We start from the raw sequence: 142,385 nt of genomic DNA on the forward strand, positions 1-142,385 counted from the left end.
GGCTTGCCTCTTGGAAGAAGGGGAAGACATCTCGGCGACCTCACAGCTTATCCAGAGATAAGTATGTTAGCAGAAGCTGCTGCACTTGGCTTGCAAGAAGCCACAAAATCAGAAGGGATCCACTGGTGGATGCAGGGCCTGGAATCTAGTATGGGAGAACCAGATTCCCCGGGAACAGACGCCAAGGTCTTGGATATTCTCTTCAAATGGGATCTCTGAAGGAGAAGAGAGCAGAAACAAAGTGGGCAGCCAGGTTCCCCACCATGCCTCCCAGCCCCAGACGGCCTCATGGACAGCACCCGTGTATGAGTGCCTGGCTGGGCCTTTGGAGGCCACCAAGAGGGCCGTGGTTGTTCACAGCAATGCTGCAGGCAGCTGGAAACCTGCGGGGGCTCAGCTTCTCTGAGGAGCATCACCGGTGAATCGCCGCAGCTCCTCTAGGGAGCCCGGGAGGCGGCAGTGCAGTTGGAAGCTTAGCGCTTGCCAATCCATGCAGCTCGCAGGGTGGACAGGGCAGGTGCTGGAACTGCAAGCGCGGGTGTGAACTTCTGCAGCTGGGACACAGAACTGCTGGTGGGAGTCACCCTTCCCTGGTTTGTGCTGCTTTCTCTGAGCAGGCTCTGTGTCCCTCCCCGAGGCGCCCTGACTTCTGTAGTGTGGGAGCCGTTCTTTCCTCCCTGTGTGACAAGGTGTGTGATTTGCTCAGCCCACCTCTCAAAGGAAGTCAAAGGAAGCTGAGCTGCAGCCCCAATCTGACCCCAAAGAGATGCCATGGGCTTCACCACACCCAGGTTTACCCAGCAATCCTGCACTTTATCCCAGGGCCAACCCAGAGACTCTGCAAGAAGCCCGCCATCCCACCGCCTGTCCTTGCTGCTGGTAGCTGGGATTAGGGCCCCAAGAGTTTGTTAGCAGGCAAAGTAAACAGCAACCCACAGTTGGAAAGTGGTGCCTGTCGTCTGTGGGCTCCACATGAATATTCTCGTCTGTGGAGTAGGGCACTTTGTGTTTTTTTTTTTTTTTTAAGATTTTATTTATTTATTTGAGAGGTAGAGTTACAGACAGTCAGAGGGAGAGACAGAGAGAGAAAGGCCTTCCATCTCCTGGTTAATACCCAAATGACCGCAGCAGCCGGAGCTGTGCCCATCTGAAGCCAGGAACCAGGAGCTTCTTCTGGGTCTCTCAGGTGGGTGCAGGGGACTAAGTGCTTTGGTCATCTCCCATTGCTTTCCCAGGCCTTAGCAGAGAGCTGGATCGGAAAAGGAACAGCCGGGACCCATATGGCACACCAGCTCCGTAGGCAGAGGATTAACTTACTATGCTACAGCACCAGGCACCCTTAGTGTGTTTTTAGGATACGTCAGCCTAGGCTCAGCCACCTGATTTGAAGGAGACTGGAAGGTAAATACCTCTGCAGTTAGGAGGTCACAAGGAGGGGCAGGCGGTGTGGTGCTGCCACCTGGGGTGTCCACATTCTGTATCAGAGGGCCTGGTTTGAATCCTAGCTGCTCCGCACTTCTGATTCAGCTTCCTACTAGTGCACCTAGGAGGCAACAGATGATGGCCCAAGTGCTGGGGTTTCCACCACCTGCGTGGTAGCTCCTGGCTGTTGTGGGTATTTGGGGAGTGAACCAGCAGATGGCAAATCTTGGTCTCTCCCTCTGTCTGTGTTACCCTACCTTTCAAATACAGCACTAAAATAAATGTCACAGGATCTGTCAGCAGCTCTACTGTGTGTCTTGTGGGAAGTGCCTCTGCCATGAGAAGAGACACTGACAGAAGCCTGGCGACTTTGGGGCCTGAGAGCTGTCGCTGCGTGCCTGCCCGGAGCGCCCCATTCCCTGAGCTGGCTGAAGCATGGTCTCTGCCGCTCGCATCCGAGAGTGCCCAGTGGACACCGCGCTCCTCCTCCATGCCCCTCGTCTGCTGGCCCCACAGGCTGGGAACGGGGATCTTCAGTGAGGACAGACTGGAGCTCCCCGCACTTTTTAGTTCCCCGCATTTTCCATGATCCAGAATGGTATTTGTTTACCTGTTTACTTTTTAAAAAAGATTTATTTTATTTATTTGAAAGGCAGAGTTATATATATAGAGAGAAGGAGAGACAGAGAAACAGAGGTCTTCCATCTGCTGGATCACTCCCCAAATGGCTACAACAGCTGGGGCTGGACCAGGCTGAAGCCAGGAGCCAGAAGCTTCATCCAGGTCTCCCATGTGGGTGCAGGGGGGCCCAGGGACTTGGGTCATCTTCTGCTTTCCCAGGCACATTAGGATGGAGCAGGATCAGAAGTGGAGCAGCTAGAACTTGAACCGGCCTCCATGTGGGATGTCAGCACTGCAGGCAGCAACCTAACACATTATGCCACAGCACCAGCCCCTACCTGTTTACTTTTATCACCCCTTTGGAAGACCCCCCAGGAAAATGATAGTGTTCTATTCTGTCTTCTTCCTGATGCCTGGAACATACCAAGTGTTCACAAGGCATTGAATGAAGAAATGAATGTACAAGAAGACAGGTCCCAAAGACCCCCTACAAAGTCACATTTGCAACCAAGCTTCCTGGTGCCCACCCCAAGTCTGGGATGTTTGATGATTGTCCAAGGTGTCTGCAGCTTGGGGCATGAGGATGTGTTGGGTGCAAAGCTGCGTGCACAACCAGTGGCTCAGAGACTGCAGCTGAAGAGCCAGGGCCTGGGTGTTGGGAGGAGATGTTCAATGCAGATTTACAAAGGTTTCAGAAAAGACCAGGGAACTGAAAGGCAGCTGTAATTAGAAAGTGTGGGCATTTGAAGCTTCCTGGAGGTCGGAAGGGCTAGGCTGGTGGGCTGGGAGGCTGGGCAGGAAGTGGGCACGTTGGAGGTCCTGCAGTTCAGGACTGACATAATTGGACCAAGAGCTACAGCTAGTTGCCATGGAAACAGCCAATGGGAGGGCCCGCATATATGGCAAGGAGTCAAGGTTTCAAAAGAAGGGGCTAAAAATGCTGCCTTTGTTCCCTCTTTGAGCGAGTGGCCATCAAATCCCTGCGGGGGTGATGCAGCTTGGGGACAGAGCCAGCCACTGCTGGCCATTGTGGCTGAGCAGGAGCCACGTGAGGGCCCAGGGGACTGGCTGGGGCTGGGGCATGAGAAGCTAAATATGTCATTCCATGTAGCTGTTTTGCTTCCCTGTAGAGAGTGGTAGCCAAAGACTTGGCTTTCAGAGCCCGAGAATCCAGGGTTCAGATCACCCTGGCACCCTGGTCACCTTAGCAGCCAGGTGACCCAAGGAGAGACCAAGAGGGGCCACTCATACCTGCTTTTCAGGGCAGTGTAGAGACGAGAAAAGTGATGCAGCTCGCACATTCCCTTAGTGAGTGGTAGATGCTGTTGTCATTATGTTGTCAAATGACAGCATCTTCTCCAAAGGGCTGTTGGCTTCTGGGGAGTAAGAGCTAGGTTTTGTTTCTTTGAATAACAAAAAGACAGCCAACAGAGACTGGAAAACTGCAAGAGCTGATGAGTTAGACTAACACAGCAGGGCTTACAAAGCAAACCTTCTTAAGGAAGCCTGGAGAGCTGTGTACGCTCAGAGAATCTTTCTCCTTTGTTCTTCTGCCCAGTTCGTGGGCCTGGACAGGATACAAAGCTGAGACCATGCCTCCTCTCTCCTTCCACCACAGGAGGGGGAAAACAGAGGCGGACACCCTGAAGCGAATGCTTCCTTTGACTTTTAAGTGAGGAAGTGAGGTGGTGGGGAAGGCCAGAGCAGATGCTTTGCTTTGAGATGGGGATAGGCCAGAGGCAGACAGATCAAGGGCACAGCTGTAGACTGGCCACCACCTCTGTCCCCAGCCTGGAGTGCAAGTGCTGCAAGATGCACACATCCTCTTTGGTCCTTGCATGGTCATCTGTTGCTATGGCAACTCGATGGGCTCTCGGGTGGGCGAAGGAGGCAGCAGCTCTTTCCTTTAGCTGTGGAAGTCAAGGCAGAAGATTAACTCTGTGCTAAGTAAAGAGTTCAACAAATTCTATGGAAAAAAAAAAAAAAAAAACAACCAAGCTGTTCCTCAACAGTCAAAATAAGGGCTGTTGAAAGTCATTGCATCTTGAAGGTAATTTCACTTCTTTTTTCTTTTTCTTTTTTTTTTTTTATTGAGAAACTTAATTAACTTTAAAGTAGAACCCAAAAATGATACATCTTTGCGAGCACTTAGACATAACTATAACTTATGAGATATAAGATTATCTTCCACTTAATACACTAAAACAAAGTAAATCTTTGGGAACAAATTTTACTATTAACTCTCATAATACAACTATTTGGGGACAGAGGTCCTGCATGGGAAGTTAATGCACAGTGACTCCTGTTGTTAATTTAACAATTAATACTCTCACGTATGATGTCAGTGATCACCCGAGGCTCTTGACATGAGCTACCCAGGCTGTGGAAGCCTTCTGAACCCATAGTTATATTAAAGCCAGCAATCGGAGGAAAGAGGAGCCTGGTCTGCAGGAGATGCGGCCTCCTCAGCCAGTCCTGTGTCCTCTCCATTCTCTGCGCCCATCCTTGTTGACAATACGGAGGGCACTGTGTTCATTGTTCTGTGTTTGCATTATCCTGTGGCGCTGCAGGCCTTTTTTTGCTCAAGGACACTGACATCAGTTTTTGATCACCAGGTGCAAGGACAAAATCACAGTGTTGTCTAACATATGATGTTCCTGCCTAGTAGAAACCCTGGAACTTTGTTGTAGAGAGCAAACACGTTTTTAAAAAGAGATTGGTTAATTAATTAATTAATTAATTTGAAAGGCAGAAATTCAGAGATCTTCCATGTACTGGTTTGGTCTCCAAATGTCTGTGATAGTCAGGCTGGACCAGGCCAAGGCCAGAAGCCAGGAACTCTATCTGGGTCTCTCAAGTGGGTGGCAGGGGCCCAAGCCCTTGGACCATCTCTACTGCCTTCCAGACACATTAGCAGGGAGCTGGATCGGAAGTCAATCCAGGCACTCCAATAGGAATGCCAGTGCCCCAAGCAGGTCTTAACAGCTGAAACTGCTATGCCACAGGCTCACCCCAAGTCACTGTCTTGATTGGATTAAGTTTACACCCTGCTAGTACCCTATTAGTGTAAGATGCTGGTGGCTATCTCCTAAAACTTAAATTGTGTGTACTTGTGGTAGTCAGGTTTTTATAATATACATAACTATAGTGAAGTAGCTGGAGGAAGGCTAACTTTATGAACAAGAAAAGTTTATTTGTCTCACTGGACCCCACTGGTTCAGCTTCTGGTGACAACGTTCTTGCTGGCAGAGTCGCAAGGTGGCACGGAGCATCACGTGGCAAGAGACAGGGCGTGGGCATGGCTGCATGTGTCTAGGTTGCTCTGATGAAGCTGCGAGAATTCAGCCACAGGGGTCCACCCAAATGACCCCCTCTGCTCCCATCACCTCCTAGAAGCCCCACCTCTCACGCCATCCCTGGGCCCTAGCACTGCTGAGTTCAGGAGGCTGAATACACATTGGCTCAGGGAACTCCTCTTCCCTGTTTCACAGACAGGGTTTTACTTGTTGCTAGTTTCCACATACAGCACTGTGGGTAATAAAATATTAGCAACCACATAGGTGCCCATCAAGAGGAAAGTCCCGAAACAATTACAGAGCATCATACAGTGGCATAATGGGTGGTTGTGGGGAGCAACTCGGACCTAGACTAAGTTACTGGAATTAAGACTTATTCTATGCATCTGCTCTCCCACAATATGGCGCTGAGAAGGGAGAAACAGCTTCTACACAGCTGCCTCCAGTTCAACCAAGAAACTGTAGGACCTGCTCCTGATTGGAGGAGAGCAGCGTACTCGGCGTGTGGGTAGCAGAGTTGGGATTGGCGGAAGAGGACTATAAAGGAGGAGAGAGACAACATGCACCAGGAACATCTAAGGGGAACATCTGAAGGAACACCTGTGCAGCCCCCGAAAGAGCCGGCCGGCGGTGTGCCGCTCCCCTGCGGAAGTGGGGAAAGTGGCCAGGGGGAACCGCCCTTCCACGGAGGTGGAAGGGACGGCAGCCAACCCGGGAAGAACCAGCAGCAAACCCGGGGAGGGCCGAGCAGACCAAAGAACAGCGCAGGGTCCTGTGTCGTTCCTCCACGAAGACGGGGAGCGACAGGTGGTGATTAGCAAGAAGGGGAAAAGACCAATAAAGAACGGGAAACGAGCAAAGCAAGTTCTAGAGCACATGGAGTATGAGGAGGATCCCTGGTGGGAAAGTGGAGCACAGGCAACTTTCCCCACAAAGCAATAGGCTCAAGAACACACTGAACACGGACATGACTACCGTGGAAGCCTCCTGCTATGGGATGGTTGGGGCTCTGGGGACTTACGTGGGCTTTCACACCCACTGTGTTGCTGGACCTTTTTTTTTTTTTCCAGAAGGACTGCATCTGGGTCTTTCCTGTAAAATTAAAGTTATTAAAAAGCTCTAAAAGCAAGCGGTGGCCCTGAGGGACTTACAGAAGTCTGGTGCTGACCGGCCCCTGCCCTGCGGTCCCCGCGGATGCCGGCGCCCGGCTCCCGAGTCGGCCTGAGCAGCTGAAGGCCCAGCTCGGCAGCCCCCCGGCCGACAGCTTCGGTTTACCTGGAACCCAGTCCCTCTTGTGCTTTAGGATACCACGCATAGAGCCTGCCGTGGGTCATAACCGCCACGTGCAGGAAGCAGGGCCTCTAGAGAGCAGGGGAAGGTGGGGGCAGAAAGCAGGCGCAGAGCGTGGCCGCAAGGCTGGGACTTGGGTCTGCGGGGGGCTTCTAAACAGCGCTAGGGGCGCCGCTCCCAGAGAGGTCACGGGGTGGGAGGAGTGCCTGACGGGTACTCCTGCAGCCTGGGAATGTGGAAATGTTTTGTGTTACTACTAATTTAAGTAACTTTTTAAAAATTAAAAAATTGGCCCACCCAGCAGAAGCTATCCGAAAGCGTCTTTTGTAAATGGAGAGACTCGGGGTTCGGGGAAGGACTTGGGGGTTGCTGCTGGGGTGCCGTCGTGTCAGTTTCTCCTCACCCGCGTGGGAGTGCCCTTGCGGTGACTCGGAGGTCATCTCAGTGCTGGGGCCCAGCACCCCCACTGGCATCTCACCCCTTCTTTTCCTTTCGGGATTTTTCGGATAACGGAGCACTCGTTTATGATGACTTTACGCTGAGGTCGGTTCCTTCCACGGGACTGATACCTCCAAAAGTAGCTAGGACAGCTTCCCGTTGTTGCCTGCTTAGGAAACGCCACGTTATATGGCCTGGCACTCCTGTTGCTTTATGGATGAGCCATGACCTACGTAAACATACACGAATGAATAAATACACCCTGCTGTTTGATGAATGGAGCCCATTCTAATGTCACTTTCCAGTTCATGTACTGTGCATCACCCTCCTTTAGCAGAGCACACTGTATATGTACACTGTGCATACACACATTTTCACAGGTAAGTGCTCTCCACAGAGTACTAAAGATGATGGGACGCTCTTGAAGGATTTTATTGATTATTGTTAATAGTACCCCTACCTTTTTTTTTTTTTTTTTTTGACAGGCAGAGTGGACAGTGAGAGAGAGAGAGAGAGACAGAGAGAAAGGTCTTCCTTTGCTGTTGGTTCACCCTCCAATGGCTGCCGCAGCCGGTGCATTGCGCTGATCCGAAGGCAGGAGCCAGGTACTTATCCTGGTCTCCCATGGGGTGCTGGGCCCAAGCACTTGGGCCATCCTCCACTGCACTCCCGGGCCACAGCAGAGAGCTGGCCTGGAAGAGGGGCAACCGGGACAGAATCCGGCGTCCCGACCGGGACTAGAACCCGGTGTGCCGGCGCCGCAAGGCGGAGGATTAGCCTATTGAGCCGCGGCGCCAGCCCGCCCCTACCTTTTTTAAAAGTATTTTTTAATCTATTTGAAATGCAGAGAGAGGAGAGAGAGAGAGAGAGAGAGAGAGAGAGAGAGAGAGACATGGACTGAGACACAGAGACAAAGACATAGGCAGAGATCTTCCATCACTGATTCACTCTCCAAATGCCTACAACAGCCAGGGCTGGGCCATGCTGAAGCCAAGATCACGGAACTCTATCCAGGTCTCCCATGTAGGTGGCAGGGGCCCAAGTACTTAAGCCATCCCTTGCTGCCTCCCAAGGTGTGCATCAGCAGGAAGCTGAGTCTGAAGCAGAGCAGGGACTTCAGCCTGAGCACTCTGATAGGGGATCTAGGTGTCAAAAGCATCTTAGCTGCTGGCCCAAACAGCTGCCTCCCTTTAACAAGGGAGTGATTGGATCGGGTCTGCATTATTAATCGCTCTCTGGATGAGCAGGGAAGGGATGGGAGGTTGCTGCAGCGGCCCAGGCTGAGGCGATGGTGCTGATGATGAGCAGGGTGGGTTTAGTGGGATAGTACAAGTGCTTTGAAACTTGTCAAACGTGCTGCCTGTGCGCTCCAGCCCAGGCAGAGGTGACAGCTGGGAGCAGGAGGACAGGGCCGTGCCACAGCTGCCCCAGTGCTGCAGGCTGCATGAATGGAGGGGGAAACCGGAGCTGCTGGGGACTGCAGACCTCTAATGTGTCAGTGGCAAGGGAGCTCGTTGCAAGTGGCTGGAGGTGCGGGCAGAATTTCAGACGCGAGGGCGGGGCTGTCCCCTTGTGGTTTATTTCAGCCCAAACGCAGTGTTCTTCAGAAGTCCTTGGCATTCAGCCTCATGGCAAGGTCTGTGGAGCCGCCGCCGAGCTGTGCGCAGGTGGCACCCTCCGCCCCCGGTCCTGACTCCCCCCTCACCGCCCACCAGCAGCTTCTCCCCTCCCGCTGTGGGCCGCGGTTTCTGCCTCTGTGAGATGATGATTTTCATCCCTCTTGTGGAATTCGGTATGAACAAGCAAGTGATCACATTCTGTCCTTGTTGCATGGGAAGCAACAGTCTCATAAAACAACGAGGGAGGGAGGCTGAGTGAGCAAGAGAGACCCTCTGGCCCAATGAGGACGGTGTGTAGAGGAGGACTCTTGAATAGACTGCAATCCCAAGGAGGATTTCACTTGAACAAAGGGTTCTGGGGCTAAAACAGTTGGATAACCGCTCTTACAGGGCAGTCCTCCCAAATTCAGACACCCAACTGCCTCATCCAGTGTGTATGGCAGACATCACTAATCCATCAGTGGTTATTTCCTGCCAAACCTCAATAAAGCCTCAGCATGATTTGTAACACAATACATCCAGCAGTCAGTTCCACAGGGCGTGCGAGATGAAACCAATTTTCTACCCTTCTGACTTTTCATTGTAGGATGATCTCATGTGTTCAGTTGAATTACAGACGATAGCTGCTCTTAAACTTCAATCAGTGAAGTTCATTTGAAGTCTTTGGCTTCATAAACTTGTTTTACTAACATATATGTTAGAAAATACAATCAGTTGCTGTTTTTTTTTTAAAGATTTATTTATTTGAAAGAGTGAGAGAGAGTGAGAGAGAGGGAGGAACTATCTGCTGGTTCACTCCCCAAATGGCTGCAACAGCCAGATCTGGGGTAGGCTGAAGCCAGGAGCCTGGGTCTCCTACATGAGTGGTGGGGGCACAAGCACTTGGACCATTATCTGCTGTCTTCCCAGGTGCATTAGCAGGAAGCTGGATTGGAATCCAAGCAGCTAGGACTTGGAACTGGCACCCTGATATGGGATGCCAGCATTGCAAGTGGTGGCTGAACCCCCTGTGCCACACTGCCAGCCCTGGGATCGATCGCTTTTGATCAGTGACAAACGGTTTACCACCTGCATCACTGCCTTGCTCTCCTTGCACACGCACAGATCACCCTCACCTTTTGTCATTAAAAATTTTAACTGACACATAACAATTGTATACGTTTTTGGGGATGCCCTGTGATGCTTCAATGCATGCACGTGCTCACCCTTGAATCTCAGCTCAGCCGCCGCTGCTTACTTCCCTCGTGAAGCTGAGTTTTCTTCTGAATTTTTACAGCACTCCCGCTGCTTTGCTCATGGCTGTACCACCCTGCACTGTCATGCTGTTTCTATAAATGCTTTATGTTTCTGAAGGGTAGCAGAATGTTACCCCGAAATATGCCCCTTTATGTAAGGGTTATTTTGAGCTCAAGGCGATTGAGAAGAAGTAGGTCTAAGAACAGCGCTCCCCCTCCTGTGTGCTGTGGTTGGAATGTCTGTCCCCTCCAAAACTCATGTTGTCATTTGATTGCCGTTGTCACAGGGCCGGGAGGTGAGGGCTCTGAGCGATCACGTGACGAGAGCTCCACTCCCTTGCGTGCGACTGGTGCTGTTATAAAGGATGAGTCTCGCTCCCTCTTCCCCTCTTGCACCTTCTGCTGTCCTGCAGACGAAAGGCTTTCTGTTCCTTTAAATTGCTGGTCTGTAGTGATCTGTTAGAGCATCGCGGAAGGGACTGAGACACCCTGTTTGCCTAAAAGCAGGATTTGGATTTGTGGTTTTTGTTTTTGTTTTTGGCAGGCAGAGTGAACAGTAAGAGAGAGAGACAGAGAGAAAGGTCTTCCTTTTCCATTGGTTCACCCCCAGTGGCCACTGCAGCTGGCGCACCGCGCTGATTCAAAGCCAGGAGCCAGGTGCCTTCCTTCTGGGCTCCCATGGGGTGCAGGGCCCAAGCACTTGGGCCATCCTCCACTGCACTCCTGGGCCACAGCAGAGAGCTGGACTGGGAGAGGAGCAACCGGGACAGAATCCGGCGCCCCAACTGGGACTAGAACCCAGTGTGCCAGCGCCGCAGGCAGAGGATTAGCCTAGTGAGCCGCGGTGCCGGCCAGGACTTGGATTTGTAAAGGTGTGGTCCCTCCCTTCTTTACCAGGATAGACAGAAGTTAGCCCCCAGGCATGACGCTAGACTCTTACTCTCTGCTGATGCCTGAACAGTGCCTCATGTCGCCTGGGCGCCCGTTCAGTCCAGGTGAATGAGTGGCGTGAATGGATGGGGGTGTGGTCGTTTTAGAACATACTGCAGTCCGGAAAGACTTCACTCGTGTTTGTCTCTCATGAGGTTAAGATCTGGCCATTTTGGAAACCAGCTGGACAATGGCCTATTTCTATGGAAACCTGCACAGTTAAGAGTTGGGAAGGGGGTAATGTGATTGAAATATCACTTTCCCCTTCAGATATGAATTTATTTGCTCTTTGCAGATATATGTGGCCCTTAAGATAAAAACATTCTCCCTAGGTTTTTGTTTTTGTTTTTGTTTTTTTTTTTTAATTTGACAGATATATATATAGAGAAAGACAGAGAGAGACAGAGAGGACAGAGAGAGAGGTCTTCCATCTGCTGGTTCACTCCCCAGATGGTTGCAACGGCCGGCGCTGTGCCAATCTGAAGCCAGGAGCCAGGTGCTTATTCCTGGTCTCCCATGCAGGTGCAGGGGCCGAAGGGGCCATCTTCTACTGCTATTCCAGGCCATAGCAGAGAGCTGGATCGGAAGAGGAGCAGCCAGGACTAGAACCGGTGCCCATAAGGGATGCCAGTGCTTCAGGCCAGGGTGTTAACCTGCTGCGCCACAGCACCGGCCCCTAAACTTACTTTTATTATCAAAATAACTCCCAAAGCTTGGCTCTTTGCCCTGTGTTTGACACATGAAGATTTTTGTCTTCCAGTGTCATCCTGCCAAGAGAACTATTGTTGAAATTTAAATTTTTCTTTTCAATGAGAAATTGTTAGATAGCTTGCAATCAAGCAGGATTGTTCAATGATTTGATAGTTTGCTGTACTGCTTCTTGTGCATTGGCAGACGGAGTAACCCACAGTCATGGCCATGTAATGACTTTCCTGATATTCAGAAAAATTTTGACATCAGAGAGGCAGCTATTCAAGCCGGGCATTTGGAGTCCACTCTCTGGCACATAGCAGGTACTCACGCGAGCTCCAAATTCTTGCACTGAGCCACCCAACAAATATTGATTCAATGCCGACACTCCACCTGAGATTACTGAGGTTAAATTCAGGTTCTGAGAACATTACTTGTGTTATCTCTCGGAGTCCAGTGAGCTAACCAACGTGGGCATGCTGTAGTTTCTTGTCTGGCTTAGCCCTGCCAAATGGCTCGATTAAAGCAATACAACCAAAGAGGGCTTGATCTCCCTGGATCATTTCTAATCGACAGGGGCTCAGTTCTGTGCTAAAAATGCCTGGGTAGGGATTTTATTGGGCCCTTTGCCTATTTAAACCAATATATAACCATTAACGAGTTAATCCAAATAGGCCCTCAGGGAAGCCAGGCAGAGCCATTATCTCTGGATTACTGGAAGCCAGGTGGCTTTTTCAAGGCTGCTGAGTGAGATCAGAGCTGGTTCCCAATTAGCTGGAGCCCAGCCATTCTCTGCCAGGATTGGTCATTGTCCCTCTCCCCAGGCACTTGAACATCTGTCTTTATTTTTCTGACATAAGAGGAGCCCCGTTTCACTGCCCTGCAACCCTGCTCACTGCTGACCTCATTCCCACCATCCTCTCTTCTCAAACAGCTGCCCCAAAAACTCAGGTGGAAGTGCGGGCCCTCTGACATGAAGCCTGATGGCCTGATAGTTCAGAAATGATCCCAAAATTGCACGCAGACCTCAGCAGTCAGGATACTTGGGTTCAAATGCTTAGCAGCCATGGGATGCTGGGCATATCACTTCATGGCTTACGAACCTTCCCTGTATGATGGCGGTGTTAATACTTAGCTGATGTGGGCTACATAGGCAGGAAGTTAGGTTAGCATTGTTGCACTGGAAGTCATTAGTCTCCTTGTGTAATTCTATCCTCTTGCTTGTCAGTCAAAACTCCCCCTTTTCTGGGATGCATCTGCTTCAACCAGGACCTATGAAGAAGATGCCATTGGGAATATGGGTACAGAGCTTCACATGGTACTCATGGTGGCCTGTAATTCCCCGATAGCTCATGCCTAGAGAGGTGCCACCCCCAACTGGCAGGGGCTGTCTCTCTCTCTCTCTTCTACTGCAGAGCACGGCTACAGGACTGCAGCTGCCCCCTCTCTCTCCCTTCCCTAACCCCTTCTCTTGGGCAAGTCTTCTGGCCCACTGCCCATTCATGATGGGTTTTCTCTGTGTGGGGTAACCCATGTGCAGGTGCACGTGTTCGCTTTCTGCCCTCTTAGATCGCTTCATCACTTGGTGCACTTTATTTGTGTCAGCACTCAGAATGCGTGTCTGTGCTTGACAAGAGCCTGGAGAAAAAAATTAATCCTCCCACAGCCACATTATTAGCTATGGTGTTGTTGCAGAAGTTAAACAAGAAAACACCTGTAGTCACTTGGCATGATGCTGACACATGATAAGTGTTCAGCGTATGGTGTCTTGCAAATTGCTAAGCAGCCATTACAAATTGCCCCCAGAAGGAAAAATAAGAGGGCAGGAATTATGGCACAGCAGGTTAAGATGCCTCCCTTGTCCCATGTTGGAGTGACTGTTTCGAGGCCCTTCTACTCAGCTTCCTGCTAATGCATCCTGGGAGATAGCGAATGATGCTTCTGGTGCTTTGACCCCTGCCATTCACATGGAAGACCTGGGTGGAATTTTTGGCTCCTGGCTTTGGCCTGGCCCATCCCTGTTTTTTGTGGGCATTGGGGAAGTGAATCAGTGGATGGAGGATCTCTGTCACTCTGCCTTTCAAGTAGTTGAAAATGAATAAATACTTTAAAAAAGAAGAAAACTAATAAAGGAAAAATAAGAGACTTTATAAGCAAGTACATCTGGTCTTTACAACAAAACTCTCCTGAGAACTTTATAGACAAAATGAAAACAGACTCTGTCTGTGAGATGGAGCAGGCGTGACTTGTGTACATGTGTTGCCAAACTTGCAGGACATGTACAAAATATACATATTTCAGGGTACTTCTGCAAGTTCTTGAGAAATGGAATTAAAAGATAAGTTCATTTGGGTGCAAAGAATGTTAAAATTCATGCATAGTTTTTTTCATAATACATGTTTTCCATGCACTTTTTAATGACCCCTTATATTTCTCAGGGAAGCAGTATTATCATATAATTTGTTTACCTGGACACTGCAAATTGAGGAGAAAGTGAACACACCGTGGAGAAATGCGTTATTAGCTTTGGGAGAATGAGCTGGAGGGCAGCTGACCCACCAGTATTTTGCCATTTATCTTTTCTTCCTGATGCTTTATGGGCTCGCTATGAAACCAGTCTAATGACCTTCCTACCAAGCCTGAATGATCTGCTGATAGAGCTGGAGTTTCTGTGGGCCCTCTATGTGTGTGTGTGTGTGTGTGTGTCTAATTTCATTTTGGGAATAAAGGAAGTACAAAGACATTAGCTCCAAGTCCACCAAAGAAAGAACTCTGTCATTGCCATTTGGCAGCGAATGTGCTTTTGCTGTGCACACTGTGAAAGACAACGCTGATTAATCCTGCACATTGATCTGAGCCCAAGAGCAGGCGCACCATGATGCCGACTGCATCAGGCAAGAGCACTGCTATGTGATCAGTGCAGACTTGGGCCTGCTGCGATGTGTGTTGATGCACCATCAACCAGGACTCAGCCAGGAAATACTGACCTTCATGTCCACTGTGGTAACCACCAGCCACACGTGGGACACTTGAGATCTGGTTAGTCCACATTGAAATATGCAGTAAGTAGGGGCCAGCGCTGTGGTGTAGCGGGTTAAAGCCCTGGCCTGAAGCTCTGGCATTCCATATGGGTGCCGGTTCTACTCCTGGTTCCTCCTCTTCTGATCCAGCTCTCTGCTATGGCCTGGGATAGCAGTAGAAGATAGCCCAAGTCCTTGGGCCCCTGTACCTATCTTGGAGACCTGGAAGAAGCTCCTGGTTCCTGGCTTTGGATTGGCACAGCGCCGGCCATTGTGGCCATCTGGGGAATGAATCAGTGGATGGAAGACCTCTTTCTCTGTCTCTACCTCTCTCGGTAACTCTGTCTTTCAAATAAATAAAATCAATCTTTTTTTTTTTTTTTTAAAAGAGATATGCTGTAAGTATAAAAGACAGACTGCATTTTAAAGATAGTATGCAAAAAATATAAAATATTTCATACTTGTGTTGAGCACATTTAATAATATTATGGATACGCTGGATCAAATAAAATGTATAATTAGATTTAACCTCAATTGTTTGTGCCTCTTTAATAGGTATGTTAGAAAATTTAAAAGAACACCTGGCTTGCCTTGTAAATTAGTTTGCAGAATCTGAGGCCCTGGGTTACGCCTCAGATCACAGGGCTTCCCCTTTCCAGGTGATTGCCTTTGTCTTGATCCCAGCGTGGAGGGGCCTCCTGCTTGCCATGGTGCTGTTTTCTGACCTGAAGTTGGACACAGAACTCAAGCCCGTCATTCAGCGTGCTTCCCTGGGAACCTGGCCTGGGAGATGGAGACTGGAGCTGTCACGTGTGAACTGGAGGGCTCCAGGTGTCCGTGGTTTTCTGCCCCAAGCATCGGAAGAGCAGATGGACTTCATCCACAAAGGGGTAAATAAGAACAAAGACAAGGCCAGATACGAATGCGGGTTTCCCTGCACACGCCTCCCTCTCTGTGCTTGCACAGGCAAGCCCTTGCTGATGTCAGGGAGACGATTCCTCCGGAACACCAGACTCACCGTTATTTTAGGGCCTTTGGTTCGACTCTGTGTGCAATGCTCTACCTCCATGTCTTCATAGACTTGGTCTTGGTTTATGAATCAAGTTTTCTAAAAGTTGTTTTATTTATTATTACAAGTTTATTACTTGAAAGGCAGAAAGAGAGAGAGAGAGAGAGAGAGAGAGATCTTCCATCGCTTGGTTTACCCTCCAAATGGCTGAGGCTGGGCCAGACTGAAGCCCCCAGCCAGGAGCTGCATCTGGGTCTCCGGTGTGGGTGACAGGGATGCAAATGCTTGAGCTATCATGTGCTGCTTCCCGAGGTGTGCAGTAGCAGGAAGCTGGTTTGGAAAGAGAGGTGGGACTTGATCCTAGGCTCTCTTATATGGCATGTGGACGTCCAAGCAGTGGTTGAACATGGAAAGACAGAATTTCTTCAGTGCCACTGCCATAGAGGAGAGGGTTCAGTGGCATCCAGGCTCAATTCCACCGAAACAAATGCTGGTGCTGGTAGACGCTCAAGCAGATGTTCTCAAGGCCATTAAGGAGGTTGGTCTGCCTGATTCAGCTTTCTGGGTTTGTGAACTGGCATGTACATGGAGGAAAAATAAATCCCTCCTCTCCTTGGGCAGGAGGTAGTTTTGCACATTGGAGCAAGGGATTTACCAGAATTAGGGTATTACCCTCAATCAGGAGCTAGGGATACAGAACTATCTCCTTGGATGTTTGCATTTCAAAAACATGGCTCCCATATCCTTGAGGTGACATTTCTAGGTGACAGAAGATTTACATCTGCTAGGGACAGGGAAAGGATCCGTAATTGCAAGCTTTGATACAGTCAGCACTCTAAGAAAAGCAAGGTAAGTGGCCTACAGCCAGGTCTTCGTTGGAACAAACTAAATTCTTTTGGCGATGTTGTGCTTTCTCGGGCAGGCATTTGAAAGGATGGGTTTATTCTAGGGACGCAGTCCTGGGCCAGCAGCAGTCATGCTAGGGTGTGGCCAGTTCTCTTCGTGTGGCAGAGGAAGGACGGGGAGTGATGATGGGTGTTGGACATTCGTGTGTGCCAAGGTTCTCAAACATCACCACGTCTGAGAAGCCTCCCTGGTATGACCCACACAAGGAGCTCCTGTGTCTCTATCACATCATCTTTTGTTTTCACGACAATGTCTTATTTACTCACTCATTTGCTGCTATCTCATCCTGCCATATGAGCAGGAGCATGGTCTGTCTGGTTCCCTGCTATAGTGCCTGCCCTTGGAACAGTGCCTGGCATGTCGTATGCGTTCAGTGTACATTTCTTAGGGTGGTGTTTATATATCAGACTTGCCCTGTGCTTCTTCATGCTGGGCATTATTCTAAGACTTTGACAAATGGGTGACTAAAGTTTCCAATTTCTTATTACACTCTGTGCTCTGACAGATTTTCAATTCCAAATTCCCTTTTACGAGGAAGAACATTGGAACTCATCAACAAATTCCTGTTAAGCTATGCCTGTGTTCCAGGCACTGCACTAAATGTTTGATAAACATGATCTCAAGTGAATTCTCACAGCAGCCTCTTACGTGGGGCTGCATAAAACTGAATCCTGACAGCAGTGGCTTAACCCACTATGGGTTGTCTTGGGCATGCAACAAGAACTGGCCCAGGATTTTTATGCCGTTCTTATGAAGCTGTCAAGGACCTGGTTTCTTCTGCTTTCGCCCTCTGTCATTCTTAGCTCTTGTATGCATGCTTACAAAGACGTCTGCTGTCACTCCTGGGCTGATTTTTGTTCTTAAGGCAGTTTCCAAGGAAGAGTGAGGAGCAAAGAGCATGTATCAGCCATATGCCTTCCTTCTGATTAGGGATACAGCGATTTTCTTGGAAGCCCCCTACAATATGTAATAATACTGCTTACATATTTATTATTTTTGTTAAAGGTTTATTTATTTGAAAGCCAGAGTTACACAGAGAGAGGAGAGGCAGAGAGAGGGAGCGAGAAATCTTCTATGCGATGGTTCACTGCCCAATTGGCCTCAATGGCCGGAGCTGCGCCGATCTGAAGCCAGAAGCCAGGAGCTTCTTCTGGGTCTCCCACATGGGTGCAGGGGCCCAAGGACTTGGGCCATCTTCTACTGCTTTCTCAGGCCATAGCAGAGAGCTGGATGGGAAGTGGAGCAGCTGGAACTAGAACCGGCACCCATATGGGATGCTGGCGCTTCAGGTCAGGGTGTTAACCCGCTGCGCCACAGCACTGGCCCCACATATTTTTTTTGAAGATTTATTTATTTACTTGAAAGTCAGAGTTACCCAGAGACAGAAGGAGAATCAGAGAGAGAGAGAGGTCTTCAATCTGCTGGTTCACTCCCCAGTTGGCCGCAACAGCCGGAGCTGTGCTGATCTGAAGCCAGGAGCTTCCTCCAGGTCTCCCACATGGGTGCAGGGGCCCAGGCACTTGGGCCATCTTCTACTGCTTTCCCAGGCCATAGCAGAGAGCTGGATCAGAAGAGGAGCAGCAGGATCTTGAACTGGCACCCATATGGGATGCCGGCACTGTAGGCGGGGGCCCCTGCTTACATCTAATTGATCAATCACGTGGCCAGTCCTAGCCACAAGGAAGTCTGGGAGGTGAAGTTTTAAATGGGCACATTGTGGCTCTGCATAAGAATCTAAGCTGGGGCCAGCATTGTGCCCTGGCGCGTAAAGCCACTGCCTGTGACGCCGGCATCCTATACGGGTGCCAGCTGAAGTCCCGGGCGCTCCACTTCTAGTTGAGCTCCCTGCTAAGGAGCCTGGGAAAGCAACAGAAGAGAGTCCAAGTTCTTGAGCCCCAGCACCCACGTGGAACACCTGGAAGAAGCTTGTGGCTCCTGGCTTTGGCCTGGCAGAGCCCTGGATATTGTGGCCATTTGGGGAGTGAACCAGTGGGAAGAAGACCTCTTTACCTCTCTGTTTTATATCAATAAAATAATTTTTTTTAAAAGAATCCAAGCTATGTTGGTAAAGAAAAAAGAAAGAAGACACTTCGTGTAAGGAACCCGCTGGATTGTTTTCGCATGCGGAGCCCTAAAGATGAGCCGGCCTGCAGACACTGCAGGACTTTCATGGGTCTGGGGCAACTGGAAATGCCAACAGGTCTGAAGGTTGTGTAGGAGTCAGGTGATTGGATGGGGAGAAAAGCATTTTATTTTTGCAGGGAAGGGACCAAGGCTACAACCGGGAAAGTGCCGATGTGGAGTGGAAAAGCGGAGCTGTGGAAGTGCAGTTCAGATGCCAGACTGTCTGATTCCAAAGCTCACTGGTCTGGGCTTCCATGGGCCTTCCGTGTAGTCAGCAGTGATTTTCTAGGCTCAGACGAACCATCAGCACCCGAGAGCTTTTCACAGTAATAACTCCCACCGCTGACCGAGCACTTGGCTGTGGGCACTTTTCTTTATATACATGATCTCATTTTGGGAAATGGCTTTTAAAAATTTTTTTTTGGATTTATTTATTTATTTATTTATTTGAAAGTCAGAATTACATAGAGAGAGAAGGAGAGGCAGAGAGAGACACACACACACAGAGGTCTTCTATCCGCTAGTTCATTCCCCAATAGGCTGCAACAGTTGGAACTGCACTGATCTGAAGCCAGGAACCAGGAGCTTCTTCCAGGTCTCCCACGTGGGTACAGGGGCCCAAGGACTTAGGCCATCTTTCCCAGGCCATAGCAGAGAGCTGGATTGAAAGTGGAGCAGCCAGGACTCAAACCGGTGTCCCAATGGGATGCTGGCATTGCAGGCAGCAGCTTAACCCACTATGCCACAGTGCCAGCCCCAAGGGAAATGGCTTTTTTATAAAAGTCATTGTGTTCCTAAGGATTTTTCACACACACACACACACACACACACACAAATAGAAGAAGGAAAAGAGCAAAGAAACACCTTAAAACCACCAGTAATTCCATCCTCAGAGAAACCCAAGGCTAGCATTTTGGTAAACAGAATTTTTTTTCAAACATTCTCTTGGAAATATTTAAAATATGTAAGTGGAGTCGGTCTGTGTGCTTTTTTCTGTAGACACAAATTGTCCTTGTTAATCATCCCCACAGCCCTGTTGGGTAGACGCCATCATCTCCAGGTTGGGTGCTATGCCTTGGCTAACAAGTAGTCCAAAGAGGTGAGTTTCAATTTTGCCAAAACTGGCCACTCCCATTCCTTCCAGAACAAACTCTGACAAAGTGAAGGTCTCTGTGCTTGGGGAATTTGAAAAATATGTGTAAAGTAAGATGGCTCTGCTGTCAAGGCCCTTTGGTGATAGGCCAGCGTGGCTCACCCAATGAACTCAGCAGCTACAGAGAAGGACTACCACCAATACATTAAGGCATTGCGAGCACATCTTTTGGAGGATACTGTTAGTCTGAAGTCCCTGTGTGAAGCCGTGCCGCTAGGCCATAGGAACGTGGTCATAGGAACGTCTCGCAGCTTCCACTCTAGGCTCTTGCCTCCATGTGAGATAAAATTCAAAGCAGAGGCATCAGTAAAGTGCAATAATGAGAGCAGGAGCAGGATTCACTTACAGAGAGAGAATGGGTATCATTTCGGGCATGAGTGTGGGCAACCCCTCAAGGAGGTCCTCACCATGAGAGGCCCAGAGAGCACAAGAGGGCTGCCCACAGAAGAGCATGAGAGAAGGCCAGAAAGGGAGGCTGGAATAGGGAAGGGCTCCACTGTCCAAGGGTCCCTTTTGTGAGGTGGAGGCGGTGCCTTAACTGAACATTTAAAGGGTGGAGTTTGGGTGAAGTTTGGTGTGCTATGAAGGCCTCTGGGACTTTCATGGTGTCTCCACATGGCACGTGCTTATGATGGCAGCTTCTCCTTCCTGGTGTGGGGGGAGAGTCGGGTGCATCCTGGGAAAGGGGCGTATCTGATTGACAGGTAAGGGGGTGGAGTTAATGTGAGGGGTAGGGACAGAAACTGGAAAAAATCTTCCAGGTCATTTTTATCTGACTTCCTCCATATTCTGGACCCTGTAGCAGTGTGACCAAGTCTCCCTGGACTATCAGTGTTTATCCTTTGTGGATCAAGTGAGTGATCACTCAGGTGCATTGCAAATGACTTTCATTCTGCCACATCCCCGTCTTTGGGTCCTGCTGATTCCTTGCCTCCTCTGTAGTTGTATTGGTCAGATGTTCTGGACCACCCTGAGTAATTTCTGCAGCTAATGAATCAAAGAGGGGTCCCTCTTCCCTTATTGATGCACAGAATTCCATTTGGGTCAGTAGGCCCACTGAAGTTTCCTTATTTAAAAAATGTATTTATTTATTTGAAGGGCAGAAAGATACCGATCTTCCATCTATTGGCTCACTCCCCAAAAGTGGGGCTGGGCCAGAAATCTTCTGCTAGTGCAATCTTCCCAAGTGCATTAGCAGAAGTGGAGCAGCTGGGGCCGGCACTGTGGCGTAGCGGGTAAAGCCATCACCTGCAGTCCTGGCATCCTATATGGGTGCCGGTTCGAGTCTGGCTGCTCCACTTCTGATCCAACTCTCTGCTATGGCCTGGGAAAGCAGTAGAAGATGGCCTAAGTCCTTGGGCCCCTGCACCCACATGGGAGACTCAGAAGAAGCTCCTGGTTCCTGGCTTTGGATTGGCCCAACTCTGGCCATTGTGGTCATCGGGGGGCGAGGGGAAGGAACCAGCAGATGGACGACTTCTCTCTTCTCTCTCTCTCTCTCTCTCTCTCTCTCTCTCTCTCTCTCTCTCTCTCTCTCCCCACCTCAGCCTCTCTGTAACTCTGCTTTTCAAATAAATAAATCTTTAAAAAAAAAAAAAAGAAAGAAAGAAAGAAGTGGAGCAGCTGGACTGATTGGGATGCTATTGCTGTAAGTGGTGGTTTAATCCACTGTGCTGCAATTCTGCCACCCCCGACGAAATCTTTAAAAGATGTTTCACCATTAACAGAGTACTAATTAAATCAATGAAGGCACAACCATATCTTCGAAAACTGTGTGAATGAATTAACGAAGTAGATCAGGATAGAGCATCAGGCCATATTATTTAGTAAAAAAGAAAGCTGTGATGCAGGGCGTGTTTCCCCTTTCCTCACTTTTGAGCAAAACTGCAAAAAGAATATACGTATACCTATGCTTCTTCTGGAAAAATCCATTAAAAACTCTCTGAAGTCATTGTTATCATTAGGAAGCACAGGAATAGAAGGGCTCACGTGCCATCTTGTACTTTCCTGTTTAAAATTTCTAATCTAGGGCTGGGTATTTCAGCCTTGCGGGTAAGATGCCTGCATCACATAGATTGGTAACTGAGTTCAATCCTTGGTTCCAGCTCCTCATTCCAGCTTCCTGCTGAATTCACCCTGGGAGGCAGCAGGAATGGTTCAAGTAATTGAGTTCCTGCCACCCATGTGGAAGACCTGAATTGAGTTCCCAACTCTTGGCCTCAGCCTGGTCCAGTCCTGACCATTGTGGGTATTTGGGGAGTGAACCAGTGGATGGGAGCACTTGCTGTCTCTGTCTCTCTCTGACTCTCTGTCTCTCTCTCTCTCTCTCCACTCCCTTTCTACTCCTCAAGCAAATAACTAAGATGTAAAAGTAAAATACCAGTTCTACTCTTATGTTTACATGTATTAATATTGTTTTGGTCTGAGCTCCTGTACTAGACTTTAACGGACCAGATTAACGCCAAAATGGAGTCACCCATGCTAAGGTTTCACATTACCAAGTGAAAACTAAGTTGTTACCCAATCTTTGGAGGAAGTGAGAAGGAGATGACAGCTAAGTTTCTTAAATGGGCAGGATAATGAAGTTCCTCTGCCTTAGTCTGTATAAAAAGTGACCTGAGGTGGCCTCATGTTAAGCAATCAGTTATTTTCCTGTTGTTCTGTCTCCCTGTCCCTGCTTTCCAAGAAATGTGACTTTGAACCTGCTTCCTGGTCTTTGCTTCTACCCTTTCAGCCTACTTCCTCTGCTCTGCCTGCATTGATTATTTTTTCTTTTTTTAAAAATTTATTTATTTATTTGAGAAGCAGAGTTACAGACAGAGACCTGGATTGAGTTCTGGGCTCCTTGGCTCTGGGCCAGGCCCAGCCCCAGATATTGCAGATGTCTTGAGTAATGAAACATGGGATGAAGGCCGGCGCTGTGGCTCACTAGGCTAATCCTCCGCCTTGCGGCGCCGGCACACCAGGTTCTAGTCCCGGTTGGGGCGCCGGATTCTGTCCCGGTTGCCCCTCTTCCAGGCCAGCTCTCTGCTGTGGCCAGGGAGTGCAGTGGAGGATGGCCCAGGTGCTTGGGCCCTGCACCCCATGGGAGACCAGGAAAAGCACCTGGCTCCTGGCTCCTGCCACCGGATCGCGCGGTGCGCCAGCCGCAGCGCGCCGGCTGCGGCGGCCATTGGAGGGTGAACCAACGGCAAAGGAAGACCTTTCTCTCTGTCTCTCTCTCACTGTCCACTCTGCCTGTCAAAAAATAAAATAAAATAAAATAAAATAAAATAAAATAAAAAACATGGGATGGAAGATCTTTCTCTGCCTTTTGAGTAAAAAATTTCAAAATAAGATGTCTTTCAGAGAGATTCTCTTCCCCCTTGAAAGAGCAAGGGGCCTGCTCACCACATAGGCTTTTGTTGTTAGACAAAGAGAGACAAGAGACAGCACCGTCTGCACAGGGCTCCCCATGATACAAGCACGGGAGCTGCAGCTTCACTGAGCCTGGGGTGGAGGCAGACTTCTTTCCTGTTACTGTAATGAAGCAGGCAGGACTGCCAGATGGAGCGGGTGAAGTCCCGTTGGCGGTGGCTGGAGCCGTGTGTGGAAAAGAGCATGGAGGCCGTTTCAGGCTCCATTGGGATTGGTGAGTCTTGGCTGCCTTGCACGTGACAGCGGGAAGTGAAGGATCTGTGGATTTCCCTCTTTTGGAGAGCAAGCTTAGTGTGGCTGGCCGTTGCTAAGGTTCAAGGTCTCCCAAGTCCCTTCTGGTCTCCCCTGCCCCAGCATGCCACCCATCAACAGTGAGGTCCCCGTGGCATTCCAGAACCCCACTGGGGAGCAGAGTCTGATGGAAACCAGAGACCAGGAAACCTCATGGTGCCTGACACTGGCCATGAACATGAGTCACAACGGAAACGTAAGTCACAGTTCTGTGTGCTCTGAGTGAAAATCACAGCAATTCCATCAGAATAAGAGCGAAAAACAGAGGAAAACTGGGTACCAACTAATCAGACAGGTCACCACCACCCGTTCAGAGGTGGCCCTGCCACTGCTGCCCGCCCTGCATCTCCCCACCCCAACATTGCGCTCCTGAGACTAGGAAGGGCACAGAGCTAGGGCACTGTGTCCTGCTGCCAGGCACATCACGTGGTCTCTGTGAGGTGTCACGGAGGGCCCCTCTAAGGTGCTGACACTTGAACTGATTACGAAGCGACACAAAGGAGCCAGCACAGACAGCGCCCAAAGCACCCGTCCAGGCAGGATGAGTCTGTCCTGGCACTCTAGGATCTTTTAGGCCCCTCTAGAACGGTGTCACCTCTGGGCTGGCGTGCCCACTGCGGCCAACCTGACAAGAGGCCAGGAGGCCTCCTCCTGAGAGGGGTCTTGTGGTCTCCCTGCTCCATCTGCAGGGGGCTCACAGAGCACGTGGCTGTCTGGCCCAAAGGGCTCTTCCTGCACTGAGGCCAGCTCTTGCTGCCTGCATCACTCACTGGCCTGGGGGCCTAAAATAGCAGCATTGAGCTGTCTGCTCACTGTGGGTCTCCCAGGGCTACAGTGAGACAACCCTGAGGGCCCACGGTGTCTCAGCAGGAGGCAAGAAGCAGCCCTCTACCACCACCTTTGGCACTTAAGCAAATCATTTCGATCAGTGTTAAAGATTTTTTTTTTTTGCATTTGTTTCTCAGTCCAAAGCGGAAAGAAATTACACTCTCTTTCCAAACTGCAGATGGCAGATGTGAACAGCTACTATCGTTTGGTTTTCTATCATTGATACCACCCATGCCTTCCCCACAATCGTAAATACAATCTCCCAACTATGCCTGCCTTGGAAAAACTGTGACTTGGGACACTATCTTGTCCTTCAGAGATGGGTGGGGCTGAGGCAGGGGGACGAGTATGCGGTAGGATGGGAAGGCAGGATGAGACAAAGGCTAGAAGAATCCCATTCAGGGGGCGGGTCGTGGCTAGGTGGGGTAATGCTGCTGGGGATGCAGCATCCCCCGTCGGAGCGCCTGGAACCCACTCCTGCCTCCACTTCTGAGCCAGCTTCTTGCTGGTGCTCACCCTGGAAGGCAGCAGATGGCGGCTCAGACACTTGGGTCCTGCCACCTACGTGGGAGGCCCAGCTGAAGTTCCTGGCTTCTGGTTTTTGGCTGGCCTACCCTGGCAGTTGTGGGCATTTGGAGATTGAATCAGTCAGTGGAAGCACTCTCTCTCTCTCTCTCTCTCTTTTTCAAAAAAAATAAAAAATAAAAAAAATAAAAACAAACAAACAAACAAACAAAAAAACCAAAAACAAACAAACCTATTCTGGACACACCTTTTCTTGTTCTTCTGTTTAATAAGTGTGTATTTGGCCAGCGCCGCAGCTCACTAGGCTAATCCTCCGCCTTGTGGCGCCGGCACACTGGGTTCTAGTCCTGGTCGGGGTGCCGGATTCTGTCCCAGTTGCTCCTCTTCCAGTCTAGCTCTCTGTTGTGGCCAGGGAGTGCAGTGGAGGATGGCCCAAATCATTGGGCCCTGCACCCCATGGGAGACCAGGAGAAGGACCAGGCTCCTGGCTTTGGATCAGCGCGGTGCAACGGCCGCAGTGCGCCGGCCGCAGCGGCCACTGTGGGGTGAACCAATGGAAAAGGAAGACCTTTCTCTCTGTCTCTCTCTCTCACTGTCCACTCTGCCTGTCAATAAATAAATAAATAAAAATAACTGTGTATTCATGGTGGGCCCAGCACCCTGTCACAAACAAGATGCCATCCTTGTTCTCAAGAACTTTGAGTCTAGTGGGGGACTAGTGTCCGCTAGCAAAGTACACCTGTCTTGGGTTTTGCTTCTTTGCTTTCATGGAGCATTCTCTGTAGCCAGCTCCTTTAATGGCCAGATGCAGGGGCAAAGCATATTAGATATTTAAGCTAGTTAATAAGTCAGCCCCCTGGAGGCCTGCTCTGGCTCCCAGTCCCAGCTACTTGCTCATGGAGACACTGGGAGTCACACATTGTGTGAACCTGTTTACCTGAGACATCCTGAACAGGCAGATCTGCAGCGGCAGAAAGCTGATGAGTGGTTGTCAGGGGCTGGAGGAGTGCAGTGTGGCTTCCCTTCCAAGTGTGAAGATGTTCTAGGACTAGACAGAGACGTGGTTACCCAACGGGATGAAGGTGACAAATGCCCATGAGCTGTACACTTTCATGTTTAGGACTCTTACCTCAAGTTAAGTGTGGATGTGTGCTGTGCTACGGGTGAACTTGGAAAGCCTGCCACGTGAAAGAATCCAGATACAGTAGGCCACATGTTGTTGATTCCATTTCTGAAAGGTACAGAATAGGCAGATCTATAGAGACAGAATGTAGATTGGTGATAGTCAGCGGCTGGAAGGGTTGGGGCAGTGGGGGCGGAGGGAGTGACTGCTGATGGCTACAGGCTGCCTTCCTGGGCTGATGGAAATGGGGAATGTTCTATCACAGAACAAAGTTTCCACAAATTTGGTTTGAAAGACTTAAGTGACTTTTATTTATTATTTATTTTTATTTTTATTTATTTGAAAGGTGGAGGGATAGAGAGAGAGTGAGAGGAAGAGCTCCCCAAATGCCCTTTAAGGTCAGGGCTGGGCCAGGCCAAATCCATCAGCAGCCCAGATCTCCTAGGTGTGTGGCAGGATCCCAATTCCTTGAGCCAGCAGCACTGCCTCCCAAGGTGTCCCTTCTTTAATGGTTCTAAAACTGACCATAGCAAAGCCTGCATGTACTAAAAGTCATGTCTTAAATGAATTACATAATGAGAATTATGTCAATAAAGCTGGTATTAAAAAGGACATGTGTGAATGAAAACTTCTTAAAAATTGCAACATTTCAGGGGTAGTTAGGGCAGCTTAGTATCTGTAGCCTGAAGAACTCTATTTTAGTTTACCTTATTGTATATTGAGGGTTTTATTACCTGAGTTTTCTAAAAAATAGGACTCCAGGGACTGGTGTGTGGCTTAACAGGTAATGCTGCCACCTACAATGCTGACATCCCATATGGGAGCCAGTTCACGTTCCAGCTGTTCCATTTCCAATCCAGCCCTGCTAATGGCCTAGGACAATCAGTGGAAGGTGGCCCAAGTGTTTGGGTCCCTGTCACCCACGTGGGAGACCTGGAAGAAGCTCCTGACTCCTGGCTTCAGTCTGACCCAGCCCTGGCCTTTGTGGCCACTTAGAAAGTGGACCAGCAGATAGAAGATCTCACTCTCTCTGTGTCTGCCTCTTTCTCTATAACTCTGACTTTCAAATAAATATGTAACTATATTTAATGGAAATTATTAAAAGGATTATTTGAATGGCAGAGTCACAGAGAGAGAGGAGGGACAGAGATCCCGCATTAGTGGGCTCACTCCCCAAATGGCCACAACAGCTAGGGCTGCGCTAGGCCAAACCCAGAGACAAGAACTTCATCCAGGTCTCCCACAGGGATAAAGGGGTCCAAGGACTTCTACTACTGCTTTCCCAGCTTCATTAGCAGGGAGCTGGACCTGAAGTGGAGGATGCAGGTCTCGAACCAACTGAGGTGCCTGAGGAAGCAGAAGATGGCCCAGGTGCTTGGACCCTTGTACCTATGTGGAAGAAAGAGAAGGAGCTCCTGGCTCCTGACTTTGGCCTGGCCCAGCCCTAACTGTTGTGGCTATTTGAGGAGTGAACCAGCAGACAGAAGATCTCTTTCTGTCTCTCCCTCTCTGTAACCCCACCTGTCAAATAAACTAAATACATATTTTTTAAAAAGAAAAAAGATGGAAAGGGGGTTGAGCAGTACATGATCAGTTTGTGTGTGGGCCTCTGGCTGGTCCACGCTGCCAGTGGCCTTCCCTTGAGTGCTCAGCAATCGGGGCCGACATGCTTCTTTTGTGATGGCTAAGGTGGGGTCCCGTCTAGCTGGGGTCCGTGGATAGACCGGGTATCCCCTTATATGATCACCACGGAGATGCTAACTCTAGGGGTGCTCTGAGTCTTTGTGAGTCTTGGCTCAGGCCCTACTCTTGTGCCACTCTCTTGATGTGATGAACTAATGATTAGCAGTTGTCATAGGGAAAGTAGGAACTGCAAACTGAGGCAAAAATACTGGAGTCTGATGAAGTCTACATCAGAGGCAGTAAGGGTCGGGATTGACTTCATCTCCCCATGTCTGTCTCTCTCTGCCTCTCGAGTTATTTTTAGAAGTTGGGTTATGATCATATTCCTTCTCCCAAATACACTGCAATCTGATCAGATGCACCCATTTGTAAAAGAAAACCATCAAAGTCCAAGAAGGAAATACAGGTAAGTGTTTCTGTGATCTTGGGAGCAAGGAAGATCTTGAAATGAAGCCAGAAATGAGAGGGAGCAGTGGCGGCAGGCATGTGGCACAGTGGGTCAAGCCGCTGCTCTCCTTGCACACTTCTCATATCAGAGAGTGAGCTCTGGCTGCTCGAAGCTTCCAGTCCAGCTGGATGCACCTAGGAGGCAGCAGGTGATGGCCCAGGTGCCTGGGTTCTGCTATCTGTGTGGGAGACCCCTGTGGAGTTCCTGGCTCCTGTCTTCAGCCTGGCTCAGCCTTGGCTGTTGTGAGCATTTAGGGAGTGAACCACATCACCATCTGTCTCCCCCTCTCTGTATCTCTCTGCCTTCTAAATAAAATACCATATCTTTTATTTTAAAAAGAGAAAGATACATTTTATCACATTTTTTAAAATGCAAAAAAATACTAATAAAGACAAAATGGGTAAATTGTGAAGACTATTTGCAATAAATAAAGGGTAATATCCCCATTACATAAAAAATGCTTACAGATTAAAAAATCATAAAAAGATATAAATGTTTTAATAAAAACAGGCAATTCATAGGATAACAAATGGAAATATACAAATACATGTGTGTACATCAGATTAGCAAAGATTTTTGTTTTTTTTTGTGAATAGCCAGAGCAGGTAAGATGCCTGCATCCCACATTGGAGTGTCTTGGTTTGACTCCCAAATCTGGCTCCTGATTCTAGCACCCTGGGGGACAGCAGGTGGTCACTCAAGTGGTTGGATTCCTTCTACTCGTGTGGGAAACCTGCATAGAGTTCCATGGGGAGTACTCTCCTGGCTTTGAGGATATCTGGGGAGTGACCCAGAAGATGAGAGTATGCTCACTCTCTCTGCCTCTCAAATAAATAAATAATTAAAAAAAAATAGGGGCCGGCGCCATGGCGCAGTAGGTTAATCCTTCGCCTGTGTGCCGGCATCCTCCTCTTCCAATCCAGCTCTCTGCTATGGCCTGGGAAAGCAGTAGAAGATGGCCCAAGTTCTTGGGCCCTTGCACCTGCATGGGAGACCAGGAAGAAACACCTTGCTCCTGGCTTCAGCTTGACATAGCTCCGGCAGTTGTGGCCATTTGGGGAGTGAACCAACGGAAGGAAGACCTTTCTTTCTGCATCTTCCTCTCACTGTCTGTAACTCTAACTCTCAAATAAATAACTAAAATCTTTTAAAAAAAGTTTTATATAAATAAATAAAAACAATTGCCAGTGCCCAACATCGCTAAATGTATTGAAAAATGAGTACTTGTGTGTCCCATTGGTAGAAGTATTAATCAGTACAACCAATCTGGCATTTAGCAAAGTATAACAATAATCTAAAAAAGTGTTACTCCTAAGAAAAAAGTAATTTCACTTCTAGATATCTATTTTAAAGAATTATAATCACAGGTGGACAAAAAATTTACATACAAGTATAAGGATGGTTACCTTAGCTCTATTTACAATAAAAAATTGTAAAATAACCAACAATAAGAGATGTTAAATTATTGTACATCTACAAGAATAGTATTTAAATTGTCATTCAAAGTATATTCCTTTTTTAAATATTTATTTGAAAGGCAGAGTTTCAAAAAGAGATGGAGAGATAGAGAAGGAGAGAGAGACAGAATCTTCCATCCACTGGTTCTCTCCCCAAATGGCCACAATAGCCAGGGCTGTGCCAGGCCAAAGCCAGGAGCCAGGATCTCCATTTGAGTTTCCCACCTGGGTGGCAAGGGGCCCACACACTTGGACCATCATCTGCTGCCTCCTCAGGTGCATTAGCAAGGAGCTGGATTGGAGGTGGAGCAGCTGGGACCAGTGCTGATATAGGATGCCTGTGTCGCAGGTAGCAACTTCATGCCGGCCCCAGGAGTATATTTCTTAACTACTGAAAAATGATGATAATATATTGTTAAGAAGTGAAAAAAGTGAGGTACAATACAAACAAAGCATTGTGCATGTATGTACATATGCATGAAAAGTGTCTAGAGTTGAAATGCTTACTAATTGTTCTGCAGTAAGTATCAAGTACTTGCAGGCCATTGCCATCTCCTATGGAGACAGAGTCCAGATCAGGAAAAGCACCCCCTTCCAGCTGGGGTGCAGCCCACGCCAGGGTGAAAGGTTTGACAGAGGTGTTCAAGCTGGGATTGCTTTCTTGTTTGCCTCTTTGGTGGGTGCCTTCACACGCAATCAGCATGCACCACAATTCATGATGGCCCTAAAACTTGTCTAATGGAAATCATTTAAAATGAAAGGGTAAAGGAAACGTGGCCTTGGGCCGACGCTGTGGCATAGTGTGTAAGGCCGCCACCTGCAGAGCCGGCATCCCATATGGGTGCTGGTTCAAGTCCCGGCTGCTTCACTACTGATCCAGCTCTCTGCTATGGCCTGGGAAAGCAGTAGAAGATGGCCCAGCTCCTTGGGTCCCTGCACCCATGTGGGAGACCCGGAGGAGGCTCTGGCTCCTGGCTTTGGATCAGCTCAGCTCCAGTCATTGTGGCCATTTGGGAAGTGAATGAACCAGCGGATGGAGGATCTCTTTCTCTCTCTCTCTCTCTCTCTCTCTAACTCTGGCTTTCAAATGAATAAGTAAAATCTTAAAACAAAAATAATGTGGCCTCATAAAGCATCTGCTCTGGGCAGACTGCCCTCTCTTCTGGACTTCTGAGAGGAAGGCAGACCCTCGAGCCGCATCGGCTCTTGTTTATTTTCCCACTCTGAAGCATGTCATCAGCTAAAATGCCCCCCCCCCCCCGCAGTGGCATCTTTCCCAGCTACTTCAGCACACATGGCTATTTCTTTTTTCCCAACTCCCATTGAACTTGGTCAGAAATACACAGATGGAGGGGGGAAGATGGCTGGGTTGGTTATATACCAGGCTACTTCATGAGGTTTGTGGAAAAATGGAATTTAAAGTTAAATTTATTTTGGTGCAAAAAACATTTTGAGATCCATGCAAAGTTTTCCCATAATATGAATTTTCATATGAATTTCTTGAGGTGCCCTCTTGTTTTACCTGCCAACGACAGACCCTTGCGAAGGGCTACTTAGAACACTGTGTTGAGGAAGATTTTTTTTTTTTTTGACAGGCAGAGTGGACAGTGAGAGAGAGAGAAACAGAGCAGAGAAAGGTCTTCCTTTTTCTGTTGGTTCACCCCCCAATGGCCGCTGCGGCCGGCGCACCGCGCTGATCCAATGGCAGGAGCCAGGTGCTTCTCCTGGTCTCCCATGTGGTGCAGGGCCTAAGCACCTGGGCCATCCTCCACTGCACTCCCTGGCCACAGCAGAGAGCTGGACTGGAAGAGGAGCAACCGGGACAGAATCCGGTGCCCCGACAGGGACTAGAACCCAGTGTGCCGGCGCCACAGGTGGATGATTAGCCTATTGAGCCACGGCGCTGGCCAAGGAAGATTCTTAGCTGCACCTGACCTCTGTGGGAGTGTGGTGACCGACTACGTGTTGTGGGCACAGGAATCGGGCGTGAATCACACACACTGTCCATGGCTGGTGTGGGCGTTCACGTATCGTACGTTCCGTGCCATTACAAGCACCTGCAGTCCAGGCTGCACCTCTTACACGTCCTCCTCTTCTTCCTGATAGGCGTTTACGTTCTTACTGATGTTGTATTCCCTCAGGATCCACTGCAATAGTAGGATAAGCAAAGTGCTATGACTTTTTGAAAATGGTACTTTTTTGATGCCGGTGCTGTGGGGCAGTGGGTTAAAGCCCTGGCCTGAAGTGCTGGCATTCCTTGTGGGCGCTGTTTCCAGTCCTGGCTGCTCCTCTTCTGATCCAGCACTCTGTCTCTACCTCTCTCTGTAACTCTTTCAAATAAATAAAATAAATCTAAAAAAGTCCTTTTTTAAAATAATACTTATTTATTTAAAATTTATTTATTTGAAAGTCAGAATTACAGAGAGAGGAGAGAGAGATATCTTCCATCTGCTTGTTTACTCCTGAAATGGTTGCAATGGCCAGAGCTGGACCAGTATGAAGCCAGGAGCCAGGAGCTTCCTAAGGGTCTCGCACATGGATGCAGGGACCCCAAGCACTTGGGCCATCTTCTACTGCCTTCCCAGGTGCATTAGCAGAGAGCTGTATCTGTTTTCCCAGGTGTATTAGCAAGGAACCGGACTGGAAGTGGACCAGTTGGGACTCAAGTCAGCACCTATAAGGGATGTCGGCACTGCAGATGGCAGCTTAACCCGCTGTTCCACAGAACCGGACCTGAAAACAGTACTTTTTGAGGTCAGCGCTGTGGCGCAGTGGATTAAGCCAGTGTTTGTGACACCAGCTTCCCGTACTGGAGCACCAGCTCGGTCCCTGCTGCTCTGCTTCCCCTCCAGCTCCCTGCTAATGCACCTGAGAAAGCAGAGGATGATGGCCCAAGTTCTGGGGCCCTGGCACCCTTGTGGGAGACCCGAATGGACTTCCTGGCTCCTGGCTTCAGCTTGTCCTAGTTCTGGCCTTTGCAGCCATTTGAGGAGTGAACCGGTGGATCGAAGATTACTGTTTCTCTGTCTCCGTCTCTCCCTCTCTCTCTGTCCCTGTGCCTTTCAAATACATAAATATTTAGAAAGGAAAGAAGGAAGGAAGGGAGAAAAGGAGGGGAGGAGGGAGAGAGAGAGGGAGGGAGGGAGTGAGAAAATACTCCTTTTCTTTCTTTTCTTTTTTTTTTGACAGGCAGAGTGGACAGTGAGAGAGAGAGAGAGAAAGGTCTTCCTTTTTCTGTTGGTTCACCCTCCAATGGCCGCTGCGGCTGGCGTGCTGCGGCCGGCGCACCGCACTGATCCAATGGCAGGAGCCAGGTGCTTCTCCTGGTCTCCCATGGGGTGCAGGGCCGAAGCACTTGGGCCATCCTCCACTGCACTCCCTGGCCACAGCAGAGAGCTGGCCTGGAAGAGGGGCAACCGGGACAGAATCCGGTGCCCCGACCAGGACTAGAACCCGGTGTGCCGGCGCCACAAGGCAGAGGATTAGCCTAGTGAGCTGCGGCGCTGGCCGAAAATATTCCTTTTCAAGAGCACAGTAGTTCCCAGGAAGAGAAAATATCCCTAGAGTGACCTCTGGTTTTCTGCAGAGGGCGAGGAGGGAGGCAGAGAGCCGTTACGCTGGGTACAGGCACATCTTCACCTGTTCACCTCAAGCTGTACTCCCTGCACTTGGGCAGAAAATGGAACTTTTTCAACCAAGAAAGCTGCCTGTACAGTAAGAATTAGACTTATCTAATTATTGTCTAACATGACCTAATATTTATGTATGTATTGAGTGATCGAATGTGCGAATAAAAGAAAAGAACCTCAAATACCTCTAACAACACAAGGTGTCCCATGGAGCTCAAGCGTGGTGTGGGCTGGCAGGGAGCCAGCGATGGAGCGTTTGTATTCAGACCGACCGCTGACTGCCGGTTATCAGGGCTCGGGAAGCAGCTGGGAGGCGCTCCTAGGGCAGAACAAGGCTGTTCCCCTTCTCCCCAGTCCTGCTGGCTCCTTTGAAGCTCAGTGGCTTGCATGAGCCTGGCTCCCGGCCTGTTTCTGCAGTGCCTCTCATCTCGGCACACCAGGAGTTACCCATGGAAGACCCCCCCGCAGCGTGGCTGGAAAATCCGTGTCACCAGAGCTTCTCTGGAGGGGCCTCCCTTGCCCTCGCCGCGGTTCCGAGGCTGCAGGAAGCACGCGCCGCGGCTGGCCTGGCAGGGCGCAGGGCGTGTGGCACACCTTGTCCTGTGACCTTGCTCTTCAGGAGGTAAAGGGCCGGGCTGAAGCCCCACACCCTTCTCCTTCAAGCCGCTGTTTGACGGAAAGCAATTTTGCCAGTGTTCAGATCAAACATCTTTTCCTGGCCAGCAAGAGCCGCATTTCCCTGTCCCCAAGGAGGCATTCCGGAGTGCAGGCCGGAGGAGGAAATGTGTGGGCGGCCACTGGGCTGGGAGGGCAGGGCTGCTCCCCGGCGGAGGCTGTGATCTGGAAGGGAGAAGGGAGTGACATTTTTAGGTCACAAGTCTCTGGTGGGGGAACCTCGGACAGATCTATTTTTGGATGCGTTCTCTGACACCCGCAAAGAACTCAAAGGTAAACAAGCACCTGGCAGGTATCCTGAGTGGGGTAGAGTGGTTAAGAATCGGGGAGCAGCTGCCTGTCCCGCAGGTACAAAGCTGGACTTCATGGGTCGGCTGCAGAGAGAGCACAGTGCCTGCTTCATTTTTAAGTCATAGCTTGGCGGCAGGATGGCAGCACACCTGGGAGGGCACAAATCCTCAAATCAGAAAAGGCTAGGTCACAGGCTGGCACAGAACTGGGGGGCCACAGTGACGCGTGTTAACCCAAAGCCGCTTCCTGGCTGTGTTTGTAACCTAACGTAACCTCATGTCTCAGCTCCTCGTGTTGAGATGGAGACTCAAACTCCATGATTTCTAAAGTCCTTGTAGCCTCCTCTATACACATCCCCTGGCCCTGACACACACACACACACAAGATAATTACCCTCTCTATGACCTGTTCCATCATCCGTGGAATGAGGTGGAAATACTCTACGTCACGTGTTACTGCGAGTGAGGGAGAAGATGACATGTGTAAATTGCTAGGCCCAGTTCCTGGCGTGAACGTGCCCAGCGCGTGTTATTAAAGCAGTACTCTTGGGGGGCAGTGCCTTCATAAATAGCTTTGTCAGGGCACTGGGCAGGGAAAAAAACGTGCTGTAGGACGTTTACGGTGACATCCCTCAGTGGTGTCCAGGCTGAACTGTACACGTGTGTAGGGACCACGTTTGCTCAGGGGTGATGCTGGCTCACCAAAGGAGAGACAAGGAAAGGGCACTTGGTACATCCAGAACCTCCGTTCAGCCACAGGGCAGGTGTCCCATTGTACCATTTAAAGTTGAAGTCTTAGCTTTTCTGTTCTACTCTGGCATAATCAACTCAGTCCAGGCCTCGTGTGCAGGTGCTGTGCCACCAGGTACCGCCGCCCTGGGTACTGCTCTCTCAGTGGAGGACTTCAACATGGGAAGGTGCCAGTCTGTACCTCTCTCGGGGGGCTGTAGTTCTGAAGCTGTAGCCAGGAAGGACAGTCCCGGCTCAGGGCTGATGTTAGAGAGTTCTTGAATCTTTTGGCTGGGATTTCAACCCTACTTAGAAAAACAAAGGAAGCATGCTCTGGTACCCATGTGATCTTACTTAGAGCCAGAGATCTCTCTTCTAGTTTTCCCGAGGCTTCCTGAAATCACCGGGGCAGAGTTCCCGGAAGGCTGGCAGGAGCCAGCACAGATGCCCACAGGGCACGGCTGAGTTCAAGGCACCATCAGCTGCTCCAGCAGGGGCCCCTACGGGTAGCTTAGCTTTTCTTCTGGGTCTAATTAGCATATATCGCTTCTCCCCAGACACTGCAAAGGCGGTGTGGATCTTCTGCTTCAGCGTTTCCCGGGTGTAATCATGTTTCTCATGATGCTCCCTGAACACACGGGGAGAACTACCTTCGTGGGAAACATGAGAACCCCGCATTCACCTTAAGACTCAGTCTGGGGGCTTGGACGGGTCAGGCACCTGCCCGCCTCCCCTGGCTCTTCTTTCAAGGCAGTTATTTGATACAACATCGCGTGCAAAGGTGAGGGTGAGAGTCTCAGCTTCCTTGTGGAGGGATGCTTTGCTGTTCCTCACTCCCTGGCCACCCACAGTGCTTCACAGGGGAAGGGAAATAGTTTCCCTGGTGGACAGAAACACACAGGTTCTGTAAAGAGGCTGATGTGAGGTGTATCCGGGGCAGAATACGAGAGACCCAGGCGCAGGAGACACAAGCCCAGGCCCACTTGTGGTTTCGCACATCTTTCTCTTCCTGGCTCAGAGCACAGGACGCACTTGCCCATGGAGATTTCCTTCATGGCTGTAACTTGTGCTCTGTTTTCATCCTGTGTCTGCTCTTTCTCAAAATAATCAGCTCAACATCATCCTTGTGGGAATGAGGTGTGTTTCAGGGTGGCATATTCTAGTCTCTTACAACCCCTAAGAATACAGTGATAGCAAGCCAGTTTTCAAAAGACAGATCACTCAAAGATTTTATGGAGTCGCCTCTTATGGCTGTAGAGGTCTTATATCAACCAAACATGGAGCGAGGGATGTCATCTGTGTGGATTTTGATGTAATGGTTATCCTCAGACTGGATCAGTGCACAATTTGCACATTCAACTGTGGCAGCCCACATGGGTCCACTGTGGCATCACCCTTGGGAAGAAGAAATCCCTAAATTTAAAGCATGCATTCTGGTTAGGGAGGAAGGGTTAGTTTTGGCATATTTATAATTGTTAGTGATACCTCTTGGAAGAAATTTCTCTTTTTGTCCTAGTATCATCACTTGCTTTTATTTAGCTCAGGGTCATTATCAGTGATATAACCTATCAGGTCACTACTTTCACTGGATACTAAATTTATGGTGTACTTGTGAGATGTGTAACTTTATTTTTCTGTTAAACTTGTTCCTGGTGTTGTTTTCATTCTACAAGGGCCTACTCGGTGACAGGCTGTGTTCATATGCCGACAAGAGTGAACAAGAACTTAAAAAAAGGGTTGGGGGTGCCAGCGCTGTGGTGCAGCAGGTTAATGCCCTGGCCTGAAGCACCAGCATCCCATATGGGCGCCAGTTCGAGACTTGGCTGCTCCACTTCCTGTCTAGCTCTCTGCTGTGGCCTGGGAAAGCAGTAGAAGATGGCCCAAATACTTGGACTCCTGCACCCGCATGGGAAACCCTGAGGAAGCTCCTGGCTCCTGGCTTCGGATTGGCACAGCTCTGGCCATTGTGAACCGTTGAATGGAAGACCTCTCTCTGCCTCTCCTCTCTCTGTGTAACTCTTTCAAGTAAAATAAATAAATCTTAAAAAAAAAAAAAAAAGAGTGAACAAGAAGACTATGTCTACACCATGGCATTACCCTTGATTTGTTTTTTCATTCTCATCCACTTCCAATTTCTGATTTCTTGCTATACCTATGCGCTTAAATCCTTTCTGGATCAAGACAGTGTATGAAATAAATACATGTATTACCTAAGAATAGAGTACAAAATACATGAAGCAACTCCAACACAGCTGAAGGTACAAGCAGAAAATTGAACAAAAAGAGTTGGATCCCTCGACAACTCACTTTGAATAAAACCAGATAACTGGGCAGGAGGTTAATAGGAAGTGGAAGATTTAAACCACACTATAAACAGGCAAGGCCTAATAATGATCTCTGGAACACCCCACCCATTAACAGTAGAAGATACATTGTTTTGGGAGCTGGATAGGAAGAGGAGCAGCCTGGGAAAGCAGTGGCACATGGCCCAAGTCCTTGGGCCCCTGCACCCGCATGGGAGATCCAGAGGAAGCTCCTGGCTCCTGGCTGTGGATCAGCCCAGCTCTGGCTGTTGCGGCCATTTGGGGAGTGAGACAGTGGATGGAAGACCTCTGCCTCTCTCTCTCTGTAACTCTGCTTCTCAAATAAATAAATCAATATTTAAAAAAAATAAAATAAATTTATTTTCTGCTCTTCTAGAAGATGTCAAGTCCACTATCAAGGTGTTAGCATCTGGCAAGGCCCTTCTCTTTACTGTGTCATCTCTAGGCAGAAGGTGAGCAAGAAGAAGCCAAATTCACTGTTTGAAAATATTTATTTCATTTATTTGAAAGGCAGAGAGAGAGAGAGAGAGAGAGAGAGAGAGAGAAAGAGGTCTCCCATCTACTGGTTTACTCCTCAGTTGCCCACAGCAGCCAGAGTTGGGCCAGGCCAAAGCCAAAAGTCCAGAACTCAACATGGGTCTTCCTCATCAGTGGCAGGAGAGCAAGTACTTGAGTCTGCTGCCTCCAAGGGTGCATTAGGAGGACGCTAGATTTGGGAGAACTGGGAGTCAAATCCAGGCACTCTGAGAATGGACGTGGGTATCGTAAGCAGCATCCGAACCACTCACCAAATGCCTGCCCCCACATTCACTTTATTTATTTATTTATTTTTTTACAGGCAGAGTTAGACAACGAGAGAGAGAGAGACAGAGAGAAAGATCTTCCTTTTTCTGTTGGTTCACCCCCAAAATGGCTGCTACAGCCGGGCGCGCTGCACCAATCCAAAGCTAGGAGCCACGTGCTTCCTCCTGGTCTCCCATGCAGGTGCAGGGCCCAAGCACTTGGGCCATCCTCCACTGCCTTCCTGGGCCACAGCAGAGAGCTGGACTGGAAGAGGAGCAACCGGGACAGAATCCGGCGCCCCAACCAGGACTAGAACCCGGTGTGCCGGCGCCGCAAGGCGGAGGATTAGCCTAGTGAGCCGCGGCGCCGGCCGAAATCTTGTATGTTTTAACGTGAAGCCCCCAAAGGCTGGGAATGGCCCTTTTATGTCTTAAGTTTCTCCTCTTGCACCAATAGCACTCATGCTTTGGAATTCAGCAGATCAGAGTTTGCATTTTGGCTCTACCACTGCCTCGCTGAGCCAGTAATATACATTTCCCTGAATCTCTTCATCGGCAAAATGAGTTTATTACAAGGATTAAGGGGATGATAGGGTCCAAGACATCAATAGTAAAGATCAGAGGAAAATTTCTTTCCTTGTAATATGAAGTTATTACCTTTGCCCTTAAGGAAACTCAGAGCATGAAGTGAAAATTAAAAGAAATAATAAGCCAGTAAAAAAATGAAACGACATGGTTCAGTTGGAGCCCTGTAAAGATTAGTCAGGGAAACTCAAGGCCTCAAATGAGATATTAGACTAATGAGGTTTTAAATAAATTTACCAAATACTTCTTGATTACTTTCCAGACTCAGCACTGCCTAGGTCATGTCTCAGATGACCATGAAAGACACAAGACCGCAGTTTCCTGGAGATCTGTATCTAACCTGAGAGAAAAAAAGAGATTCCATAGACATGAGTTATGCTCTTGCTTCTCCATAATGTCTCTCTTCTCTTTCAGGATGGATGATTCAGAGTCAGCAACTCACATAAAAAAGTATTGCACATGGAAAGGATTACTGAAATTCCATGGGGAAATAAGTTGCTAAGTGCAGCAATCTGAAATTAATAACTTTCTCTGTGGAAACTCTCCTGACAACATCTCAAGATGAAGCCAAAGAGTGCAGTTTCTACGGCTGTGGATTATCTTCTGTCTGCTTGGCTTGCACCCGCCATGGATCTAGGAGGCAAAAATTCAGTTTTTCCCTTCATTGCACGGTTTGCTTGCCAACTGGAGGCCTTGTACAGTGGTGACTCAATTCCTCGGTTCTCCAACTTCTCCACCCTTAGAATCAAGGCAGATAATCTCAGCTGATTTATGCAAGGCCCCGGCAAGGGCTCGCGCCTGGTGATGGCCTTCTTGTCAGCACAGGGCAGCACAGGGCACCGGCCAGGGACCATGCTCGTGTCTTTTCTGGTCCTTTTCTTTGAAAAAAAAAAAAAAATGTGGGTTCTTTCAGATGTTTTGTTCATGAAGGCTTCACGCCTTCTAATCCTAATCCTAATCTACCTCCACCATGTCTAATCCTAATCATCACCCAAGGGGCCCACCACTGAACACCCCCGTGGGATCAAGTTTCCACTTGGCACCTCTACCTGCAATTGGGATTACATTCCAAGGCACGACTCCCTGGGGGACACGTGAATATCACATCCAAACCCTTGCAGAAGGTTGTTCCTTGGAGAGAGACATGATTCCTGTGAGAAAGCCCGTTCATTGTGCGGTGATACAAAGAGGTGGGAAAGGAAGCTACCTCTTTTCCACAGGAAGGCACAGGACTGCGGGCCAGGTGTGACAGTGCAGTTGTCCTCCAGTGGCCATCTTCATGAGATTTCTTTTTTTTTTAATTCAAGTTAGGCTTCCCCCCTCTTATATAAGACCACATGGCAGAGATTGTGTTTGTTTGATTCACCAAACCTTATTCCATTTGAAGATTTTTTTTTTCGGGATTAAAAACAACTGAGGGAATGAGTACAGAAGCTTTCCAAGTAAGCAGACTTCACAGCTTGGATGCTGCAGGATTTGTGCACCCTCCCTGTGTATAAATTTGTGAGACTAACATTTTGAAGTAGGGACAAGGATGTAGGCATTTGGATACTGACAAAAGAACTGAAAGTTGAGGAACAGAAGTATCTACAAAGTGTATTGATTACAGTTTGCTCCTATATATGGACAACTCTGCGTGGGTCCGAAATGCAGCTGTGTTTTCCAATATAAAGTTAATTAAACTTGAAAATTAGAAGCTGAGATAATCATCATCCTATTAATACCAACTCCAGACGACCAGCTCAGAAAGGCAATCAAGAAGAAATGCGAATTGCAATAAGCTTCAAAGACTGAGCGTCCCGCCCCCACCTCGGCTGGACATGTGGTTGGAAGCAATTCCAGATGGCTGCCTGGATGGGGCAGAGAGAAACAGATCTGGGATACCGCTACGTAGCTATACTGTGCCGCCTGCTGTAGGAGATCCTCAAAAGATTTAAAACACAAATATTCTTGTCTTCACAAAGCTTATCCTTTGGTTGCAGGACGACAACCTAAGAAACTTGTCTTGCCTTATATCGGTGAAACTCTCATAATTGAATTTCCTATCCTGCAACTCTGCCCGCCTCCCACGAAACAAGCTCTGTCTCTCTCGTGGGGGCCTCTGCACAGGCTTCTACTGCTTAGAAAGCTTCCTATGGCCAAATCCGTCACGTCCTGGCTTCCTCAGCTCTCTGCATCCACAAATGAGGCTGTTGAAACATTAGGGGCTGCGACAAGCCTCATCCCAAGGGGCATTTGAGGTCCAAGGAATTCCGGGGACACACACAAGTACTTTAGGGCACGAGGGCTAGAGGCAGCAAACCGGCGCTGCTGTGTTCCGATAAAACTTTATTTAGGGACGCTGAAATTTGACTGTCACGGTTACGATGACAGATGGGCCTTAGTCCTCGGCCTGGCTTGGGCTGACCGCTCATCTGGGCGGACGGCAGGCAGAGCATCCAGATTCTGCCGCCAGGCCCCGGCTTCTGGGCCTCTGGGCTAGGGAGGACGGGATCGCGCGGCGGCAGCTCAGCGCTCGGCACGCGGTGCGCGCTCCCCGCGGCGCCCTGCCCCGAACTGGTTTTTAGTGGCCCCGATTCCGACGCCGCAGCCTCCGAGGGCAGGCAGCACCGGGCCCCGGGCACCGCGGGGCGGCGGCGAAGGGCGAAGGGCGAGGCCGGGCTGTGCGATCGGGGGGCGGGGCGGCGGCGCAGCGTCGTCGCCGTCGTCTCCGCCTCCTCCCCCGGGGCCGCGTCGGAGCCTCGGCGGCGGCGGCGCTCACAGCCCGAGGAGAGCCTGTAGCCCCGGAGCGGCGGCGGCCATCGAGACCCACCCGAGGCGCGTCCCCCTCGGCCACCCGGAGCTCGCAGGCCGCAGCGCCCGCGCCCCTTCAGTTCACTCGTTCGCTTTCCTGCTCTGCGGCCGGCTGCGCCATGGCGTTGGCGTTGGCGGCGCTGGCGGCGGTGGAGCCGGCCTGCGGCAGCCGGTACCAGCAGGTAAGCCGCGCCCGAGTTCCGCCTCGGACCGCGGGCTCCGGGCTCTGGCCAGGCCGTCCCCGCCGGCCGCTTCAAGGCCTCTCGGTGCCAGCCCGAGGCCCCCACTCGACGCCGGGGCTCGGCAGGCCGCGCTGGGCCTTGGCGGGCGAGACGGGGCCTCGGGCTGGGATTCGAGGTCGCCGCGGGCTGGGCCCGGCCCTCTGCGACCCGGGGCCATGGGAAAAGCAGTGCCGGGCCTCGTTCCCAACGGTTCCCAGGGCGGGGGCTTCCCCGAGTCAGAACCCGCGACCCCTGTGGAGGCATCGCCCCGGGAGCACTCATATTTCCACTTGTGGTTTGATGTCAATGGAAAGAAAGAAAGAAAAAAAGAAAAAAAGCTAGAAGTCGGAAAGGAAACTGGGCGGAGAGAAGAGATAAGAATCGCGGCCGAGTGCGATTACTCAGGGTTTCTGAGCTTCGCCTGGTTGGAAGACAAAACTCAGAAAACGAGGCGAGAGGCACATCCGCAGTTTGCAGTGGGTCTGGAAAAGGCGGTGTGGAGCCGCGGCGGTGCCCCGGGACGTGGAGCCAAGGCGACGGCTGCAGGGCGTGTGCCTGTGTGTATTTTAAATGCTCGGGAGTGACGTTTTGAGAGATTTAATGGCATGGCTGGGGAGGAAATGCACAGGCGATGATTGGCTTATTACCTTGGATATCATTTATAAATTGAGGCCCCAGGGAAAACAAGCAGCTGTCTGTGGCTGAGTTTCCCTTGGAAATTCAGAGAGACCCTCTGTAGGATTGAGAGGTGTTCGTCGAACACATGGTAATTGTGGGGATTGAAACGGGTAGTAACTGGTGTCGATGGGAACCGCAAATAACTGTTTTGTCGGGTTTCAAATGCTTCTGATATAATTTGCATACAATTGTCAGCCCTGCTTTTATGTAATCAAATGGCCTACCTTAGGGGATGTGCGATTTTATGTTTTAGAAATAAGGAAAACCAGTTCGATGACAACAAGCAGATGAACCCCGGTGCAGTTACTGGTTTGTTTTGCTGTCTTCCGGGCCGGGGGTGAGAGTGGGTGTTGTAACTCGCCCCCGCCTCCGGCGCGGACTCCCGAAATGACTGGTTAGAATGTAGCTTCTTGGTTTCATAAACACGACCAGAATTGGTGGCTGTGCAGTCTAATCTTGAGATCTCTTGACATCCTTTTTCGTATGACCTTAGGCAAGACTTGGGGGGAGGGGTCCTTCCTGCTTTAATAAAATGCCGAAGACAGATGTCACTTAACTGTCACCAAGGTGTTTGCAAATCGCACCTGTACCCTCTTGTTTCTGTCCTGACTTGGGCAAGGCAAGCAAGCGGAGGAGCTGCAGGTTTTCTTTGTACTGCCATCTTCTTGAGCTGTTGGGTAACGCTGATACACTGCTAGAATACAAAAAATATGCTGGAGGACCAGAATTATCTGTTTCTTGGTGTAGTATCTGTTAGCTTTTACTTCTGCAGAACTGAGTTGTGTCAGGGATGTGTCATCTTTATTTCATTCATTTAAGAAGTAACCTTCAAAAAAGAATGGAACAATAGTCTTCCTAGAAAAATTGTAAAATACGAAAGCAAAAAAATTGTCCAGACAATAATCTGTCACCTATAGATAACCAAAATTAATATTTTGATGTGTATTCTTGTGGATTTATAGCTTTGTAAATAAACACAGATGTAGAGCAGTATACCTGTCTACAGGTAAGGAAGACTAACATTGATTTAACTGTGCACCAGTCACAGTATTTAGTCGTTTACATTTATTTTTCATTTAATCCTTATGAAGCCCTAGTGACTCAGAGTTTATTCTTGTTGTATAGATGACAAAGTCAAGACTGAAAGAGGCTCAGTAACTTGCTCAAGGTCACAAAGCTGCTAAATGGTGATTATAAAGATATATTTACACTCACCTACTTAAAACACAGGCTCACAGTCCAAATATAGGCGTACACATTAGCAGATACACACACGAGTGTAAGTACTCTCATGCACCCGTACATACATACACAAGCTCCTCTTTGTGCACTGACAGCCAATTTCATGGACTCCTGCACTTCACTGTATCATGTTCTTGTTCTGCAATTCACATATTTGCATATGTGTGTACTCTTGCGCACATGCATGTACAGAGGCACACAATCTAGATGTAAAAATTGGGTTAATATTTTAATATTTTGCAATGTGCTTTTTCACATAATGTGCTATGCATGTATTTATCAAATATTTTTAATGTCCACATGGCATAAAATTGCATGGCCAAACAATAATTTACTCCGTTATGTATTGTTGGTCATTTAAGAGCTTACAGTTTTTTTTACTGACTTTTTTTTTTATACACATCTTCAAGCTATTTCCTTAGTGTAAATTTCTAGATGGGGAAGTGTTTGGTCAGACAACATACATATTTAAAAGGCTTTTGAATTATAGAATGTTGGTGCATTGTCCAGGCAACTTGATAGGAGCATGATACTCTTTGGATGTCACAAAAGGCTATTCTGACTTCTATTTGATCTAGTTAATTAAATTGGGATGATCCTCTAGCCAAGTCAGTGTAATGGAAAACCGTACGATTCATGCATAAATATAAACACAGTTTGCCCTTATGGTCTGTGTACTGGCAGTATAACATGTATAACTTGAATTTAGCATGATTACAGACTATATAGAAAGGCTGGGCTTGTGGGCTGCCGGTGTCATGATCTTTTTTTCCTTTTTGCATTTTGAAACTGAGAATGTGTGTCCTGACATGCAGAAGCACTTGTTTCAGGAAAGTCTAGGTGGGTCCATACCCAGTGTTAGACCGTGCTCGCTCTCTAGGTGTTTGTTCCTGCTCATCCATTATCAGTCCTCTTGGCCTCACCACCATGCGTCTTTGCCTGTGTCATAAATTCTGCCAGTTCATGCCAGGCGTTTTGAGACAGTTGGCTTTGAATGCAGTGTATATGCCATATAGGTGAGGACACTGCCATATAGGTTTAAAAACAAACTGGAATTTTTAGTTTTGGCACAGTGTTTTATTTTGCCTCATTACCATTTGTTACCATCACCAATAATCTTGTATTGCAATCTGATGTTGTAGAGGAGTTTTGGGAATGATACCTTTTTAAGATTATTTTAAAGATTTATTTATTTGAAAGGCAAAATTACAGAGAGAGGGAGGGAGGGAGAGAAGGAGACAGTGGTTTACTTCCCCAATGGCTGCAGCTGCTCCAGCTGAGCCAGTCCTGAGCCAGGAGCCAGGAGCTTCTTCCTGGTTTCCCACATATGTGCAGGGGCCTGAGTACTTGGGCCATCTTCTGTTGCTTTCCTAAGTGCAATAGCAGGGAATTGGATTGGAAATGGAGCAGCCAGGACTCGAACTGGCACCCATATGGGATTCTGGCACTGCAGACAGCGGCTTTACCCCCTGTACCACAGCACCAGCCCCCTGGGGAGTGATAGCTTCTGGATAAGCTCTCTCAGGATTGTGAAGGAACATTTTGATAGATCAGGGAAAGAATTTTATCACTAACAAATGAAGATGAAGTCGTGATGGTGGATGAGGGGATGAATAATGCCTTTGTGGTAATTTTTTTTTTAGCTTCAGAAATCATTAATTATGTCAGGAAATACTGCTTAGAATGTATATCAGGATTTTTATGGTTTTTTGCTGGGTTTATGGCCCATGTGGTCAGTGATCAAAGAAAACTTTTTGAAAAATAATGAGAAGATTGGTAAATCATTTGCAACTTTTTTCTAATTGTAAAACACATAGAATTTACCATGTTAACCATTTGGGTCCAGTGGCATTAAGTGTATTTATGTCGTCATGCAGCCAGTGTATCTGCAGAACTTTTCTGCTTTGCAAAGCTGCACTGTGGGTCACTTAAACAACAACTCCTCATCCCCTCCTGCAGCCCCCGGCAGCTGCCATTCTCCTTTCTTTCTCTATGGATTTGGCTGCTCTGGGTAGCTCTTCAAGTGGAACAAGACATTATTTGTCCTTTGGTAAATAGCTTATTTCATATAGCTTGGTACCCTCAGGGTTTCTCTGTTGTAGCCCGTGCCAGAATTTCCTTCCTTGCTAAAGCTAAATAATATTTCGTGGTAAGGTTCTGCCACATTTTGTTTATTCCTTCATCTGTTGTAGACATTTGGATTTCCTCCACTTTTTGACCGTTGTGCATAATGCTGCTGGGAATATGGGTGAACGAATATCTGTGCAAGTCCTTGCTTTTAATTCTTTTAAGTGTTATACCCAGAAGTAGAATTGCTGGGTCACATAGTAATTTCATTTAAAACACCATCCTGTTTTCCCTAGTGGCTACAGCTAAGGGCACACTGGGGTTCAGTTCCAGTTGCTCCATACCCTCAGCTTTATGTTCGGTTGTGTTGTTTTGTTTTGATAATAACCATCTAATGGATATGAAGTGGATCTCCTTGTGGTATTGACTTGTATTTCCCCAGTGATTAGTGAAATTAAGCATTTTTTTCATGTGCTTACTATCCATTTGTATATCTTCTGTGGAGAAATTTCTGCAGATTCTTTGCTCATTTTGAATTCAGTTTATGTTTCGTTGATGAGTTATAGGAGTAGAATTTTTTTCATACTATTTACATTTTCAACTTTTTGTGGAAATTTTGAAGACATGATAAATAGGGTAGTAGTGTAAAGATAATGCATCCATCCCTTTCTGGTATTTATCAGTGAATGCCCAATCTTACTTAATTGTATCCCTCACCATTATTTTGAAGTAAATCCTATAAATTATTTCATTTATATGTGTTTCTGTATATGACTGAAAACAAAGAATTTATGCTATTTTAAGCAGATACTATCACATGAGGAATATAGCATGAGAGCTCTTTAGTCATCTGATAGGAATACGGAAACAGAACTTGTGAGTGTCAGAAGCTGCTGATCTGTAAATGCCCTTTGTATTTGACCTGCTCTGGTTGGGCCTCCTTACTGGTGTAGCAGTGATGGATTCCTGTCAATCCATTCTTATTTTCTTGCCCAGTCCCACCGATGACCATGAGTTAGGGGAGATTTGTTTGGCTTAGTCATTGTACCTGTTCCCCTGGAAACAGGGCGGTATTTCCTGGTACTTCCAGAAACCAAGGCCCAGTTGAACTGCTGTGGGGAATCCTACTCCAAACTGATGCCACCTTCTGGTTTGCCTGTACATAACTTCAAATTACTCTGTCCTAGAAGTCAGTTATGGTACTTTACATTAAGTTATAAATCCTACCATGAGAACAACTTTGTGTTTTTAAATTTCATTTTCTATTTTTGAAGGTCAGATTTACAGAGAGAGAAGGAGAGACAGAGAGAGAAATCTTCCATCCACTGGTTCATTCCCTAAATGGCTGCAATGGCCAGGACTGGGCCAGGCTGAAACCTGGAGCCAGGAATTTCTTCCAGGTCTCCCATCTTCCGCAGCTTTCCCAGGTGCATTAGCAGGGAGCATCCACATGGGATGCTGGCGTTGAAGGTGGCGAATTTACCTGCTATGCCACAGCATCGGCCCTGGCTTTGTATTTCTTATGAAGAAAAAAGAAAGGAGGACTTGAAGAGAAAGATTCTAGTGACATCCTCTGATTTTTGTTTGTTTGTTTGTTTGTTTTTAGGACATTAAAATAATTACTTTGACTTCCTAGTTTATTTTTTATTATCTTTGAGTAAGTGCAACTGCTTGGTGGAACTGTTCTCATGTAGTAGTAGACAATACCCACTTAGACATCATTTAGTACATTTTGCCGTTACAATTCGGCTGGCTCGTTTTTCTGGATAACATTATTTATATTAAAAAATCCCGAATGCTAGCTTTACTGGTTAAGCTTAAGAACATTTTTGTGTTTAATTAGTTATTTTATTTATTTGAAAGGCAGAGAGTCAGAACTAGAGTCGTAACTTTCTCTAGTTACTCTCTATTTTTTTTTTTATTTTTATTTTTATTTTTTATTTTTTGACAGGCAGAGTGGACAGTGAGAGAGAGAGACAGAGAGAAAGGTCTTCCTTTGCCGTTGGTTCACCCTCCAATGGCCGCCGTGGCCGGCGCGCTGCGGCCGGCGCACCGCGCTGATCCGATGGCAGGAGCCAGGAGCCAGGTGCTTTTCCTGGTCTCCCCTGGGGTGCAGGGCCCAAGCACCTGGGCCATCCTCCACTGCACTCCCTGGCCACAGCAGAGAGCTGGCCTGGAAGAGGGGCAACCGGGACAGAATCCGGCGCCCCAACTGGGACTAGAACCCGGTGTGCCAGCGCCGCTAGGCGGAGGATTAGCCTAGTGAGCCGCGGTGCCGGCCTCTCTAGTTACTCTCTAAACGCCCACAATAGCCTAGGCTGGGCCAAGCCCAAGGCAGAAGCCAGGAACTCATTCCGGGACTCTTAGGTGGGTGGCAGGGATCCAGCATCTTGAGCCATCACCTGCTGCTTTCGAGGGTGTACATAAGCAGGAAGCTGGAATTGGGAGCAGAGCCAGGATTTGAACCCAGGCACTCACTCCATTATGACATGTGAGCATCCCAAGCAGCATCTTTACTGCTAAGCCAAATTCCCACCCTGTTCAGAACAATTCTGGTGAAGCGTTTTCTTATTCACTGTAGTAGTTCCTTTTACATGTTTCCCTCCCAACAGTTTAGGATAATCTTTGACCATTTATCTGACATTGCCTATAAATTAGGATTTTGGAAATACCAGTAAGTGGAGACTTGAATGCTTGAATGCAATTTGGAGGTATTTGAGATTGGGCAGTTTATGAATAAAAATAAAAGGATTTAAGGAGTGGCTTCTGCTATCTAATTTCATGTTATTTATCATTCAGTGCTAAAATGTGGCATACATTTCATGTTATCCAGTAAGGCATCGATACATTCCTCACCTGCTAGTTTCAAAGAGTAAAGGAAACGTAAGTGGGACATGTGTAATTTATACATGTGTAAATTTTTTTAATGTAACCATCTGTCTATATGGAGCTATCCACAAGTTCATACTAACATCTCCAACTCTAATGCTTTACCATGGGGATCAGTCTGGCCTACTTCTTTATCTCTAAATTCCCATTACCATACTGAGAAACCTGTCTTCTTCCATCTCTTCCATCTGGCATTCATTTTCTTAATTCCTCATTTGTTTTTCCTTTTTTTTTTTTTTTTTTTTTTTTTTTTTTTTTTTTGACAGGCAGAGTTAGACAGTGAGAGAGAGCCAGAGAAAGGTCTTTCTTCTGTTGGTTCACCCCCCCCACATGGCTGCTACAGCCAGCGCACTCCGATCCGAAACCAGGAGCCAGGTACTTCCTCCTGGTCTCATGCAGGTGCAGGGCCCAAGCACTTGGGCCATCATCTGCTGCCTTCCTGGGCCACAGCAGAGAGCTGGACTGAAAGAGGAGCAACCGGGACAGAATCCGGCACCCCAACTGGGACTAGAACTCGGGGTGCCGGCGCCACAGGCGGAGGATTAGCCTAGTGTTTGAGAGGCAGACTTATAGAGAGAGGGAGAGACAGAGGGAGACATCTTCCATCTGCTGATTCACTCCCCAAATGGCCACAATGGCCAGAGCTGAACTAATCCAAAGCCAGGTGCTAGGAGGTTCTTTTGGGTCTCCCACGTGGGTGCAGGGGCCCATGCACATGGGCCATCATCCACTGCTTTCCAGGCCATTAGCAGGGAACTAGATCAGAAGTGGAATAGCCAGGACTTGAACCGGTGTCCATGTGGGATGCCAGCACTGCAGGTGGAAGCTTAATCTATTATATCAGATTCCTCATTTCTGTGCTTGGGTAGTGTTATCAGTTGTTAGCCAATACACTTACAGGAAATGGTGTTATCTACTGGAGGACGAGGCGTGTATACAGTTACTTTGGCCTTTAGTCTTACAGACTCTGCTGGTTTCCAGAATTACTTAGGTCAGCACCTTCCTCCTCCACCCTCCTCTTGAGTGGGGCAGTTTCATACATTTATAATAAAGTTGCATTGTTTTGTAACATTCTGCCTACCAACCTGGATCCTTCAGCCAGCTAAATGGATTTTTAAATTTGCACAGTTAAGCTGTACTCTTTGTGCTGTAAAGTTCAGTAGTCTTTGTCAAATGTAGTCTTTTTTTCCCCCTGCTTTCAAAACAATATTTTTTTTTTTTGAAAGGCAGAGTTAGAGAGAGAGAAAGAGAATCTTCTTATCTCCTGGTTCACTCCTTAAATGGCTGCAACAGCCAAGGCTTCCAGTTCTCTCATCTTTTGCTACTTTCCCAGGCTCATTAATAGGGAACTGCATCAAAAGTGGAGCAGCTGGGACTTGAACCCACATGGGATACTGGCATCACAGGCAGCGGCTTTACCTGCTACTCTACAGCGCTGGCCTTAAAACAGTACTTTTGGAGAAAAATGACAGGAATGATTTCCAGATTTTCTATTAATGATTTTACTTGCCATTTAAAAAAATACCTTAAAAATACTTACTGTGCCCTTATAAAATTTAGGTAAAATTTTGTGGACCTAGGATATCAGCCTTAGTATTCTTAGTATTTTAAAGCTTTCATTTTAGGAGCTTTGTATTACAGTATCCAAACTTTTCATATAGTTTTGTATTAATAAGCAGTTTTTGAAGCTTGAGTTCAGTATTTGGGAGGTTCACCCTAGGCCCTAAGTAGGTATGAATTGAGGAACATACAAAGACTTTATTAGGGGCCAATGCTGTGGCGCAGTGGGTTAAAGCCCTGGCCTGAAGCGCCTGCATCCCATATGGGTGCCAATTCTAGTCCTGGCTGCTTCTCTTCCGATCCAGCTTTCTGCTATGGCTTGGGATAGCAGTAGAAGATGGCCCAAGTCCTTGGGCCCCTGCACCCATGTGGGAGACCTTGAAGAAGCTCCTGGCTCCTGGCTTCAGATCGGCGCAGCTCTGGCCATGTGGCCATCTGGGGGAGTGAACCAATGGATGGAAGACCTCTCTCTCTCTCTCTGCCTCTCCTCTCTCTGTGTAACTCTGACTTTCAAATAAATAAAATAAATCTTAAAAAAAGACTTTATTAAAGCATTTTTATCTGTAATAGTTCAGGGATTTACTTATTTATTCGAGGTGCAGGGGATCCTCCGTCTGCAGGTTCACTCTTGAAATGACTGCGACAGTCTGGGCTAGTATAAGTCAAACCCAGGACCAGGAACTCCATCCGGGTCTCCCGTGAGTGGTGGGAGCCCAGATCCTTGGACTGCGATGCTCTGCCTTCCAGGTGTATTAGCAAGAAGCTGGATTGGAAGCACAGAGGAGCCGGAACTTGAAGTAGGCACTCTGTTTTGGTGTGCAGACGTCCCATATGGCAGCTTAACCAATACTGTGTCACAATGCCTGCCCCAAGGCTGGCACTGTGGCATAGAAGGTTAAGCCTTCGCCTGCTGTATCAGCATCCCATATGGGCCCTAGTTCAAATCCTAGCTGCTTCACTTCCAATCCAGCTCCCTACTAATGTGCCTGTGAAAGCTGGCCCAAATACTTCCTTCTTTAAATGCCCATAACCGGCAGGGCTCTGTGTGGACAAAGCCGGGAGCCTGGAACTAATTCTGGGTCTCCCACATGGGTGACGTACCCAGGTGCTTGAGGTAGCATCTGCTGCTTCCTAAGATGCTCGCACATTAGCCTGAAGCTGAATCTGAATCCAAACAGGTGCCTGAACCTAGGGACTGTATGGGATGGGGACCTCACAGCCATTCTGTCAAATACCCATATCACCAAAATAGACTATTTGGGAGCAATTTTTGGTTCACAGCAAGCTCAACAACTTTTTTAAAAGCAAGAAAAGAATTTTTTTTTTACTATTATTATTTATTTAAAAGAGAGGCATTGAGAAAGAGAAAGAAAACACAAAGCCAAAGCCAAGAGCCCAGAACCCAATCTGAGTCTCTGACAGGGTTGGCAGGAAACCATCACTGGCTGCCTATCAGAGTATATATTAGGAAGAAGCTGGATTGGAAGTGCGCCTGGAACTGGAACCCAAGCATTCTGATATGGGATTTGGGCATCCCAAGCCTTGACTTAATTTGCTGTGCCATGATACCTGCAACTCCAAGAAAGTATTTTTAAAAATTGATGTGAGAGGCATAGGAACACAACTCTTATTTACTGATTCACTGCCCCAAATGCCTGCAGTTACCAAGACCGGTCTAAACTGAGAACTGGCAACTCATGGGTTAGAGGAACCCAGTCACTCGAGAGCAGAAGGCAGGTACTCACATAAGAGAAGTGGGCATCTTAACCTGAGTCTCAACCACTAGGTGAAATGCCCATCTCTAGAGTTTTTTTAGCATTTTATTTTTCTTTACTTTGTTTTAAAGATGCATTTACTTATTTGAAAGACAGAGGGACAGAAAGGCAAAGAGAGGCAGATCTTCTGTCCAATAGCTCACTCACTAAATGGTCGCAACAGCCAGGACTTGGACAGGAACTCCAACCCTGTGTCCCATATGGTGGCAGGGGCCCAAGTACTTGGGCCGTCTTTTATTTTTATTTATTTATTTATTTTTACAGGCAGAGTGGACAGTGAGAGAGAGAGACAGAGAGAGAAAGGTCTTCCTTTTACCGTTGGTTCACCCTCCAATGGCTGCTGCAGCCGGCACACTGTGCCGATCTGAAGCCAGGAGCCAGGTATTTATCCTGGTCTCCCATGCGGGTGCAGGGCCCAAGGACTTGGACCATCCTCCACTGCACTCCCACTGCACTCCCTGGCCACAGCAGAGAGCTGGCCTGGAAGAGGGGCAACTGGGACAGAATCCGACACCCCGACCGGGACTAGAACACGGTGTGCTGGCGCCGCAAGCAGAGGATTAGCCTATTGAGCCGCGGCGCCGGCCTTGGGCCATCTTGTATTGCCTTCCCAAGCACATTAACAGGGAGCTGAATCAGAAGCAGAGCAGCTAATAGGCTTGCCAGTCCCTAGCCTTTATGTTGTTTTTTTTTTGTTGTTGTTGTTGTTGTTTTTGTTGTTGTTGTTGTTTTGACAGGCAGAGTGGACAGTGAGAGAGAGACAGACAGAGAAAGGTCTTCCTTTTTTCCATTGGTTCACCCTCCATTGGCCGCTGCGGCCCGGTGGAAGAGGGGCCACCGGGACAGAATCTGGCGCCCCGACCGGGACTAGAACCCGGTGTGCTGGCACCCCAAGGCAGAGGATTAGCCTATTGAGCAGCGGCGCCGGCCCGCCTTTATTTTTAATAAAGAAACTGGCTCAGTTGCTAGTGGTTTTACTCATTGCTATTGGCAGTTACGTTTTTAGGAGTTTAGAAAATCTCAAGTTACTATAGAAGCATAAATGTGATTTGAAGGTTGTCTGTAGCCTTGGGGATCTTGCACATGACTGATAGTTGATAAGAGATTATTTTTAATACTTGTCCCTGTGTAGCTGAATTGTACTTTCAGATATGATATTTTAAAGTGTGCCTAAATGACTTCTGCTCAGTCATGCATGTAATGGTAGGTAGCATTAATTAATGCTCTTAAACACATTGGTCAGATTTCTTTTTAGGTGGCTAAGTTAATAGAGGTGAACACAGTTAAGATCTCACCGAAATGACTAGCTCAGAAGGAGAAAAAAGAAAAATTTTTATGTTGGGAATGAAAGATAATCCTTGGCTATATTATCAGCAACTATTGAAAGGCTAAAATACCTTGTATTAGTCTGTTTCAGATTGGTTTAACATAATCCACATGCAGTTTTAGGTGTAAATTTCACATTTCAATGAAAACATTTAAATGAGAATTTGTAATTATATTGAAAAGGGTCTCAACAATTGTTAGAGTGTATCATTTTTAAAGTTTTCCAATTTTTTAAGATTTATTTCTTTATTTATTTGAAAGACAGAGTCAGAGACAGAACCGATCTTCCATCTAGAGGCCCACTCCCCAGGTGACCTCAGTGGCTCAAGGTGAGCCATTCTAAAGCCAGGAGCTTCATCCAGGTTTCCCGCTTGGATGCAGAGAAGCAAAACCTTAGGTTATCTGCTGCTGCTCTCCCAGGCCCATTAGCAGGGAGCTGAATTGGAAGTGGAGCAGCTAAGACTCAAACCAGCGTCCATATGAGATGCCAGCACCTTACCTGCTATGCCACAGCGCCAACCCCTATTTTCATTTTATTTGAAAGGCAGAGAGAGATTGATCTTACGTTGACTGGTTCATTCCTCAAATGTCTGCAACAGCCAAGGCTGGATCAGGCCAAAGCCAGGGGGCTGGAGCTAAATCATGGTCTCCCATATGGGTGGCAAGAACCAAAGTTCTTTTGAGCCATCACCTGATGTGTGTGTATTTTTAGCAGGATGTTAGTTTGGAAGTGGAGTTTCTAGGACATCACTGCCTGAGTCCCCAGTGGTGACTTAAATGCTGTGCCAGACATCTGCACCTAGAGCATACCATCTAACACCAATTTTGTGTTTCTTTTAGCATATTATTGTAATCATTATTTAGCTATTTGTAGTTAATGCTTTGGTTTAGATTTTTAAAAATCTATCTCAGAGAAAGTCTTAATATATTATGATTTTCAAAACACAGTGGCGTTACAAAATAATATTTAATGATGAAAGAAAATCCAGGGGCCAGCATTGTGATGTTGTGGGTGAAGCTGCTACCTGCGATGCCATACCACATGGGTGACAGTTTGAGTCCCAAACTCTCCTCTTCTGATTCAGCGCTCTGCTAATGGCCTGGGAAAGCAGCCAAGTGCTTGGGCCCCTGCACCCATGTGGGAGACTCGGATGAAATTTGTGGCTCCTGGCTGTTGCGTCCATGTGGGGAGTGAACCAGCAGATGGAAGATCTCTCTCTTTGTCTGTTTCTGTCTCTCCCTCTGTCTCTGTAATGCTTTTAAATAAATACCTTTTAAAAAGAAAGCAAATCCCATCATGTATTAAGTGGGAAATTTTATAAAATAATATATACTCCCTAAGGATTGGAAAGGCATCTGAGAGATGGAATTACGATAGTTTTTATTTTTCTTGTCTATTTTTCTGTATTTGCCACGTGTTTTCCTTATAAACTTAGAAATTTCATATTCAAGAAGAAAACATTTTTAAAATCCCTGTATACTGTTTTTATTATTACTTGTGTTACTCTTACACTTGTCTTGGAATAAGTAGAATACAGCTTTTTATTTCAAAATTTGTATACAGTATTGAGTTTAGCTAAGCATTTAGCTGCCCTTCTGCAGACTCTTCATCTTTTGGGCCCTCTGTAATTTAATTAACAGGGGGAATTTGGGGGCATTCATTGTCTTACTGTGGGTTGTGCCACTGCTTGAGATGCCCACATCCTGGATCAGAGTACATGGACCCAGTCTTTCCTCTACTTCCCATCCAGCTTCCTGCTACTGCACACCCTGGGTTCCTGCCACCCACATAGGAGACCCAGATGGAGTTCCTGATTCCTAACTTCAGTGTGGCCCAGCCTCAGCTATTGCTGGCATTTGGGGAGGGAACCAGCAGATGGAAGATCTGTCTCTCCCTCTCTCTATCACTCTGCCTTACAAACAAACATAAAGAAATGTTTTTAAATAGGCATTAGAGGAGAAAGAGATCTCCTGGTTCCAGAGACTTCTAGGAAAGCTTCTGAGAACTGAAACTTGAGCCTGGCCTCAGAGATTGAGGCAGATGTCAATGGGGGAGACAGGGCCTTGGGGGGAAGGGTGGGCTGTCATGACTGGTATTGTACAAGGAACGTGTTTCAGTTCCCAGCATGCATCATCCTCTCTTACCTGGAAGCTGCCCCTCACTCTGTTCTATCTGGAATGCCCCTTCCTCCTAGCCCTCACTCTTGTTACATCACGCTCCCCACCTTCGGTCCGTTTAGTTTCCTTTGAGCAGAGAGATTCTCCTTGTGTAACACATTTTATCATGTTTGTTTTTATTTCTTATCTAGTTTTTAATCTGTATCAAAGTTATATGTGCATTGTAGATTAGAGTTATACATACATACATCTTACTAGTTTATTACCCACAGCAGCAGCCTCCTGTTCATCTGCCTGCCGCTTAGATCTTTAGACTCTTACACTATTATATTTGTAGCTAAATAACATTTAAAGTGTGCAGCTTCTTGATTTCTCAGATTTCAGCTTTGTCATTGTTTTGTTTGAGAGGCAATTAGAGAGAGAGACAGAAAGAGATCTCGTCCTCCACCAGTTAGTCCCCAAATGCCTGCAACAGCCAGAGCTGGGCCAGGGTGGGGCTGTGCTAAACTGACTGACACTCAACTCAGTCCAGGTTTCGCACAGGGATGACGAGAACCCAGTTACTTCAGCCATCACTGTTGCCTCCCAAGGACTTTATTAGTGGCAAGCTAAAGACAGGAGCTATTTTTATTGTTAGATTTATTGAATTATTTGAAAGGCACTTAGAGAGAGAAAGGTGTTCCAGCCACTGGTTCACTCGCTGAGTAGCTGCAGTGGCCAGGGCTGGGCCAGCCCAAAGCCAGGAGCCTGAAACTCTGTCCCAGTCTCAAATGTGGGTGCCAGGGGCCCAAGCACTTGGATCATCTTCCACTGCTTTCCCAGGTGCCCTAGCAGGGAGCTGGATAAGAAGTGGAGCAACTGGGACTTGAACTGCTGCTCATATGGGTGCTGGTGGTGTTGCAGCTGGGTATCTAACCCAGGTACTCTAATATGGGATGGGACAAAGCCTGCTGTTTAGTTTTCATTCTAGGAGTTTCCTTTCCCAGTCTTTGGTTTTTTTTTTTTTTGTTTGTTTGTTTGTTTGTTTTTGAAAGAGAGAGAAGGAGAGACAGAGAGAGAGATCTTCCATCTGTTGGTTCACTCCCCAAATGGTTGCAATAGCCAGAGGTGAACCAATCGAAGGCAGGAGCCAGAAGCTGCTTTTGGGTTTCCCATGTAGGTGCAGGGGTCCAAATACTTGGGCCATCTCCCACTGCTTTCTTGGACACCTTAGCTGAGAGCTGAATTGGAAGTGGGGCAACCGGGACTTGAACCTGCACCCATATGGGATATTGGCAGTGCAGGCGGTGACTTTACCCACTACTCCATAGCTCCGGCTTCCTTGGCCTTTTTAATTGAAGCCCCTGTCCTTGATTCACATTTTTCTTTCTTGATTGACTGCCTTGTTTTCTTGGAGCGTGTCCTCCAGCAGCTTTTTGAGAACGAATACACAGGAGTTTAAACATTTTAATTGTTTTAGACCTTGCATATCTAAATATCTTATTATTTTGAATTTTCACACTTACTTAGATTTCTGGGTTGGAGATATTTTTCTCAGAATGTTGAAGGGATTTGCACCATTGCCTTCCAGGCTCCAGTGTTGCTATTAGGAAGCCTGAAGCCATTGTAGTATCTGATTCTTTACAGAGTAGGCGTACTTCCCCAGCTCACCCCAGCCCTTTTCCTGTGTCCTGAAATTCTCACTAGGTTGCACCTTGATGTAGATAGATTTTCATCCATTGTGCCAGGCACTCAGTGTGCCCTTCCAGTCTGGACACTCTTGTCCTTCGGTTCTGAGAAAGTTTAAAGTGTACTTATTTGATTTTTCTCTACTTTGATTTTTTTTTTCTTCTCTCTTTGATGATTGGATTTCAAGCCTCTTATACTGATTTTTTTCTAAAGAAATTTCTTTTGCCTTTTCTCATATTTTCTGTCTGATCTACCGTCTATGATATTTTTCTCAGTTTTATCTTCTAATTTTTTATAAACTTTTGTAATTTTTTCGAAGGTTTATGTATTTACTTATTTCAAAGTCAGAATTAGAGAGAGGGAGAGACATATGTTTTATTTTTAAAACCTCAGATTGTGTCCCATTTTAAATATTAGCACACTGTCCTTGTTTTTTAAGTCTGTGTTTTTAACAGATTTGTTTACTTATTTATTTATTTGAAAGGCAGATTTATAAAAGAACGAGGAGATAGAGAGATCTTCCATTAACTAATTTGCTCCCCAAATGGACACAACCACTGAGGCTGGAAAAGGCTGATAGAACTCCATCCAGGTCTCCCATGTGAAGCTGAGTAAGAAGTGGGGGAGCTTAGGGCCGGTACTGTGGTGTAGTGGGTAAAGTCACCATCTGCAGTGCTGGCATCCCATATGGGCGCCGGTTCAAGTCCCGGCTGCTCCACTTCCAATCCAGCTCTCTACTATGCCTGGGAAAACAGTGGAAGATGGCTCAAGTCCTTGGGCCCCTGCACCCATGTGGGAGACTGAGAAGCAGCTGCTGGCTCCTGGCTTCGGATCGGCACAGCTGTGGCCATTGTGACCAATTGGGGTGTGAACTAGCAGATGGAAGACCTCTTTTTCTTTCTCTGCCTCTCCTCTCTCAGTGTAACTCTGACTTCCAAATAAATAGATAAATCTTTTTTTTTTTTTTTTTTTTTTTTTTTTTGACAGGCAGAGTGGACAGAGAGAGAGAGAGAGAGAAAGGTCTTCCTTTTTCCGTTGGTTCACCCTCCAATGGCCGCCGCGGCCGTTGCGCTGTGGCCGGCTCATTGCGCTGATGCGAAGCCAGGAGCCAGGTGCTTCTCCTGGTCTCCCATGGGGTGCAGGGCCCAAGGACTTGGGCCATCCTCCACTGCACTCCCGGGCCACAGCAGAGAGCTGGCCTGGAAGAGGGGCAACCAGGACAGAATCCGGCACCCCGACCGGAACCAGAACCCGGTGTGCTGGCGCCGCAAGGTGGAGGATTAGCCTATTGAGCCACAGCGCCAGCCAATAAATAGATAAATCTTAAAGAAAAAAAAAATGTGGAGCAGCTGGGACTCAAAGCTCATAATCGTTTCTTCCATATTGCTTTTTTTTCTGTTTGCATTGGTCTCCTATGATGTTTTGTGTTAGAAGCAGAAGCTCTCGGGTCATCCTTGCCTGCTCATTAGAATGTGCCATCAAGGAAAGCACTTGGGGAAGCACGATATGTTTGGTGAACCTTCTTCGTTTTTTTTTAAGATTTATTTATTGGGGCCAGCACTGTGGTGTAGTGGGTAAGGCTGCCAGCTGCGGTGCCAGCATCCCGTATGGGTGCTGGTTAGAGTCCTGGCTGCTCTGCTTCTGTTCCAGCTCTCTGCTAATGGACTGGGAAAGCAGCAGTGGATGGTCCAAGTGCTTGGGCCCCTGCACCATGTGGGAGACCAGGAAGAAGCTCCTGGCTTCAGATTGCCCGAACAATTTTGGGAGTGAATTAGCAGATGCAAGATTCTCTCTCTCTCTCCCTCCCACCTTCCCCTCTCTCCCTCCTTCTCTCCTTCCCTCTGCTTCTCTGTAACTCTACCTGTCAAATAAATAAATAAATCTTAAAAAAAAAATACAAGCTTCACCCATGTTATGTATCACATTCACCTGCCTTGCTGTGTAACATTCCACTGTGCTCAGATCCCACATCTGCTTGCACACTCTTGCTGCTGCTAGGTATTTGGGTAATTTCCAATATTATGGATGGTATTGCTTTGAACATCCTTGGAACATGTTTTTTGATGCACATATGTAAATGTGTCTATTGGCTATAACTAGAAACAAAATTGCTAGGTCATAGGCTGTATGCAAATTCATCTTTAATAGATATTGCCAAATAGTTTTCTTAAGTGGTTGCACAGATTTATACTCTTACCAGAAGTTTGCCAGATTTGTTTTTTTAAAATTTTTTAAAGATTTATTTATTTATTTGAAAGGCAGAGTTATGGAGAAAGAGAGATATCGTCTATCTGCTGATTCTCTCCCCAAATGGCCACAATGGCCAGGGTTGGGCCAGACCAAAGCTAGGAGCCAGGAATTTCCTCCAGGTCTCTCGCATGGGTGCAGGGGCCCAAGTACTTGGGCTGTCTTCTGCTGCTTTCCCAGGCACATTAGCAGGGAGCTGGATTGAAAGTGGAGCAGCCAGAACTCTAACTGTATGTCACCCATATGAAGTGACAGTACTACACGTGGAGGCTTGCCCTTCTGTGCCACAGTGCAGGCTCTGACAGATTTGGTTTTTGTATCCCTCAACAACATTTGGTATGTTTTAAATGTTTTAAACTTTTAACCATTACCTGTGATTGCAACCCGTATTTCTGTAATGGTTGTAATGGCTCATGACACAGAGCACCTTTGTAAATTTTTTGGTTATTAGGATGTCTTTTAATTTTTTTCTAAGGATTTATTTATTTTGAGAGTCAGAGTTACAGAGAGAGGAGGAGAGACAGAAAGAGAGCCATCTTTGAACTGCTGCCTCACTCTCCAGATGGCCACAGCTTCCAGGGAAGCCAGTAGCCAGGAGCTTCATCTGGGTCTCCCACTTGAGTGGCAGGAGCCAAACACTTGTGCCATCTTCTCTTGCTTTTCCCTGGCCATTAGCACGGAGCTGGATTACAAGTGAAGCAGTCAAGACATGAGCCGGTTCCAATATGGATTACTGGTGTTGCAGGCCAAGACTTTACCTGCTATGCAACAATGCTGGCCCGTAGCTACTGTTTTGAAAATTATTTACCCTGTAAACATAAGATGAACAGTTTCTGCTGTCCTGTCAAAGTCAGTAGAGTAAGTCAGGTGCTTGGTCATGGTCCACTTCAACTTGTCTTTCCTTAGTACTTCTAATTCTTTCTCAAAACAGGCCCTCGGGCTCTGAATTGAGCCTGTTTCCTTATAGAGAAGAGGTTGGGCTCAGAACACTACTGGGGATATGGACTGGTTATTAAATGGTTTGGATGCTACTTAAAAAGGTACTGTGTTCAGGGGCAAAGAGATCTGCTGTTGCCTATCTGAAAGCAATGAGCTGTTGTCACTACTTATTTCTCCAGATTTACAAAATCATGACCACTGGGCGTGCACCAGTAACCTGGAAGGTTCTTGACTAGGCTTTGCTGCAGTTAAGTGCCAGAAAACATTTGCTTGATGGTGTCCTGGTGGAGCATGAGTGCTGTTGAGGCTGTCTGGGGAGAGAACCACAGATGGGGCCTGCACCGCGGCTCAATAGGCTAATCCTCCGCCTGCGGCGCCGGCACACTGGGTTCTGGTCCTGGTCGGGGCGTCGGATTCTGTCCTGGTTGCCCCTCTTCCAGGCCAGCTCTCTGCTGTGGCCCGGGAGTGCAGTGGAGGATGGCCCAAGTGCTTGGGCCCTGCACCCGCATGGGAGACCAGGAGAGGCACCTGGCTCCTGGCTTTGGATCGGTGCGGTGCGCCGGCCACACTGCACCGGCCGGCCGCGGCGGCCATTAGAGGGTGAACCAACGGGAAAGGAGGACCTTTCTCTCTGTCTCTCTCTCTCACTGTCCACTCTGCCTGTCAAAAATAAGAAAAAAAATTAAAAATAAAAAAAGAACCACAGATGGAAGCTCTCTCTCGTCCACGTATTTTTTCCCTCTCCCCCTCCCCCACATACCATGTCATTTAGTATTTCAAATAAATCTTAAAAAAAAAAAAGGCAAAACAAAATAGTGGCCTTTCTAAGGGGATTTACTGCTGTATTAGAGCATTCTTTCATCTGTTATTGCATTGATTGTTAAATGCATTATTCTAATTACTTTGCTTTTCCTTTGCTTTGGTGAATTTTGATTTTTAATTGTGTTTTCATTTTGGTATTAAGAGGATTTGCATTTATCTTTTTATTCTAACTAAGAGGCACTAAATCCAGGTCTTGGTTGATTTGCTTTTAAAGTTGTCTTTATTTAAACTTTTGAAATAGGAAAAAATAATGATGTTCATCATTAGCTCTTTTTTTTTTTTTTTTTTTTTTTTTTTTTTTTTTGACAGGCAGAGTGGACAGTGAGAGAGAGAGACAGAGAGAAAGGTCTTCCTTTGCCGTTGGTTCACCCTCCAATGGCCGCCGCGGCCGGTGCGCTGCGGCCGGCGCAGCGCGCCGATCCGATGGCAGGAGCCAGGAGCCAGGTGCTTTTCCTGGTCTCCCATGGGGTGCAGGGCCCAAGCACCTGGGCCATCCTCCACTGCACTCCCTGGCCACAGCAGAGAGCTGGCCTGGAAGAGGGGCAACCGGGACAGAATCCGGCGCCCCGACCGGGACTAGAACCCGGTGTGCCAGCGCCGCTAGGCGGAGGATTAGCCTAGTGAGCCGCGGCGCCGGCCTCATCATTAGCTCTTAAAACAGGATATTAGGGGCCGGCACTGTGGCATAGTGGGCTGGGCCTCCGCCTTTGGCAACAGTGTGCCATATGGGCGCTGATTCCTGTTCCTGGCTGTTCCTCTTCTGATCCAGCTATCTGCTGTGGCCTGGGAAAGCAGTTAGAGGATAGGCCAAGTGCTTGGGCCCTTACATCCACATGAGAGACCAGGAGGAAGCTCCTAGCTTCAGATCCACCCAGCTCTGGCCAATGCAGCCATTTGGGGAGTGAACCAGCAGGTGGAAGACCTCTCTCTGTCTCTCCCCTCTCTGTAACTCTACCTCTCAAATAAATAAATAAAATCTTTAAAGAAAAAACAAAACAGGGTGTTAAGCAATGTATCTTTGATTTCCTGATGATAGTATATTTTCTTCAGGAAAGTTTAATATTTTGGAATTTTTTTAAAGATTTTTTTTTATTTGGTATTCAGAGCCACACAGAGGGAAGGAGGGAGAGAGAGAGATCCTCCACCTGCTGATCCGTTCCCCAAATGTCCATAACAGCCAGTGCTATGTCAGGCCTAGCCAGTAGCCAAGAGTCTCTTCCAGATCTCCCACGTGGGTGCAGGGGCCCAAGCACTTGAGCCATCTTCTGCCGCCTTCCCAGGTGCATCAACAGGGAGCTGGATCGGAAGTGGAGCAGCTGGGACACAAATCAGTGCCCATATAGGATGCTGGCATCGCAGCAGCCGGCTGTACCTGCTAAGCCACAACACTAGCTCCGAGAATGTTTTAAAACTAATTAGTTTGCAATACAGTGTGTTACTTTTCTTTGTTATCTTCATCCATTCACAAATGTGTTCTGTGTGAAGCTCTGTGGATGTTGATGGAATATGAACCTTTATATTGAGGGACACAGATATTGACTTAGCCAGAGAATAATGCTTAGGAGTTAAGCTTTCTTTTTTTTTCTTTCTTTTTTTTTTTTTAAATAAAACTTACATGAGTTTGCTTTTTCAAAGTCAGGAACTATCCTATTATTTTACTTTTTTTTAATAGATAAAATCTGCATACCATAAAATTCACTCCTCCGAAACATACAGTTCAGGGATTTTTTTATTATATGTATAAGCTTGTGCAATCATTAACACTAATTTCCAAAAATGTTTCTCACTCCAAAAAGAAAATCAGATCCACTAGCAGTCAATCATCACTCCCCCATTTCCTCTTTTCCATATCCTGGCAGTCACATCTACTTGGGTTTCTATGAATTTGCCTTTTCTGGACATTTCAAGTAAGTGGGAGCGTTATATAGTATGTGTTCTTCTGTGACAGGCTTCTTTGTGCTAGTACAGTGTTGCTAAGTTTCATCCATTTTGTAATAAGTATCATCATTTCAACCTTTTTTGTGGCTGAGTAATATTCCTTTAAAAAAAGATTTACTTATTTATTTATTTGGAAAGGCAGAGTTACAGAGAGGCAGAGAGAGAGAGAGAAAGAGAGAGAGAGAGAAAGAGAGAGAGAGAAGTCTTCCATCCACTGGTTCACTCACCAGATAACCACAACATCCAGAGCTGGGCTGATCCAAAGCCAGGAGCCAGGAGCTTCTTCTGGGTCTCCCATGTGGGTGCAGGGGCCCAAAGATTTGGGCAGTCTTCTACTGTTTTCCCAGGGCATAGCAGAGAGCTGGATGGAAAGTGGAGCAGGCAGGACTCTAACCTGATGTGCCATAGCGCTGGCCTCAAGAAAAGAAGCCAGGAGCCGGGAGCTTCCTCTGGGTTTCCAATGCAAAGTGCAGGGGTCCAAGCACTTGAGGCAGAGGCAGAGAGGGAGAGAGAGGTCTTCCATCCGCTGGTTTATTCCCCAAATGGCCACAAAAGCCAGAGCTGGGCCTTTCTGAAGCCGGGATCCAGGAGCTTCTTCTGGGTCTCCCATGCAGGTGCAGGGGCCCAAAGACTTAGGCTATCTTTTGCTGCTTTCCTAGGTCATATCAGAGAGCTGGATTGGAAGTAGAGCAGCCGGGACTCTAATGTGCACCCGTATGGGATGCTGGCACTGCAGGCAACGGTTTTACCCGCTGCACCACAGCACTGGACCCATAATACTCCTTTGAATAAATTTATCATATCTTGTTTATTTCTAAGTTGAACATTTTGGCTGATAGGAATAATGCTGTAACATTCATATATGAGTTTTTGTGTGAATGTATGTTTTTACTTCTCTTGGATATATACCTAGGAGTGAATTGCTGGATCTTAAAATTTGAAATTTGATGTCTAACTTTTTTTGAGAAACTGCCTAGCTTTTTTCGGTGGCTAAATCATTATACATTTTCACCATTAGTATATTAGGTTTCCAGTTTTCTCCAGTGTACATAACTCTGCTATCTCTCTTTATTTTTTTTTGTAAAATTTATTAATTTATGTGAAATGCAGAGTGACAGAAACAGATCTTCCATCCAGTGGTTTACTCCCCCAATGTCCACAATAGCCAAGGCTAGGTCAGGCTGAAGTCAGGAGCAAGGAACTCCATCCAGGTTTCTCATGTGGATAGCAAGAACCCAAGTACTTGGGCCATCATCTGTTGCCTCCAAGCACGTTAATAGGAATCTGAATCAGAAATCTGCAGAGTAGCAGGCATTCAAACCAGGCACTCCAATATAGGATGTGATTGGCCCAAGCAGCAACTTAACCCACTGTATCATAATACTTACCTCTGTTTCTTTTTGATTATAACTATCCTAGTTGGCATGAAGTGTTGTCTCATAGTTTTGATTTGTATTTCCCTGATCACTTAGTGGTATTGAACATTTTGCTTCTATTATTTGTATGTTTCTTTGGAGAAATTTTTCTTCATACCTTTTGCTCACTTTAAAATTGAGTTTCCTTAAATTTCTTTTTTGGGGGGCTGGCACTGTGGCTCACTTGGTTAATCCTCCACCTGCAGTGCTGGCATCCAATATGGGCACCAGTTTCTAGTCCCAGTTGCTCCTCTTCCAGTCCAGCTCTCTGCTGTGGCCCGGAAAGGCAGTGGAGGATGGCCTAGGTGCTTGGGCCCTGCACCCGCATGGGAGACCAGGAGGAAGCACCTGGCTCCTGGCTTCAGATTGGCGCAGTAAGCCGGCCGTGGCAGCCATTTGGGGAATGAACCAACAGAAGGAAGACCTTTCTCTCTGTCTCTCTCTCTCACTGTCTAACTCTGCTTGTCAAATAAAAAAAATTATTTTTTGTTCATTTATTTTCCTTTTGTTTGCAAGGCAGAGAGAGGGAGCTCTTCCATTTGTTGATTCACTACCCAAATGCCTGTAACTCCAGGGCTGGGCCAGGCTGAAGCCAAGAGCCCCCTGGGGAGTGGCAAGGACCCAAGTACTTGAACCATAATCTATCTGCTTCTCCCAAGGGTGCATATTAACAGTAAGCTGGGTTGGAAGTGGAAGAGCCAGGACTTTAGCCAGAAACTCTGATATGTGATGTTTGCATCTAAAGTGGTATCCTAATCGCTACACCAAATGCCTTCCCTGAGTTGCCTTTTTTGGGGGGGAGGGAGGTGCTAAATTATTTATTAGGGCTTGTGTTGTGGTATAGTGGGTTAAGCTGCTGCTTGTAACACCAGCATGCTATATTGGAACATGGTTCAAGTCCCACTTGCTCCACTTCCCTTCCAGGTCCCTGTTAATGTGCCTGGGAAGGCAGCAAGAGGGCCCAAGTGCTTGGGCTTTTGCCACCCATGTGGGAGACCAGGATGTGGTTCTAGGCTCTTGGCTTCAGCCTGGTCTATCCCCAGCCTTCTTGGCCAGTTAGGGGATGAACCAACAGAAGGAAGATCTCTCTGTCTCTCTCTCTCTCTGTTTTAATTTGACAGAGTTAGACAGTGAGAGAGAGAGACAGAAACAGAGACAGAGAGAAAGGTCTTCCTTCCGTTGGTTCACCCCCCAAAATGGCCGCTACGGCTGGAACTACGCCGATCCGAAGCCAGGAGCCAGGTGTCTCTTCCTGGTCTCCAACGTGGGTGCAGGTGCCCAAGCACTTGGGCCATCCTCTACTGCCTTCCCAGGCCACAGCAGAGAGCTGGACTAGAAGAGGAGCAACCAGGACTAGAACCCGGAGCCCATATGGGATGCCGGCGCCTCAGGCGGAGGATTAGCCAAGTGAGCCACAGTGGCGGCCCCTCTCTGTCTCCTTCTTTCCATGTGTGTGTCACTCTACCTTGCAGGTAAATAAAAATAAATTATTTATTTGGGAAACAGAGGCACTCCCATCTGCCAATTCACTCTCCAAATTCTTGCAGCAGCCAGGACTACCTAGGCCAAGCCAAGCCAGGAGCCAGAACTCAATTCTAGTCTCTCATGTGGGTAAGCAGTAACTGAGTTACTTAAGTTGAACCATTACCACTGCCTCTCAGGGTGTGCTTTAGCAAGAAATGGGCCAGAGCTGGGTATCAAAACCAGGCACTCTTGGGGTGGGTGCATGATACAGTGGTTAATTTGCCTCTTGGGATGTTTGTTTCCCCTGTCAGCGTGCCAGGTTCAAAGTCCTAACTACTCTGTATCTGACCTACGTTCCTGCTAATGTACAGACTGAGAGGCACTAGATGATGGTTTAAGTACGTGGGTCCCTGGATAGTTCATGGGGGCTCTTGACTTTACTGGCTCAGCCCTAGTTGTTGTGGGCACTTGGGGAGTGAACTGGCAGGTGGAAGATCTCCCTCTTTTGTCTCTCCCTCTCTCTAACTCTGGCTTTCAAATAAAAATAAATCTTAAAAAAATAAATTATCAGGGCTGCACTGTGGCATAGTGGGTAAAGCCACCGCCTGTAGTGCTGGCATCCCATATTGGTGCCGGTTCAAGTCCTGGCTGCTCCACTTCCCATCCAGTGCTCTGGTATGACCTTGGAAAGCAGTAGAAGATGGCCCAAGTCCTTGAGCTCCTGCACCCTTGTGGGAGACCCAGAAGAAGCTCCTGGCTCCTGGCTTTGGATCGGCCCAGCTGTGGCCTTTGCAGCCATTTGGAGAGTGAGCCAGCAGATAGAAGACCTCTCTGTCCCTCTCTGCCTCTGCCTCTCTGTAACTCTGCCTTTCAAATAGATAAAAAAAAAAATTTTTTTTTTTTTTTGGACAGGCAGAGTGAACAGTGAGAGAGAGAGACAGAGAAAAAGGTCCTCCTTTGCCGTTGGTTCACCCCGCAATGGCTGCTGCGGCCGGCACACAGCGCTGATCCGAAGCCAGGAGCCAGGTGCTTCTCCTGGTCTCCCATGCGGGTGCAGGGCCCAAGCACTTGGGTCATCCTCCACTGCCCTCCCGGGCCACAGCAGAGAGCTGGACAGGAAGAGGAGCGACTGGGACAGAATCCAGCACCCTGACTGGGACTAGAACCCAGTGTGCCGGCGCCGCAAGGCGGAGGATTAGCCTAGTGAGCCGTGGCGCCAGCCAGGCCAATCTTTTTTAAAAATAAAATAAACTATCATTTCTTAATCAATAACAATTTACTAGAGAACTGTTTTTTGAATATAAAGAATTGTTAATGTAAGAATAACTACTTAAGCTTATATACAATAAGTTATTTAGAACCCTTACAAACTTTCTGGCAATATTTAAACAAGAAAATTCAATAGCAAACTCAGTTGTTCACCTAGGAAAATATGCTTGTTTACTTGCTATTAATTATACTATCTGGTTTGTTAGAATTTGGAGTGTGCTGAAGAAGTGGGTGGTAATGAGAGGTTTAAAAACTGAATTTTAAGGTAAAATTTGTGTAAATAAACTGTGAAATTAGAATGGTAAATAGCATTTAAAGCTGTAGTTAAGGCACTAATTCTGGAGTTTCTTGGATTAATTGTTAATAATTTAAAGCAGTTTAAAACTTAGGAGAATTTTCTTGCATTTAAATAGAACCCATTCACCTCCAAATACTGAGTGGTGCAAATACTTGCTACTTTATGGGTTTATTGGAAAATTTGACATTATTTTTCGCATGCTTATTGTGTTTGAATTATATTCTTTTTTATGTATAAAGATACATGGTTATGTTTAGTGTTTTTTTTTTTTTAGTATTCGAAAAGCAGAGAAAAAGAGACAGAGGCAGGCATTCCATTTACTGGCCCAAATGCCCACCGAGACCCAAAGCTGGGATCTGGGAATTCAATACCAGTCTCCCATCTGGGTGGCAGGAACTCGAATACTTGAACCATCACCACTGCCTTCCAGGAAGCTGGATCAGGATCCAGAGCTGTGTGTTGCACCCAAGGCACTCTCATGTGGGACATGGGTTTCCCACCTAGCCTGTCTCAACCAGCAACTAAATGCCTGCCCCCCAGTGTTGTTTTTTTTTTTTTTAATTGTTTTCTCTTTCTTAGTACGTATGTAGAGAATTGAAGAATGACTTTTAAGTGTCTGTAGGTGCTGCCATTTGGTTGAATTGTAGATGTTGCCCCTACTAAGCCCTAATCCTCTCCTGTCTGTTGTTGCTCAAAAGCAGCTCATTTCTAAGTGAAAGATCGTATGCAGAGAACTGCAGTACTTAGCAGAGAAGCTTTCTTGCTGGGTGGAAACTCAAATAATTTAAAACTATAGAGGGTAAATATCTTTATAAATGTGTTCACTTCAAGTCTGCTTCTGTTATAACTGGAACTGTGTGTGATTACTGTATTGGAGAATCTTTAACATGTCATATATTTAGGTCTCCTAGCGATAGTACCTAGATACAGAGGTGACAAGAAGAAAAAGGAAACCCTTTATTTTAGATGTGCTGTTTTATAGACTTAGTATTGAGAACAGAATAGTAGTACCTTTTTGTGAATAAATATTTAAAAAGTTAAAGGTAATCAAGGCCAAGATGCACCATAGCAGGGGGGAAATGGATAAGTTGAGGGTTCTTCCGGGAGCCGTGGCAGTCTGCTTGGGTATAGGAGAGCATGGACAGTCAGGACAGGGATGCTTAGTCTGCAATGTGATGGAGTGAGGAGCTTCTGGATTTCAGATGATTGGATTATTGTTGGAGCAGGGGGAGACATGGGTAATGTTACAGGTAGTTTTGTATTAAGCTAAGTGCTTTTCTATGGCATGTGTAAGTAGTTGGATAGTTTGATTTGGGAAAAATTCCATGTAAATCATATTTGAAGGCAAAGTTGATTCAAATTTTAGCAGAGTGACATGAAAGAATCCCATTCCTGATGGCCATTTACTGTCTTATCATAGTCACGCAAAGGATAGCTCCTCCCACTCCCATCCAGTAGACTGCATTGAGAGGATGAAGTTCACTCACCTCTTTTCAGACCTTCCTCTCAGGGTATCTCCTAACAAAGCAGATTCTGTAGCTGTGAAGTAGTGAAGTTGGACTCCACTAACGCAGCTGATAGGAGAACTTGGGAATCTTTCCCAGCTCCAACCCCAAAGTGACACTGACGCACTTCAGAGAGCCTGAAAATCCCTGAGCTCTAGGGGACCTGGCAGAGAGGCTGCCCAGGGACAAAAGAGGGAACTCTTCAGAGTGCATTTGAGGTGCTAGTGTTGTGGCATAGCAGGTAAACCACCTTCTACATCACTGGCATTCCATATCGGCACTGGTTCCTGTCTCAGCTAATCCACTTCCAATCCAGCTCCCTACTGATATCAGTGCCCGGGAGAACAGTGGAGGATGGTCCAAGTGCCTAGGCCCTGCACCCATGTGGGAGATAGGAAGAAGTTCCTGGCTCCTGACTTTCTCCTGACCCAACCCCAGCCAATTTGGCCGACTGCGGAATGAACCAGCGGATGGAGGATCTTTCTTTGTCTTTTCCTCTCTCTGTAACTCTTGACTTTGAAATAAAGAAATTTTAAAATCAAAACAAAGTGCACTTGTGAACCAGGTAACCAGTTTTATAGCCACTCTAGTTCTAATGCTCTCTGACCCGGTTAGTGAGTGCCAGACTTGGTGCTCTGGTATGTAAAAACATGTACCGGCCGGCGTCATGGCTCAACAGGCTAATCCTCCGCCTTGCGGCACCGGCACACCGGGTTCTAGTCCCGGTCGGGGAACCGGATTCTGTCCTGGTTGCCCCTCTTCCAGGCCAGCTCTCTGCTGTGGCCCAGGAGTGCAGTGGAGGATGGCCCAAGTGCTTGGGCCCTGCACCCCATGGGAGACCAGGAGAAGCACCTGGCTCCTGCCATCGGATCAGCGCGGTGCACCGGCCGCGGTGGCCATTGGAGGGTGAACCAACGGGAAAGGAAGACCTTTCTCTCTGTCTCTCTCTCTCACTGTCTACTCTGCCTGTCAGAAAACAAAAACAAGAACAAAAACAAAAAAACATGTACCTTCAGGGGTTCTGCTGCTCAGCAAGTTAGGCACCTAGATTGCCCTCACTAAATCCCTCATTTGGGAGGTGATTATCTTTTTCTCCTGAGCATTTAAACAGCTTTATTGATGGTGCTGAATCTTAATACCAAATTATGGAAATGGGCTGGAATGGGAAGACTGCACAGGGAGACAGGGAGGATTGGATCATTCTGCTGTGTGGAGCCCTCAGTCATAATAGGTGTTTTTAAATTGTCTTGCTTTTCCTTTTTTAATTTGAAAATACATGATGTCTAGAATTATGAATTGTTATTTTTAAAATTTTATTTATATGGGCTGGTGCTGCAGCTCACTAGGCTAATCCTCCACCTTGCGGCGCCGGCACACCGGGTTCTAGTCCCGGTCGGGGCGCCGGATTCTGTCCCAGTTGCCCCTCTTCCTGTCCAGCTCTCTGCTGTGGCCCAGGAGTGCAGTGGAGGATGGCCCAAGTGCTTGGGCCCTGCACCCGCATGGGAGACCAGGAGAAGCACCTGGCTCCTGCCTTCGGATCAGCGCGGTGTGCTGACCACAGCGCACCGGCTGCCAGCAGCCATTGGAGGGTGAACCAACGGGAAAGGAAGATCTTTCTCTCTGTCTCTTTCTCTCACTGTCCACTCTGCCTGTCAAAAAAAAAATATTTATATGATATTTATATGAAAGGCAGAGAGACAGATCTTCCATATACTGGTTCATTCTCCAAATGGCCGTAACAACCAGGCCTGGGCTAGTGCAAAGCTGGGAGCCTGAAACTTACTTCAGGCCTCTCATGTGGCTGGCAGGAACTCAAGTACATGAGCCGTCGCTAGCTGGCTTCCGGGGTGTGCTAGTAGTAATAGGAAGCTGGATCAGAAATGGAACTAGGACTCAAGCCAAACACTGATAATGGGATGGGGGACTCCTAAGCTGTTTTGTTGGAGCCAAAAACTTCACCTGGAAGGTTTCTTTTTTTCCTCACCAAAGAGAATATTGGAATTTTTGAGACCTTTGGAATTTCTTTGTTCTTCACATTTTCAGGTTGCTAGGAGACCAGCAGTCTTTCTTACAGATACTGGCAAATAAGACTTTTTTCCCTCTTTATTCTTTGGACTTCTGTACTAGGGTTGCATGCTTCCTCTCTGAAGCCTAAATTACGTAGACAAAATGTGATTACTTTGACCAAGCGCAGGAAATATAAAACTGGTTAGAAACACCAAGGTAGGGTAAAATAAAAGACTTTACTGGCTGTGTAGTTTAAGGCAGTGTTCTTGAAAAGTCTCTGTTACTGCTGCCAACTCTAATCGCTTTTTGGGACCTTCCCATGGCACAAGAGAATGAGAAGATGTGAGAGATCTGAGAATATCCTGTCTAACGCTGCAGCTCATGTTAAAGTGAAAATTTCAATATTTCAGGTCAACCCTGGTCCCAGGAACCTTTCTCTAAATAATTCACTGCTTTAGGGTCCCAGAAATATTTGGCTTTACTGTAATTATTTTGCCCAAGTGCCTTTGTTTAAAAAAAACACTTACCGGAGGTTTTAACATCAGTATTTCATGAGTACCTTTAACATTAGGTTGCTGGAGTTAAAAAAAAAAAGTCCACATGGTAGAGGATTAAAATTTGGCACAAGAATTCACTTCACAGTGAATGCCTTGCAGTATTAATCAGAGAAGTTTTGTTGTTTGGTTTTGCATAGTATTGGTTAGGAATGGGATATGGAAATGATTGGTCACTATTGAATGGATTAGAGAGCTGTACTTCGTGTTATGACGCCTCAGGCTCTGGTATTTCTGTGTCAATTCACTTAAGTCCTTTGTAGCAGTATGACTTAGAGGTGGTCTGTATTTTACAAGTGCCTTCTCTGGCACTGTATATCATGTTGGTGCTGAAGCCAGACCAGACCCCATGTCAGTTACATCAGTAATTGTGTTACTACTTTACAGATCCACTCCCAGTGATAGCCATTTCATCTTTTAAATGAAAGTACTCTGTTGTCACGCTGGGGAAATGCAGTGAAACTTCTTTGTTCTGTGAGAATGACTTGCGTCAATCGTCAGACTGGTAGCAGCAGGCAGGTGCACTTTCAGTGTGTTGTTTACAATAACTGGAGATTGGGCCGGTGACGAAGTTGCTGAGATAGGGAAGAAGGAGCTGTATTGACAGAGGCTACGTGAAATATTAGGCAGAGTTTTCTTTTGTTTTTTAAAGATTTATTTGAAAGAGTTACAGAGAGGCAAAGAAAGAGAGAGAAAAGGAAAGAGAAAGATACGTTCCATCTGCTGGTTCACTCCCCAGATGGCCGCATGGCCAGAGCTGCGCCAATCCAAAGCCAGGAGCCAGGAACTTCCTTCGGGTCTCCTATGTGGGTGCAGGGGCCCAAGGACTTGGGCCATCTTCTACTGCTTTCCCAGGCCATAGCCTGGGAGACAGCTGGATTGGAAGTGGAGCAGGTGGGTCCCAAACCAGCGCAAATATAGGGTGCCGGTACTGCAGGTTGCCCGCTATGCCACAGCACCGGCCCCAGAATTTTATTTTCATAACCACCTCAGTTACTTTAACTTCTATGCTCAGAATGAACATAATGGTGGTATTCATCTGTTTTCCATTGCTAGAACCAAGACCACAGACTGAGTAATTTATCAAGAATAAAACTTTATTCAGGCACAGGCATTTGACACAGCAGTTAAGGCAGTGTTTGAGATGCCTTCATCCCATATTAGAGTGCCTGGGATTGAATTCCAGCTTCCTGCTAGTGTACACACTGGGAGGCAGTGGTTGGTGGCTCAAAGTACTTGGGCCCCTGCCACCTACATGGGAGACCTGGGTGGCGTTCCCAGCACCTGGCTCAGCCTTGGCTCTTGTGAGCATTTGGGAGTGAACTGGCAGATGGAAGATCTCCATCTCTGTCTTTCTGTATTTTGAAAAAAAAAAAAAAAAAAAAAAAAGGCATTTTGAGAGCATTTTCACAAATAAAAAGCTATATTTAGCTCATGGTTCTGGAGGCTCATGAGGGTCTTCTTGCAGAGTCCCGAGGTTGTGCAGGGCATCACATGCTGAGAGATGCCCATCTGAGAGACAGAGCCAAACTGGCTCTAGATAACTCATTAACCCAATAATCTCTTAATCCCCATGTTAATCCATTCATGAGAGCAGAGTTTCTCATGACCTAATCACTGCTTAAAGATTCCAGAGGGTCCCACCTCTTAATACCCTAAAATGAGGAATTTTTTTATTATTTGAAATGCAGAGTTACAGAAAGAGAGAGGGGGAGACGGAGAGAAAGAAAGGGAAAGAGAGAGAGATCTACCATCCACTGCATTCACTCCCTAAACAGCCACAACAGTCTGGGTTGGGTCCAGCCTGAAGCCAGACACCAGGAGGTTCATCTGGGTCTCTCACATGGGTGCCTGTGTACTTGGGTCATCTTCTGTTGCTTTCACAGCCATTAGCAGGAAGCTGGATCTGAAGTGGAGCAGCCGTGACTCGAACCGGTGTTGATAGGGGATGCCGGAACTGCAGGCAGTGGCTTAACCTGTTACGCCACAACGATGATCCCTGTATATCTTTTTTTAGAGCAACATAAAGTACTTGGGCCTCTGCCACCTACTTGGGAAATCAGAGTGGAATTCTTGGCTCCTGGCTTTGATATAGCCCAGGCCCGGCTACTGTAGCTGTTTGGGGAGTGGGCCAGCAGATGAAAGATCTCTCTGTCTTACTCTGTCCCTCTGTCTTTCAAATAAATAAATGCATAAAATAAATATTTTAAAATTTTATTTGAAAGGCAGAGACAGCAAATTTTTTTATTTTGTGTGTGTGTGTGTGGGAAGGGGGTATGGGTGTGGGTGGGTGGGTGGCTGCTTAGAAATCCTTTGTGAGATGTGCTGTAGCTTATTAAGTGACTTATAAATAGACTTTAGATTCTTCCTAATTTTGACTGTAATAACGTTTATACTACATTTTTTTCGTTGGTGCTTCTTCCTGTTTTTAGTCACTTCCTAGGAGTAGATTATTTGTACATTTTTAAGACTTTCAAAACACATTTCCAGATAGCTTTCCAGAAAGGTTATTCCGGTTTTCAGGTGCTCGTCTTGCTAATTGGCTTTACCCTTGCACTTAAAGCTGGCCTTTTTGTTTAGCTGCAGAATGAGGAAGAGCCTGGAGAGCCTGAGCAGGCTGCTGGTGATGCTCCTCCCCCTTACAGCAGCATCTCTGCGGAGAGTGCAGGTAGGTCACGGACGAGGTGATGGCGGCACTGCTTCAACAGCACTTGCTCCCGGCCTGTGTTTGCTCCTGTTCGCCTGTGCATCGGCTTTGCTTAGGTTTTCTTTGGCCTTATTTTTAGTTTGTAGCTCAATGTGGGGGGAAAAACCTCACAGTACTGTTTTGAAAAATAGATAAAACGCCATTTCATTTTAGGTTTTGATAAGAGTAGAGCTCAGTTGCATCTTAACAGACTGTTAATAGAAATGGGAACTGAGCGATCACTTGATTTTTGTTGTTTATAATTTCCTCAGTAGCTGTTTTTTGCTCTTGGTGATCCTGGTATCTTTGACCTGGATATAGTACAGGATGAGTATCCCTAACCCAAAAATCTGAAATGCTGGCATGATGCTTAAAAAGCTTCTGATTTTTTAACATTTTAGATTTTGTATTTTGTGATTAGGAATGTTTAATTGGTAATCTATGCAAATCTTCCAGAATTTGAAAACTCCAAGGTATAAAAACTGCTAGTTCCAAGCATTTTGGATAAGGAATACTCAATCTGTATGTTGAATGTCATTTATACTAGTAAATTCTTTATTTGTTTGAAAGACAGAGAGGTCTTCTAGCCACTGGTTCACTCCCCAAATGCCAACAACAGCTAGGTCTGGGCAAGGCCGAAGCCTATGGTCAGATGTGTCTTTTTTTCTCTTTCTCTCTTTCAAGAGAAATGGAGGAGGGGAAAAGGGAAAGGAAGATTTTTATAGAGATAAGTAATTGTTCCATAACTAAATTCCCTTATGTACATCATAGGAAACAATACAGGGTAACAATAATCAAAGAACAAGCAGAGATGGGGCCTGCATTGTGGGGTAACAGGTTAAGCCTCTGCCTGCAACACTGGCAGCCTATATGGGCACTAGTTTGAGTCCTAGCTGCTCCACTTCCCATCCAGCTCCCTACTAATGTGCCTGGGAAAGCAGCAGAAGATGACCCAAATCCTTGGGCCCCCACACCTACATGGGAGACCCAGAAGAAGCTCCTGGCTCCTGGTTTCGGCCTGGCCCAATTCTGGCCATTGCAGTCATTTGGGGAGTGAACCAGTGGATGGGAAGCCTCTCTCTCTTTCTGTAACTCTGCTTTTCATATGAATAAAATAAATCTTTGAGGTTTTGTTTTGTTTTTTTTTTTTTTTTTTTTTTTGTTTTTTTTTTTTTTTACTTGACAGGTAGAGTTTTAGACAGTGAGAGAGAGAGAGACAGAGAAAAACGTCTTCCTTCTGTTGGTTCACTCCCCAAATGGCCGCCATGGCCAGTGCTTCGCGGATCCAAAGCCAGGAACCAGTTGCTTCCTCCTGGTCTCCCATGCGGATGCAGGGGCCCAAGCCCTTGGGCCATCCTCCACTGCCCTCCCGGGCCACAGCAGAGAGCTGGACTGGAAGAGGAGCAACCGGGACTGAACCCGGCACCCATATGGGATGCTGGCGCCGCAGGTGGAGGATTAGCCAAGTGAGCCACGGCACCGGCCCCTAGAAAAAATTTTTAAAGTGAAGTGCCGGGGCCAGTTTTGTGGCATAGAAGGTTCAGTCTGTACCTGTGACCCCAGCAGTCTACACCAGAGTGCTGATTCAAGTCCAGACTGTATTGCATTCTGATTTAGTTCCCTACTAAATGTACCTAAAAAGCGGTGGAAGATATACAAAGAGACCCCAGCCACCCACATAGGAGACCTGGATGGAGTTCTGGACTCCTGACTTCAGTCTGGCCCAGCCGCACACATGGCCATATGGGAAATAAACAAGAAAATGGAAGATTTCTCTTTCTCTCTCTCTCTCTCTCTCTCTCTCTCTCTCTCTCTCTCTGTCATATACCTTTTTTTTTTTTTAAGATTTACTTTTTTAAAAAATATTTATTTTTTTGAAGGCAGAGTTAGAAAGAGGCAGAGGCAGAGAGAGAAAGAGACGTCTTCCATCTGCTGGTTCACTCCCCAGACAGCTGCAGTGGCCAGAGCTATGCTGATCCGAAGCCGGGAGCCAGGAGCTTTCTCTGGATCTCCCACGAGGGTGCAGGGACCCAAGGATTTGGGTCATCTTCTGCTGCTTTCCCAGGTCATAGCAGAGAGCTGGATTGGAAGTGGAGCAGCCAGGATTCGAACCAGCATCCATATGAGATGCCGGCACTGCAGGCAGTGGCTTTACCCGCTATGCCACAGTGCCGGCCACCCCTGTCATGTGCCTTTCAAATAAAGTAAATATTATGAAAGAACCGAACAAACCCGTGAGAAATGATTTTTAATCTTGAATTTTTTTTCTTAAAGGCGATTTTCATGTTTGTGTATAGAAGGCCATGAATCACACTGCACACACACGCAAAATATTTTTAGCTTAAATGTTTTCCTTATTCCATTTTTAATCTTAAGTGCCTTTCGAAAGCATACCACATGATGATCAAAACAGTTATTTCAAAAAAACTTGGATGAGAGAAGAAAATTAACCTGGATTTTAAATAACTGAGAAGTGGAGGAATTTAAATATGATCCCCAGGCTCTTAAAGTCACTTATGCATGTCTTTTGGTTCAGTTATTGTGTATGTTCTCTTATGACTGAGTTTTGTTTGTCAGTTAGTGAAAGTCCTTTTATTCCTTCAGATCAGTTATTTCTCAGTTAATTGTGACTTCCTTTTTATTCTGTAGCATATTTTGACTACAAAGATGAGTCTGGGTTTCCGAAGCCCCCATCTTATAATGTGGCTACAACGCTGCCCAGTTATGATGAAGCCGAGAGAACCAAGGCTGAAGCTACTATCCCTTTGGTTCCTGGAAGAGTAAGTACCATTTGTCGTGACACATGATAGTTGCTTTATGGGAATTAATGTTATTTTCTTTATCCAAATCTGAGTCTTTTCTTACAATTGTATTGATTAGTAACAGTACATTTATTTATTTATTTATTTATTAAGATTTATTTATTTACTTGAAAAGCAGATGACAGAGAGGGAGAGCCATGGATCTTCCATCTGCTTGTTCATGCCCCAGATGACGTCAACAGCTAAGGCTGGGCCAGGCTGAAATCAAGAGCCTGGAACTCCATCCAGGTCTCCCATATGGGTGCAGAGGCCCAGGCATTGGGCCATCTTCCACTGCTTTCCCAGGTGCATTAGGGAGCTGAACTGGAAATGGAGCAGCCAGAACTCTAACCAGTGCCCATTTGGAACACTGTCATCATAGGGGCACCACAATGCCAGCCGTATTAACAATACATTTAATTTTAAAAGACAAGTAGGGGCCAATGCCATGGCATAGTGGGTAGAGCCACTGCCTGCAGTGTCGGCATCCCATATGGGTTCGAGTCCTGGCTGCTCCTCTTCCAATCCAACTCTCTGCTATGTCCTGAGAAAGCAGCAGAAGATGGCCCGAGTCCTTGGGCCCCTGCACCCACGTGGGAAACCCAGAGGAAACTCCTGGCTCCAGGCTTCTAAAGATCAGCGCAGCTCCAGCCATTGGGGCCATCTGGGGAGTGAACCAGCAGATGGAAGACTCTGTCCCCCTCTCTCTCTCTGCCTCTGCCTCTCTCTAACTCTGCCTTTCAAATGAATGGCTAAATCTTTTATTTATTTATTTATTTATTTATTTTTATTTATTTATTTATTTATTTATTTTTTTTTTTTTGACAGGCAGAGTGGACAGTGAGAGAGAGAGACAGAGAGAAAGGTCTTCCTTTGCTGTTGGTTCACCCTCCAATGGCCGCCGCGGTCGGCGCGCTGCGGCCAGCGCACCGCGCTGATCCGCTGGCAGGAGCCAGGAGCCAGGTGCTTTTCCTGGTCTCCCATGGGGTGCAGGGCCCAAGCACCTGGGCCATCCTCCACTGCACTCCCTGGCCACAGCAGAGAGCTGGCCTGGAAGAGGGGCAACCGGGACAGAATCCGGCGCCCCAACCGGGACTAGAACCCGGTGTGCCGGCGCCGCTAGGCAGAGGATTAGAAATGGCTAAATCTTAAGGGAAAAAAATTCTGGGCCAGCACCACGGCTCACTTGGCTAGTCCTCTGCCTGCGGCACCGGCACCCTGGGTTCTAGTCCCAGTTTGCGTGCCGGATTCCGTCCCGGTTGCCGTCTTCCAGTCCAGCTCTCTGCTGTGGCCCGGGAAAGCAGTGGAGGATGACCCAAGTGCTTGGGCCCTGCACCCACATGGGAGACCAGGAGGAAGCACCTGGCTCCTGGCTTTGGATTGGCGCAGTGCGCCGGCCACAACAATCATTTGGGGAGTGAACCAATGGAGGGAAGACCTTTCTCTCTCTCTCTCTCTCTCTCTCTCTCTCCCTCTCTCTCCCTCTCTCTCCCTCTCTCTCCCTCTCTCTCCCTCTCTCACTGTCTAATTCTGCCTGTCCAAAAAAAAAAAAAAAAAAAAAAAAAAAAATCTGAGGCATAGAGATGAAAATGAGGGGGCCAGATGAAGCTCCCTGGTGGTTGCAGCCGTCTGGGGAATGAACCAGTGGATGGAAGACCTCTCTCTGTCTCTCTGCAACTTTGCTTTTCAAATAAATAAGTCAATCTTGGAAAGAAAGAAAGTAAATGAGCTGAAAATCACTAGTCAAGCCTGTTCACTTTTCCTGTGTTTCCACTGCCACCACCTTCTGAAGTCTCCTGGAATGGTTGATTTAGGCAATACATTTGCCTTGATTCCGTGCAGTTAGCTTATTGGTGTTAGGTGGACAGCTGCTAGGGGATCTAGGGGAGAACACTGTGTGGACTTTAATACAATTAAACTTCCAAGTGGGACCTTAACAATGGGTAAGGTGAACCCCATGCCTCCAGCCATCTAGGTGATGCCGTTTGTAGGGGTGTAGGGGGTTTAGATGGAGGTTGGGCTGAGATCTGATGGAATAGTAGAGGTTTTGAGCACTCTTGACTCTTGATGTCATATCTGAAATAGATGTGGTTTCAAAAACATTCATTAGGGTTGAGGTTGATGCACGCAAGACTTGGGCCAGATACTGGGAGAATGGAAGCAGGGTTCAGTCCCCAGGGATAGGGGACTGAAGTCCTGACAGGACCCTGGGGTGAACACTGAAGACAAGAACGGAAGTCCAGTCTGGGCAGTATGGTGGTGTAATAGGCCCTAGTGGTTCCCTTTGCTTTCAGATAACAGTCTTTACAGACCAAACTTCCCTGTGAGTCTTGGAGCTCTGAAAACAACTGGTGTCAGGAATGGTATATGAGCCTAGTCTAGGCTGATCTGCTTTGATGATGTATTACTTTCGTAGGTGTCAGGGAGAGAGAGCCTCTCATGGGATTTTTTTTTTTTTCAGAGTGGACAGTGAGAGAGAGAGACAGAGAGAAAGGTCTTCCTTTTGCCGTTGGTTCACCCTCCAATGGCCGCCACAGCCGGCGCGCTGTGGTCGGTGCACTGCGCTGATCTGAAGGCAGGAGCCAGGTGCTTCTCCTGGTCTCCCATGGGGTGCAGGGCCCAAGTACTTGGGCCATCCTCCACTGCACTCCTGGGCCACAGCAGAGAGCTGGCCTGGAAGAGGGGCAACCAGGACAGAATCCGGTGCCCCGACCGGGACTAGAACCCGGTGTGCCAGCGCCGCTAGGTGGAGGATTAGCCTATTGAGCCGCGGCGCCGGCCTCTCATGGGATTTACTGTGTAAGGACAAAGGAGTCATAATATAACTGCCATGTTAGAAGCAAATGACATGCTTAGCACTGTGCCTGATGCTTTTATAGACTTTGTATGTTGTTTGTAATTCTCACTATAACCTCACAAAGTAGCAAGTATGTGTTATCTCTATTTTATGGAAAGAAGAATTGAGTCCCAGAGGGGTTGAGTAATTTACCCAAAGTTACATGGCTAATAGGTAGTAGAAGCTGAGAGCCAAACCTGGATTTCCTGGACTCCAGAGTCCTTTCTTGTATGTTCTGTACACTTTAGACTTCTTGGGATATGTGGTGGATAGACTAATGTGGAGAATTTGCTTTGATTAATCACAGAACTCTTTGGAATTCTTCTATTTGACAAGTGTACATATTTAGGAACCTCTTACAGGCTCTATTGTTGAGTAAGAGATTTTTATTTTTTGAAAGGCAGACAGAGAGAGACAGAGATTTCCTATCTGCTTCTTTAGTCCCCAGATGCCAGCAGTAGCTGGGGCTGGGCCAGGCTGAAACCAGGAACTGGGAACTTAGTCCGTATTTCCTACATGGGTGGCAGAGACCTAATCATTGAGCCATCACCTGCTGCCTCTCAGGGTGAACATTAGCAGGAAGCTGGAATCCAGAGGGGATCCACCTAGGGGTGATATGGAATGCAGGACATCTAAGAAGCTTCGTTCTGATTTGCCAGAATGCTTTTTTATGCATGGTGCTATACATGGGTGCTTCAGAAAATTCATGGAAAATGTGCATTATGAAAAAATTATGTATGCATTTCAAAATTCTTTACACCAAAATAAATTTTTCTGTTAATTTTGTTTTCCAAGAACCTTTTGAGGTACCCACATGTATTTGCAGTAGAGAGGTAGAAAGCTTTGATACAGGCTGGTGCTGTGGCGTAGAGGGTAAAGCTGCTGCCTGTGTGGCAGGATCCCATATGGACGCCGATTTGAATTCTGGCTGCTCCACTTCCAATCCAGCTCCCTGCTAATGCGCCTGGGAAAGCAGTGGAAGATGGCCCAAGTCCTTGGGCCCTTGCACCCATGGGGGAGACCCAGAAGAATCTCCTGGCCTTTGGCTTTAAGTCGGCCCAGCTCTGGTTGTTGAGGCCATTTGGGGCATGAAGCAACAGATTGAAGACCTCTCTCTTTTTCTCTGCCTTTCTGTAACTCTACCTTTCCAATAAACAAACAAATCTTAAAAAAAAAAAAAGAAAGAAAAAGAAAAGAAAAGATTTGATTTGATATAGGGCAAAGAACTTAAAATCCAACTGTTGTGAAAGGCTCACATATATCTGTTTCTAAGCTGCACAAGAGCTGTGAACATCAAGAACTGTTTGTTCTCACTGGGTGATCAAGGGGGAAGAGGGGTTTTTAAGTGGCCCAGAGTTTCAACAGAAAAGAGCACTATAGAGGGAACACACCCAGACAGCTGATGTGAATTCAGTGAGATACAGGGCAGTCCTGTGGATGTGATAATTTGTTCACATGAGCAAAGAGAGATGGGAAGATGAGGCTAGGACTGTCCTTTGTGGAAGGAATCCTTGGGATGCTAGCTAGGCTGAGGCATTAAATTTACTAGGTTGTTCATACAAAATCCTTCAGAGGTTTTGAGCAGAAGTACAGAAGGACTTGATTGAGGTTTTGGAAACAGTAACTTACCAGTAGTTTGTAGGAAGAATCAAGGTAGAAGAGATACCAAGGACAGAAAGAAAGTTAGAAGGTGTTTGCAATATTAAAGTAGAAGTTACCTCCATATATTTCTGTAGTGTATCTTTTTAAGTAGTTATGCAAAAACCAGAATTAGTTTGTAATTTGGCAAAATCTGTGAAGTCAGAATACAAGATAATCTGAAAAAAAAAAAAAAAGACTATTTATTTGAAAGGAAGAATTAGGGTCAGTGGGAAGAGAGAGAGGGAGATCTTTACCCACTGGTTCATTCCCCAGATGGCTTCTATGGCCAGGACTGGGCCAGGCCAAAGTCAGGAGTCTGGAATTCCATCTGGGTCTCCCACAAAAGTGTGGAAACGCAAGTACTTGAGTCATCCTGCGCTGCTTTCCCAGGCACATTAGCAGCTGGATCTGAAGTAGAGCAGCCAGGACTTGAACTGGCACTCTTATTGGATTTTGGCATTGCAGACAGTGGCTTAATCTGCTGTGTCACAATACCAGGCCCATTATTTTAAAAATTATTAAACAAGTGTGTGGTGGAATGAGAAGGCCATGCCAAGATGGCCACTGACAACGGAGCCTGCCTGGCAACAGGCTGTGATTGGATGGCTTCAGAAACTGCCTGGCAACAGGCTGTAATTGGTCAGGGCATAAACCGCCCCTTGACCGGATTGGCTGCCTTGGCTATATAAGCTGCTCTACCAACTGAAATAAACAAGTCTGCGGGCTGCTCACCTCTGGCCTGCTTTCACCTGGCTCCTGGGGTCTGTGTGGTGATTCCACGCCTCTTGCCCCCACCAAGCTCCTCCTCTCCGAATGAATCCACAGCAACACAAGTTGTTTCTGTAAAAATCTCAAACAATAGGGGAAGTGTGTTAGAGAAGTTAGAAGTTCGAAAAGGAAGCTGCTGCTGACACATGGCCCTTCTCTAGTCCCACTGCCCTGGAAGTTCATATGGATCTTTCCAGCCAGTTGTTGTGTAGCTGTTTTGATTTTCCCAAAAATAGATACTTTTTTTCATTGAGGAGCCCTGCTTGAACTGTGTGCCAATGTATCACTTTTATTTTTAAGTATATCTTGTTATTTGAACTGTTGCAATACACACCGGCACCGCTGAGAAGACAGATGATAGATGTTGGTGGTGGTGGGACTCTTTCAGGCCCCTGTGTCTGTACAAACAGAAGCCAAGGAGATGAGCAGTGGGCAGCACGGTCACGCCGTCCTTTCCCCCTTGCCAGGCTCGTAAAGCGTTTGAGCTGGTTGAGGTTTTCTCCTTTATAGGTCCTGGAGTACTGATATTCTGAAATTTAAGCCAAATGTATAAGTAATTTTTGCTGTTTCTTTTTTTCTTTCTTTCTTTTTTTTTTTTTTTTTGGACAGGCAGAATTAGACAGTAAGAGAGAGACAGAGAGAAAGGTCTTCCTTCCGTTGGTTCACTCCCCCAGGATGGCCACTACGGCCAGCGCACCTGATCCGAAGCCAGGAGCCAGGTGCTTCTCCTGATCTCCCATGCAGGTGCAGGGTCCAAGCACTTGGGCCATCCTCCACTGCACTCCCAGGCCATAGCAGAGAGCTGGACTGGAAGAGGAGCAACCGGAACAGAATCTGGCACCCCAACCAGGACTAGAACCCGGAGTGCCAGTGCCAGCTGCTATTTCTTAACATAGTTTTTTTTTTTTTTTTTTTTTTTGACAGGCAGAGTGGACAGTGAGAGAGAGAGACAGAGAGAAAGGTCTTCCTTTGCCGTTGGTTCACCCTCCAATGGCCGCCGCGGCCAGCGCGCTGCCAGCCGGCGCACCGCGCTGATCCGATGGCAGGAGCCAGGAGCCAGGAGCCAGGTGCTTTTCCTGGTCTCCCATGGGGTGCAGGGCCCAAGCACCTGGGCCATCCTCCACTGCACTCCCTGGCCACAGCAGAGGGCTGGCCTGGAAGGGGGGCAACCGGGACAGAATCCGGCGCCCCGACCAGGACTAGAACGCGGTGTAATGGCGCCGCTAGGCGGAGGATTTGGCTAGTGAGCCGCGGCGCCAGCCCTTAAGATAGTATTTTTAAAAAGGAAAAGTGAATAGTTCTGGTGAAACTTTTTTTTTTTTTTAAGATTTATTTATTTCAAAGAGTTACAGAGAGAGGTAGAGACAGATAAATCTTCCATCCATTGGTTCACCCCTAAATTGCTGCAACGGCTGGAGTCAGGAGCCAAGAGCTTCTTCCTGATCTCTCATGGGGGTGCAGGTCCCAAAGACTTGCTTTTCCAGGCGCATTAGCAGGGATCTGGACCAGAAATGGAGCAGCTAGGACTCAAACCGGTGCCCACATAGGATGCTGGTGCTTCAGGCCAGGGCTTTAACCCACTACGCCACAGCGCCAGCCCTACCTTTCAATTTTTGAAGTGTCTGTTAAAAAAATTTTTGAGTTATAGGAGTCAACATTTTGATGCAGCAGATTAAGTTGCCACCTGCAATGCTGGCATCCCATATGGGCTCAGGTTTGAGTCCTGGGTGTTCTACTTCTGATCCAGTTCTCTGCTAATGCTCCTGGGAAAGCAGCTGAAGATGATCCAAGTTCTTGGGAGACCTGTACGAAGTTCCAGGCTTCTGGTTTCAGTCTGGCCCAGTCCCAGGCGTTGCCATCATTTGAGGAGTCGATCAGCTTTAGGAAGATGTCTGTCTGTCTCTCCCTCTTTCTCTGTAGCTCTGCCTTTCAGATAAATAAATATTTTTTTTGAAAGTTGAGGTTATAAAATGAAAACTTCATTTTGAAAACTATTAGGGAAAAAGATTTGTTTCTTCTCTTCTACTTAGGATGACAAATGAAAGCTTAAACATATTTGGGCTTTTATTATTATTATTATTATTATTATTATTATTTGACAGGCAGAGTTAGAGAGAGAGAGACAGAAAGAAAGGTCTTCCTTCCATTGGTTCACCCCCCAAATGGCCACTACGGCTGGCACACCGCGCCGATCCGAAGCCAGGAGCCAGGTGCTTCCTCCTGGTCTCCCATGCGGATGCAGGGGCCCAAGCCCTTGGGCCATCCTCCACTGCACTCCTGGGCCTCAGCAGAGAGCTGGACTAGAAGAGGAGCAACCAGGACTAGAACCCGGCGCCCATATGAGATGCCGGCGCCTCAGGCGGAGGATTAGCCAAGTGAGCCACGGCGCCAGCCCCCATACTTGGGCTTTGAGTACTCACAACTGTGAATTAAGCCAAAGCAGTAAATTTTCTCCATGGTACCCATCTTTGCCTGTTTCTTAATTTTTCCTTGATGTCTTTATTTTGCATAAGAATAATTTCTTACGAATTTGCTTTTTTCTTCTTCTTTAGGAGGAAGATTTTGTTGGTCGGGATGATTTTGATGATGCTGACCAGCTGCGGATAGGAAATGATGGAATCTTCATGTTAACTTTTTTCAGTGAGTACATTAGGCCACGCCACCTCCCACGGAATTTTACTGATTTAAAATAACCAGTTGAGCTGATAGATTAATACACTATATTTATTTGGTGCCTTTAATAGGGATATTTAGAGTTTAGTACACTTTTATCTTAGCATCGCTGTTCATCATCTATTTCCATGAGTATCTGTAGAAAATACAAGTAAAACAGTTAGAAGGATACTGTGTTTTTGCAGGTCTGTAGGGCTCGTTAGATGTAGGATAGGAATTGAGTGCCTCTGTCTGCTGAATGCAAGTCCTCACTTCTGACAGCTGGAAGTCAGCATAGCTTTTCTCCCTTGATAGTATTTTGTATTTTTTTTTTTTCGTGTGCCTCACTTGGAGTAAGTAGCCATTTTCTTTATTTTCTGTATTAAAAAAATAAACAAAATGTAGTGCTTTGTAAGCTGCCAAAAATCAGAGTGCGAGGGTGAGTGACTTGAATCAGATTATTCCAGGGCACTGATTTAAAGTTCAGGGCATTATTTACTCAAGTATGTAACATGCTCAGGAGGTAGGTAACATTTCTTATGGTAAGGCATTCTTAAAAATGATTATCAGTAGACATGATAGTATATAACTTGGTATTTGAAGAGGGTGTTTTCTTGTTGGAATTTGGGGTAGACAGAAGGCTAGATGTTTGGGGGGGGCGGGGTGTGAGTTTTGGAGGGTGGGCCCTCCTTTATGCTTGGGAAGTCTTGTAATGAGAGGCAGGTAAAAGTAGTTCTCTTGTGCTTTGACTGAGGGCCACATCTGACAAGGTTTCCCCTCTGCTTTTACAGTGGCATTCCTCTTTAACTGGATAGGGTTTTTCCTGTCCTTTTGCCTGACCACCTCAGCTGCAGGAAGGTATGGGGCCATTTCAGGATTTGGTCTTTCTCTAATTAAGTGGATCCTGATTGTCAGGGTAAGTGGTACAGCAGAAAAGATACACTTTATAGAGAGACAAAAATTAGAATGATTTTGAGTGTCTGATTTTCCGTTTGCATTTTTTTGTTTTCTCAGCATTTTAAGACTGTTTGTTGTTCTGGTTTCATGAAGTTGATCCAAAATCAGTTGCAAGTAGCTCATGCGTACAAGTTTTGTTGTCAAATGTAGTGAATAGTGGTCTGTCCTACAAGTTGTTCACCAGCTGCTTTCTTTGTACTGCTTATACTATGATAATATATATGTACATTCTAAAGTTACTTTCATTTGTAATAAAAGTAAGTTGTCTTTTTTGAGTTCTCATCAAAAGCAGACATTTCTTTTAATAATTCTGTTGAAATTTTAGTGTAATTTTGTCTTGCCCTCTAATTTTCTAACTTCCTTCTGGTATTGGAGAGCCAAAAGTGTTTAACAAGTACTACCCCATTAGGGGCATACCTCTGAAATCAATTAGAGAGAGTTATGTCTTTAGTGATCCGGGAGTTAACAGTTAAAATTGCATGAAGTAGCTTAAAGTTGTAAAATATTTATCTAGGCTTTTAACACTATTCTCTGATTTCAGATAAGTGTGTTGTCATTGTTAACCTTACAGACAAAACCAATCTATTCAGCATAACTTGGCATACTAAACGAATTAATGCATGATGATTTACTACTGCAGATTTTGAAGTAGATCCATCTTATTTATTATGAAGCAGTTGTTAACACTTTCAGGGTTCTAAAATCTGAAGAAGGTTACAAGCTTTTCCCCCAGACAGCTAACATATACTCACCTAAAACCTTTTTAGGATTTTAGGTTAAGAATCAAGCTTTAAACCAGCTTTCATTCTTTCTCTAAACCTTATTAAGAAATAAAATACTATATAGTAGTCCTCCCTTGGCTGAAGTTTGCTGTCTGCAGTTTCAATTACCCAGGGTCAGCCGTGGTCCAAATATGAAATGAGAAATTTGAGAAATAAGCAGTTCATTTAAGTTTTAAGTTGTATATATTTTTTTATTTCTTTTTATTTTTTTGACAGGCAGAGTTAGACAGTGAGAGAGAGAGAGAGACAGAGAGAAAGGTCTTCCTTTTTCCATTGGTTCACCTCCCAAGTGGCTGCTATGGCCAGTTTGTTGTGGCCGGTGCACTGCACCAATCTGAAGCCAGGAGCCAGGTGCTACCTCCTGGTCTCCCATGTGGGTGCAGGGCCCAAGCACTTGGGCCATCCTCCACTGCACTCCCTGGCCACAGCAGAGAGCTGGCCTGGAAGAGGGGCAACCGGGACAGAATCTGGTGCCCCAACCGGGGCTAGAACCCAGGGTGCCGGTGCCGCAGGCGGAGGATTAGCCTAGTGAGCCGTGGCATCGGCTCTGTTGTCACTTTCATACCATCATATGAGTAGAACTGAAGAATTGCAAGTTGGGACTGTCTGTATTTCTTTTTTCTTCAAGTACAAGGATGCCTTCTCAGAAGCCCTTAATTCCCATTGTCCAGGGTGCCCATTCTTAAGCCAGTCACCGGCAAGGGAATAAGATTACCCTTGTGCATGGTGAAGCTTCCAAGTTCAAGGGAAAGCTGGAGGAGTAGGAACAAATCAGTCCTCATGAGAAATGTGGTGATACCCATGGGAGACCAGGATAAGCATCTGGCTCCTGCCTTCGAATTGGCGCAGTGCGCCGGCAGTGGCGGCCATTGGAGGGTGAACCAATGGCAAAGGAAGACCTTTCTCTCTGTCTCTCTCACTGTCCACTCTGCCTGTCAAAAAAAAAAAATGCAAAAAGAAATGTGATAATAACTGGACAGTTGCTTCTGGCACTGAATGAGCAAAGTAAAACTGTCACTGAAATGTTTTTGGAAGGACCAGTATTATGTAGGAGAAAAAGGTTTTTAAAAAGCAAATGCTATATACTTTCAAAAAAGGAGTTTAAAGGTGAAAGCGATTGAAAGTGATTATATTTTAAGTTTTTTTAATGAATAGAGAGGATTTTATTTGTTGTAGTCATTACAAATTAGTAATATATAAAATACTTTTGCTTAAATATTTAAAATTATTGTGATGGCTAAATGATAGCATTGGAATAATGAAATTTTTATATTTTGTGTGTCACTGAATTAAAATGTAACTGTGTCTGTTAAGGTGCTATAAAATAGTGTACTTTATTTTTCAGTTTTCCACTTATTTTCCTGGATACTTTGATGGTCAGTACTGGCTTTGGTGGGTGTTTCTGGTTTTAGGTAAGTGTTTTTAACACAGGAGAAGAGAGAAAAGGTTATGTTAAATCATATAAGTAAAATATTGTTCATAAACTCTTTATGCTTATATTAATCATTGATAAGTATAATTTTAAAATGTTTATTTCATATAGGTTGTTATCATCATCGGTTTAACAGACACATACATTGAAAATCTCTTTGGAGCAGTTCTTTTCTAACCCAGCCATAAGTGCTTCTGCTCTGTGTGGTCAGTGGGAAACTAAAAGTGACTCTCACCTGTGAGCCAATCCCTTCATTGCCACAAAGGGTTCACACTGGGTTCACCCCAATAGGCATGCTGTAACCAGTGGAACTAACTCGTGAGTGGATGTGGCCCATATTTGGCTGATGTGTCAGTAGAAAACAGAAAATATATGAGTATAGCTATGTTAGATACGACTTCTGAAAGAACTACTGGGTTTCCAGAATTCTTTGGTTCACCATTGGTGAGAATTTGTTTCTATTGCATACACACACACACACACACACACACACATTTTAGGTTGTCAGTCTTCTGACTCTAAATAAACATTGGAATGTGTTATTTTAAATGTGTCTGTCTTCTTCATTATTTGAAGAAAATGCATGTGATCTGATAAGAGAGGCCCAGGGTCCCTGCTGTCATTTCTGCATAATAGCAGGGTCATTTTGATGAAGAAGTGATTGCTCCCTGCTTCTGTGACATCACTTACTCTTCTCTCCTGTTTGGAGCCTTCTTGTTACCACCTTAATTAAGATACTGGTGGTGCTGCTGCTGTTTAGTCTGTCTGGCTTGGCCTAGTACCCCTTCCCAACAGGTACCTAATAGGTACAGGCCATGCATTGCCTAGCCTAACAGAGCCATACGTTGCTGACCCTAAATTTTACTTAGAAAGTACAGGTCATCTACCACCTCCCTAGTAGCATCATCTCCTCAGCCACTGCTCATGGGAATTTCAAGGAAAGAGAAGCAGTGAGTTTGCTTCTCCCTTGGTTGTGGGGAATTTTCAAAATAATAATAATAATAATAATAATAATACCACAGATTTAAGAGGAATAGTTCCTCAGCTTGCTTATTCTCTAAATTGTACCTGTAAGAGAAAGGCTGAACCCTCCTCTCCTCCCCCAAGTCTAAAGTCAGCATGAAACTCAGTAGGCCATGGAAGAACCACTGAGCATATTTGCAGGTTGTTGACAACATAGATAAATTTAATGGACTAATTTCCTTTCTGTATGAAAGTCTCCTGGGAGATGAATCCTTCATCATTGACTGTTCTTGTTGTGAACCATGTACTTGTAAGCAAGTGATGCTATTTACCAGCATTTAAAAATGAAGATTTTAGGCAGGCATTTATCCTAGCAGCTAAGACATTTGCATGCCACATCAGATGCTGTGAAGCAACTCAATTAGTTGGGTGCTTGCCACCTATGTGGGAAACCTGGGTTCTGTTTCCCAGCTCCCAACTCCTACCATTGCAATGCATTGCCATTGCAGGCATTTGGGGAGTGAACCAGGGGTGGGAGTGCTCCTTGTGTTTCCCTCTTGCCTTTTCTTTCTCTTTGGCTGCTTTTCAAATAAATAATCAAGATTTGTAACATCAAACAGCCGAATTGTGCTGATTTGTTTCTTTTATTTGAAAGGCAGAGACAGAGATCTTTCATCTGCTGGTTTACTACCCAGATGGCCACAACAGTCATGGCTGGGTCAAGCCAAAACCAAAAGCCAGGAATTCCATCTGGGTCTCCCTTGTGAGTGGCAGCAACTCAGGTATCTGAGCTATCATCTGCTGCTTTCCCAAGCACATTAGTAGGGAGCTGGATCAGAAGTGGAGCAGCTGGGACTCACACTGGCACCCTGCTATGGGATGCCAGCGTCCCAAGTGGTTGGTTAAATTGCTGAGCCACGGTACCTTTCCCTTTCCTTTTTCTCTTAAAAGTTGAGCAATACTGGCCTTCAGTCCCACATGACGCCCTTTGGCTGCAGCTGAGTTGTATCTGTCTGCTTCACACAGGTCTCGCCCTCCATTTCACTGGGATCCTCCTTACACAGTTATTGAGGGGATAACTCCTGCTCTTGAGTCACGATTGCATTTGGTGCCATACAGAGCAGTGTTCACCAGGTTCTGTGCTGGTGACTTGGTTACTGCCAAAAGTCACTTCACTGTCTTGAGTAGAGTTCTCCACCACTGAGTGTGTCTCACAGTGTGTCCAGCAGAAAGTAGTTTAGGGCTTGTCTGAGGCTGGGGAAAGGGCGGAGGGAGCCAGTGAATGAGGAGTGTCTACTAATGGGTACAGGTGTTTTGGAGGGTGATGAAAATATCCAGAGATGATGGTCATAGACCAAAACCCAGTGAATTATACATGAATAAATTTTATAGTATATAACTCAATAAAGCTGTTTTTTAAAAAATGTGTTTAAGACTCAGGGCCCTGTAGCAGGCATGTGGCATAGCAGGTTAAAATCGGGATGCGTGCATTTCGTATCAGGGTGTTAGTATGAGTCCTAGCTACTGTGCTTCTGGTCCAGCTGCCTCTGATCTACCTGGGAAGCAGTGGATAATGGCTCAAGTACTTGAGTTTCTGTTACTCACATGGGCGATCGGGATTAAGTTCCTGGCTTTTGGCTTCAGCCTGGTCCAGCCCCTGCTTTGGGGGTCATTTGGGGAATGAACTGTTAAGTAAATGATCTCTCTCTCCCTCTCCCCTGCCCTCTCCCTCCACTCTCCTTTTATATAAGTGAATACATCTTGAAAAACATTAAGCCTGTGAAGGAAGAGTCCCTTTTGGAGGGGATATATCGTATCGCCACTCTTGCAGGAGGTACAGGCTTCTGCGATTGTGGATTCTGGTATATACAAATTCAGTCCAGTTCAGAATAGAGAAATACGAGGGATCGTCACACCGTTTGTGGAAAATGTGCATTATCTTTTGATCCCATTTTTTCCATTAACTTTTTATCCTTATTTGAGTTGAAGAAAAAAAATTTGAAAGTTGCTGTAATAAGTAAGAGAATCCTGACATCTAGTGGACAACAGTATGTACTGTCAACAGAAACAAATCCTAGGACAGACAAGATAATTTTTTTCTTTTGCTTTTAAACAAGAAAAATTGTGCTCTCTCTTTTTGGTGGGGAGTGGTTGATTATCTCGGAATACTTTTTTGGGATTCAGTGAGGAGGTTCTGAAGCCCTTCTCAGTGAGCTTTCCAACTGCAAGTGGCCTCGGGTTTTCATTTCCTTTTAAAGAGATGGTTTGAGAGATCTGTTCTGTTGAGGAATAGATAATTTGATATGAAGATTATGAAGATCTTTTGGAGGTTCTGGAGGAAAATAAAATTTTTCTTGTTTTGATAGCTGTTAGCAGAGAAATGATGCAGCATTGCCATCAAGAGGGTGCTTCTGGGGAGGGGACTTAACATGAAATTTATACATTCACTGTTTACTTTTCTTTTTTAAATTAGGCTTTCTGCTGTTTCTCAGAGGATTTATCAATTATGCAAAAGTTCGGAAGATGCCAGAAACTTTCTCAAATCTCCCCAGGACCAGAGTTCTCTTTATTTATTAAAGGTATTGAAGGTGGGGAAACAAATACTCTAGTTCAAGTGTAACGTGGGGATGTTGCAGGGCTACCTGCAGTTTTAGAGTAAGAGTCTGTGGGGGAGAGGTTTGAGGTCACTCCCCACCTTTCCATGGTCACCAGCTTTATAAGGGTTTTCTGTAAAAAGCTGTTGATGAGGCAGGTCGGAAGAACTGCAGTGGGAGAGAAGACACCACCTCACATGGGGCGGGGAGGGCAGCGTGGGGTCTCATTCGTCAGGAAGCTGGGGTATTGGCTGCTGGCCTGCACCTGGCGACCTGAAGGTTCCACGGGAGGAACCCTGCAGAGCTTCTAAGCCCCAGAAGGAAGGGACTGGGCACTGCAGGAGCTTCTCCTGCCCAGGCTGCTGACAAGCCCACCATGCCTTCTGTCATTGAGGCCTCCCTCCGCCTGTCTGCAGGCTCACATCCTGCTGTTACCACTGCTGGGGAGGAGGGTCAAACCCAAGGAAGAGAAGGGGGGCTTTGAAAGGACATTTTCCCTTGCCCCCCTGCTAAAACAGGAGGACTAAGCCCTGCCAAGGCTCTTTGGTTCACAAGAGGTTTTCCCTAGAGGCTGTCTCTGCCTAAAGCAAGAAATAGGGAATCTTGAAAAAGAGTTCACTTGGGAGACATTCCTGGGAACATGATGCAGTAGTCCTCTTTGGAGTTGGTTCTTTATTCTTTTGGAGTTTGGGAAACTATGTGAATGGTGGGGCGGAACCTTGAGCGCCACCTGGAGGCCAGGCTAGGTGAAGGCCACCAGCCAGGCTGTAGACAGCAGTCCGGATTTGAATGGTAGTTGAATTATAACTGGTAGAAGTTAACAGTGTGGAGGAGTTTCAGAATCACTCAGCACAGATGCAGAGCAGAAAAGAGGCAGGGAAGTGTGGAGTTTGTTCAGGGGACAGCAGCTTTGTTGGAGCAAACCGTAGTATTGAAAAGCCAGCTGAAGCCGTGTTCTCAAATATGCTGAGTAGTAAACCCGTTTCCAGGGGAACCATCAAATTCACTGAGCTGACCTTTAAACCCAGTGATGTGTTGGCTCCTGACAAGGCTAAGCCCATGTATTTGCTGCTGGATGTCATCGTTTACATAGGTAACTATATCTGAAAGTAGGGTTCTCAATTTTGAAGACTTGTGGTGGTCTCAGGGTATATGTTTTAAGAAAATAAATTATCTACCATATTTAATTTGCCAGATGAGGCACAGCATTGTAAGCTTTTAAGCAACAGAATGCAATGCACTGACACTTTGAATGCAACAAACCGGCTTTTTCAAAGCATAGTATAAGAAAAAAAGTTTTGGCTGGCGCTGCGGCTCACTTGGCTAATCCTCCACCTGTGGTGCTGGCACCCCAGGTTCTAGTCCCGGTCGGGGAGCCGGATTCTGTCCCAGTTGCTCCTCTTCCAGTCCAGCTCTCTGCTGTGGCCCGGGAGTGCAGTGGATGATGGCCCAAGTGCTTGGGCCCTGCACCTGCATAGGAGACCAGGAGGAAACACCTGGCTCCTGGATTCGGATCGGCACAGTGCACTGGCCATAGCAGCCATTTGGGGGTGAACCAACAGAAGGAAGACCTTTCTTTTCTCTCTGTCTCTCTCTATCTCTCTCTCTCTCACTGTCTAACTCTGCCTGTCAAAAAAAAAAAAAAAAAGAAAGAAAGGTTTTCCATGTATCAGATAGTGTTAAGCATTTTACATGTGTAATTAATTGTACTTATGGAAGTAGCAGATTACTTAGGTTTGTGTTAAAGTCAATTTCATTGGCTGGCACTGTGGCTCACTAGGCTAATGCTCTGCCTGCGGCGCCAGCACCCCGAGTTGTAGTCCCGGTTGGGGTGCTGGATCCTGTCCTGGTTGCCCCTCTTCCAGTCCAGCTCTCTGCTGTGGCCAGGGAGTGCAGTGGAGGATGGCCCAAGTGCTTGGGCCCTGCACCCGCATGGGAGACCAGGAGGAAGCAACTGGCTCCTGGCTTCAGATTGGCACAGTGCGCCGGCCACAACACGCTGGCCATAGCAGCCACTTAGGAGGTGAACCAATGGAAAAAGGAAGACCTTTCTCTCTGTCTCTCTCTCTCACTGTCTAACTCTGCCTGTCAAAAAAAAAAAAAAAAAAAATTTAAAAATTCAATTTCATTAAGAAAGTATATACTTTGCGTTCATGTTTGCTTTTAATGGATGGCTCTTCTTGCATGTTTAAAAGTGTGTGACGTGTCATGAATCTGGGTTCAGTCATGATTTCTAGACACCACTGGCCTTGTTCCTAACACCTGGAGGTGTCCTTAAGACTTATCGGGTGTTCTCTGTTCAGTTAACATTGTAGTTATTCATCAGCATGTCTGATTGTAATATATATCTGGCCCTAGATCACACTGTTACCTACCAAAGATGGAGAAGTTAGTGCTTTGGGGTTGCTACAAGTCCTCTCCATGAGCAGTGCTGACATCACCTCCAAATCTCCCTTATTCTGTTGGTGTCCAAAAGTTCCTTAGGGGCCAGATTTCTCGTCTCTGTTCTGATTTTTAAGACTTCTGAGCTGTTTGATGAGAGTGTGCTGCCTATAAGACAGCGCATCTTCAGAGTTGTGATTAAAGGCGGGTTGTCCTTGGTAGTAGTGCAGCTGGAGCTGTTCAGGGGTTGTTTGAAGTCGGGAGTCTGTCTGATAAGGCTTTAGGAGCCGGAAGACACTTGCTCCGAGCTAAGTGAGTGTTCCCCACTGGAGGGCATAATAATGTTTATTTGCTGTTCTGTCCAGCTTTGATAACCTGGTTAATTTGAAATAATTTCTGACATGCCCAGAGGATTCAGCGCTCTAAATGAAGGGTTTTAGGGACTTAAAGCAGCATTTAGAATTCTAATGACTTCCTTGCTAATTTTCAGGGAATCCCTGGAGGGAACCTGAAAAGCCATAATAGCCTATGGGACTGAATGTGCTTTGTTCATTGACGGGGGTCAGAACTTGCCTTGCAGATCCAGACGTAGCATGCTTTATTTCTCTAGGTAGAACAGATGGGATTTTTAGTTGGAAGATGTTTTGGAAAACCATCATGTGAAATGTGAAGGCTTTATTTTGTTCTACTGACTTCTCTTTTTTTGGATGCTGATGCCACTGGTTCAAAGCTGACTGCAGACTGACTTTGCCCAAAAGTCAGAGTTTTTAAAAGTAACTTTGCAGTACTCTCTGCACTCTCCTAACATTGGCATTTTGCTGCTCAGGGTGAGAAAGGTGACTCTTGTTAGGTGACCCCAGATACAGTACTGGTCTGCCAGGCTTCAGGAGATCCCCTGACTGCAAACGGGCAAGGTGGGTGTTGACTACAAGTCCTTGAAAGCCTGTGCGACTCAGGTGGGGTTAGCACAGGGACAGCTCAGGGTTCCCTTTCAGAAATCCTGCAGGTTTTGCAAAAGCAAGTGCAGGGAGAAGCTCAGTGTTGTGGTTTCCCACTTGGTGACAGAGCTACAGCGATTACAGAGGTGCACACAGTGGTACCAAGGAGTGTGTGACTGTGAGGAGGCCACAGAAACACGATGTTCTTAGAGCTTTATGTGAAACGGGGAAAGCGTCAAAGTGTTCATACGTTTTCTATTGTCAGTGCACTGGTAAGCACAGTCGTATGGAATGCCACCTTCTGTGGTGCTGCCAGGTCAACCAGGGCAGAGCGACCACAGCAGGGAGGTGGGGACATGGGTGCTTGGTGATAGCTGACACTGCTTGTTCTACTGAAGCACTTAGCTTAATGTGTTCTAAAATCTGTTCTTTAAACCCCATCTGACATACCAGTAAAAAGTTTTTTAAGCCCTTGCATTAATCAGCTAGGGACCTTCGTAATTAAAAATTAATTCTTGTGGCTTGCGCCATGGCTCAATAGGCTAATCCTCTGCCTGTGCCGCCGGCACACTGGGTTCTAGTCCCAGTCAGGGTGCCGGATTCTGTCCCGGTTGCCTCTCTTCCAGGCCAGCTCTCTGCTGTGGCCCGGGAGTGCAGTGGAGTATGGCCCAAGTGCTTGGGTCCTGCACCCCATGGGAGACCAGGAAAAGCACCTGGCTCCTGGCTTCAGATCAGCGTGGTGTGCTGGCTGCAGTGCGCTGGCTGCGGCGGCCATTGGAGGGTGAACCAACAGCAAAGGAAGACCTTTCTCTCTCTCTCTCTCTCTCTCACTGTCCACTCTGCCTGTCCAAAAAAAAAAAAAAAAAATTCTCGTGACCTGGTGAGCTCCCTGAGTATTAGGCATCAAATATTTAAATTTTGTTCACCTAAGACAAATATTTTCGGGGCCAGTGCTGTGGTATAGCAGTTATGTAAAGCTGCCGCCTGCAGAGCCGGCATCCCATATGGGTGCTGGTTTGAGTCCTGGCTGCTCCACTTCTGAACCAGCTCCTTGCCTGGGAAAGCAGCACAGGATGTTCCAAGTCTTTGGGCCCCTGCACCCACATGGGAGACCTGGAAGAAACTCCTGGCTCCTGGCTTCAGATGGCCTAGCTCTTGCCGTTGCGGCCATTTGGGGAGTGAACCAGCAGATGGAAGACCTCTCTCTCTGCCTTTGCCTAAGACAAACACTTTCATTTCTCCCTTTCTGTAATCTTTCCCTGTTCTTTAACACTGCTCTTATTTTATTAAAGGAAATTCATTTCAAGGTAATATATGGCTTATTGGATGTTTTATAAAGTAGCAAGACAGTAGAAATGGTGTTTCCAGTAGAGTTTTTACTTAAAAAAAAAAAAAAAAAAAAAAAAGTAACACGAGCCCAAGAAGAACTGTTTGTCTTCCTCCTAAAAGTGAAAATGCTCTGTTGGCTGTGGATCCTTGTTGTTTGCAAGGTGATCTGACCTGTGGCTAATTAACCGTGTCCATGGTCTCAAGGCCTGCATGAGCTGCAGCTCACACATCAGGTCGGGTGCTGTGCGGTCCTCACCAGGAGCCCTTCGCTGGCAGTCTGTACGCTGACGGAGACTTCTTCCTCTTAAGGAACTTGGAACAGCTCATGATTTGAGGACCTGTTAAACACCCTGCTAAGGCCGGAGCAGCGTAAACTCAGACTGTGGCCAGGTGATTGGCCTGTGTTACGTGTTCTTGCAAGCACTAGTGTTTTGGATGCTCCTTGTTTCATCAGTTTTCATCTGTTAATCAAAACTGATAAAACTGAGAGTGCTTAGGTTTGCAGTGAGTCAGCCTCACAGCAGAGACCTCTGTTTGACACCTCTCTGTCAGTTTTATTTTGCCTCTGAGGTCTGCACATTCTGATGCCTTTGTCTCTCTATCTAGGTCTAAAGAGTATTGCCCTTGTGTCAGCATTACAAATTTACTTCAAGCCCAAACACATCTGAATTTGGCGTTTGGAAAAACGCTGGTCTCTCTGGAAGCATAGGTGACTTCCTGTAGCGCCTCATGTGGAGGCCTCGTGCGGCCTTCCCGGTAGTTTGGGGATATGGGAAAGTAAGCTGGGGGGCCATGGATAAGCCCATCTAACCCACTTAATGCCACATGCCACAAATGATTTCTCAAAAAACTTGTTAGTAATCAGTGTATCTTGTTATTATTTCCTCTTCCATCTTTACTTGTTTTCTTTCCCTGGTTAGTTCCATGAGAAAAAAAAATTCACTAGGCAGAAATACCTCAAAGTATTAGATGAAAACTGCATTTAACAAAATGTATGGACATTATTTTGAGAGCATCTTTTTCACCTGTTTATTTGAAGGGTAGAGTTACAGACAGAGAGTGGGAAAGACAGAGAGAAAGAACCATCTGCTGGTTCACTCCCCATAATGGCCGTAATAGCTGGAGCTGGGCCGATCAGAGCCCCAAGGTGCTCCCTTCCGTCCACCCAGTGGCCCGTGCAGGTGTGGCAGTCCCCCCCCCCCTTTTAAAAAAAAATTATTTATTTTAAAGTCAGTTACAGAGAGAGAGAAGCAGAGGCAGCGAAGAGAGAGATCTTCCATCTGCTGGTTCACTCCCCAATTGGCTGCAATGGCCAGAGCTGTGCCGATCTGAAGCCAGGAGTCAGGAGCTTCTTCTGGGTCTCGCAAATGGTTGCGGGGACCCAAGCATTTGGACCACCTTCCACTGCTTTCCCAGGCCACAGCAGAGAGCTGGATCAGAAGAGGAATAGCTGGGACTAGAACCGGCGACCATTTGGGATGCTGGCACTGCAGGCAGAGGCTTAACCTACTAAGCCACAGTGCCGGCCCCCTATGCTTTTCTAAACATTATTCTGGGGCTGCATATACAAGAGTTCTTAAAAAAAAAAAAAAAACAAAAAAAACAAACCTGAAATCCATGCAATTTTTTTCATAATATGAGTTTTCCGTAGACTTTTTGAGGTATCCTCATTTTTGTTATTTTCAGAGAAGTGTGTCCCAAAATACATTGAATTTTAAAGAAAATTTATTTTTAAAAAATATTTATTGTCTGCATTTACATGTGTATTTCAACATTGCTGTACAGCATGACACTGGTATCCTTGGTAGAAGTTATCTTTGTGTAGGATCTGATGGAATTACCAGGGCAAACGGTAGCTTCGGGTAGATTAGGAAAATCACCTGTGCATTGGGATTCTGTTCTGTCCTAGGCTGCAGTTGTTGCTGACAGGATGCAGTGTAGAATAAAGACGTGCAGCTTCCATTCTGTGCTTTTGTTGGGAGGCTTGAAGAGAGAACCCCCTGACCTCACGGAATTTTAGAGAAAGCACTCCCGTTGTTTCTAGTTGTGGAGGCTGTGAGAACTTAGAGAGCTGCAGAGGTACTGCCTGTGTAGGAGTCTGATGTCGGTGTATAGAGCCGTGTTGAAATGCACTTCCCCTGTCTCCTCACGTCCTCCCGCCGAGGTAACACGCTAACCAGGATTCAACATTCAGTGTCCTTCTCTGGCAGATGTTTTCTGGCACAGGCCTTCCTGCGTCTGTGGATTCTCTCAAGCAGCAAGAGAGAGCCTGCAGGAGGTGAATCGAGATGCAGAACACAGAATGATCACCTGCTTTAAAAAATAAAAGTACTGTTGAAAACGATCATTTCTCTCTATTTGTTCCTAGGTGTAAAATTTTACTAGTTAATGCCGAATTCTGTAATCATTGAATCATTAGTGGTTAATGTTTGAAAAAGCTCTTGCAATCAAGTCTGTGATGTATCAATAATGCCTTATATATTGTTTGTAGCCATTTTAAATAGCATGAGCCACGTCCCTGTAGTCAGTAGGGGGCAGTCTTGCTTTATTCATCGTCCATCTCAAAATGAATTTGGAATTAAACAATTTAGTGTAAGATATGTATAATGCTGGCAGTTTAAAGGGATTTTCTCAAAAGTTACAACTTATGTTATTACTGCATTTCTGCACATCAGTCCATTATTTGCTATTAAAATTAATCTAGGAATTTATTCAGTCGTGCTGTGTGAACACCTGGAAGCAAAATCATAGTGCAAAATACATTCAAGATGTGGTCAAAAACTATGGTCTTAATTGGTAAATAATAAACATTAATTTTTTTATAGTCTGTATTCGAAATTTTGCAGTACCTTATTGTTGTGTGGCGTGTACCTAAGGAATTCTCTAAGTGTCTCTGTGTAAAACAGGACACAGGCAAATGCAGCTTAATTACTAAAATGTTAACTCTTGGTATCCTCTGTGTGATTAGAGGATCAGGTATAGGAGCAAAAGAAGAATTAGCTTGAAACTTTTGAGATGGTTCCTAACATGCTGTACTACTTGCTTTTACAATGTGTTAGCAGAAACCAGTGAGTTACAGACGTCGAGTGGATGTGCTTTCTGCCCATGTGGTAATTCACCTTGGTTTGCTATGTTAAACCTGTAAATACAACAGAACATTAATAAATGTCTCTTGTGTAGCACCTTAGTGTTTACTTTCTTGGTTTACATTTGTTGGTTGGGATTTTTTCTGATCTTACAGAATCGTTCAGTAAATACTAAAAAAAAAACCTGCCCTTAGGTCAGTTTTATTCTTCATTTTAAGCACAGGAAGTTCCTGCCTTTCATATCCTGTTCAATACATCCCTAAAAATATATGAACTTTAGTTCTGCAAGAGGTAATGGAATAAAATAGAGGCATTGAATCATTCTGGAATTCCCAATTATGCTTAATTATTTGGACATAATTATAGCTGCTGTATTTCCGGTGTTTCCTGCATGCTCTTTGCATTTGCACTTCCTGTCAGCTCACACAACCGCTGGGGTGAAGTACTGGGAGTGCTCAGTTGAGGCGGAAGAGCCTTCAGTCCTCCTGACTTCTGATCTTGTCTTGCTTGTGTTAAATTTAGAGAGAAGTGGTTCTGACGGCATCAGCCACTTGTTTTTCCCCCCATTTTCCACTTAAATACTTAGAAAATGCAGCAAGATCGTCCTGTTAGACAAACAGCACCAGCTCAGTATGTTAGCTGAAAATGTTCCTTCATTTGCCGGTGAAGATCGAGAGGCAATACAGGAAATCTGTGTAAGGTTCATACATAATGCATAAAGTTGAAAACCAAAAGGAGAAATTAAAAGCCTCATGGGTTAACATTTCAATGATTACTGAATTATTATTATCAGTAATAGTGTAACATGATCTTGCTCAAAAAATGTATTTTGCAATAGAGAGGAATGAGTTTTAGGAAAGTCTCTTCAAAGAATTTTTTTTTAAATCATATGATACCAACGATAGAGTTGTGAGTTCTCATGGCCTGTAACGTCCACGTTCAGAATGGAAAGACACGGGACAGGCTGTGTAAATGTGGGCGTGTGCAGCAGAGGTGGGTTACGTCAGGGCGCAGCACAAGTGGGAGGGTTCTAAGTCATGGAAACCCCAACACTGGACCAGCTGTGTGCTGACTCCACAGGTCCTTGAGCCCTGCTTGGCTTTGTGTGTTCAGTGAACTGAAGTATGGGTAAACCTGCAGTTTGATACACTTTCAAACCCTAGTCAGGAGGGTGGCTGCCCTTCACCTCGTACCCGTGGTGAAGATGGAAGACTTGAGGGATGAAAGTTGGGACCGTGTGTCTTGGAGAGTCCTTACTGTTGGGGTGAAAATGGTTCTGTCACTCATTTCTCGCTTCTTTATCCCCTGGCAGGCTCATTACTGAGAACAACTCTTTGGCATAAAAGAGAGGCCTTTACAATCAGTTATTTTGAAAGATGATCCAGAGGAAGCCGTTTTACTCGCCTGAGGCTTTGGGATGTACCAGCCTAGGTCCTGGGCTTTGGGACAGAAAGGGCTTTGCATGAGAGGAGACAGCAGAGGTCCCTTAGGTCTCTACTTGCTGCCATTTGGAATTATGCATGCTTACATTTAAAGGGGTTTGTGTGGTCATTTTTTTTTCCTTTTTCAGAAAGCTAGATTGTTTTGTCTGAAAATAGAAAAGGCATTATTAAAATTCACTTGTTAAAAATCAGTAAGACAGGGCCGGCGCCGCAGCTCACTAGGCTAATCCTCCGCCTTGCGGCGCCGGCACACCGGGTTCTAGTCCTGGTCGGGGCACCAGATTCTGTCCCGGTTGCTCCTCTTCCAGGCCAGCTCTCTGCTGTGGCCAGGGAGTGCAGTGGAGGATGGCCCAAGTGCTTGGGCCCTGCACCCCATGGGAGGCTCCTACCTTCAGATCAGCGCGGTGCGCCAGCCGCAGCGCGCCAGCCGCTGTGGCCATTGAAGGGTGAACCAACCGCAAAGGAAGACCTTTCTCTCTGTCTCTCTCTCACACTGTCCACTCTGCCTGTCCAAAAAAAAAAAAAAATCAGTAAGACTAAATATCTTTACTAACGGGCTCAATTTTGTTTAGAGTGTGAAACAACAGGATTTTTAGTGACGTAAATGACTTTTTTTTTTAATAAGTGTCTGACTTGAGCTCTGGCCCACCAGGAGTCATTAGCAGTACAGATGAAGTTTCTTTTGGCCTTCTCTGTGTTCTTATACTAAAATATACTCCACTTGGCTATAAATTGTTCATACTTAACGAAAGAAAGAACTGCTGACACGGACTGTCAGGGCCAATAGAAGTGATAATTCAATTCTAGTGCTTGGTTGCCTGAGGTGGTGGCAAGGTTCTGGGGTGAAAATCTACAAAATCAGATCCCAGGGTCAGAGCCCTGGCCACAGCTTTACATCCAGCGCTACCCACTCTTCCCACCTCTTGAGGGTTGGCACAGTAGAAATTGACGTAACATAAAAACTCACTGGGCGCTGAATATGTCAGCATCAGTGATCACATTGTAAATTAAAGTATGCCAAGAACAGACAGACCGTGCATTTATATGAAATAGGAGAGTACATATGTGAATTGTTAGTTATTCAATGGAAAGGCACAGGGAGCGCGCATGCAGTCCATCTGCTGGTTTACTTCCTAGTTTCCACAACAACCAGGGCTGGGACAGGCCCAGGCCGTGTGTCCCACACTGGTGGCAGGAACCCAGCCATTGGAGCCATCACCCGCTGTCTCCCAGGAAGTACATTCGCAGGAATTGGGAACAGAGCCAGTACCCAGACCCAGGCATGCAGCCTCTAAGCTGTCAAACACTGGCCCCAGAAGAGTACATTTTATGAAAAAGTAACTGTGACCCTGTTACTGGCATAATTTGGTTCTTGGTTAAACCTCAGTGATGAATCTATTTAAAATCATGGGCAAAAAGTAGTTTATTAAATTTTCAAGTTTTGCTGGTATTTAATTGGTCCTCGTTTTTTAGCTAATTAGAAGATTTTCACATTTCAGCAGTGATGAAGGGTATTAACAAATTCAAAAAGTTTCCATAGATGGTTGATATATTTTTAAAATTTTTGTTTGACACATTTTTAAGCCTAAATAGTATTTATAGTTTGTAAGGTAGATAAAGTGGATTGAGTGAGAGCATTTATTAAGCCAGCAGTGAGATTCTCTCGGTTTAACTTCCCCTTTGTGTATACCTGTGTGCTTCTGCATGTGTGCATAGTTCTACTCACTTAGACCACCCACAAAACGCACTCTTGTTCTTCTGTGGGCCCTACTACTGAAGTGAAAGGGAGGACATCTCAAAGAAAAACACCAGGATTTCCCAGAGGGAACAGCAAGTTTAAGTTGAGAGGAGAAGAGGCCTTTAGGAGAAAAGGTGGTTATAGAAACAAATTGGTGACATCCCATTCCAAGAAGAGGCTGTTTTAGAGCCCCGTTGATTGCGTCACCTACGACTTTATGGCTGTAGGAAGAACTACTCATAGGTCAAATAAATGGTGAGCTGGCCTCCCGAGGCCCGTTTCCCTGCCTGTAAAATCTGCAGTCGTCCATGTTAAGGACCTCAGAACCCCAGTCATTCTCAGGATTTGCCACTTGTGGAATAAGCATATGTAATAGTCAAAGCTTCGGGGTTAGTTTTACACTTGTATTACTTAAAATCCTGTTTTATACTTTACCTTAAAGTATTATCCTCTGATTCTGAGTTTTGGTGCTTTTTAAAGTTCATTAGTTGATGAATTAATAAAGTGTAAATTTAAATGAAAGTGTCCTAACCCAGAATGCAGAACACTAACAGAATTCGCCTTTGTGAAGGATTTCACCCAGGTTGGAAACTGAGATGCAGTTGTATGAAGTAGACATTTCCCAGAGGACTTTATATGTTCCTTGTCCTGCCCTAATACTTATTAACATGAACTATTTAGGAAATGAAATGTTTCAGACTTTGTCCCATCCATTAGTGACCACTGGTTTATAGACGATAAAACTGGAAAACGTGGCTTCCTGTACGTTGTATGAAGATGAGCTCTGGGAAGAAGGCAGGATTCATGATTACTCTGCAGTTGTCTGGAAGGTTTGAGAGCTGTGCACAATCTGGGGAACAAGAAAGTGAGTTGGAAACCCAGAAGGTAATCGCAGACAGAGTGATTGCCGGACAAAGCACATCAGGGAAAGTACAGAACTAAGCAAGCGGCCTGACTCCTGAAATTGATCCTGGGTGCTGGCTGATTTTCATCTTGCATTTGTGTCCCCTCCTGAGAGCACTGTCCCCTATTCAAGCCAGTTCTTTCCTGAGCCAAGGGGACAGGATTGGAGCTGCCGTCCCCTTAACTGGGCTGCAGTCACCCTTGCTGAGACATCCCTCTTTCCATTGGCAGCAGCGCCTAGAATGTTCCTGAGTGAGGTTTTAGAAATGCCACCTGCGGGCCGGCGCCGCGGCTCACTAGGCTAATCCTCCACCTAGCGGTGCCGGGTTCTAGTCCTGGTCGGGGTGCTTGATTCTGTCCCGGTTGCTCCTCTTCCAGGCCAGCTCTCTGCTGTGGCCCGGGAGTGCAGTGGAGGATGGCCCAGGTGCTTGGGCCCTGCACCCCATAGGAGACCAGGAGAAGCACCTGGCTCCTGCCTTCAGATCAGCACGGTGCGCTGGCCGCAGCGCGCCAGCCGTGGCAGCCATTGGAGGATGAACCAACGGCAAAGGAAGACCTTTCTCTCTGTCTCTCTCCCTCACTATCCACTCTGCCTGTCCAAAAAAAAAAAAAAGAAAAGAAAGAAAGAAATGCCACCTGCGTTCTGGGCCAGATCTGTGTCTCAGAGCACTGCACAGGCTGATTGGGCAGTCACCATGTACAGCTGTGGTCTCTGATGATCAGCACTGAGGACTGTTACATACATGATTTATTTCCACTTCTGTTTTGACTGAGATTACAGATAAATTAGTAAGCGAATCACTGGATGGATCAACATTTTTATCACCCCATTTTCTACTAGCATGCTTTGGAACTTGGTAGTTGTTTAAAAATAGTGGTCTAACGCGAAGTTAGCAGTCTGTTTCCTTCCGAGGCTTGACTCAGTGACTCATGCCTTAGGTCTGTGTACCATGGTCAGGTGTATGACAAAGTCAGCCTTTTCCCTTTTTTGATTATGTATTTCATCCCTGAAATTATACGTGTGAAATGGGGCTTAATCTCTGTGTAGGTCTTCAGCGGCTCCTCTGTGCTTTGGCAGTTGCCTAGATTCAGGTGTTGAAATGAAATTGTTAAATGTGTATCTAATGTGCATCCATTGAGTTACAACTAGCCAGCCTTCCATTTTGAGCTTGCAAACACAGGTGCGCAGGCACGGCTCACCTAGGCTCTCCACAGAGGAAGGCTGAAGGGCACCAGCCTGCGGAACACCTCCATGGGTTCTGAGCATGCTTTTCATTAATGCTGTCATGGCATTGATTGATAAGGTCAGGACTTTTCTCTTTGGGGTGGGGAGTAAGACACCATTTGGAGGACATCTGTCTCGAATATCCAAGTGCCTGCTCTGCTCCCGACATCAACTTCCTGCTAATGCACACACTGGGAGGCAGCAGGTGATGACTCAAGTACTTGGGTCTCTGCTACGCATGTGGGACACCTGGATTTAGTTCCCAGTTCCTGTCTTAGGTGCTTGCTTTGGGTCCCTGCTAGCTATGGGGGAGACTCCTGGCTTCTGCCTGGCCCATCCCTGCCCTAGCTGTTGTGGAACCAGCAGATGGGAGTCTCTCTCTCTCTCTCTCTCTCTCTCTCTCCCTCCCTCCCTCCCCCCTTCTGAAATAAACATTTGAAAGGGAACTTGGTCCTTATGTAGGTCTTGTCAAAGTTCCTGAAGACAGGGCTGTGCTGTTGATGGCAGTCCTGTGGGGAAGTCTGTATCCAGTGCATGGGGAATTTCTGAATGTTGGGCCAGGAGTCCTTTAAGAACAGCGTGGTCCTCCTCTGTTTGGAGTGGTTTAAGGGTAGAGGAAGAGGTATGAATTAGCCGGCCTCTTAAGGACCCTAAGAGCTATAGAGGCTCGTGGCTAGAGTCTGTGACAGAGGGGACAGTAGGTTCAATAGATGTCATATCTGCTGTTCCCAGGCTGTGCTGCTGTCAGTGTGACCTCCAAGGAGCATTGTCCTAAATTGTCTGCAAGGGGGAAACGAGTATGTCTTTGTATCTCAATGTAAATCCAGTTGGGATGGCTTATTACCTTGTGTTTTGCCCAAAACTCCAAAATGAGAAAGACAAAATACACACACACACACACACACACACACACATACACACCCCGGTGCAGATACGGAAGGAACTGTGTCTGGAAGGCATTCCCTGATGTTCCTTTAAGGGCCTGTGAGAGGGCATGGGAGGAGGCGCAGTCTGGTCTGGCAGGGGGCAGATCCCACCCTGGGGTCTTTGCCAGTGGCCAGGAACCCCCGACAAAGAGGAGGGGCTGAAAGTGAAGAATCAATTTGGGACTGCCCAAGGGTTTTTTAAGTTCTTCCTTTACTTGGGCCACTTTTCTTGATGTACACTTCCGTCTCGAAGGAGTGGCTGCATACCCCTTTTGGGAAGTTTTCTTTATGAAACAGAAAAGCCCTGAAATTCCGGAGACTTTGCCCATGCTGCAGCACCTCTGGGAGAGTATGACGAACCAAATCCATCTGACGATAGTTGTAAAAGCAAAACAGACTGGAGTGTTTTCTGGTGGCATTTTTATACATGTGACTCATTGCTGGAAGTATATTGACCATTTTAAAATGCAACCTGATCTTTCAGGGGGAGCCATTTAAATTCTCTGGGCACAGACACTGTGCTGAGGACAAATTATTATGTCTGTACCATGGGGTTGATCTCAGTCGTGTCCTTATTGGGTGCTTATGTTCAAATAATCCCTGACCTGTCCGAAAACTGTACACTGAAGCTTGTTGTTAAAATCCGTATCAAGTTTAACAGCCAGCCGTGGATACTTTTACTGCCTCCTATTTACTGCTGGGTGTATTTTATTAGAAGGAAAGGCAAATAGATATGTTTTGTGGAGAGTGTGTGGTGTAAGTAAGCACCAGTAGCAGGTAAGTTATTATTTTTTAACTGGCTGGTGGAGCATTTACACACCTAGTTTATGAGTGACCTTCCCATAAAGGTTTTGGGAATACAGGGCCAAAGAGAGGTCATAAGTTTATCCAAGCCAGCCCTTGCGGCGCTACTTTGAGCCTCAGACAGCTGAGAAGCCCAGAAACATTTCCGTACACTTCAGGTTCCAAGTGGCACTGACTGTGCCTCCCTCTGCGGTGCTTCAGTCCCCTCGGAAGTTTTGGGTGGTCACCAGGGAAGAAGTGATGCATTCGACTTGTGAGAAATAGCAGTGTCAGGGCTGTGTGGCCAGTAAGAGAGCACTTGCGATGTTTGCATTGCATTCAGAGTGCGTGGGTTTGAGTCCTGCCTCCAGTCCCAGTTCCAGTTTCCTGCTAATGCACACCTTGCGAACCAGCAGGCGACAGCTCAAATCCCGGAGTCTCTCTCTGCCTGCCCTGTGAAGGACCTGGACTGAGTGCCTGGCCCCTGGCTTCAGCCTCACCCACTCTTGGCCATTGTAGACATTTGGGGAGTGAACCAATGGATGGAAGATCTCTCTGCCTTTCAGATACATAGAAATAAACTAAAGAAGAAATACAGGTTCTACCTGTTGCAAACAGCTGCATTCTGGCTTCTTAAATGTGGTTGCTTTGAGCCTTCATTTGCTAAGGATGCATTTTGATTAGCCAGTTGTGAGGTCTGTGGCCTTATGCTGGATATAGTGTGAACACGAGTATCTATAAGACAGCCCCTGGCCGCAGGAAGCTCGGGTCTGGGAACAGGATTGGGCAGAACGTAAGTACTTTTCAGTCCAAGAAATCCTAAGATGTCACAGTGTCTCTCTGCCTTATTTGTGTAATTGTACAAGGAGATTTTTATGCTGTTTGTGATTACCTGCTGCTGGTTCAGTTTTCACTACAAGGGCACTGAAAGTCTCTTCTTGAAAGAGGAGGGGACAGGGATGGCGCTGTGGCGTAGAGGGTAAGGCTGCCACCTGCAGTGCCAGCATCCCATATGGGCACCTGTTCAAGTTCAGGCTGTTCCACTTCCGATCCAGCTCTCTGCTATGGCCTGGGAAAGCAGTAGAAGATGGCCCAAGTCCTTGTGCCCCTGCACCCACGTGGGAGACGCAGAAGAAGCTCTTGGTTCCTGGCTTCGGATCGGCACAGCTCTGGCCATTGCAGCCAGCTGGGGAGTGAACCAGCAGATGGAAGATCTCTCTCTTCTCTGCCTCTGCTTCTCTCTCTCTGTAACTCTGACTTTAAAATAAATAAATCTTTAAAAAAAAAAAAAAAAAAGATGGGTGGGGGGACTGCCGCACCTGCACGGGCCACCAGGTGGATGGAAGGGAGCACCTTGGGGCTCTGAGACCTGGAAAACCAGCCACCGAGGAAGCTTCCAGAGTGAGGCTGCTGGCCAAGGGCTTGAGCCCTGCTGCCCGCAGCTAGCTGTGGAACTTTGGTTTTCTAATCTTTGTTCCAAAATACTTTCTGGCAGGGCCGTTGTTGAAGTAGGAGAATGTAGGTAGAGTACGTGGCCCGCAGAGGACAGCTCCTTGCACCACGGTGCAGTGCGAGGGCGGGACGCTCCAAGCCCAGACCTGTAATTCCAACCAAGGGCATTCATTTCCTACTCGAGCCCACGGAGACTTGCTCAACGCTGCCTCTCCTCACTCCTTCTTTCTAAAGGCTGTCATTAGTTCATCCCTGATAAACCAGACCTCTCTTTTCCTTCTGAATTCCTGCAGTCCAGACCAGAAAGACTTGGGTGTGCTTTTCTGGAATATGGTCACGTGTTCACGTAGGAACTTCCCTGCCTGTTCAGTGCCGTCAAAACCCTCTACACATCCAGTCAGCTCTTGTTCTCTTGGCATTGGCTGGTTTCAGCCTATAGGCTGGTCTCTGGCCTCCTTTTCTCCTGGCCTTGTGCTTTGCAGGGTTTGCTGTGTACTGCCTTTGTGCGGAGTTAGGTCATCAAAGCAGCCTTTGAACTGCCCATCCTGTGCTTGGCTCTTTGTGCACTTGCCTTAACTCCTCTGCTCTGCTCCCAGCTCGCCTGCCCTCACCACCTCCCTGACAGTGTGTCCAGCACTTCTGAGGTCACTGTTACTTCCCTTTGCTTTCTCTTGTCTTAAATTGCCACGCAGCGTGAGGGCCATCTTCTCTGTGGCCACTTTTCCCTTCTCGTGCCACATCTCTCCTGGGCCTTTTGAACCCTGGTTACTGTCTGTCCTCCTTCAGCCCCTTGCTCAGAGCATGCTTTGTTTCTTCCTGGAGTCCTCCAGGGGGCCTTTCCTGAATGCCCGGTCGATGGTCCCTGCTCTCCGCCCCTCCCTTGCAAAACCGGGCCTCCCCCAGTGCCCCCTGCCTGAGCTTTGCACAGATGTGGCTTTTGTCCCGGTGCTCATGGTCTCCCCTTCCTGCCTCTTCTGCATGCCCTGGGCTCCTTCCTGGCAGCCTGCGGGCCTCTATGGAGAAGCGCGCACTTTCCCAATCCCCTGATGCTCCACTCTGTCCTCCCCAACGTACCAGGGTTCCGGAAGCCGTAAACTTCAAACTTCTCCACCCACCCAACAATGCCTGTAGTGAAGTGTGCATCCAGCCTGCAGTTGTTAGCATTCTCCGTTACAGATTTAAGTGGAGCAGGTGTTATCAGTGAACACAGAAATGAGCTCAGCCCAAAGTAGTATTTCTGTCTTATAAGATGTTGTTTAGAGACAGGGCCCTGCAGCCCAGATGCTGGTTGGTAAACCACTGCCCCACACAGCCTCACTGTGCTGGCAGCTGCTGGGGCACTGTATGTTTTCTTTTTTCTTTTTTTAATTTATTTGACAGGTAGAGTTACAGACAGAGACAGACAGAGAGAAGGGTCTTCCTTTGCCGTTGGTTCACCCTCCAATGGCCGCCACGGCTGGTGCGCTGCGGCCGGCGCACCGCGCTGATCCGAAGGCAGGAGCCAGGTGCTTCTGGTCTCCCATGGGGTGCAGGGCCCAAGCACTTGGGTATCCTCCACTGCCTTCCCGGGCCACAGCAGAGAGCTGGCCTGGAAGAGGGGCAACCGGGACAGAATCCGGCGCCCCGACCGGGACTAGAACCCAATGTGCCGGCGCTGCTAGGTGGAGGATTAGCCTAGTGAGCCGTGGCGCTGGCCGAAAATGAATCTTAATGGAGAATGGGACTGGGAACGGGAGAGGGAGAAGGAGGGGTGTGGGAGTGGGGGTGATAGGGCGGGTATGGTGGGAAGAATCACTATATTCCTAAAGTTGTACTTACGAAATTTGTATTTCTTAAATAAAAGGTTCCTTTGAAAGAAAAAAAAAAACAGAAGTTAAAAGAGTTTAACAGGCTTCCCTTTTATCACTCTTAAGAGGGGAGACTGGGACTGGTTGGGTGTGTGTTGTCAGAGCATGAGCATGGGCGCAACATGTCTCTGTGCGGCACATTGCCCTTGCCTGTGCCTGTGCTCCGTGCAGGGGGCTCACAACCCTGCTCACCAGTGGGGCTCCCTATGGCTCGCGCCTCCCTGGCTTATATACAGCGTTCTCTTGTTCTCTAAGCCAACCAGGCAGACAGAATAATCTGGGTTTTCTGTGTAGCTCTACTCATTAAATGAAGTGATCTCTCCTGGCTCTCGGAGCTAGCCCTAGACAGAGAAGGGAGGAGGTCCCAGTAGCTTTTCTCAAGCAAGAAGACGTCTATATACATGGTTTCAATACTGATCTCATTTACTCAGCCTAAAAGCCAGGTAGTTTTTTTTTTTTTTTAAAGACCCATTAATTTATTTGAAAGTTGGAGTTACACACAGAGAGAAGGAGAGGCAGAGAGAGAAGTCTTCCATCCACTGGTTCACTCCCCAGTGAGCCACCCCAGCCAGAGCTGCTGGAAATGGAGCAGCCAGGACTCGAACCGGCGCCCACAAGGGATGCCGGCACTGCAAGCAGTGGCTTTACCTGCAACGCCACAGTGCCGACCCCGCCAGGTAGTGTTTTCCAGACTCCCCTAACCCTCCCCACTTCAGCAGCAGCGATGCCCTTAACCTCATGCACACAGTGGGAGCTGGCTGGAAGATAAACAGTGGAGGGCACTCGGGGAACACAGCGAGAACCCAGCCCCTTGACCACTAACGGGCACCGCCCCCCTGTTGGCAAAGGTCATCCCATAGTCATTATGGAAACACTGTAACTGTTTTTTTCAAAATTTCTGTCTTAAATTTATAATACCTTTATAACCTCTTAAAATGCCACCAGTTCTCATATATTCTTCATGGGAAGAGTATGCACTCTTTGAGCTGTTAAGAACACACCTGCAACAACAAAACAAACAACCCAGTTAAGAAATGGGCAAAAGACTTAAACAGACATTTTTCAAAAGAGGAAATCCAAACAGACACATGAAAAAATGCTCTGGATCACTAGCCATCAGGGAGACGCAAATTGAAACCATAATGAGGTTTCCCTTCACCCCCTTAGAATGGCTTTCATATAGAAATCAACAAACAACAGATGCTGGTGAGGATGTAGGGGAAAACGTACCCTAATCCACTGTTGGTAAAGCTACCGTGGAAGACAGGATGGAGATAGCTCAGAAATCTGAATACAGACCTGCGTTAGGACCCGGCCACCCCACTCCTGGGAATTTACCCAAGGGAAATGAAATCAGCATCTGAAAGAGTGACCTGTACCCCCATGTTTATTGCAGCTCAGTTCACAGTAGCTAAGACATGGAATCGACCCAAATGCCCATCAATTGAAGACTGGATACAGAAATTATGGGATCTGTACACCATGGAATACTACACAGCAGTAAAAAAAAAAAAAGTGAAATCCATTTTTTATAACAAAGTGGATGACACTGGAAAACATCATGCTATTGAAATAATCCAGTCCTGCGGGACAAATACCATATGTTTTCCCTCATCTGTAGTAACTAATAAAGCATCTAAAAAGTCATCTATAGAGCTGAAAGTAACACTTGGAGATGCGATGACTTTGAACAGCCTTGTCCTGACTGTTGAGGAGCAGGTTTTTTTTTTAATACTACTTATTGAATTCTTTACTTAGTATGCAGTTAATCATATGTGTATAAAGTTAATTGAAAATTGATCTTATTGAAAAGTAAGAATGGGAATAGGAGAGGGAGGGGGAAAAGGGGTGGGAAGGTGGGTACAATGGGAAGAATCACTATGTTCCTAAAGTTATACTATGAAATGCATGAAGTTTATATTCCTCAAAAGGTTTCTGGGGAAAAAAAAAAAGAAGACACCCATCTTCATGTTGACATGTATGAAGCGGCCTAGTTGATGTCATACATTCACTGATTGAGTTATTTGTAGAAAATATTCATTTAGCTTTTTTTTTTTTAAGATTTATCTGTTTATTTGAAAGTCACAGTTACACAGAGAGAGGAGAGGCAAAGAGAGGTCTTCCATCTGCTGGTTCACTCCCTAATTGGTCCCAACGGCCAGAGCTGAGCCGATCCAAAGCCAGGAGCTTCTTCTGGGTCTCCCACGCAGGTGCAGGGGCCCAAGGACTTGAGCCATCTTCTACTGCTTTCTCAGGCCATAGCGGAGAGCTAGATCGGAAGTGGAGCAGCTGGGACTCGAACTGGTACCCATATGGGATGCTGGCACTGCAGGCGGTGGCCTTATCGGCTACGCCACAGCACTGGTTCTCATTTAGCTTTTTTTTTTTTTTTAAATTTATTTATTTGAAAGGCAGAGTGACAGGGAGAGGCACACAGAGAGATCTTCCATCTGCTGGATTACTCCCCATATGGCTGCAATGGCTGGGGATGCACCAGGCCAAAGCCAGGAGCTTGAAACTCCATCTGGATCTCCCACATGGGTGCAGGGGCCCAAGCACTTGGGCCATCTTCTGCTGCTTTCCCAGACACATTAGCAGGGAGCTGGATCAGAAGTGGAGCAGCTGGGATCAAACTGGTGCCAAAATGGGAATCTGGCGCTACAGGCGGCTGCTTTACCTGCTCTGCCTCAACGTCAGCTCCCCTTCATTTAGATTTGAGGCCTCAAGATTATTGTGATTAGTCTCACAGTAAAAATGTTCAATATGGGGGCCAGCATTGTAGCACAGTGGAGTAAGCCACCACCAGTGATTCTGGCGTCCCATATCAGAGCACCAGTTCTAATCCTGGCTGCTCCACTTCCAATCCAACTTGCTGCTAATACACCTGGGAAGACAGCAGGGGGTGGTCCAATTACTTGGGTGCCTACCACCCTTGTGGGAGATCAGGATGGGGGTCCTGGCTCCTGGCTTCAGTCTGGTCCAGGGCTGACTGTTGTGGCCATTTGGGAAGTGAAGTAGCAGATGGAAGCTTGCTCTCTTTGTCTCTCTGTCACTGCCTTTCAAATAAACAAGTCCTTTTTTAAAAAATCAATATTTAGGCCACAATCTGTTGCAAACATGAACCAATTCCTAAGCTTTAATGCTCTTTTCCAGTGCTTTACAAATGCTCTCATCCACTGCTTCTCAAAGCTGCCTGTGAGCATTGCCTGGGGTTCTTGTTGAAATGCAGATTCGGGAGCCTCAACTGGGGCCCGAGGGTTTGCCTTTGTAAGGAGCTCCCAAGTGACCTCCAAACTGCCTGGCCAGGAAAACCAAGTTCTGGAAGAGCAAAGCTTCTGGTGGCGAAAAAACAACCCCAGCCGCAGGCTCCCGCGCAGCCTGATCCTCCCGGAGTTGTTCTGGGTTGGATCTTTTATTTTTATTTATTTATTTATTTTTGACAGGCAGAGTGGATAGAGAGAGACAGAGAGAAAGGTCTTCCTTTGCCATTGGTTCACCCTCCAATGGCTGTCAGGGCTGGCCCGCTGCGGCCGGCACACTGGGTTGGATCTTGACACTGGTGCGTGCAGCGGGGCTCATCCGCTCCCTGTGAGATGACATTCTCCTCTCCTTCTGCAAGGTTGGCGGGGCAGGGTCTGAGCTGGCTTCCAGGGCTTGTTTGAATGACCCGCAGGGAATTTTCTAGAGAACTTTCCTAGAGCTTGATCTTGTTAAGAGATAGCTGTGCGGTGGGATGGGGTGAGGAGCTAGATTCAGAGCCCCAGGATTGAAGAGCGGCTTGGTTCTGCTGGTGTGTATTTATCTGATAAAAGAGCAGGAAAAGCCTCCCCCACCCCACCCCCCAACTGTGAGCCTTCCTGGTGTCCAGATTGGCCTCCGGATGGCAGTTGTGGATGCACAGAGCACAAAAGGTTTCTTGTTTGCCCTGGGGTCTATCGGTGTTTAAATAGAACTGGCGGAAGCACAGGCTGGGCCTATCAGGGCTTATCGTGGCCATGGTTTTCCATGCACGTTTGCCAGCCGCTTGAGTTTACCCAGCTCCATCAGCACCGAGTTAAAGATTGCAAGGCCAGCGCTGCCCTGCGCAGAGTGGGAGGCAGGGAGAACAAGCCGGGGAATCCTCATTCTGCATTGTGCTCATGCAGAGCATAGAGCCGGGATGGCCTTGTGTGTTTTAAGAGGCACCCAGAGAGAACTGGGGTCTGGTTCTGGAACATCACCAGAGGGCGAGATGCTTCCAGACCTCCCGGGGCAGAAGAAGGTGGAGAGGCCTCTCCTTACCCTGGCTCTCCTTAGTTTACCAGATCTGCAGGCTGTGCTTTAAATGAGCTGTCAACTGGGACAGCTTAAACGTACATGCAGTTTTTTTGCTTGCAAATGTGTCTGCATACATATTTCTCTGGGTACAGATCTGTGTCCCAAAGGACTAAATGTGCCTGTTCTGTTGAGGCTGTGTGTTCTTGGATGCTCACCCTCAGGGCAGGTGCCCAGGGAGCCTATGTCTGAATGAATCCTTTGCCTTTATAGTCACTACCACTTCTGAAGCCCTTGTTGTATGCTGTACTGCACACTCCACAAGTATGATTAATTTTCAGAACAATCTGACGAGATAGGAATTTGCTTTTCTATTTCACAGATGAAGAAAGGCTTGAAGGGCTGCGATTTGCCCAAAGTCACAGAGCTAAGAAGATGATAAAATGAGGAGTTGAGCCTGGGCTTTCTGATTCCATAGCTCTTACACCGTGCCAGGCTGGTGCCCCTCAACTTACAATGGGCTTACATCCGGTAAACCCACAGCGAAGCAAAAATGCTCCAAGTTGAAGACGCATTTAGTGCACGTAGTACACTCGGTGTCCTAACCACAGATTTCAGTGGATTCCCCCACAGTGGATCAGGGGGCTGCCTGGGAGCTGTGCCCCCACCCACCCAGCACCACACTGCACCCCACTGGCCTGGGGAAATCTGCACACAGAGTGCGCAGTCTGGAGTCTGCTGAATGCATGTCAGTCTTGCACCATTGTAAACCGAACATTTTCAAGTTGAACCATTGTAAGTGAAAGACTACCTTACTTGTATGAACTTTTCATGTGTGGTGGTCATTTGCCTGGCTGGTAAGGAAATAGGACAGGTAGCTCTTTTTCCTGAATGCTGCACATTGGAAAAACCAGCTTCAGGGGCCTGGCGCTGTGGCATAGCAAGTAAAGCTGCCACCTGTGACGCTGACATCCCTTATGGGCACTGGTTCCAGTCCTGGCTGCTCTACTTCCAATCCAGCTCCCTATTAATGGCCTAGGAAAAGCAGCAGAAGGTGGCTCAAGTGCTGGGGCCCTTGCTACCCATGTGAGAGACTCAGGAGAAGCTCTTGGCTCTTGGCTTCAGCCTGGCCCAGCTCCAGCCGTTGAGACCATCTGGGAAGAGAACCAGCGGATGGAAGATCACTCTCTCTCCCTCTCTCTTTTTATAACTCTGCCTTTCAAGTAAAAAATAAATCTTTAAAAGAACAAAACAAAAACTAGCCTTGTCAATTTTGCCCCATTTATTTTTTATGTTTTCCTTTCTTTCTGCCCTGTTTGTATGTCACCTATACCATTATAAATTTTCAATTGAAATTGTTATGACTCAGCCTCATCCTAAACAATACCCGAGACCTACTCATTGATGTGCCCACTTGATTTTCTCAAATGCACAGGAAAATGAACACATAAGCATGAAAATGAGCAATGGCAGGAACCACCCAGCATCACTGAACCTGCCATCCGTGTAATGAGGACTCGCTTTACAAAACCCCACGTCGGAATGAGCAGAACCACAGGTGAATTACGTGGCCCCCATACTGCCCAGCACCAGGCAGCCCTCGTGGTCGGGCACTGGAGCAGGCGTGGGGTCACGGGGCAGGCGCTGGGTCACAGAGGGGACGGAGCTGAGCCCAGCGAAGGTGCTATTCCGCTGGACACCAGGCCCCACGTCTCTGGGCAGCCGTCATTGTGTCACGGAGAGAGAGAACGTTGAGGGGTTGAAAGATGCCAGGGCATAAGGCAAGAATTTGTGCTCTATAGTGGTTTGCTCTTGTGAATGCCTCTGTGGGGGTGACAGAACAAACAGCCTGGCCGGGACCGAACTGGGACATGGAGGGGTCCCTGGCTGAGACAAAAGAGGCCTCCAACTAAAGGGCGGTGTCTGTTCCCCTTTCCATTCTAAACAGATGTTCCTCCCTACATCTGGTCCCCTCCAGGGCATACATTAAACAGAAATGTGAAGTCCATTGTCTGACGTGGTGTGTGCTTTTGACCTGCTGAGTAGAGAGGAATCCCTAAGCGTCTGACTTCCCTGTAGTTCCAAAAGGTGCTGAGACGAGCAGGAGGCGGGGAACTGATTTCCCTGCACGCAACCCCAACAGAAGTGCATTTCATCTGTTCAGCTTTCTAGTCTTGGAGCTGAAGTGGCTTTACCCCTTGGCAAGTCCTGTAAGCAGCAAGTTAGATAAAGGACAGCGACAAGGCAGGGCTCCAGGGCAGGGATCCCTGGAGTCGGCCTCCTTCCCTTCCACCTGCGGGAGAAATGCGAGCATGGGAAAGGTGGTCCCACCTGCAGCCTGCTCCACAGCTGAGCCGGTGTCCCGAGTGCTCACCTGCCCTGGTGATGGGGCTGTTGCACTGCGCTACTAGGGGATGAAAAACCGATCTGCAGAAGGCAAGGAAGAAGGCAGGAGCCAGCTGTGGGGCAGCGTTGGTGCGTAGCTTGTGGATCTGCAGTACCTTCCCCTCCCACCCCCGATGCTTTTCTGGGGCCTGCAGAGTGGGTGCTAGGTCCAGAGATGGCCCCCAGCTCCTACTACCCCCCCACACCATGTTCACCCCAGAGGGCCTGATCCGGCCAAGCAGGACTGCGGGAGGCAGACTCCCAGGTGAGGCGCCTTGAAGAATGTCTCTCACCGGCTTTAGGTTTCGATCCGCCTTGCACCTCCGCCCCTCCCCCAGCCGGGAGCTCGTGGCTGTGTTTACAGGAACCTCAGGCACAGAGGGACGGCTGCCAGTCCCAGCAGATCCCAGGGGAGATAAAAAGCCCATCCTTGACCACTTCTTTACCAAACAGACCCAAGATGTGTAATTAAAGGCCGGGGGAGGAGGAGGGGACTCTGCGGGGGAAATAGGTTTAAACTTGAGGTAATCCCTCCTGGCACTTCCTCTTCCTAATAACCATCAACAAAAATCAGACAAATCCACCTGGCTCCAGTCAGCGAGTCTGTTACCAGCAGAGGTCACGGGAGGAGCGATAAGAGAAGAAAGCGGCCACAAACCGCGTTACTGGAAACACATGTTGGGACGTGTTGGCGAGCGGCTCCCAGCGGGATAGCCCCGGCCCTGGGCTGGACCCGCTCTGCTGTCCAGACGTTGGCAGCTGCCTCAGAATAGGGGTGCCAGGCAGCCCGATGGCGTGCGGCCACACTCTCAGGCGTGACCCGAGCCACGCGGACCCTACAGGTGAGACAGTTCCCATTCTTGTAGAAGTCACTTTTTCCTGGGTCCCAAAGGGGCACGTGGCTCTTACAGAAAATGCTCATAAGCCAAACGAGGACTAAAGGAACTGCCCCTAATTCCACCGTGCAGTGAGTACCGCCCCCCCAAACCCTGTGCCGTGTCTACTGCCCAGCTTCTACTCCTAGACATAGAAGACTTAAACCTCTGTGCGTGGGAAAGTTGTTTTTAAACTTGCAAGTGCATTACTCTGTTTTATTAGGCAACTCGTGCTGCCATAAAAGATCCCAAAGAGCGGTGCCTTGAACCGCAGAAAGTGGTTTTCTCACCGTCCTGGAGCAGGGGGGTGGGGTGCTCTGCTTCCTGCGCTCTGTTCCCAGTGAGGACTCTTCCTGGCGCGCAGACATTGGCCTTCTCACTGGCTCTTCCCGTGGCAGGGAAGGGCTCTGGCATCTCTTCCTGTTCGTACAAGGAGGGCGCCAGCTCTGTGGTGTTGGGATCCCACCCTTAAGACCTCGTTGAACCTGTGCCACCCTCTTCCCCACAAGCCCTGTCTCCAGCTGCAGTCACGCTGAAGGTTAGAGCTTCTACTTCGAATGCTGGGGGAACACAGCTCGGTCCACAGCAGGTGTGCACCTGTTTTCAGCCTGCTGTGTGCGAGTCTCGCTCAGTCTAACTTGAACTTCTTTTTTTCATAGTCAGTGTCACATCGCCTGAAGGGGCTGAGGGGTATTCCACCACCTGCCCGGGCTATGCTGTACTTTAATGATCCCCTCTTATGAACACTGAGGTCGTGTCCCAAGTCCTCGTCTCCCCCCAGTGAAGCTCTGTTGTGGGATCATCTGATGGTGGGGTTTGGGGCGGCAGAGGCAGGTGTAGGCTGGTTTGAGCTTCTTGGGTGAGCTCCGCAGCACCCATGAGTGTTTTCCATGGGGAGAAGACCATTGAGTCCTCACCATGTAGCCTACGCCAGGGGCACCCTAAGACAACATGGCGATCAGCCGGAAGTAGAGGCAAGTGAGGCTCCTTCCTGGTGCCACGGAGGTTAGTCTAGGATGATGGGGCTGTGGCACATTAAAGAATGAGAAATCCTTCCTCCCTTCATGGTGTCTGGGGTCCTCTGGGCTGGATATTGAAATCTATTTGGGACACCAATGAACTTGACCCTCGATGTTCAGTGAGCCTGTCGCTCCCCCTCTTTGTGGAGGAACGACACTAAGCCCTGCCTAGGCTTCATATCCGAGTCACGGCACCATTATGTCGCTCCCCCTCTTCGTGGAGGAACGACACAGGACCCTGCCTAGGCTTCATATCCGAGTCACGGCACCATTATGTCGCTCACCCTCTTCGTGGAGGAGCAACACAGGACCCTGCGCTGTTCTTTCGTCTGCTCGGCCCTCCCCGGGTTTGCTGCTGGTTCTTCCCGGGTTGGCTACTATCCCTTCCACCTCCGTGGAAGGGCAGTTCCCCCTGGCCACATTCCCCACTTCCGCAGGGGAGCGGCACACCGCCGGCCGGCTTTCTCGGGGGCTGCACGGGTGTTCCTTCAGCTAGATGTTCCCCTTAGATGTTCCTGGTGCATGCCGTCTCTCTCCTCCTTTATAGTCCTTCTCCGCCAATCCCAACTCGGCTGCCCACACGCCGAGTACGCTGCTCTCCTCCAATCAGGAGCAAGTCCTACAGTTTATTAGTTGAACTGGAGGCAGCTGGGTAGAAGCTGTTTTCTCCTCTCCCAGCGCCATATTGTAGGAGAGCAGATGCATAGAATAAGTCTTAATTCCAGTAACAGTCTAGTCCGAGCTGCTCCCCACAGAGGAGAGCAGATGCATAGAATAAGTCTTAATTCCAGTAACTTAGTCTAGTCCGAGCTACTCCCCACAGAGCCACCTACCTATTTGCTCTCTGTGACATTGGGAGCAGGAGTTAACAAATTAGAGAAAGTTCCCAAGTCTGCACAAGCTGGACAAACCCAGCCAGGAGTGTGTAGTGAGCACCTCCTGTATGTCAGGCTAGTGCCTGTCACCGTCTCCATTTCTCAGGGGAGGAGCTGTACATGTAGGAATGTTGACTCACTTGGCCAAGGCCGTACAGCTGAGAAGGCAGAGCTGGGGTCTACCCCGGGTTGGACTTCAGTACTTGTCCCAAACCACTGTGACTCCCTGCCTCATTATGATGTCTTTATCAAAGCTTGTGTAGGCAAGAGTTAATTACAAGAGTCGACATTGTGGTATAGCACATTAAGTCACCACTAGGGGCACCCACATTCCATGTTGCAGTGCCAGTTCCCATCTCAACTACGCTGCTTCTGATCCAGCTTCTTGCTCCTGTGCACCCTGGGAGGCAACAGGTGATGACTTAAGCACTTGGGTCTCTGTCACTCACATGGGAGACCTGGATGGAGTTTTGGGTGCCTGGCTTTGGCCTGGCTAAGCCTTGGCTGTTTTAGGCATTTGGGAGCGTGAACCAGAGGATGGAAGATATTCTCATTCTCTCCCTCCTCTCTCTCCTCTCTCTGCCTGTCAAGTAAAAGAACATAACCACTTATCAAAAGGTAGTTACAGGGGCCAGGGCTGTGGCACCAGCATCATCCCATATGGGCGCTGGTTCAAGTCCCAGCTGCTCCACTTCCATCCAGCTCCCAGGTAATGGCCAGGAAAAGCAACAGAGGATGGCCCAAGCACTTGGACCCGTGCAGCCACATGGGATACCCAGAAGAAGCTCCTGGCTCCTGGTTTTGGATCAGCCTAATTCCGGCAGTTGAGGCCATTTGAGAAGTGAACCAGCAGATGGAAAATCTCTCTCTGTCTCTCCCTCTATCTATAACTCTGGCTCCCAAATAAGATAAAAATATTTTTTTAAAAGTAGTTACAATTAACAGGACAAAATAAGCCGATTGTTATAACACACACAGCCCACCCTCCCACCCGCATGGCAAAGTAATATTTAGACACTAACCCTGCAAGAAACTGAAGCTGGGGGTGCAGGCAGATCCCTGAAATGTGTTCTCAGAATCCCGTATGAATTTGTCAGAACAGGAAGTAGGACTAATGAGATGCATTGAGTGTTAGTGTCTTGGAGTAAGGCACAGTTCAGATGTTTTACATGTTTTTAAAATATTTATCTGAAAAGGTGACAGAGACAGAGATCTTCCAACCTCTAGTTCACTCTCCAAATGGCTACAAAGGCCAGGGCTGGACTAGGCTAACACCTGGAGCCAGGAGCTGCTTCCAGATCTCCCATGTGGGTGGCAGAGCCCAAGCACTTAGTTCACCTCCATTGCTTTCCCAGGCACATTGGCAGGGAGCTGGTTTGGAAGCAGAACAGTTGGGACTCAAGCTGGTGCCCTGTTATGAAATGGCAGCAGGCAGCTTCGCTCGCTCTGCCACAACACTGGTCCCCAGATGTTTCTCACTGTGAATATTACAGTGGAAATGCAAATCTTGTCCTCACTTATTTGAAGGCTTTTGGCTGGCACCCCCACAACAAAAGGCAGATTAGCAAGAGGAAAGCATGACACATCTGTGTAACCCGGGTTCTGTGTGACACCAAGAGCCCTCAGGGAGGAAGAGCCAAATGTCCAGTGAGCCAGGTTTTATTACGTTGATGGAAAGTCACGTAGAGCTATGGTGGGAGGGCCAAGAGGTGTAACGTGATGGCTGTGAACTGCGGGGCTCTTAGCAAGGCCTGTTTGTTCAGTCTTCCAGGCTTCTCTGTGTAGTGTTTCTTGTCTCCAAATACAGGGCATGAGCCTGGCACACGGGGTCTGCAGGAGGGAGGTTTGGGAGAGGCTCTTTCTGCTTCCAGAGTTCTCTGTTTCCTTTAGCTTAAAGCATTCAGTCCACCAAGGTGCCGTACTTTAGGGTAGCCTTGCCTTCATCCCATCAATGTAAATTTGTAACCTCAGAATTCTTCAACCTAAAACCCAACTATGCATTCCCCAAAGTTGAAATGTAGCCTTACAACTCACCAAACAATCAGCAAATAGGATAGAATTCAAGTACCGAGCTGTTCAAAAATTCTCAGCTTCCATATGCACACTGGTTTGAGTCCTGGCAGCTCCACTTCCGATCCTGCTCCCTGCTAATGGGCCTTGGAAAGCAGTGGAAGATGTCCAAAGTGCTTGGGCTCCTGCACCCACATAGGGGACTGGGATGAAGCTCCTGGCTTTGTCCTGGCCCAGCCCCAGCCACTGCAGTTATTTTGGGAGTTAACCAGCAGATGGAAGAATCATATTCTCTCCACTCCCCCCCCCCCGTATTTCCACTTTTTGAAAAAATAAATCATTAAAAAAAAGAGTTCAGGTGTCCCTCGGCCTGTGATATTAATGTCTATGACCTGACTGGCCAAAATGAAGAGATACTGGAAGGCAAGAGTGTGTTTTTGCGACAGGTGCATGTCCTAGAACCCCAGAACTGTGTCAATCAAGAGTGTGAAGTGGAAAAACAAGCAAACGTGGAAGCGTCCCAACCACATGGGAGCCTGGAAGCCTCTTCCTCATCGTCCCCAGGATGGAGGGAGGAAACCACGGCCGAGCAGCCCCCAGTGAAATGGCGCCCACAGCGCGCTGTTGGTGACAGAGGGGCCGTGCCTTAGAGCAGGTGCTCTCACCGAAGGAATCCCGTGTCCATGGAGCCTGTGTGCTGAGAAACTGGCCAGGTGTGTGTCCCACCAGAGCCTGGGGGACTCGCTGAGGGAGCAGGCCGGGCCCTGGAAGTAGTCCCACACTGTGCGCACACACAGGCTGTAGCCCGAAGTCGGGGCTCGGGGCTGGGACAGGGGCAGTGGATCCCACCTGTCTGGCAACTCAGCCTCACCCATGGAAAAAAGAGCTCCCTTGTCTCTTGGGGACAAGAGGTGCCGGCCTGGGCAAGGTCCCTGCCTGCGGACAAAGTAGCCGGACAGTGCGTGGGCCCAGGAGGTGGCCTGTGGCTGATGAGATACGCCCAAGGCACTCAGCGTCTGAGAAGCAACAGCTGGGGAGCCAGTCAAGGCAACCAGGGCCACCTGGAAGGACGCGGAATGACTGGGCGGAAGGGGCGGTCCTCGAGGCGCGGAGCATTGTGGTTGGTTCCCAGGCCCGCGGGCGCGCAAGGTAAGCTGGGGTCTCAGCTAGTGCTTCCCGGCCGGCGTTCAGCGTCTGTCCCCGGCCTCCCCGTGCGCGCGCACTGTAGGTGTTGGGTGAACAAAGACCAGGCAGGACCTGGTCGTCCACCGGCACTGGTGTTGGCTCCGCCGCCCACACGGAGCCGCAGGCCGTGGTGAGCGCGCAGCCGCAGGAGGAAGCGCAAGGCCAGGCGAGCGTGGCCTGAGTGTGGTCGGCGCACAGCAGTTGTAGGAGCAGGTGCCTGGAGGCCGATGACCAGGGTTCACCTCTGACTGCAGCACGAGCCCCACCTAGTTCAGTGTCTACGGTGAGTGGCCACTCAGCCTCGAGCCCTGAGGCCGGGCTGAGGGACTGAGGAGTTCCGGGTTGAATGCCCCAGAGGTGGAAAAGCTTGGAGGACTGGCTGTGTCAGGCGCTGCCCTCGGGCGGCCTGTTGACAACCTGCACGTCAGCTGAGCTCTGGGCAATTCTATACCCTCTCCGAGGCCGGGCGGCCGGCTGTGGGAGTGAACGCCTGACCTCACAGCGTGGGAGAGGCCTAGCTGCTCAGGAGCCAGGTGGACTGTGTCCATGCCGGCCTGCGGTTCTAGAACGCATCTTCCCCACTGTGCCCGGAGCCAGGCACTGTGGGGCTCGGAAAACGGCTTGTCCCTGAAGTTTACTTTCAAGAAAAAAAATGGAGAATTTTTAAAATCCACTTTGGTCTCCCATTGGCCTTTTAAAGACTTTGGTATGACTTGGAATAGAAAAAAGGCCAGGTGACCACGTGTGACCAAAAAAGTTTTAGGCTTTCAAGAAATAAGAGAGGCCGGTGCTGTGGCATGGTGGGCGAAGCCACCGCCTGCAGTGCCAGCAGCCCATGTGGACGCAGGTTGTAGTCTCTGCTGCTCCACTTTCGGACCAGCCCTCTGCCGTGGCCTGGGAAAGCAGTGGAAGATGGCCCAAGTCCTTGGGCCCCTGCGCCCACGTGGGAGGCCTGGAGGAGGCTCCTGGCTCCTGGCTTCGAATTGGCGCAGCTCCAGCTGTTGCAGCCATTTGGGGAGTGAACCAGCGGATGGAAGACCTCTCTCTGCCTCTGCCTCTCCGTAACTCTTAAATAAGTCTAAAAAAAAAGATGCTGGTTAAGACAGCCATGTCCCATGTTGGAGTGATGAGAACTTTGAAACAGAAGTAGAAACAATAATGTTAGTATAATAAGCCCCCACTGCATATGTTTTTTTATTATGGTAAAGTTTTATAAGCTTAAATTTTATTAAAGATTTAATTTATTTGAGAGGCAGCATTACAGACAGAAAGAACTTCCATCCGCTGGTTCATTCTCGAAATGGCTGCAATGACTGGAGCTGGGCCAATCAGGAGCCAGGAGCTTCCAGGTCTCCCATGTGGGTGCAGGGGCCCAAGGACTTGGGCCATTTTCCACTGCTTTCCCAGGCCGTATGCAGGGGCAGCTGGGACGTGAACCGGCGCCCTTGGAGGCGGAGGCTTAGCCTACTATGTCACAGCGCTGACCCCAAACTTCAGTTTTTGAATTTATTTATTTGAAAGAGTTAGAGACAGTGAGAGACAGAAAAGGATTTTCCATCTAATGGTTCACTCCTCAGGTGGGTGCAACAACCAGCGCCAAAGCCAGAAGCCAGGAGCTCCCTCTGGGTCTCCCACATGGGTGCAGGGGCCCAAGCACTTGGGCCATCCTCAGCTGCTTTCCAGGCACATTAGCAGGGAGCTGGATCGAAGTGGAGCAGCCGGACTTGAACTAGCGCCCATATGGGCTGCCAGCATCACAGACGGGTGATTTACCTGTTCTGCCGCAATGCGGCCCCTAATTTAAATGTTTTTAATTGTATACCTTGGTGACAGGAAGCCCACTCACAGGGTTGCGTAGCCATCACAGCATCCGCCTCAAGGAAGTTCTCAGGACCCCCTACTGTGATTCTTTGCCCAGGAAGCTGTAGCTTCCCAGGCACCCTCTCGCAGCCCGTTGTAACCACTGGTTGACTCTGTCTGCGAACACTGGGCTTTTATCCAAGTTCACCATCTGAATGTAACAGTTATTAGTGTTTGGTCATATATTTTTCATTCATATGTCTTAAAGCGTATTATAGACATCGTAATACTTCTTTGACTATTTTTGTATGCACCTGGAAGAAGGCTATAGAAAGGAGGCTGCAAAAACTCAGGGGAAGTTTGCATTATTCTTTAGTTTTCCTGAATTTTTTCAAATCTTACATATTCCCAAGTCCCAGTACTGTGTAACACAATGTACAAAATTAAGTCCTTGGGGTGGGGGTTGGGCCTAGCCATTAGGACATTCACACCCATATCCAGGCGCCTGCTGTCAAGTTCCGGCTCTGCTCCCCATTCCAGCCCCCTGCCAACACACACCCTAGAAGGCAGCAGGTGATGCGCAGCCAGGGCCTGTTGTGGACATTTGGGGAATGAACCAGCAAATTGGAGCACTTGCTCTCTCTGACTCTCAAATTTAAAGATTTTCAAAATTGAACCTGGCGCCTGTGAACCTGGCGCCTGTGAACCTGGTGTCCTGTGAACCTGGTGTCCTGTATGAGTGCTGGTTCCAGTCCCAGCTGCTCTACTTCCAATCTAGCATCTCTGTGCATGGGAAGGCAGCAGGGGATGGCCCAAGTGTTTGTGCCCCTACACCCACATGGGAGGAGAGCCAGATGGAGTTCCAGGCTGCTGTCTATGGCCTGACCCAGCCCTGGTCATTGTAGCCATTTGGGGAGTGAACCAGCAGATTGGAGATCTCTTTCTCTGTAACTTTGCCTTTCAAATAAATCTTTTTAAAATTTTTCAAAATTAATCCCTTAATATCAGGTAGTACTGAATCCGTATTCAGATACTGCCCAGTTGTCCTGAAAGTCTGTCTTATAGCTGGTGTATTCAAATCAGGGCTGACTGCAGATCGCATCTGGTTGTTGGGGCTTCTAAGATACTTCTATTCTGGAACACTCTTCCTCACCCCACCTTCTCCCCTTGACATTGCCTTGGTGAAGAAACCATGCAGGCTACCTGCAGGACGGCCACCCGGGGTGGAGACGTTGGAGTCGTTCCCTGTCCCCGGCTTTGCTGGAGGCTCGATGGTAGAGCTGGGGGTTTGATGAGGCTCAGATGTGGTCCCACTGCCCCTTCTTGCGCCTTGGATTGGGAGGAACATCTAGGGGTGAAGCGCTGTCCCTGGGTGAGTATCTAGCGCCGCGAAGACCAAGATGACCCTGCGGCTTCAGCATCCGGACATGGCATACCTGAATCACCTTTTTGATTGGAGTTTCCCAAAGGTGATTTTTAAATGTTTGTTCTTTTTTTTTTTTTTTTTTTTTTTTTTTTGACAGAGTGGACAGTGAGAGAGAGAGACAGAGAGAGAAAGGTCTTCCTTTGCCGTTGGTTCACCCTCCAATGGCCGCCGCTGCAGCCGGCGCACTGCGCTGATCCGATGGCAGGAGCCAGGATCCAGGTGCTTTTCCTGGTCTCCCATGGGGTGCAGGGCCCAAGCACCTGGGCCATCCTCCACTGCACTCCCTGGCCATAGCAGAGAGCTGGCCTGGAAGAGGGGCAGCCGGGACAGAATCCGGCGCCCCGACCGGGACTAGAACCCGGTGTGCCGGCGCCGCAAGGTGGAGGATTAGCCTATTGAGCCACGGTGCCGGCCCAAATGTTTGTTCTTCATGTATTTCAATCTTTCTTTCTTAGAGAATTGTATTTCTCCTAGAACTTGTCACATGGGTGGCAGGAACCAGGGAGCTGAGCCGTCAGCTGCTGCCTCCCGGGGCACATTAGCAGCATGCAGGATGCGGGCATCTAAACAACTGTGTTCTTGCGTGTTGGAGTAAGGGGCTTGGGAGGTGTGCTGGGCTTTCAGTGGCCGAAGAATGAATGAGGGCGGGAGTGAATGAGAGTGGGAGTTTGAGGTTTCCTTTTGCTTCATGTCTGCAGATTTCCCATGATTCTTCACCTCTTGAGTGCTGGGCTGGAGGGCTGTGCCTGGGCTAGACTCTGCCTCTGCTCGGGGTTTTCTCCTTCCAGGCTGCTGTGCTGGGCATCTGGGGGTGTCAGTCTGTCATTCACCCAGCGTGTGTGGGATGCTGTGTGTGGCTTCGTCCTCGGGCTGAATCCGGGCCAGGTGCATGATCTGGCTTGAGAGGAGAGAAGGACCCATAGGAAGTAGAGGAGGGGATGTCCCCTGCTGGGCAGACTCTCACGGTACTTGGTCGTCTTCCGCTGCTGCCCCAGGTGTGTTAGCAGGGAGCTGGAGGGAAGCGGAGCAGCTGAGAGTTGAACTGGTATGGCTTAACTTGCTGTGCCCCAGCACTAGTCTCCTGGACGCTTAGTGCATATCCTGTCTTCCAAACCACTGGGAGGAAGGTGTTACAGTTGTCTGCCTCAGGGGCTGGCGCTGTGGCACAGCGGGTTAACGCCCTGGCCTGAAGTGCCGGCTTCCCATAGGGGTGTCGGTTCTAGTCCCGGCTGCTCCTCTTCTGCTCCAGCTCTCTGCTATGGCCTGGGAAAGCAGTAGAAGATGGCCCAAGTCTTTGGGCCTCTGCACCCATGTGGGAGACCCAGAAGAAGCTCCTGGCTTCAGATTGGCGCAGTTCTGGCCGTTGTGGCCAGTTAGGGAGTGAACCAGCAGATGGAAGACCTCTCTCTCTCTCTCTCTCTCTCTCTCTCTCTGCCTCTCTGCCTCTCTGCCTCTCTTCTCTCTGTGTAACTCTGACTTTCAAATAAATAAAGAAAATCTTAAAAAACAAAACAGTTGTCTGCCTCAGTGGAGGGGACTGGAGCCACACAGCTGTGAGGTCTGGCATCTCTGCTCCGCCACAGAGCCCGTTCCCCATTCACTACATGTGCAGCTCTGTTTCCAGATGCCGGGAGAAGAATTTCTAGGAAATGGAGACAAGCACAGTTTCTCTCCATAGGTGTCATAGTTTGGAAATGTTAACGTCCCCACTTCACACGTCACTGTCAAAACAATCTCGTGTTGCCAGTGCATTAAATATAGTGGGGCAGCCAAGAAAATCCTCGTGGGAAAGCCTGCGCGTGAGACCTGCACGCCTGGACTCCGAATGGCTTCACTCTCAGGGTCTCCTTCCCATCTTCGTCCGTTTGCACCAGTGTTCCTCTGTGGTGTTGGCCACAGTGCAGATGCTGCTTCCTGGTTTCTTCTTTGAGTTTATATACATTATTTAATATTTTCATGAACTTTCGATTTTTACTGTTTTAAAGACTATTCCACTTGGGGGATAAAGCATTATTTACTTAATTAGCCTACTTTTTTGGACCTTATCTCAACAGTTTGTGATTTTAAAGATTTATTTATTTGCAAAGCAGAGTGACAGAGGGAGAGAGATCTTTCATCCATCGGTTCACTCCTCCAGGGGTTGCAGTGGCCAGGGCTGGGCCAGGCTGAAGCCAGGAACCCAGAACTGCATCCAGGTCTCCCACATGTGGCAGGGTCCCAAGCACTTGAGCCATCATCCGATGCCTTCCCAGGCGCAGCTGCAGGGAGCTGGGGTGCAGCAGAGCAGCCAGGTCCCCCCTGGGATCTGGTGTCAACAGTGGCTGCTTAACCTGCTGCATGACAGTTCGAGCCACAGTGTCTGATTTCTATTTCCTTTAAAAAAAGATTCTCTGAGTTTTTATTCTCTTAAGCACTTTAGGAAGATTCTCAGGAGTTGGTGAGCTGGGTGGCGCTGGCACATTGCCTGCATTTCTGTCCAGCAGGTCCCCGTGCTGGCCATCGCCACCAGCAGTACTGCCGTGGCAGCTCCTTCCCAGTCTCGTCCCTCGGCTCATGTGTCACTGTCAGCGGACACTGAATAGCTGTAGCCCCTTAGGGTGTTTCACGTTGGATCTTCGATTACTGGGAAGGGTGAGCATATCCCCACCATGTGGTTCCTGTTGATATTTCTCCCATGTGAGTTGCTTTTCTTACACTTTGTTCTCTGATTTCTTGGGGCCTTGGTGTGTGTGTTTTGTAAGCGATGTTTACATATATGGCACCCGTAAGTGGGTAGTTTTGAGAGAATTTAATAAAAGCATGGTTTACACAGGTGTAGACAGGGCTCAGAAACCAACTCAGGCCAGAGCAGGCCTCTGGGGCCCTCGGCAGCCTCCCAGGAGGCAGGGTAGAAGCAGGTGCCACTGTCCCCCGGCAGGAGCTGGGGCATTGAAAGGGGGGCAGGGCAGTTGTAGGGCAGGAGCAAGACATATAAACACACGCACACTTATTGAATACTTCTTATTCATGTAAAAAAATATATTTTTTAAAGATATGTTTGTTTATTTGAAAGGCAGAGTTAGAGACAGAGGCAGAGAAATAGAGATATCTTCCATCTACTGGTTCACTCCTCAAGTGGCCACAATGGCCAGAGCTGGGCCAATCCGAGGCCGGGAGCCAGGAGCTTCTTCCAGGTCTCCCATGCGAGTGCAGGGGCCCAAGCACTTGGGCCATCTTTGCTGCTTTTCCAGGCCAAAGCAGAGAGCTGGATAGGAAGTGGAGCAGCCGGGACTTGAACTGGTACCCATATGGGATGCTGGCACTGCTGGTGGTGGCTTTACTCGCTATACCAGGCCCATAAAAATCTTCTACACAAATGTTTGTTTTTGGCGTAAGGTTTAACTGTGTATTTACGTTGAACATTGCTGTGATCTGATGGACTGTGGGACGCGGGCCAGCAAACCTACTGGAGTTCCGGGTGCTGTGTGCCCTGCCCCATAACATCTGATGCTGCGACATCTTACCTCCCTCACACTAGAAAACCACGCTGGGAGGTCAAGTGTTCTTGGTCACCAGTGGCCACTTGTCCTTGATGCTCCATGTGACCGAGCAGACACAGAAGTACAAGGGAGAATCCTGAGGCGCTGCCCATCCCAGACATACCCTCACCTCACACAGTGGCCATCTGCTTGGACTCCCTGAGTAGTGGCCCCAAGGACAGATGGGTCCAGGTGCACTGCCCCGAATCAGCCCAGCTCTGGGCTGAAAAATCTCCCCTCACAGAGCCAGCAGTCTTGATTCCAGGCCTGGCTCACCCTGTCGCCCAGCACTGAGCTCCATGGGGCACACTGGGTACCCCAAAGCATGCTGTACAGAGGGACTCTGTCTGGGGCTCACTGGCCAGGCGCCCACCACTTCCCCTCTTGGGGCTAGCTGGTTAAAGGCCCTGCCCACTCCAGGCCCCAGAAGCCCAGCCTGCTTAGTGTTAGCACAGCCCTCCCGCGGGAGCAGTGCCCAGGGCATGTCCCTCTGCACGCAGCATCTCCAGGAGACCAGCTCACTACAGATCTCGCTGTGTTACTCAGAGTGGCCAAAGCTCCTTTGAGAAGTGGTCATTTCTTTTGGAAGAGTTTTCACAGTGATTGCAGTTTTGTATCTCAGATCAGAAGCATGAGCTTCGGAGCCAGGTCCCTGTCACACAGCACAGGTGGAAAGAGCAGACTCCCAGTTTACCTGGGCGAGCCTGGCTTGTGCCTGTGACTGCATTCTTTTTTATTATTATTATTTTTTATTTATTTATTTTTTGACAGGCAGAGTGGACAGTGAGAGAGAGAGAGACAGAGAGAAAGGTCTTCCTTTGCCGTTGGTTCACCCTCCAATGGCCGCCGCGGCCGGCGCACCACACTGATCCAATGGCAGGAGCCAGGTACTTCTCCTGATCTCCTATGGGGTACAGGGCCCAAGCACTTGGGCCATCCTCCACTGCACTCCCTGGCCACAGCAGAGAGCTGGCCTGGAAGAGGGGCAACCGGGACAGAATCCGGCGCCCTGACTGGGACTAGAACTGGTGTGCCGGTGCCGCAAGGCAGAGGATTAGCCTAATGAGCCGCGGTGCCGGCCTGCATTCTTTTTAAAAAGTATCTCTGTTTGGGGCAGCTGCTAGAGTACAGTGAATTAAGCTCTTGCTAGGAATGCCTACGTTCCCCATCAGAGTTCCTGGTTCAAGTCCTGGCTACTCCTCTTCCAGTCTAGCTCTCTGCTAGTGCTCCTGAGAGCATCTACTCTGTGCCTAGCTCCAGTCTTGGCACCAGCTACCTACTGTTGCTTGAGTTTATGAGGAACACTCTTTTTTAAAATTTTTAAAATATTTATTTATTTATTTGAAAGGCAGAGTTAGAAATGCAGAGTAGGGGGTCTTCTATCACTGGTTCGCTCCCCAGTTGGCTGCAATGGCTGGGGCTGCACCAATCCAAAGCCAGAGCCAGGAGCTTCTGCCCGGTCTCCCACACAGGTGCAGGGGCCCTAGGACTTGGGCCATCTTCCACTGCTTTCCCAGGCCATAGTAGAGAGCTGGGTCAGAAATGGAGCAGCCGGGACTCAACCCAATGCCCATAGGGATGCCAGTTTCACAGGCAGAGGCCCACCGATTGCTTCACAACACCTGCCCAAGGAGGGGTTCTTTCAGGACCATAGTGATCACCTCTCAAAGGATCACGTCTGTCCTGTTCCTGCCTGTTGCTTCTCTTGTGGACTTGGAAAGAGGTAGAAAATGGATGCCTCAGTATCAGGCTATGGGTAAGGTGCTACAGAAGCAGCAGTTTAAGCTGCTCAGGGGTGTGGGTGGAGGAGTGCTCAGGGCCTGGTCTATGCGCACTGCCTGCTCTGCTCGCTCTCTCTCTCAGCGGGCGCGTTTCCCTCAGTGACACCTAGGATGGCATTTGCCCCTCCGAGCTGACAGCTGACGTGGTTGGCCGGGACAGGGGAGAAGTAGCAGTTAGCAGGCTTCCGTTTTGGGAAATGACAACATTGCAGGCAAATGGGTGCTTTTCCTACATTATCTCACTGGATGTCACCTGCCATCATGGCCCCATTTCACAGACCAGGGTGCGTCTGTGGTCACACAGCTGGGAAACAGAGACTTGTGAGTTGAAGCCTTGTCTCGGTTCATGGATCTACCTACTGTCCTACTGGAGGGGTGGGCTCGCCCTCAGGGCGCTACCTCTTTCCCTTCCCTTGCCCCCCTCCCCTCTAACTTTGCTCCTCCTGCACTCCTTTGGTCCCCACCTCTCTCTTCTCTTTGATGAGCCAAGTAAGGCATAGAAAACCTTGCTGGGGCACTTCTGGGGGTGGGCACCTGCCCTGGAGCCGTGAGGGTTAACTCTGGCCTGGGCCTTGGCCTTGCAGGCGGCTGCTAGTCCTCCTTTCTAATTAAAATCCCCCCCACTGGCGTTCTTCCAGCGTGTGTGTGTGTGTGTGTGTGTGTGTGTTTGTGTGCACAGCCCTCTATCTCCGTTTCCTGTTTCATATTTAATTTGACGTTTTTTCCAGTTTGTGGATGCAGAACACGTGGAAGGTTGGAGTGCGGTCTGTTAGTAATCATTCCTGCGTTGGGGGGCTGGCTTCCTTCCACGGAGCCCGCCTGCAGGCCTGGGGGTCCCCTCTTCCTGCCCTGCTCCCTGCTCTCTGGAGGGTCTGGGCAGATTCTGTGCAGCAGGGAGACAGGAGAAGTGCAGAGCCTCGGGTCAGTAGATGCGGAACCGGGTTGATCTTGGGCAACAGCGGATGGCAAATGCATTTGTTCTCTGTCTTTTCTCTGATGCCTGGGGCCCAAGCCGCCCTGCCTGTCAGAGCCGGCCTTGCCTCTACTGTGCCACAAGCCCTGCAGACCCCCCGGTGCAGGCTGGGAGCTGAGTGCAGACCTTGGATTGAGATGAGATAACGGTGGCCCTGGGGATGGGAAAGCAGCACCTTCGCAGCCAGCCCATGGGTGTGATGGGGCCTTGTGGGCCTCTTGGGCCTTCTGGTCCCAGGGACCCCGGCCTCAGACTTCGCTGGCCAGGGAGGGTATTCAGAGCTGCACTCCGGGTGCGTTTCCTCCACCCCCCCCCCCATCTTCCTGCAGTGGTCACGGTTCTCACCGCGTTGCCCACTGTCACCCAGCTGTCCCCTGGGTGTTTCTGAGCTAGTGAGATGCTCTGGGATCACATGGGGTTGGTGAGTGTTGTCGCGTGTGGAGAACAGGGTGGGGTGGATGGTGGAATGGGAGCAGGCAGAGTGGCCAGGCTGCTGTGGGCTGGGCAGGGAATCCTGGAACTGTGCCGTTCTGGGGAGGACCGGGCTTGCTCGCCTTCCTGAGCTTCCAGAAGTGTTGGGGACCCCACCCAAGGGTGCTGGGGAAGAGGCGCCCACAGACGCCCGGGGAGGCTGGGAGGGGCCAGGGCACAGGGTGTGGCTGTGCCAAGGGAGACCTCTGCTTTCAGGTGGCTGTTGGCGATTAAGCAGGTGGCGACCAGGGCAAAGATGCCCTCGGAGGGGTTCGTGGGGCTCCAAACACACCGTCTGCTCCTGGGCAGCCTGGGGCAATCTGCTTATTTCTTGCTCTTAGCTTTACAGATGTTCGGAAGGAGCCTGAAAAATAACCAATGACCAGCAGCCAGGCTGCCTGGCTTTGAACAGTGCATTTTGAAGTCCAGTCCCTTTTATCACAGCGTTCTTATCTTCCGTTTGTTTCTGAACCGAAAAGAAATGCCCTAAGCTACACCCCAGCTGTGGAGTTTCAGACCAAAGGCGGGAACCCTGGGGTGTCTGGGGGTTAAAAGGCCTGGGCCAGCCACGTGTGTTGAAAAAACAAGGCTGACTCTGAAGCCGTGGCTCCAGCCTGACTCCATCCTGCTGTTAATGGAGGGCAGAGGGCCACTTACAGCTTCCTGTTCACCCCATAACAAACAACCGGCGCTGCCCCGGGCCTTCCCGCTGCGGCCTGTTCCCTGCCTGGCTGCTCAGCAGGCCCCGCCGTCAGCCCCTCGAGGCATCTAAGGCTGGCTCTTCTCGGCTCTCCCACAGCTGACCACAGGAGCGGCTGCTGGGCCCTGTTTGCTTTGCCTCTGTCTTTGTATTTGGAGCCGCCTCTGCTTTTGCAAACAGAGCTCAGGCTTCTGTGGCACCTCCTCTGGGAGGCCCTCCCTGACTGCTCCAGCCCAGGTGAGCACAAGGGTGCTCCAGAAAATTCATGGGGGAGGGAATAAAAGGAGAAACTCACTGTGGTGTGAAATTTTTGGAATCCATGCATAGTTTTTCCTAACGGGCATTTTCCATGAACTTTTGCGAGACCCTTCAAAACATGAATTTCAAAACTGTCTCTCACCTCTACAGACTTAGCTTTTCGTTCCATTTCTCCATGAATTTTTCTGTGCGCCCTCGAGTTTGTCGGGAATGCTGTGTAAAGACTGCTTTATGGCAGCCTGTGTGTACACAGTTTAGTGTATCCTCCTCCTCCTCCCCCTCCCAGTTACTGGAGTGTACTGCTGTCTGCCACTTACATGAAACACCTCATTGGCTCAGCACAGGAGTCCCGTAAAGTGGGCACCGCTGGCATTCCATTTCACAGACAAGAAAGTGGGGGTGTTCCTGTGTCCCTTGTCTCAGCTTTTGTTACTCCCTGGGAGCAAATCCTGGGTGGTTTACTGGCTCCTGTGTTATCTCATGAGCTCCATCAGGGTAGGGATGTCTCTCCCGAGGGGCTAGGGGCACCTGGGAGGTCCTTGTCCATTGGCTGATGGAGACCCAGCGGCTTCCTCATTCCTGGTCAGCACTGAAGCTGCATGCATTTGCTGGGTCCTGGAGTTCCTCTCACTGTGGGAGGCCCCTCCCCACCCCCCACCCAGAGTCAGACAGCAGCTCCTTTTGGCCAGACCCAGGCTGTCTGAAAAGACTGTGAGGTAGGACCTGCCTGGCCTCAAGGCCTGGTTCTGCCCTCAGTTCCTGGCACTGGAAAGCTGCCGATCTGTTTTGAACTGCGCTGAAAAGGCTTGGATACCCCGTGGTTATCTTTTCACTTTTTAAAATTTATTTATTTTTATTTATTTGAAATGCAGAGAAACAGGGAGTGAGTAACAGAGAGAGAGGAAGAGAAGGATCTTCCAGCCTCTGGTTCACTCCCCGAATGCCTGCAAGATGCAGGATGGGGAGTGGCTGAAGCCAGGGTCTCCCACGTGGGAGGCAGGGCCGCCAGGACGTGAGCCCTCGCCCGCTGCCCCCCAGAGTGTGCGTTAGCAGGAGCTGGCTCAGAAGCAGAGGCAGAACGCAGAGCCAGGCCCTTTGACACAGGATGCAGTTATCTCAAGTGGCCTCTTAACCCAGCTTCACACACCCACCTCCATTTGTCATCTTCTACTCGGTTATAGAACTAATGCATGGGTACAGGCTCACTGCAACACATGTGCTAGAAAAGAAAATCAGGGCCGGTGCTGTGGGGCAGCGGGTTAAAGCCCTGGCCTGCAGCGCCAGCATCCCACATGGGCGCCTGTTTGAGTCCCGGCTGCTCCTCTTCCAATCCAGCTCTCTGCTATGGCCTGGGGAAGCAGGAGAGGATGGCCCAAGTCCTTGGGCCCCTGCACCTGCGTAGGAGATCCAGAAGAAGCTCCTGGCTTCTGGCTTCGGATCAGCTCCGCTCTGGCCGTTTCAGTTATCTGGGGAGTAAACCAGCGGATGGAAGACTTTCTCACTCTGCTCTACCTCTCTAATTCTGTCTTTCAAATAAATAAAATAAATCTTTTTTTAAAAAAAAAAAGAAAATGCAGAATCAAAATGTAGAAAATTTCATGTCCTTGCTCTACTTCCTATTTTTCTCCCAGAAGTGACCCCTGTTAGTGGTTTGGTGTATGTCTTTTAAATAGTTCTCAATGCATTTACCCTGGGTCGGCATTGTGGTGCAGAGGTTAAGCTACCACCCGTGGTGCTGGCTCCCTGCTAATGTGCTTGGGAAACAGTGAGTGATGGTGAAGAACTTGGACCCCTGTACCCATGTGGGAGACCTGGCCCAACTCGGGCTGTTGCAGCCTTTTAGGGGAGTGAACCAGCAGATGGAAGATATTCTTTCTTTCTCTCTTCCTCTCCATGACAGTGTGCCTTTCAAATAAATAAAAATCTTTAAAACATGCATTTATCCAAATAAAATATTTTTACAGAAACCAGACCATCCTAGGCATGCTGTTCTGAGCTCTGCTCGTTACATTGACTGCCCTGGGGGTGGGGGGTGTCTCTGTAGCCAAGTTCAAATTTACTTTGCGTAGCCTCCCTGATATACCATGGCTTTCGCGTATGAACCTGCATCCTACTGGTGACTTTTCAAGTTGTTTGCACTGTTTTTCTCTTTCCTGCAAGTTGGCAATGAATATTGTTTCTGCTATCCGTCCCTATGTTGCAAACCTTCTGAGTTCAGCGGCTTAAAGCAACACTTTATTCCTTATGTTTCTGGGGGTTCACGGAGAGCCTCTTCCATCTCCTGTGCTTAGTCTGACCCAGGCAGAGGGTCCTGGATATGTTCAGACACCTGGCACTGGTGCTGGCTGGGAGCTGAGCTGGGGCTGTCACCAGGGGCACCGTGGCTTTCCCCCACCTCATGTCTCCATGCGGGGGGGGGGGGGGGTATCCCAGCACGCCCCAGAGTCCCTCCTGCTGTGTTCTGTTGATTGGAGGCAGTCACAGGCATGCCCGAGTGCAAGGGTGACAGACGAGTTCTGCCTCAGTGTGAGGCGCAGCCCCTGTGCGTGAGCAATGGCTGCGGACCAGCTTTTGCGTCTAGCTCCTCTAAGTGTGTGTGTGTGTGTGTGTGTGTGTGTGTGTGGCCTCATTAGTAGCCTGTCTTTGTGAACAATCCCAGCGGCTTTGTAGGTTAATTCCCAGAAGGGACTCATTGGCTCAGAGGGTGTGCCTGTTTCACATCTAAGTGGTAACTGCACAGCTGCCTGCAACAGGGCTGGAAGGGTGCACACGCCCCTCAGAAGGATACAGGGCGTTCATGGCTCCATACCTCCTGGGGCTGGACAGCCTCAGTTGTCTTCATCCTTGTCAGCAAGATCTATCTAGTTTTTACTGTTGGTGGTGTTTTCATTTGTTTGAAAGGCAGAATGACAGAGAAGGAGGGCCAGAGAGACATGGCGTCTACTGGTTCATTCTCCCGATGCTGTGGGGATCCAGGTACCCGAGCCATCATCTGCCGCTTCCTTAAGTGTGTGTCATCGGGAAGCTGGCATAGAAAAGGAGCGGCCAGGACTTGGCCCAGGCACCCGTGTACTGGGTGTGGCGACTTCTCCCCTGTGCTGTGTGGCCGCCCCTTGGTGCGCTATGCTGAGCTGAGTTTAGGAGCCAGTCCGTGCAATTCCTCCTCATCAGAAAATCGGGATGTGGGGGTTGGGGATAGGAGGGCAGCAGTGCCCCAAATGAGGACTGGACTTGGGGCCTCCTGGGGCAGCCCTGCTGCCTGCAGCCTGTCTTTGCGAGAGAGAGTTTCTAGGTGTTGGGGTGCAAGTTAGCCCTGTACTCTCCTGTGTTTGTTACTCCTTTCGGTGGACCTGGGCTTGCAGGGCCCGAGGTCCCTGCAGCAGAATGTCCTGCACACCCTTGGTGTGGCTTTGAGCCTGGGGGCTGGGCTGAAAGAAGCTGGGCATGAGGAGGGTGAGCGCTACCTGCAGGAGGACCGGGGGACCTCCCTGCACGCACTCCCCCGTGGTCTGTGCCCTCTCGGGTCCCCATGTCCCCACATCAAGGAAAACCAGAGGCTTACCCCAGGCAGAAGGACTCACTGGCTCCTGTGCTGGGCTGTTGGGGCTGGAGATGGAAATGGGATAGCTTCTGGACGAAGAGGGACCCACGCTGGTCTACTGGGCCTACTGTCCTCACCTTGGACTCCCAACGCAGGCAAGACGGGCATGGCCTGCAGCCCGGCCTCCTTCAGGGCCTGAGTCTGTCCAGAGAGCAGCTGTCCCTGGTTCTGCCTTGCAGCAGAGTTCTCTGTGGCCTGTCGGCTCTCCCAGGGCCCCTCTCCCTGCTCTGACCCACGCCCCCTGGCCTAAGGGAGCTGACATGGTGGCGAGCGTGGGCTAGGACTCATGGACCTCCCTGGAGCCTGCATCTTGAACCTCACCTCAAATGAGAACGCAGGGTGGGTCCCAAACCAACTCTGGGAGCTGTCTCCTGGAGGCTGGGGAAGGGACTTGGAGACGCTGTGGCTGAAGGCCCCTGCCCCATGCTTCCTCGATGGCACACAGCCCTCGGTGGCTTATTTGGGGCACAGCACCTCCAGGGGGAGGAATTCGGGGATCCAGCCCTTTCTCGGTTAGCATGAAGTCATTTTATCTCAGGCCCAGCCGTGGCCAAGAACACCATTTGTGGATAGTCGAAGACCAATGAGATGACGAGTGATCCAAAGCCTTGCATCCGAGCAGGTGATAAAAGGCCAGGTGTGAGCCCTTCCTCGTCCCTCTTGCCCTTAAGCAGGTGTCCAGGTAGTGAAAAGGCAGTGAAAGGAGGGGCAGGGGGCTGGCCGAGACCAGGTGCTTCAGCAGGGCTGATCATCTGTGAAGGGGATTATTGCAGGTGCTCGGGTGTCTAGGTCAGGGTGTGTGTAGTTTGGGGAAGTGAAATGTCCCTCCTGGCCAGGCTGCCCACCCCACCCCGTGTGTCTGCTGACAGCCCTGTTAATCCTTTTATGGTTCACTGTAATTTTTTAAGAGAGGATTTGGGTTAAATGTTTATAGGAGAGGAATGCTGCTGCTTCCTCCCACTTTTCCTGTGTTCTGTTGTTTGGTAGGTGGTGGCATGCAAGTAGTATGAAACCTGAACAGTACACAGTGCGGAATGGGGAACCCCGGCCCCCACCCCACAGGGGGTCCCTATTAGCTTCTTTTGTGTCCTTCCCAAGATAGTCCGCATGCTCTGTTTCTGATAGGAAGTCGCACCGTGTACACCTTACTTCGTGATGGCTTATTCTTTGGTGCTGTAAAAGAAAACAGGATTTTCCACAGTAACTTAGAGCCCCAGAGTCAGAGAAGCCAGCAGGGCCTCAGCCACAGCCCTAGGACCCCCGAGGCTCACAGCTGAGGGTGTGTTGTCTTCCTCTGGTCACCCTTTTCACAGCTCCGTCCCGCGTCCAATCATCAGTTCCCATGGCTGTGTGCACTGTCTGGGCCCCAAATGCCCTTATGGTTTCCAGAAATAAAATTGAAGACTTGTCACCACTGAGGCTGTGCCCGAGCTGGTGGCTGTGGCTGGGACTCTGAAGGCAAATGGGGGAAGCCAAAATGCATCAGGCCTCTGGGGATTCCTCCCTGGGCCCCTGCTGTGTTCCTTGGGCTGGGCTACAGGGATAAAGTGGTGGGGGGATGTGCAGTCCCAGGAGTGCTGGGGGGTGAGATGCTGTGGGGGCAGCTGTACGTGAATGACAGTCACTTGAGACCTGAAAGTCTTATGTATCTTGCAGTGCTACAGAGAGAAGTGGAAATTCTAATAGCAATAATCCTCACTTACTGATGGACAAAAGTGATAACTGGTGTGCACAGGTGCCAAGCTCTGTGCCAGTTACTTCCTTTGCTTTCCCTCACCAGCGCCTCCCACTGGCGCTATGAGGTAAGGCTGTTCCCTGGCGCTGCAGCAGGGTCCTCGGCCTGAGAGTAAGGAAGGCTGCAGATTGAGGTCACAGAACTGGCATGGTGGACACAGCATTCACACCCAGGGCCTTCTGCTTCTGATGTCAGGGCACGAGGAGCTGTGCCAGACCCCAGCCTGCCCAGCCGATGCTGTGAAGCCACCAACCCATCCTTTAGCAGTTTATTCTGGGAAAAAATATTCCTATAAAGTGAGCAATTCACTATGTTGAAGAAATCGATTTCCAGTAGACAGGCGCAGAATTCTACCTGTGCCAGCTCACTGTGTTCTGTCATGAGGTAGCATCATTATTTAAAGGAAGTTTCCACTTCAGTTTGTTATAGGGTCACTATTGCCATATGTGTAGAGTGGAGACTTCTCGAGCCCCCCCCCCCCCCAATGGGTGGCCGGGGACAAGTGCATACGGTCCAAGGTAGGTCACAGCAGGACCTGATCCTTAAACAGGATCTGAGCAGCCTCCTGGTCCCTCCTCCTCAGTCTGAGTGAGTGAAGAGGGGCCCTTGGGAGACCTGGTCTGGAGAAGTCCCTTCTAGTGTCACAGGGCTGTGGGTTCAGCCCTGACCCTGGGCCTCCCTCGTGTCCTCTGTACCTTCTGGAGCATTGGGTCCCTTCCCAGGCTGCACCTGGTGGGACGTTGCTGATCTCTCCTCAGATGAGCCTGCAGTGTCCTGTGTCTGGCCCCTAGGGAGAAGGCACCCCTCGGCCTCTGGCTCTTACCTGGGCCACACACCACACAGGGAGCCAGTGAAGCTTGGAGGGCAGCTAGACCTGCCCCTGACCCCCCCCCCCCCCCGCCTGGCCCCGTCTTGCTGACTCTGACTGTGACAGCAGTGGCCCAGGACCTCCACTGTTCACCGTGTTCTCTCCTGGCCTAGCCCTTGCTCCTCTCTGGAGGAATTGGGCTCCATCATTCTGTTACTGCCTTGGAGTCTTCTGCTTGCTCTCCTTTTCCCACAATCCTTTGGGCTTCCCCTTTCCATCTTTTGTATCCAACCTCTTAGCTAAGGCTTAGTGGCCAACAACAGTGAGAGATGCCACAGTACACCAATGCTTTTCTCTAGGGAAACAGTCATTTCTAGTTTTTATTTTTTGTTTTTAAGTGCAGTTGAAACTGAAAGGGTTTTTTTTTTTTTAATTTATTATTTTATTTATTTGAAAGAGTTAGAGAGGTAGAGACAGAGAGAGAGAGGTCTTCCATCCTCTGGCTCACTCCCCAGATGGCCACAATGGCCGGAGCTGCACAAATCCGAAGCCAGGAGCTTCCCCTGGGTTTCCCATGTGGGTGCAGGGGCCCAAGGACGTGGGCTATCCTCCACTGCTTTCCCAGGCCTCAGCGGAGAGCTGGATCAGAAGAAGAGCAGCCGGGACTAGAACCAGTGCCCTGTGGGATGCTGGCGCTTCAGGACAGGGCTCAAACCCGCTGCCCCACAGTGCCGGCCTCTAAAAGGTATTTTTAAAAATGATTGATTTATTTATTGAAAAGCAGAGTTACAGAGAGGGAGAGGCAAAGACAGAGATCACCTGTCCACTGGTTCACTCCCTAAATGGCCACAATATTCAGGGCTGGGAAAGGTTGAAACCAGGAGCCAGGAGCTTCATCCTGGTGTCCCAAGTGGGTGCAGAGACCCTAACTCTTGAGGCATTTTCCACTGCTTTCCTAGGCGCATTAGCAGGGAGCTGGATTGGAAGAGGAGCAGTCGGGATTCGACCAACACCCATGTGGAATGTGGGCGCTGTAGGAGGCAACTTAACCTGCTATGCCACAATGCCAGCCCCTCTAATTTCTTCAGCCTTTGCCTTTTATGCCCTTAAGGTTTGCCAAGGGTTGCAAAATCTTTGCTTTTTTGAGAGCCAGTGCTGGTTCACTTTCCAAATGTGGCCAGAGACAGAACAGATGGAAATTGGGAGCCAAGAACTCAGTCCAGGTCTCCCAAGTATGTAGCAGGAACTCAAGTACTTGAGCTCCTGCTGCTGCTTCTCAGAGTCTGTTGTTTGCAGGAAACTGGCCTCAGGAGTCAGACCAAGGATTGAACTTGGGTACTACGTGGTGTGCGATGAGGATGTCCTAACCCACTGCACCAGGTGCCTGCCCCTGGGAAACCTTTCCTGATAACCCCCTTTTCAAACCTCTTGCTGGTGGGCTGGTGCCTGTCTTTGATGCTTGGGACATTTGTCAGCAGTAGTTCTGACCTTGGCTGCTGGAACCTCAGTGACAAGCAAGGAACAGTGGGTCATCTTTAACATCTGCTGTCTCAAGCAGTGTGTGTACTGAAAGCACATGGGTGCGTGTGTACACTTGGCGCTCCAAATTGTGGGTTCTGTATCCATGGATTCCATTAACCAGGATGGGAAATACTGGGGAGAAGAAGAATTTCTTCTTCACAGAGTATTTCCTTATTCCCTAAACAACACAGTGTAACAGCTCTCTGCAGCGTCATAGATCTCCTAAGTAATCCAGAGATTATTTAAAATAAATGGAAGGATGTGTGTAGCTTCTATGCAAATCCCACCCTATTGTGTATATTGAATTTTTGTGTCTGGCGTGGGGGAGTCCTGGAAGCACACACTTGTGGACACCATGGGATGGCTACATGTGTGTATATACACACACGTGTCTGTGTGCTCACACGTGTTCCACCCTGAGCCTCTCTGGATGACATACACTGGCCAGGGAAGTTGAAGGTTAAAGAGCTTCAGTTATTGAATAGATTGAAATAATTGGACAAATAAAGAAGCATGGTAGACAGTGGTGAGTTTGAGATAAGTCTTCCAATTTTAGATATTTTTTCTTGCACAGACTTACCGTGAGTTTGATATTGTTTGCCTTGTGGAGTTAATGTTCGCTTTAGATACGTAAGCTTATGTTGATCTTTCAAATGTTTTTAAATCATTTAATGTCTTAAAATACTGTGTGTTCATCTTTTTTAAAATCAAAGATGTATTTATGTGAAGGGCAAAGGTAGAGAGGTGTGCCATCCACTGATTCATTCCTCAAATGTCGTCGATGGCCAGGCTGAAGCCAGGAGCCTAGAACTCCATGAGGATCTCCCACATGGGTGGCAGGGACCCAAGTGTTAGCATTAACAGGAAGCTGAATTGAAAGGGGAGCTACAGGGGCTCTATCTGGGACTTATATAGGATTTAAAAAAAAAAGATGTATTTACTTATTTATTTGGAAGGCAGAGTTACAGAAGCAGCAGGGGTGGGGAGAAAGCGACAGAGAGAGATCTTCCATTGACTGGTTCATTCTCCAGATGCCCATGACAGCCAGGGCTGGGCCGTGCCAAAGCCAGGAGCCTAGAATTACATTTGGGTTTCCCATGTGGTTGGCAGGGATCCATGGCACATCAGCAGGAAGCTGGATCGGAAGCAGGACCGCCGGGATTCAAAGCAGCCCTCGCATGTGGATGCCGGCGTCTGAACGGTGGCTCAGTCTGCTGCGCTCCATGCCCAGCCCCATGCTCATCTCTTTTGGCAGAGCAGACTTGCATTCATGTAGGAGAGCTGTATGTTTCTGGAACAGAATATGTCTGGCTCTTGCATAGAATTCAACATGGCAGTGTTTAGCAATGCCGTGGGCAGTGACTCCAAATTCAGCACCCTCGGGTCAAGCAGGTCAGGAGTGACATTTCCTAAAGTGATCCTCAGGGCCCTGGCTCCAGGGAAGAAGGGACCATGGCAGGAGGGATGGGTTCCATGGTCTGATAGATTTGAGAAACAGGTTAAATAAAGGCAACCGGGCATCTGAACTACTGGACTTCTCCCCCCTTTGACAGAAAAAAACCTGCGTATCCCAGCTCAGGACTGCCTTGATGCCGTCATTCCATGATATGCAAGAGAGGTTGCTTCCAGGACCTTGTATGGGGATGTTTGAGTCGTTTTATAAAATAGAGCAGTATTTCGATATAAGCAATGC

General features: G+C 48.1%; 1 protein-coding gene and 1 long non-coding RNA gene across 3 annotated transcripts; one reads left to right on the top strand and one right to left on the bottom strand.

Moving 5' to 3' along the window:
• Nucleotides 1-25,751: 25,751 nt before the first annotated feature.
• On the bottom strand, nucleotides 25,752-33,466 carry LOC138850168 (uncharacterized). Its single transcript, XR_011389777.1, has 3 exons — nucleotides 33,340-33,466; nucleotides 25,944-26,045; nucleotides 25,752-25,862 (listed from the first exon to the last, which is right to left on the bottom strand). It is a non-coding gene; the product is annotated as an uncharacterized lncRNA (long non-coding RNA).
• Nucleotides 33,467-41,146: 7,680 nt separating this feature from the next.
• On the top strand, nucleotides 41,147-99,277 carry NDFIP1 (Nedd4 family interacting protein 1). Of its 2 annotated transcripts, none has more exons than XM_008255156.4 (8): nucleotides 41,147-41,514; nucleotides 73,915-74,002; nucleotides 76,670-76,800; nucleotides 84,619-84,706; nucleotides 85,510-85,634; nucleotides 87,803-87,869; nucleotides 91,326-91,431; nucleotides 98,306-99,277. In XM_008255156.4, the coding sequence occupies exons 1-7, from the start codon at nucleotides 41,452-41,454 to the stop codon at nucleotides 91,427-91,429; spliced, it is 666 nt and encodes a 221-aa protein (XP_008253378.1). In that variant the 5' UTR covers nucleotides 41,147-41,451; the 3' UTR covers nucleotides 91,430-91,431; nucleotides 98,306-99,277. The 2 variants fall into 2 exon arrangements, with proteins under 2 accessions (XP_008253378.1, XP_002710319.1); XM_002710273.5 differs by having other exon boundaries at nucleotides 41,240-41,514; nucleotides 98,290-99,277.
• Nucleotides 99,278-142,385: the final 43,108 nt, after the last annotated feature.

The sequence above is a fragment of the Oryctolagus cuniculus genome, chromosome 6 (assembly GCF_964237555.1).
Source record: "Oryctolagus cuniculus chromosome 6, mOryCun1.1, whole genome shotgun sequence".
NCBI lineage: Eukaryota > Metazoa > Chordata > Mammalia > Lagomorpha > Leporidae > Oryctolagus > Oryctolagus cuniculus.

What these genes read in the sequence shown, in the direction of transcription:
- NDFIP1 (XM_008255156.4), top strand. Translation starts at nt 41,452, where the DNA reads ATGGCGTTGGCGTTGGCGGCGCTGGCGGCGGTGGAGCCGGCCTGCGGC. An exon ending in TCCCTTTGGTTCCTGGAAGA is followed by an intron (nt 76,801 to 84,618) that starts GTAAGTACCATT and finishes CTTCTTCTTTAG; the next exon opens with GAGGAAGATTTTGTTGGTCG. An exon ending in CTTCATGTTAACTTTTTTCA is followed by an intron (nt 84,707 to 85,509) that starts GTGAGTACATTA and finishes CTGCTTTTACAG; the next exon opens with TGGCATTCCTCTTTAACTGG.